Source organism: Nycticebus coucang, chromosome X, assembly GCF_027406575.1.
Source record: "Nycticebus coucang isolate mNycCou1 chromosome X, mNycCou1.pri, whole genome shotgun sequence".
Taxonomy (NCBI): domain Eukaryota; kingdom Metazoa; phylum Chordata; class Mammalia; order Primates; family Lorisidae; genus Nycticebus; species Nycticebus coucang.
Genome location: NC_069804.1, coordinates 157,391,090 through 157,535,268, shown reverse-complemented (window position 1 = coordinate 157,535,268; position 144,179 = coordinate 157,391,090). Strand labels below are relative to the sequence as shown.

The window sequence follows — 144,179 nt, the reverse complement described above, 5'->3', positions numbered from 1 at the left end:
CCTAGTACAAAAGCCCACCAAATGGGGCCAAGTGCACAAGTCCCGCCCAGAAAGGGAGGAGTACACCAACCCGGAAATCCCAGACCCTTATTTTCCCATCCCCCCTTTACCCTCATGCTAATTTCCTTTTCAAATTCAACCTACCTGAGCGGGAATGAATAAACAGCCTAGTTGACCATACTGAACCTGGACTCCATTTCCTCTTCTTCACTTCTCAGACCCTGGACGGGGAGAAGCCCCGTTGACGGACCAAGATACACCCCACCCCATCGGACCTACTAGCCAGACTCTTGTTCCAACTAGACAAAGGGAAACAGGGGACTCCTCCGACGCCCTGCCCGGAATCCATCCATTCATTAGTGAGGTGAGCATTTCGTTTACAAACCCTCTCTGAGCCTTTTAACCTCTCCTTCCCTTACTCTCCACTGGAACTCCTCTTTCCCTCTTCCTCCATTTCTGGGCCAAAATTCCAATTGTCCTTGCTCCCTAAATCCTGCACCGGTCAAGGATTTACCTGACGAGTCAGACTCGCCTGTCCAGTGCCTAGTGCATGGGGATTCCTCGCCCCAGGCCATGACCACTCTTTTCCGACTGGTTAGAAGTCCACCAGGGATGCCTGGTGACCTCCCCAGCACCAGCCTCAGCTGCCCTCTCCTCCTCCTAAGTTCCTTTTTCACCTTTGCTTTTAGATTCATCTATTTTCTACTGCCAGTTTCCAATGTGGGAACCACTCAGTCACAGATTCCCCCTTCTTCCCCTTTAGGCTGCCTCTTAACTCATCTCAAGCACCTTTATCCAGACCTTAAACCTAAATGCCTCATCTTTTTTCTGTAATACCACTTGGCCTAAGTACAAACTAGATAATGGCTCACGATGGCCATGAGAACGGCAACTTTAACTTTTCAATCCTCACTGACCTCAACAATTACTGTCTGAGATTGGGTAAATGGTCAGAAGTCCTTACATCCAGACCTTTCTCTTCTTCTGAAACATTCCTTCTTTGTGTTTGTCTTGTGAACCCTCTCAAATTTTTCTTGCATAGGCCAAAGCAGCCCTCCCTGAACCCCCGAACCCCTCAGTTTTCCCCTATCTTCCTTAGACCTAGCAAACAACCCTCCCGTTCTGCTCCACACACAGCCTACCTCCCCAGCCTCCTCCCTACCTGCAGAATTCCATCTCCCTCTCTCCACCACCCACCACCCGCTGCCCGCTCGCTGCCCGCAGGCTGGAAAGGAAACATAGTGGACCCAACTTTCCCACCTCGTACTAGATCTGGCCATGCCTTTGGACCTTCCACTTCCAGACCACCACAACCTCTGTATCCCCTCCAAAAAGTTGCAGGAATGGAAGGTATCATCAGGGTTCGTGTCCCCTTTTCTCTCTCCGACCTGTCTCACTAAGTCAGAAACTAGGTTTGTTCTCCACAGATCCCACAAAATACACTTAAGAATTCAGATATCTAACCCAATCATATGATCTGACCTAACATGATTTATACATCATCCTCACCTCCACCCTAACTTCAGAGGAGAGGGAACAAATCTGGACCCAGGCCCAGGTCCACACCAAAGATCTACAAAGAACAGACCAAACCCTGATAGAGGTAGCTAGGGCTATCCCTCGGGAAGACCTCAATTGGAATTACCAAACTGACACTCCTGGAGTACACCTCCATAACCATATGGTCCAGTGTCTCTTAGAGGTACTTTAAAAAGCAGCCCATAAAGTCGTCAATTATGACAAACTAAAAGAAATAACCCAGAAACAGGATGAAAACCCTGCCCAGTTTTTAGCCCTCCTTAACGACATCCTCCACCATTATACTTGCCCTATTTCTGGAAAGCAATGAGGGCAAGCTCATTATCAACATGCATTTTATCTCCCAGTCTGTTCCCAACATCACAAAAAAACTCCAAAATCCCCCCAGAGCCCTCAGACCCCCCAACCTGGCCTTCAAGGTCTTCAATAACTGAGAAGAGGCCTCTAAATGACAGTGCCTCTCAAAGATCCAGCTATTAGCCTCCATCATTCAAGAAGACCACCTAGTTCTTGAAACTCCTCTGGACAGTCCAGAAAAGGAAAAGCTCCCCTGGGACCATGCTTTAAGTGCAGAAAAACTGGCCACTGGGACAGGGAATCCCAAATCCAAGCCAACACCTCCCACAGCCATGTCCAGCCTACAGAGGAAATCTGACTGCCCAGGTCCTTCTGAGGATCCAGTTTACAGTTACTCCCAAGACCTGGCTGAATTTGCCGACCTCTTGGGCTTGGCTGCTGAAGATTGATGGGTCCTGAAGGTGCAGGAGGCCCCTTAGATGATCACTAAAACTGATCTCCAGATAACTCTTCTGGAGAAAAGCCAATCTCTTTTCTCATTGATACTGGGGCCACTTACTCCACCCTACCCTTCTTCTAAGTTCCCTTACAACAAACAGAGATTTTATTTTTTTTTTGAGACAGAGTCTCAAGCTGTCGCCCTGGGTAGAGTGCTGTGCCGTCACTGCTCACAGCAACCTCAAACTCTTGGGCTTAAGCGATCCTCTTGCCTCAGCCTCCCAAGTAGCTGGGACTACAGGCACCCACCACAACACTCGGCTATTTTTTGGTTGTAGTTGTCATTGTTTGTCAGGCCTGAGCTGGATTCAAACCCGCCAGCTCCCATGTATGTGGCTGGCACCTTAGCCGCTTGAACTACAGGCGTCAAGCCAACCAACAGAGATCTTGATGGTGGATATTGATGGCAATTTGCTACACCCTCATGCTACCCCACCCTTGTGGTGCTCCCTTTCCAGACACTCTTTTTCACACTCATTCCTCATCATTCCTTCATGCAGCATCCCTCTACTAGGTAGAGACATCCTCTCAAAATTACCAGCAACCCCACCTCTCACTACCCATCCTATTCCTCTCTAACCCCTCCCTTAAAATCCCTCCACTCTCTAAATCTGACCTCTCCGCAGACCTTGTTGTATGGGATACCTCTCTTCCTTCTATAGTGGTGGTTCTCAACCTTCCTAATGCTGCACCCCTTTAATACAGTTCCTATGGGTTGCGACCCACAGATTGAGAACCGCTGTTCTATAGCCTCCCATCATTCGCCCATTATCATTGCCCTTTGACCCCGACATTCATATCCTTCCCTTAAACAATACCCAATCCCCACCACAGCCCTTAGGGGCATTAGACCCCTTATCCTCAAACTCCTGTCGGCTGGTATTCTCAAACCTACTAGCTTCCCCTAGAACATTCCTATCCTTCCTATAAAAAAAAAACCCAATGGCTCATATCAGTTAATGCAGGACTTATGGGGCATCAGTGAAATTGTTCAGCCTATTCATTTAGTAGTCCCTAATCCCTATGCCCTCCTATCTACCGTTCCTTCCGATACCTCCCATTACAGTTTTAGATCTCAAGGACACCTTTTTTACCATCCCTATTGTTGAGCTCTCCCAACCTCTCTTTGCCTTCACCTGGACCAACCCTGATTCCTCCTCCAGCCAGCAACTCGCTTGGATAGTCCTCCCACAAGGATTTAGAGAGAGTCCTCATTACTTTGGTCAGGTACTTCAGGCCGACCTCCAGCAATTAACATTACCAGAAAATTCCACAGTTCTTCAGTACATAGATGACCTCCTCCTGCACAGCTCCTCCCCACTGCCTCCCAGCAAGACACCATTCACCTACTGTCTTTCCTTGCCACTCTAGAGTGTTTCCTTCCAAAGACCAGTTAATCTCTCCCTCTGTCCGACACCTCAGCACCCTCTTGCAGGAACAAGAAAAACTCATTCCCTCTGAATGCATTCAGGCCATCTCCTCCTTAACCCTTCCCCAAACAAAAATTGACCTCCTCTCCTTCCTGGGGGTTCTAAGATATTTTAGAGCCTGGATTCCCAATTTCATGCCCTTGGCTAACACTACCACTAAAGGCCCCCCAAACAACCTCCTAGACCTACACCAGCTTTGATCAAGTTCCTTCCTCTCCCTACAATCCTCTCTGTCCTGAACACTCTCCCTCCATCTCCCTGATCTTTGCAATCCATTTTACCTCTCAATGTCAGAACACCAAGGATATGCAGTAGGGGTCCTAACACAGAAACCTCACAATAATCGCCTCCTAATAGCATTCCTCTCAAAACAGATAGAATTCACAGCCCTAGGTTGGCCCCCTTGCCTCTGAGTGGTGGCAGCCACATCCCTCCTTCTCCTTAAGGTCCAAAAACTTACCTGCCATGCCCCCACATATCTACTTACCCTTCATTCCATCTCTTTTAAAACACCAACAGTTATCATCTTTACAATCCTCACCTTGCTTACTCCAGCTCCTAAACCTCTTCATAGAAAACCCTAACTTCCACTTTCTCCCTGGACCCCCGCACATGAACCTTAATCTCCATTAGCCACCCTCCACTCATATGACTCTCACACTTTTCAGAACTCATTCTATGATTGCTGGTCTTCAGTCATGCCAACATTACACCCTTTTCCCAATATCTCCTTCTTTCCCTGAAGATACCTGGTTTATCAATGGCAGTTCTTCTAAGCCCACTGCTCATTCCATTGCCAGGGCAGGTTTTGCCATTGTATCCTCTTCCCACATTATCACCTCTACTACTCTGCCCCCTGGCACCTCCTCACAACAGGTAGAACTCTTAGCCCTCACTAAAGCTTTACAACTTGCACAAGGCTGCTCCATTAACATATACACAGATTGTAAATATACTTTCCACATAATCCACCAACATGCAGCCATATGGCAAGAAAGAGAATTCATTATCACCCAAGGCTCCTCTATTGTCGATGTGACACTCATTAAAAGCCTCCTTAATATGGCTACTCTCCTGCAAAAGTGGCCATCATCCACTGTAAAGGCCACCAGAATAAAACAGATCCAATTTCCAAAGGCAACCCAAAAGGCGATATAGAAGCCAAACAGGCAGCTCAATGCCCCTACACCCCCTCCCACTCCAGAATGCCAGTACTTGTCCTCCAATAAATTCTCTCTGGTATATACATCCAAAGAACAGAACAATTACTGGCACCTTCCCACATGGGGAGGATGGTTCCTTTAATAGAGAAAATGTATTCTTCCTTCCTCCCAAGCACAGAATATCCTCTCTTCCTTCCACAATAGCTTTCACGTTGGCTTCAGGCCTCTTTACACTCTTCTTTCTCTGCTCCTTTCTCACCCATGACTATCTTCTCTTTTAAAACAGATAACCCAGTCTTGCATAATCTGCACCTGGGTCTCACCCCAGGGGACAATAAAAGCCCACCCTTTCTCCCACATGTCAGGCCTTGGGCCAACGCCCCCCCAAAAAAAAAGACTGGCAGAATGATGTCACCCACATTTCCCCTCTACGGAAATATAGACTTCTAATTTGAGTCACTACCTTCTCAGAGTGGGTCAAAACCTTCCCCATGACATACAAAAAAAAAAAAAAAAATCCATGAAGTTGTCTCCACCCTCCTCTACCACATTATTCCTGGATTTGGCCTCCCCAACTTCATTCAGAGTGACAATGGCCCAGCTTTCATTAGCCAGATCACCTCCCAAATCTCACAAGCCCTGGAAGTCCAGTGGTGCTTACATGTGCCTTATAAGTCCCAATCATCAGGAAAAGTAGAACAAATGAACAACATCCTTAACATTCACCAAATTAGTACTCCAACACAAACAAGATTGGATTAAACTCCTCCCCATCACTTTACTCCGCGTTGGCTCTACCCCTCACAAACCCCTTTTACAGCCCTATTGAAATAATGTATGGAAAAACCATTATTCTGGGCCCTGGCCTCCCTCCAGACTCCATCATAGGAAACCATTTTCCCATCCTCCAGGAAACCAGGGACAAACTTAGAAAAAGAATAAACAAACTCTTACCCCAACCCTTAGCAGACAAAGTCAGGGACCAATTGGCAGGACATCAAGTTTTCCGCTAATCCCTCTTTCCCTGCAGGACGATATCCCCTCGCTGAACAGGCCCTCACACTGTTCTCTACAGCACTCCCACGACCGTTCGCCTCCTGGACCCCCCCAGTCTGGATCCATTGATCCCAAATAAAGCTGTGCCCTACAGAAAAAACCTTCAACACTGGAAGACCTCCACTGGAAATCGCAAGTACTATTGCCTACAACCTTAAAACTCACCAGGATCCCTGAAGAGTCCACTTCCCCATAAATGTTTAACATTCCTCCCCGTTTCATCCCTTTTCTCCATAACTTTTCTCAAGATGCCTGGCTAATCTCACACATTCGAAACTGGGATGACCTCTTTGAAGGCTTTAGAGATCTGTGGCTGCAAGGCACCTTTGAAGACTTTCTCCCCGAGGAAACCCAACTTTTCCTCTTCCTACTCCTTTTCCTTCTGGCTACCCCTCCTGCCAGTCCTGACCCTTCTCCTCTCCCCATCAACCCTGACTGAATGCACAGGTTGTCTTACTACCCAAACCTCATATTTCCATGAATACCCCTTACCAACCCCATTCCCACATCAACTATGCCTCATTCTTACCTCAGACCTCCTCTTTCACCAGCCACACTTACATGCCAGCACACTGCTATGATGTTATCAAAGACTCTGAATGTTCTTATGGAGGAAGAAGTACTGGACCAGCAAAATAATAGGCACTGGATGCCCCAGAGGTGAAGACAGCAGAGGACTACTGTCTGCTGGACCTACCTCACACATGTAGCATTATGAGATGGAGAAGGAGTCCAGAAAATAGCACATCAGCAAGAAACAGGACAACTCATAAAAAAACTCCTCTCTTCTAGTACAACCCCTCCACCCTGTAAAAGGTTAGACCTCACTGTCCTGCAAAACCTACAACAACATTCCCTTATTCCCTGGTTTTTAAACACCTCCTTCTCAGCTGCCCTGAACTCTTCCTCTCTCCTGTCCCCCTCAGGATGCTGATTGTGCCTTTCCTTATACCAACATCTTTTCAATCCCCTACCCGTACCCGACACATATAACTCTTCCATTCTGGCAGAAAATAACACAGCTCTGTTCGGCCCCATAACTATGGGCTTTCCACTCCTAGAATTCCCTAATTTAACCTGCTTCAATCTCACCAGCACAGGAGACTCTGTGGGCTTTATAAAACTTGATCTCTGTACTCTCAACTTAATTTTTCCCTTGTCTGACTCCTCCTATGCCCCTCTGGGAGTATTTTTCCTCTGTGGCCACTCCATCTATTGATGACTACACACTAACCACTCCGGTCTTTGTACCCGAGTTTTCCTCACTTCCAAGTCTCTTTTGTGAATGACTCCTCCCTAACTCAGACCCTGATTCATCCCCCTACTTCCAGACAAAAAAGAGCTTTCTTTCCCCCTGTACTCCTCAGAACAGGCATAGCAGCTGGACTTGACACAGGCATTGTAGGCATTAGTGCATGAACTCACTTTTACCACCAACTCTCCCTAGAACTAAATGAAGATATGGAAAACGTAGCTGACTCTTTAGTTACCCTATAATCCCAAATTAATTCTTTAGCCACAGCAGTCCTCCAAAATCACCGACCCTTAGATTTACTTACAGCAGAAAAAGGAGGGACATGCATTTTTCTGGGAGAAAAAAATGTTGTTTGTCAACCAGTCAGGAATAGTCACAGGCAAAGTAAAAAACTCCAATAATGAATGAAACAGAAACAAATCTTGAATCATCTAATCCCTGGTCCTTATTCTATTCCTGGCTTCCTTGGTTACTTCCCATTTTAGGGCCACTAATTATGATCTTTCTCATCCTCAGTTTCAGCCAATAGTCCTCCACCTCATCTCCCGATTTATTAACTAGGCAGTCAACTGAAGAACAACCACTCATATCCTTGCCCTACGTGGATATCAACCAGTTCAGACTGAAGACCTGGAAATGTTCCTGTGAACACCACCCCCTTCTCCCTCCCTTTTTTCCTTTATAGGCAGCCCACAACGACCCTCAACCCGCAGGAAGCAGTCAAAGAGATACCACGCCCATCACCCTACATCCTTATAATAGATTAAAAAGACCAGGATAATAGGGCAGAGCACAAAGGCCCATAAAATAGAGCCGAGCACAAAAGCTCACAGAACAGGGCCAAGTGCACAAGTCCCACCCAGAAAGGGATGAGTGCACCAACCCAGAAGTCACTGACCCTTATAGTCCCACTTCCTTTTCAAACTCAGCCCACTTGCACCCAAGTGAATAAACAGCCTAGTTGTCCACACTGAACCTGGACTCTGTTTTCTTTTCGTCATGTCTCGGAAGAACTTCTCAGACAAGACAATTAAACTTTGGTTCTGTTCCATTCGGGGATGGAAGTCAGGATTTCCCCAATAACAGCCAGTCATTTTTGGGGTCAGTGAATTCAGTAAAGACCAGCAAGGCCAGGCAGAAGAGACACTGCTGAGAAAGAAGGCATATCCAGAGTAATCAACTGAAGAAAGTAGCCAGTGCCTGAGAGCAATGACATGACCATAAGAGTCATTGGATTCAGTGGAAAATACAGAAATACCTCCTTATAGCCAGGGTTGTCTGGGGGTAAGGCAATTGTAGCCTGAGAATGGGGATTTCCATGATGTTGGCAACAGCTAAAACTTGTGCCAGACCCTGTAGTAGCCACCCCAAAATTCACTCTTCCTTTTCTTGGTATACTAGCCACTCTCTGTTTTTAGTGTCACATCCTACCCTGGCTCACTCCTGGAACTTAAGATTCTAATATAAGAGTGTTCCTATTTCTACATATCCTCAACAACATTTTTGGGTTTTTTTTTGGGGGGGGGTTTGTGACAGAATCTCCCTATGTTGCCCTTGGTAGAGTGCCGGCCCCATATACCGAGGGTGGTGGGTTCAAATCCGGCCCCGGCTGAACTTCAACCAAAAAATAGCCGGGCGTTGTGGCAGGCGCCTGTAGTCCCAGCTACTCGGGAGGCTGAGGCAAGAGAATCGCTTAAGCCCAGGAGTTGGAGGTTGCTGTGAGCTGTAGGATGCCATGGCACTCTACCGAGGGCCATAAAGTAAGACTCTGTTTCTACAAAAAAAAAAAAAAAACAAAGAATAAAATACTAATACATGCTACCATGTGGATGAACCTTGAAAATATTATGCTAAATGAAAGACATCAGGGACAAACAGCACATTTTTTATGGTTAAATTTAAATAAAATGTTAAGAATAAGCATATATACACAGACTAGTAGATTAGTGATTTATTAGTGCTGGGAAAGGGGAAAGGGATAGATGGAGGTAATAAAGTATACGAGCTTTCTAATTCAGGTGATGAAGATATTTTAAAATTGACTTTGGCAATGGTTGCACGTATCTTGGAATATAATAAAAACCTTTGAATTCTATGCTTCTAATGTGCAAATTGTGAGTCATATCTCAGTAAAGCTGTTAACAAAAAACAGTAGTTATTTCCATATACCAAACAATTTTATTTAAAATAGCATTGAAAGTATAAAATACTTAGGAATAAATTTAACCAAAAAGTGCAAGACATGAACACTGGAGACTAGAAAGTATTGTTGAAAGAATTTAAAGAAGCCAGGCGCACTGGCTCATACCTGTAATCCCAGGGAGGCTAAGGCAGGTGGATTCCTTGAGCTCAGGAGTTCGAGACCAGCCCGAGCAAGAGTGAGATCCCGTCTCTAGTAAAAATAGAAAAAACTATCCAGGTGTTGTTGTATATGCCTGTAGTCCCTGATATGCAAGAAGCTGATGCAAGAGGATTGCTTGAGCCCAAGAGTTTGAGGTTGCTGTGAGCTATGATGCCCTGGCACTCTACCAAGGGCAACAGAGTGAGACTGTCAAAAAAGAAAGAAGAGAAAGAAGAAAGAGAGGAAGGAAGGGAGGGAGAGAAGGAAGGAATGAACGAATGAATGAATTTAAGGAAGACCTAAAAAGGGCTGGGCATGGTGGCTCATGCCTATAATACTAGCATTTGGGAGGCCAAGGCAAGAGGATTGCTTGAGGCCAGGAGTTTGAGACCAGCCTGAACAAGAGCAAGGCATTATGTACAAAAAATACAAAAATTAGCCAGGTGTGGTTGCATGTATCTGTAGTCCAAGCTACTTGGGAGGCGGAAGCAGGAGGATCACTTGAACCCAGGAGTTTGAAGTTGCAGTGAGCTATGTTAACACGTAACACTCTAGCTGAATCAATAGAGGAAGACCCTGTCTGGAAAAAAAAAAAGGCCTAAAACGTTAGAAAGACATTCTGGATTCATGGACTAGACAATTTAATGTAAGACCAGTATTTGAATATAAGACCAGTTGAAATATCACCTTCCTTTTTTTGCGGAAATAGGTGAGCTTATCATAAAATTCATATGGAATCACAAAGGTTGTAAGTAGTCAAAACAGGGTGGCTCCTGTGGCTCAGTGAGTAGGGTGCCAGCCCCATATACCGAGGGTGGCAGTTTTGAACCCAGCCCTGGCCAAACTGCAACAAAAAATAGCCGGGTGTTGTGATGGGTGCCTGTAGTCCCAGCTACTCGGGAGGCTGAGGCAAGAGAATCGCCTAAGCCCAAGATCTGGAGGTTGCTGTGAGATGTGATGCCATGGCACTCTATCAAGGGCAACAAAGTGAGACTCTGTTTCTAAAAAAAAAAAAAAAGTAGCCAAAACAATTTTGAAAAAGAACAAAGGTATGAGAACTCACACTTCCCCATTTCAATACATGTTACAAATCTGTAGTAATCAATAGAGTGTGGGTCTTCTATAAGGATAGAAATATAGATAAATGAAATCAAATGAGGGTCCAGAAGTAAGCCCATATAACTATGGTGAGTTGATCTTTTACAAGGTGCCATGACCATTCAATGGGGGAAAATAGTCTTTTAAACAAATGGTTCTATGACAACTGGATATCCACAAATCAAAGAATGTATTGTCTGCTACCTCATACTACTGAATAAGGAAAAATAACTCAGAGGGGTAAAAAACCTAATTTTAAGACCTAAAACTATAAAACTCTTAGATAAAATACATGTATATAAATATGGATTTTCCAGTACCTCAAAGGCTCCAGCCTGCAGAATCAATGCAGTGCCCAGCAATCCACAGCAGAAACACCTAGTGACCCACAGTTGAGTCACCTGGTGAGCCTCAAAGGAGCCACGTGAAACCTCTTACCCCTAAACCCAGGGCCTGAGCAAGCACTGCCTTCACTAGTGCCATTGGTCCCTGACACACCGCCACTTCTGGCAAGGAAGTAGGCACCAAACAAGTTGCAGGTGTGCCTATCTGCCTGAACAAAGTTTCCCCCACAGCTGCCAGCAAGAGTAGGTGTGCAGTCCAGCCACTGCCATTGGAAGAGTTTATCCTGAAACACCACCAGAAGGAGGCATCAGGAGGGGAAAAATTGTGGCTTAGAAGCAGCCTACAAACCTGCAGGTCCCAAGAAAAGAAAAGTAAATAGGAACCAACTGGCTACCAACAGACAGCTATTCTCAGAAGGAACATTGTGAACCCACAGAGAAGCAGTGTAGAACTCTCGCTATAGAAAAAATAAATGACAGGGAGTGCATTTGATAATATCAAAGCATGCACTGGAAAGATTAGCAAGATAGAGCCCTGGGGCACTGTGCTTACCCTCAGGCTCTGTGGCTGAGTTGTGAGAGAGCCCTCTCCACTGCCAGAGATCAGAGACCTGCCTGGAGTCTGTGTAGTCATTGCACCAGTGAGGATGGAGCAGCAGCTAAAGCCATCCTGAACTCTTGGGTTCATGGCATCAGGTCAGTACAGGACTCAGCTTTGTGGCTACAGCCTTCACATTGCCCCTGATGGGCTGGAGAGGGAGCAAACTAATATGTGGCTCCTCTAAAGTGTACCTGGTAACTGGAAGTCAAGCACCTCTAACCAACAGCACGATGGGATCTGATTACATAGGCTCTAACCTGGGAAGCTTTGGGAAACTGCTTTGGTGGGTCCTGGGGGATGTGGGAAGAACTTTGTGGCCCTTGGCTGCTGGAAGCAACCTCCACGCACTTGACTTAGCATCCATCCAGAGCCCACCAAATGGAATAGCCCACCAAATGCTTAGACCCAATGTTACCCACCAGATCCTAATTACCTGCTACCTGCTACCTGCTACCTGCTCAGCCCTGAACCTGCCCTCCAGGTCAGATCAGCCCCAGGATCACCATAACCCTGCTTATGGCTCTGCTCATGGCTCTGAAAAATTGCTCAGAAGCCTTGCCTCTGGCTCCTTCCCAGTCTTGGCTCTGGGCACTCATGTCATAGGCCAAGGTTCCATCTCTGTATCTCCAGAGCTTCTTCTAGGCCCAGGAAACTTCCAGGAGATTCCAACACTGCACCTGGGTCCCAAGACCCCACCCTAATCCTCCACCACAGACATATGAATTGCTCCTAAGTCCAATGCCCCGCAGGGATCCCCCAGTCTCAAGCTGTCAGTATGCTGGGACCTGGTCTGAGGAGACACCCACAGCCCAGGAATTCATAACCACTGCCTGGATAGCCTCACTCAGATGACACTGTCACCTCTGTGGGGAGACCCTGGGCATAGCAACCCCCACAACACCAGCCTTGGTAAAGAGGGTCTTTTCCACCTCCAAACTCAAATATCCTACACGTATCTTGTGGATAACCCAACACTCAGCACAACCAACCTCCAGCACAGGCTTCAAAAGAGGCAGTCGCAGGTGAACAGATCAAATAAGAACAGCTGTATTACAGGCATATAGTGCACACACACTTCCCCTGCTGTATCAGCATTCCTGAGTGGGGGGATCACCATTTAGGGACATGCCCTTCTTTTTTTTTTTATTAAATCATAGCTGTGTACATTGATATATTCATGGGGCATCATTCACTAGCTTCACAGACCATTTACCAAGTTTCACATATACCCTTGTAAGATGCACCGCTGGTGTAATCCCACCAATCCCCTTCCCTCTACCCACCTCTTCTCCCCTCCCCTCCCTTTCTCCCTTCCCCCTATTCTTAGGTTGTAACTGGGTTATAGCTTTCATGTGAAAACCCTAAATTAGTTTCATAGTAGGGCTGAGTACATTGGGTACTTTTTCTTCCATTCTTGAGATACTTTACTAAGAATAATATATTCCAGCTCCATCCATGTAAACATGAAAGAGGTAAAGTCTCCATCTTTCTTTAAGGCTGCATAATAGTCCATGGTGTACATATACCACAATTTATTAATCCATTCGTGGATCGATGGGCACTTGAGCTTCTTCCATGACTTAGCAATTATGAATTGGGCTGCAATAAACATTCTGGTACAAATATCTTTGTTACGATGTGATTTTTGGTCTTCTGGGTATATGCCCAGTAGAGGGATTACAGGATTGAATGGCAGATCTATTTTTAGATCTCTAAGTGTTCTCCATATCTCTTTCCAAAAGGAATGTATTAATTTTCATTCCCACCAGCAGTGCAAAAGTGTTCCCTTTTCTCCACATCCACTCCAACATCTCTGGTATGCCCTTCTTTTAAGCAAAAGAGTTCCCAGTAAAGAACAGATTCCCTGCAAACCTATTAGTCCTAAGGTGAGAAAAGAGGTTTTACATGAGAAGAACCAGCAAAAAAACGCTTGCAACATGAAAAAACAAAACAGTTCAACACCCTCAAGGGATCACAACACGACTACAGCAGTGAATTCCAACCACAAGGAAAACACTGAAATGACAGAAATAGAATTCAGAATATGAATGGCAAGTAAGATAAATGGAATTGGAGAGAAAGTTGAAAACCAACAAAAAGAAGCAAAAAAAAAATCAGGAAAATTAATGAAGAGCTAGACAATATAAGGAAGGGTATAGGAGAACTCAAAGAAATGAACAAGTCATTTAGGGATTTCAAAACAGCATATAGCATCAGCAACAGACAAAACCAAGCAGAAGATAGAATCTCAGAGCTTGAAGACAAGGCTCTCAAGCTAATTCAATCATGGAAAGAGATAGAGAAGAGAACATAAAAGGTGGAGCAATCATTCAAAAAGATATGGGAATATGCGAAGTGTACTAATTACAGGTACCCCTGAGGGAGAAGAAGAAAGAGCTAAAAGCATGGAAAATCTACTTAAGGAAATTATGGAGGAAGGCTTCACTGGTATCACCAGAGATAAGGATAACCAGATATAAGATGGTCATTGAACTCCAGGAAAACACATAGCAGATAGGATATCTCCAAGACATATATCAACTTGGCCAAAATTAGAAATTTTACAAGCAGCTAAATGTAAGCAACAACTGACCTATGAAGGAAAACCAATGAGGCAAACAACAGACTTCTCAGCAGAAACTCTACAAGCCAGGAGGTTGTGGCTTCATCTGCTTAAACACAACAACTTTCAGCCTGGAATTTTGTATCCTGCAAAACTAAGTATCACAACTAATGGAGAAACTAAGTCTTTTCCAGAGAAGCAAACACTGAGGGAATTTATCATGACCAGACCTTCGCTGTAAGAAATACTCAGAACTGCATTATACATCAATCACCCATCAGTATTAAACCACTGAAAAAAAAGCTAAAGCTCACACATTTATAAAACAATAGCACAAGAAGGGAAACAAAGCAATAATATACTACCCAACATGATGAACAGAACAGCATTCCACATATCAATTCTATCTCTTAATGTTTACAGTTTGAATTCACCACTCAAAAGACATAGGCTGGCTAAATGGATGAAAAAACATAACCCGACTACATGCTGTTTCCATTAGACACATCTAAATTATAAGGACACACACAAGGTCAATGTGAAAGGATAGAAAAAAATTCTACACAAATGGAAACCAAAGGAGAGCAAGTATACCCATTCTCATACCTACATACACCACAGCTGGAGGGTTGGAATCCAGCCTGGGCCTGCTAAACAAAAATGACAACTGCAACAAGAAAAAGAAATAGCCAGGCTTTGTGGTGGGCGCCTGTACTCCCAGCTACTTGGGAAGCTGAGGCAAGAGAATCGCTTAAGCCCAAGAGTTTGAGGTTGCTGTGAGTTGTGACGCTACAGCACTCTACCGAGGGCAACATAGTGAAACTCTGTTTCAAAAAAAAAAAAAATAACCATTTGGAAGTGCCCATAGCTCAGTGGGTAGGGCACCGGCCACATACACCAAGGTTGGTAGGTTCAATCCTGGCCTGGGCCAGCTAAAGCAACAATGACAACTGCAACAACAAAAAAATAGCCAGGCATTGTCGCAGGTGCCTGTAATCCCAGCTACTCAGGAGGCTGAGGCAAGAGAATCACTTAAGCCCAAGAGTTTGAGGTTGCTGTGAGCTGTGACGCCATGGCACTCTACCCAGGGCAACATAGTGAGACTCTGTCTCAAAAAAAAAGAAAAAATGAAGAGCTGGCACCCATACTTCAGAAATTATTCCATAATATTGAGGAGGGAGTATTCCTCAACTCATTCAACAAAGCCTGTATCACCTTGATACCAAAGCCAGGAAAGGACACACACACACACAAACTACAGACCAATATCCCTTATGAATATAGATACAAAAATTCTCAATAAAATACAAGCACACTGAATTCAATAGCACATCAAAAATATAATCCACTAGGACCAAGCGAACTTCATCACAGAAATGCAAGGATGGCTAAACCATTTACATCCAGATGTAAATCAATGAATGTGATTCACCACATTAACAGAAGAAAAAAAAAGACCAAATGATCATCTCAACAGATGCAGAAAATCATTCAACAAAATTCAGCACCCATTCATGATAAAAACCCTCAACAAGGGCGGCGCCTGTGGCTCAGTGGGTAGGGTGCCAGCCCCATATACCAAGGGTGGCGGGTTCAAACCCGGCCCCAGCCAAACTGCAACGGCACTCTACTGAGGGCGATAAAGTGAGACTCTGTCTCTACCAAAAAAATAAATAAACCCTCAACAAACTAGGCATAGAAGGAACATACAAAAACATCTGACTGATGTTTGACTCACACTTACGAACAGAGGTTATTACAGGGAATAGGTAAATGTATCTATTCCAACTTACACATAAGTTAAATTTAAGAATAAACCTACAGAATATACATCATTCATAACCCAGGGACTGCTTATATGATGAACCCACAGCCATCATCATACTGAATGGGAGAAAGTTGAAAGCATTCCCTCTAAGAACTGGAACAGGTTAAGGGTGTCCACTGTCATCCCTTCTATTCAATATAGTGCTGTAAGTCCCAGTTAAAGGAATAAGACAAAAGAAAGAAAGGAGTATCCAGATTGGGAAACTGGAAATCGAACTATCACTTTTTGCTGACGATATGATCTTATATATATATAAAAGCCCAAAGATTCCACCAAGAGACTCCTGGAATTGATGAATAAATTCAGCAAAGTCTCAGGCTTCAAAATCAATATACATAAACCAGTAGCATTTCTTTTCTTTTCTTTTTTTTTTTTTGTAGAGACAGAGTCTCACTTTATGGCCCTCGGTAGAGTGCCGTGGCCTCACGCAGCTCACAGCAACCTCCAACTCCTGGGCTTAAGCTATTCTCTTGCCTCAGCCTCCCGAGTAGCTGGGACTACAGGCACCCGCCACAACACCCGGCTAACCAGTAGCATTTCTAAATACTAATAACAGTCAATCTGAGAGTCAAATCAAATACTCAACATCATTCAAAATGGCTACAAAGAAAATAAAATACTTAGTAATATACTTAACCAACTAGGTGAAAGAGCTCCACAAAGAGAACTACAAAACACTGAGAAAAGCAATTGCAGGCTCGGCGCCTGTGGCTCAAGTGGCTAAGGCGCCAGCCACATACACCTGAGCTGGCAGGTCGAATCCAGCCCAGGCCTGCCAACTACAACCAAAAAATAGCCGGGTGGTGTTGTGGCAGGTGCCTGTAGTCCCAGCTACTTGGGAAGCGGAAGCAGGAGAATTGCTCGAGCTCCGGAGTTGGAGGTTGCTGTGAGCTGTGATGCCACAGCACTCTACCCAGGGTGACAGCTTGAGGCTCTTTCTCAAAAAAAAAAGCAATTGCAGATAACACAAATGAATGGAAAAACATATTTATACTTCAGTAGAATCAACATTTTAAAATGTTCGTACTACACAAAGTGATCTACAGATTCAATGCAATCCCCAGCATTATATTTCACATATCTATAAAATATACTTCTATGCTTCATTTGGAACGAGAAAAGAGCTGAATAGCCAAAGCAATCTTGAGCAAAAAGAAAAAATCTAGAGGCAGCACATTACCAGACTTCAAGATATACAAGGCTACAGTAATCAAAACAGCACAGTATTGGCACAAAAATAGAGCTGTAGACCAATGGAACAGAACAGAGAGTCCAGATACAAAACCATCCACATACAGCCAACTGTTCTTTGAAAAATCAGACAAAAAATATACACTGGAGAAAAGAAACCCTATTCAATAAATGGTGCTGAGAAAATTGGATAGCCATATGCAGAAGAAAGAAACAGGATCCAGGGGCGGCTCAAAGGAGTAGGGCACTGGCCCCATATACTGGAGGTGGCAGGTTCAAACCCAGCCCCGGCCAAAAACTGCAAAAAAAAAAAAAGAAAGAAAGAAAGAAAAAAATGAAACAGGATCCATATGTCTCATCACTCACAAAAATTAATTCAAGACGGATAAAAGACTTAAATGTTAAGCATGAAACAATATGAATTCTAGAAGAAAATGTTGGAAAAATTCTCAGATATCAGCCTAGGCAAAATATTTATGACTAAGACCCCAATGGCAGCCATAAGAACAACAAAAATAAATAAGCTGCGGTTGATTAAACAAAAAAGCTTCTGCACAGCTAAGGAAACAATCAACAGCGCAAATAGACAACCTTCACAATGGGAGAAAATATTCACAAGCTACACATCTCATAAAGGGCTAATAACCAGAATCTACAAAGAACTCAAGCAAATCAGCAAGAAAAAAAATCAAACAACCCCATTAAAAAGTGGGCAAAAGACACTAACAGAAGTTTTTCAAAAGAAGAAAGACAAATGGCCAATAGCACATGACAAAATGTTCAATATCACTAATTATCGGGGAAATGCAAATTAAAACCACAGTGAGATATCGTCTTTCCCCAGTTAAAATGGCTTTTATTAAAAAGCCCCAAACAATACATGGTATTGTGGATACAAAGAGAAAGAAACACTTATGCCCTATTGGTGGGACTGCAAATTAGTATAACCTCTATGGAAAACAGTATGGAGATTCCTCAAAGAACTAAACGTAGACCTACCATTTGATCCAGCAATCCCACTACTGGGTATTTAGCCAAAGGAAAACCCATTTTATCAAAAAGGCACATGCACTCAAATGTCTATTGCAGCACATCTCACAACTGCAAAGATGTGGCATCAACCCATTATTTCATGAGTGGATTTACAAAATGTGGTATATGTATACTTCGGAATATTTCTCTTCCATGAAGGATGACTTAAGGCCTTTTGCAACAATTTGTATAGAACTGGAGATCAGTATCCTAAGTGAAGTATTTCAAAAATGGAAAAACAAACACCACATGTACTCGCTATTATATTGGAACTAACCGAACAGCACACATGTACACAGAGGGAAGTAAAACTCGATGGAGCTCAAAGAGATAGTGGGGAGAGGATGGGTGAAAACCTACCTAACAGGTACAATGAACACTCCACAAGTGATAGGCACACTTATAACCCTGACTCAAGAATGACAATTTTTTTTTTTATTTTAAAGTTTTTTGGTTTTTGTTGTTGTTGTTGTTGTTTTTGTAGAGACAGAGTCTCACTTTGTCACCCTCGGTAGAGTGTCGTGGCATCACAGCTAAAGGCAACCTCCAACTCCTGGGCTTAGGCGATTCTCTTGCCTCAGCCTCCCGAGTAGCTGGGAATACAGGCGCCCCCCCACAACGCCTAGCTATTTATTTGTTGCAGTTTGGTGGGGCTGGGTTCGAACCCACCACCCTCGGTATATGGGGCCGGTGCCCTACCCACTGAGCCACAGGTGCTGCCCAAGAATGACAAATTTAATAAATGTTACCCAAAACTTTTGTACTTTTATAATACTTTTTTGGCCTCTTCGAGTTTAAATTATTTTTTTATTTTTAGAATAATTTTTAATTTACAAAAAAACATATAAATAGTACAGAAAATTTCCATCTATCCACAGCCAATTTCCCCTATTATTAACATCATATATTTACATGGTATGTTGGTCATAATTATGAACATAAGTTGATATTTGTTTTTCTTTTTTCCTTTCTTTCTTTTTTTTTTTTTTTTGTAGAGACAGAGTCTCACTTTATCGCCCTCGGTAGAGTACTGTGGCGTCTCAGCTCACAGCAACCTCCAACTCCTGGGCTTAGGCAATTCTCTTACCTCAGCCTCCCGAGTAGCTGGGAGTACAGGCACCCGCCACAACGCCTTGTTGCCATTTGGCTGGGGCCGGGTTCGAACCCACCACCCTTGGTATATGGAGCCAGCGCCCCACCCACTGAGCCATAGGCACCGCCTGGATAGTTTTTCATTTAAGTCTAGCTTTATTGGGAAGCGCCTGTGGCTCAGTGAGTAGGGCGCTGGCTCTATATAACAAGGGTGGTGGATTCAAACCTGCCCCTGGCCAAACTGCAACAAAAAATAGCCAGACATTGTGGAGGCCGAGACAAGAGAATCACCTAAGCCCAAGAGCTGGAGGTTGCTGTGAGCTGTGATGCCACAGCACTCTACTGAGGGTGACAAAATGAGATTCTGTCTCTAAAACAAAAAGTCTAGCTTTATTCAGAATCTTTAGTTATTTTTTGTTGTTGGGAATTCATTGAGGATACAAAAAACAGATTTCATTCGTTTCTAACCTAATAATCTCTTTTCTTTTCCAAGATCTCATCCAAAGTACATTTAATTGTCATTCTCCTTAGGCTCCTCTTCATTACGACAGCTTCTCTGACTTTCCTTTTTTATTTTTTAAATTTCAGATTAATAAAAGGGTACATAAATGAGGATGCATTATTTGCACTTGTTAGGTAAAGTCTAGCTGCAGTTGAGTCCTTCACCTAGGAGGTGTGCTCCTACATACTACTCAATAGGTGAGAGCTTATCAAGTCCTTTCCACTTCCTCCTTCTTGAATTTAAATGTGTTTTTCTTTTGTGCAGGTGTATAGTTGTTCATCTCCTATTTTCATGTTAATATTGAGTACATTGGATGTTTGCTTTTCCATTCTTGTGATATTTTACTTAGGGGGATGTTCTCCAAATCCATCTAGGTAAATACAAAAGATGTGAAGTCTCCATCTTTCTTTATAGCTGAATAGTATTCCATCTCATACATACACCCCCATAATATTTTGAAATTAAAAAATAAGAAAGAAAATATATTGAGACAAAAATATAATGGCTTTGTTTTTTATCTCAATAAAACATATTAACCATGGATAATGAAAGTTTCTTAAACGTGACTGCAGAACCATAACTACTAATAAATACAAAAAATAGATAAATTGGACTTCATCAAAATCAAAAACATTCGTACCTCAAAGAACACTAATAAGAAAATTAGGCTGGGCACAGTGGTTCATGCCTGTAATCCTAGCACTTTGGGAGGCCAAGGCAGATGTATCACCTGGCGCTCAAGTGTTTGCGAGCAATAAATTTCCTTCTTTTTCCTTTGTTCTTTTTCCTTTTTTTTTTTTTAATCATCAAGTGAAGCTTTGGGTGTGGAGAAGGAACAAAGGAAATGTGTAACTTGTTGTGATCAATTAGTTGTAAACACCACTGCACTCTGGCCAACAAATAAATTTCTATTGTTTACAAAAAAAAAAAAAAGTTTGAGACCAGCCTGAGCAAGAGCAAGACCTCATCTCTACTAAAAATAGAAAAACTAGCCAGGTGTAGTGGTGGGTGCCTATGGTCCCTGCTACTTGGGAGGCTAAGGCTAGATCATTCAAACGCAGGAGTGTGAGGTTGCTGTGAGCTATGATGCCACACCACTCCCTCCACCCAGGGTGACAGAGTGAGACTTTATCTCAAAAAAAAAAAAAAAAGAAGAAAGAAAAAGAAATAAAGTTAGTCGACAACTCACAGAATGGGAGAAAATATTTACAAATCATGTATCTCCCGTGAATCTAGTATTCAGAATACATAAATAACTTTCCCAAGTCAAGACACAAATGATATTAACAATGCAGTTTAAAAATGAGCAAAGGGCTTGAACAGATATTACACCAAAAAAGATACAAATGGCCAATAAACACATGAAAAGATATTCAGCATCATTCTAATGCAAATTAAAGCCACTTAAATACCACTTCACACTCACTTTCATGGTTATCTTTTTCAAAAAAGGAAAATAACAATTTCTGGTGAGTACATAGAGATATTGAAACCCTTATGCATTGCAGGTGGGAAAATAAAATGGTATAGCTGCTGTGGAAAACAGCTTGGCAGTTTCTCAAAGTCAAAGATATATTTACCATATGATCCATAAGTTTCACTTCTGGATATATAGCCAAAATAATTGAGTCAGTACAGATGTGGTGAAAAGGGAACACTTATACACTGGCAATGGAAATGTAACCTAGGCTCAGCGCCTGTGGCTCAAACGGCTAAGGCACCAGCCACATTCACCTGAGCTGGAGGGTTCAAATCCAGCCCAGGCCGCCAAACAACAATGATGGCTGCAACCAAAAAATAGCCGGGGTCCCAGCTAGTTGGGAGGCTGAGGCAAGAGAATCACTTGAGCCCAGGAGTTGGAGGTTGCTGTGAGCAGAGATGTCACAGCACTCTACCCAGGGCAACAGCTTGAGGCTCTGTCTCAAAAAAAAAAAAAAAAAGAAAAAAAAGAAATGTAACCTAGTACAACTGCTATGGAAAGCAGTATGGAGATTTCTCAGAGAACTAAAAATAGACCTACCATTCAATTCAACAATCCCAGTACTGGGTATCTACCCAAAGGAAAAGTCATTATATCAAGAAGACACCTGCAGTCATATGTTCATCACAACACAATTCACAATTGCAAAGATATGGAACCAACCTAAGTGCCCATTAGCTGATGAGTGGATAAAGGAAATGTGGTGTACGTACCCCGTTTCCTCGAAAATAAGACAGTGTCTTATTTTAAGGTGTGCTCCCAAAGATGCGCTAGGTCTTATTTTCAGGGGACGTCTTATCTTTCCTGTAAGTAGGTCTTATTTTCAGAGGACGTCTTATTTTCGGGGAAACAGGGTATGTATGTGTGTATATATAAATATACATATACCACATAGTTCTCCATGGTATGTATGTACATGTGTATAAATTATGGAGAACTACTCAGCCATAAAAGGAAAAAAATAATGTCTTTTGTTGCAGCAATTTGAATGAACTGGAGACCATTAGCCTTAGTGAAGTATCTCAGGAATAGAAAAACAAATAGCACATGTTCCCTCACTTATAAGTGAGAGCTAAGTGAGAGGTACATGATTGAGGTGGTGTGATGGACATTGAAAAATAAGAAGGCAGCTTGGTGCCTGTAGCACAGTGGTTACGGCGCCAGCCACATACACTGAGGGTGGTGGGTTTGAACCCGACCCAGGCCAGCTAAACAAGTGCAACCAAAAAATAGCTGGACGTTGTGGCAAGCACCTGTAGATGGTGCTTGGAAGGCTGAAGCAAGAGAATCTCTGTTGTTCTTTTTTTTTTTATTGTTGGGGATTCATTGAGGGTACAATAAGCCAGTTACACTGATTGCAATTGTTAGGTAAAGTCCCTCTTGCAATCATGTCTTGCCCCCATAAAGTGTGACTCACACTAAGGCCCCACACCCCTCCCTCCATCCCTCTTTCTGCTTCCTCCCCCCATAACCTTAATTGTCATTAATTATCCTCATATCAAGATTGAGTACATAGGATTCATGCTTCTCCATTCTTGTGATGCTTTACTAAGAATAATGTCTTCCACTTCCATCCAGGTTAATACAAAGGATGTAAAGTCTCCATTTTTTTTTTTTTTTTTGTAGAGACAGAGTCTCACTGTACCGCCCTCGGGTAGAGTGCCGTGGTGTCACACGGCTCACAGCAACCTCTAACTCCTGGGCTTCCGCGATTCTCTTGCCTCAGCCTCCCTAGTAGCTGGGACTACAGGCGCCCGCCACAACGCCCGGCTATTTTTTTTTGTTGTTGCAGTTTGACCGGGGCTGGGTTTGAACCCGCCACCCTCGGCATGTGGGGCCGGCGCCCTACTCGCTGAGCCACAGGCGCCGCCCAGTCTCCATTTTTTTTGATGGCTGAATAGTATTCCATGGTATACATATACCACAGCTTGTTAATCCATTCCTGGGTTGGTGGGCATTTAGGCTGTTTCCACATTTTGGTGATTGTAAATTGAGATGCAATAAACAGTCTAGTACAAGTGTCCTTATGATAAAAGGATTTTTTTCCTTCTGGGTAGATGCCCAGTAATGGGATTGCAGGATCAAATGGGAGGTCTAGCTTGAGTGCTTTGAGGTTTCTCCATACTTACTTCCAAAAAGGTTGTACTAGTTTGCAGTCCCACCAGCAGTGTAAAAGTGTTCCCTTCTCTCCACATCCACGCCAGCATCTGCAGTTTTGAGATTTTGAGATGTGGGCCATTCTCACTGGGGTTAGATGATATCGCAGGGTTGTTTTGATTTGCATTTCTCTAATATATAGAGATGATGAACATTTTTTCATGTGTTTGTTAGCCATTCGTCTGTCATCTTTAGAGAAAGTTCTATTCATGTCTCTTGCCCATTGATATATGGGATTGTTGGCTTTTTTTATGTGGATTAATTTGAGTTCTCTATAGATCCTAGTTATCAAGCTTTTGTCTGATTGAAAATATGCAAATATCCTTTCCCATTGTGTAGGTTGTCTCTTTGCTTTGGTTATTGTCTCCTTGGCGGTACAGAAGCTTTTCAGTTTAATGAAGTCCCATTTGTTTATTTTTGTTGTTGTTGCAATTGCCATGGCAGTCTTCTTCATGAAGTCTTTCCCCAGGCCAATATCTTCCAGTGTTTTTCCTATGCTTTCCTTGAGGATTTTTATTGTTTCCGCCTTAAATTTAAGTCCTTTATCCATCTTGAATCAATTTATATGAGTGGGGAAAGGTGTGGGTCCAGTTTCAGTCTTTTACATGTAGACATCCAGTTCTCCCAACACCATTTATTGAATAGGGAGTCTTTCCCCCAAGGTATGTTCTTGTTTGGTTTATCAAAGATTAGGTGGTTGTAAGATATTAGTTTCATTTCTTGGTTTTCAATTCTATTCCAAGTGTCTATGTCTCTGTTTTTGTGCCAGTACCATGCCGTCTTGACCACTATGGCTTTGTAGTACAGACTAAAATCTGGTATGCTGATGCCCCCAGCTTTATTTTTATTACTAAGAACTGCCTTAACTATACGGGGTTTTTTCCGTCCATACAAAACGCAGAATCATTTTTTCCAAATCTTGAAAGTACGATGTAGGTACTTTGATAGGAATGGCATTGAATAGGTAGATTGCTTTGGGAAGTATAGACATTTTAACAATGTTGATTCTTCCCATCCATGAGCATGGTATGTTCTTCCATTTGTTAATATCCTCTGCTATTTCCTTTCTGAGGATTTCATAGTTTTCTTTATAGAGGTCCTTCACCTCCTTCGTTAGGTATATTCCTAGGTATTTCATTTTCTTTGAGACTATGGTGAAGGGAGTTGTGTCCTTAATTAGCTTCTCATCTTGACTGTTATTGGTGTACACAAAGGCTACTGACTTGTGGACATTGATTTTATATCCTGAAACATTACTGTATTTTTTGATGACTTCTAGTAGTCTTGTGGTTGAGTCTTTGGGGTTCTCTAAGTATAAGATCATGTCGTCAGCAAAGAGGGAGAATTTGACCTCCTCTGCTCCCATTTGGATTCCCTTTATTTCCTTGTCTTGCCTAATTGTATTGGCTAGAACTTCCAGCACTACGTTGAATAGTAAAGGTGACAGAGGACAACCTTGTCTGGTTCCAGTTCTAAGAGGAAAAGCTTTCAGTTTTACTCCATTCAGTAAAATATTGGCTGTGGGTTTGTCATAGATAGCTTCAATCAGGTTTAGAAATATGCCACCTATGCCTATACTCTTCAGTGTTCTAATTAGAAAAGGATGCTGGATTTTATCAAATGCTTTTTCTGCATCTATTGAGAGGATCATGTGATCTTTATTTTTGCCTCTGTTAATATGGTGGATAACGTTTATGGACTTGCATATGTTAAACCAGCCTTGCATCCCTGGGATGAAGCCTACTTGATCATGATGAATGACTTTTTTGATGATAAGCTGTAATCTATTGGCTAGGATTTTGTTGAGAATTTTTGCATCTATATTCATGAGTGAGATTGGTCTGAAATTCTCCTTTTTGTTTGGGTCTTTTCCTGGTTTTGGTATCAGGGTGATGTTTGCTTCATAGAATGTGTTGGGGAAGATTCCTTCTTCCTCAGTTTTTTTGGAATAATTTCTGCAGTACAGGAATAAGCTCTTCCTTGAAGGTTTGATAGAATTCTGGAGTGAAGCCATCTGGACCAGGGCATTTTTTAGTTGGAAGATTTTTTATTGTTTCTTTGATCTCAGTGCTTGAAATTGGTCATTCAGGAGGTCTATTTCTTCCTGGCTAAGTCTAGGGAGAGGGTGTGATTCCAAATATTGATCCATTTCCTTCACATTGTCAAATTTCTGGGCATAGAGTTTCTGGTAGTATTCAGAGATGATCTCTTGTATCTCTGTGGGATCAGTTGTTATTTCCCCTTTATCGTTTCCGATTGAGGTTACAAGAGATTTTACTTTTCTATTTCTAGTTAGTCTGGCCAATGGTTTATCTATTCTATTTATTTTTTCAAAAAACCAACTCCTTGTTTCATTAATTTTCTGAATGATTCTTTTGTTTTCAATTTCATTGATCTCTGATTTGACTTTGGATATTTCTTTTCTTCTACTGAGTTTAGGCTTAGATTGTTCTTCTTTTTCCAATTCCATAAGATCTCTTGTGAGATTGTTGATGTGCTCTCTTTCTGTTTTTCGAATGTAGGCATCTAAAGCGATGAATTTTCCTCTCAAAACTGCTTTTGCAGTATCCCACAGGTTTTGGTAGCTTGTGTCTTCATTGTTGTTATGCTCAAGGAAGTTAATGATTTCCTGTTTTATTTCTTCCTGCACCCATCTGTTATTCAACAGAAGATTGTTTAGTTTCCATGCCTTTGGGTGGGGTTGAGCATTTTTGTTAGAGTTGAGTTCCACCTTTAGTGCCCTATGGTCTGAAAAGATACAAGGTAAAATTTCAATTCTTTTGATTCTGTTGATATTTATTTTGTGTCCCAGGATATGATCAATTTTGGAGAGTGTTCCATGGGGTGATGAGAAGAATGTATATTCTTTATCTTTGGGGTGGAGTGTTCTATATGCATCTATCAAGCACAGTTGTTCTAGGGTCTCATTTAAATCTCTTATATCTTTGTTTAATTTCTGTTTAGAGGATCTGTCCAGCTCTGTAAGAGGAGTGTTAAAGTCCCCTGTTATGATGGTATTATCAGATATCATATTGCTCAGACTGAGTAAGGTCTGCTTCAAGAATCTGGGAGCGTTTAAATTGGGTGCATAAATATTTAGAATTGAAATGTCTTCTTGTTGTATTTTTCCCTTGACCAATATAAAGTGACCATCTTTGTCTTTTTTGACTTTAGTTGCTTTAAATCCACATGTATCTGAAAATAAGATTGCAACTCCTCTTTTCTTCTGAATTCCATTTGCCTGAAAAATTGTCTTCCAACCCTTGACTCGGAGCTTTAATTTGTCTTTTGAAGCAAGGTGTGTTTCTTGCAGACAGCAAATGGATGGCTTGTGTTTTTTAATCCATTCAGCCAATCTATGTCTCTTCAGTGGGGAATTCAAGCCATTAACATTTATTGAGATAATTGATAAATGTGGTAGTATTCTATTCGTCTTATTTGGTGAGAGTCCATTGCTTAGTTTTATCTTTTGCATCAGTGTGGAGGTTAGGTTCTGTCCTTTGATTTCTGAGTTCTTACTTTGCTGCTGATCCATTGTGGTGGTCAGTGTGCAGAACAGGTTGAAGTATTTCCTGTAGAGCTGGTCTTGTTGTGGCGAATTTCCTCAATGTTTGTATATCCGTAAATGATTTGATTTCTCCATCAATTTTGAAGCTTAGCTTAGTGGGGTACAGAATTCTGGGCTGAAAATTGTTCTGTTTAAGTAGATTAAAGGTAGATGACCATTGTCTTCTTGCTTGGAAAGTTTCATTAGAGAAGTCTGCGGTCACTCTGATGGATTTGCCCCTGTAGGTCAACTGGCGCTTACTCCTGGCAGCTTGCAGAATCTTTTCTTTTGTCTTGACTTTGGACAGGTTCATCACAATGTGTCTTGGAGAAGCTCAGTTAGAGTTGAGGCGACCTGGGGTCCGATATCCCTCTGAGAGCAGTGTGTCAGAATCTTTGGTGATGTTTGGGAAATTTTCTTTTATAATATTCTCTAGTATGGCTTCCATTCCTCTGGGGCATTCTTCTTCCCCTTCTGGAATTCCTATAACTCGTATGTTGGAACGCTTCATAAAGTCCCATAATTCTGACAGTGAACGTTCTGCTTTCTCTCTCTTCTTTTCTGCCTCTTTTACTGTCTGAGTTATCTCAAGAACTTTGTCTTCTACCTCTGAAATTCTTTCTTCTGCATGGTCTAACCTGTTGCTGGTACTTTCCATTGCATCTTAAGTTCCCTAATTGACTGTTTCAGTTCCTTCAGGTCTGCTATATCCTTTTTTTTTTTTTTTTTTTTGTAGAGACAGAGTCTCACTTTATGGCCTCGGTAGAGTGCCGTGGCCTCACACAGCTCACAGCAACCTCCAACTCCTGGCTTAAGCGATTCTCTTGCCTCAGCCTCCCGAGTAGCTGGAACTACAGGCACCCGCCACAACGCCCGGCTATTTTTTTTTTGGTTGCAGTTTGGCCGGGGCTGGGTTTGAACCCGCCACCCTCGGTATATGGGGCCGGCGCCTTACCGACTGAGCCACAGGCGCCGCCCTGCTATATCCTTTTTATATTCTTCATATCGTTCATCTCTTACTTGATTCTGTTTTTGGATTTCCTTTTGGTTATTTTCCACTTTATTAGCAATTTCCTTCATTGTTTCCATCATTTCTTTCATTGTTTTCAACATGTGTATTCTAAATTCCCTTTCTGTCATTCCTAACATTTCTTTACAGGTGGAATCATCTGCAGTAGCTACCTCATGGTCCCTTGGTGGGGTTGTTCTAGACTGGTTCTTCATGTTGCCTGGAGTTTTCTGCTGATTCTTCCTCATGAGTGATTTCTTTTATCTGTTTCCTTGCCCTAATTTTCCTTTCACTTCCTCTTGCTCTTTAAGTTCTTGTGCCTGTGGAAGTTGTGGGCAGGTTTAGACGGATTGAACACACGCGACCACTTGCTGGTTTTCCACTGTTTTAGTCCTCCTCTTGGGGTCCAGAAGTCTCTCGCTGACTCCCTGTATCCTCATAGGAGTGATGATAGGCAGATCTCACCAGCCAGAGATGCCTGGAGTCCTATCTCCCCAGACTCACGGTGCCCAGATGCAAGGAAGCTGTTACTCGGCCGCCATCTTGCTCCGCCTCCCGCAAGAGAATCTCTTAAGCCCAAGAGTTTGAGGTTGCTATGAGCTGTGATGTCACAGCACTCCACCAAGGGCAACATAGTAAAAGACTCTGTCTCAAGGGTATATGTCAAATCTACTAAGTGTAGAGTACAAATGTCTTAACACAATAATTAAGAAAGTACAGTGAAGGCTATTTTTTTTTTTTGCAGTTTCTGGCCGGGGCTGGGTTTGAACCTGCCACCTTCGGCACATTGGGCTGGCACCCTACTCCTTTGAGCCACAGGTGCCATCCTGCAGTGAAGGCTATGTTAACCAGTTTGTTGTGAGTATTTCAAATTGTATATAAAACCAGCACATCGTACCCCATAAATGCATTAATGTACACAGCTATGATTCAATAAAAAAAAGAAAAAATATTTGAATAAACATCTGTCAAAAAAAGAAAGAAAAAGAAAACTAAGAAGGCAGGCAGGTGGGAGGGGATTAAGGGGCAAAACTACCTATTAGATGCAATGTATACTATTCTGTGATGGGTATTCTTAATGTCCTAACTTTAACACTACAGTATTCATTCATATAACAAAAAACACTGAAACCTCATAATTTTTTTGAAATAATAAAAAAGAATTGATAGGGACTTGAATAGGTGTTTGTATACCCATGTTCATAACAGTATTGTTCACAATAATCAAAAGGTGGAAGCAACCCAAGTGTCAATTGACAGATGAATGGATACACAAAATGTGGTACAATGGAATAGTATTTGGATTTTTTTGAGAGTTTCACTTTGTTGCCCTTGGTATAAGCGCCATGGCATCACAGCTCACAACAAACTCTTGGTCTCAAGTCACTCTCTTGCCTCAGCCTCCCATGTGGCTGGGACTACAGGTGCTCACCAGAATGCCTGGCTATCTTGCTCTTGCTCAGGCTGGTCTCAAACTCCTGAGCTAAAACAATCCAACCCTCCTCAGCCTCCCAGAGTGTTAGGGTTACAGGTGTGAGCCACCGCACCCGGCCTAGTATTTGGCTTTAAGAAAGAATGAAATACTGATATATGCTATGGCATGGATAAACCTTGAAAATGGTAGATTAAATGAAATAAGCCACACATGAAAAAATATCGTATGATTCCACTTACATAAACAAATTTGCATATAGGAAAACTAGAATAGAGGTTACCAGGCACTAGGGGATAAGTGCAAAGGGAAGTTATTGCTCAATTGTTATAGATTTTCTTTTTGGGATGATGAAAAAGTTATGAAATAGTGGTGGTGATGGTTACACAACAATACGAATGCATTTAATACCACTGAATTGTAATCTGAAAATTGTCAAAATGGCAGGTTTTATGCTATACACATTTTCCCACAATTTTTAAAAAACAATAATGTAATATACAAAACTCATTGCACTATACTCTTTAAATGGATGGTTTGCATTGTTTGTGAATTATAGCTCAATAAAACTTAAAAAAATCTATTAATACCCAAAAAAGTGGCACCAAAAAGGATATAAATACTAGGGATTATATTTAACAAAAATAAAAATGAAAGCTATGTACACTGGAAAACACAAACTATTCTTGAAAAAAAATTTAAAGATGTAAACAAGTGGAAAACTAACCTGTTGTTATCAACTAGATAGGTAATATTTTTAAGACTGCAATTCTCCCCAAATTGATCTGCAGTTTCAATGCACAGCCTGTCCATCAAAATGCCATTTACCTTCATTGCTGAAATAAACAATCTTATCCAAAAATTCACAGGTAATTCCTAAAGACTCTAACTAACCAAAATAATTTCTAAAAAAAAAACAGTGTGGGAGAATCCACACTACCCAATTGAACAACTTACAACAAAGCTGCAGAAATCAAAGCAGTATAGTTCTGCCATAAGGGCGAAAAAAAAGCATACAGCTATGGGATAGAATAATAGTTTGGACATAAGCCTATAAACCTATTTTGATCTTCATCAAGAGTGCCACATCGATCCAATGAGAAAAAATCAGTGTTTCCAATAAATGGTTCTGTGACAACTGGTAACTCACATGTAGAAGAGTTTATTTGGCCTTTTCCTCATACCATATGCAAAATATTCACTCAAAATGGACCAAAGTGTTTTATAATCCTGTTGCTAATATTGCTCTACGTTACTGATAAGATTCCTCTCACCTACCTCTGCATTTTTTTTTTTTTTTGAGACACAGTCTCACTGCGTTGCCCTCAGTATAGTGCCGGGGCATCACAGCTCACAGTGACCTCTAACTCCTAGGCTTAAGCAATTTTTTTGCCTCAGCCTCCTAAGTAGCTGGGACTACAGGTGCCCACCACAACGCCCAGCTATTTTTTGTTGTTGTTGCAGTTGTCATTGTTGGTTAGCAGGCCTGGGCTGGGTTCAAACCCGACAGCCTAGGTGTACATGTCCAGCGCCATAACCACTAAACTACAGATGCCGAGCTTGCATTATTTTTTAAAAAAATAAAAAACTATTGGGCGGCACCTGTGGCTCAACGCTGGCCCCATATGCCGGAGGTGGTGGGTTCAAACCCAGCCCCGGCCAAAAACTGCAAAAAAAAAAAAATAAATAAATAAATAAATAAAAATAAAAATAAAAAACTATTTATCAGCCCGGCTCAGTGGCGCATGCCTATAATCCTAGCACTCTGGGAGGCTGAGGTAGGCGGATTGCTTGAGCTCAGGAGTTCGAGACCAGCCTGAGCAAGAATGAGACCCCGTGTCTACTAAAAATAGAAAAACTAGCCAGGTGTAGTGGCGGGTACCTGTAGTCCCAGGTACTTGAGATGCTGAGGAAAGATGATCTCTTGAGCCCAAGAATTTGAGGTTGCTGTGAGCTAGGATGATGCCATAGCACTCAACTCAGGGTAATAGAGTGAGACTCTGTCTCCAACAACAATAAGAACAAAAAACTAATCTGAAAAAAAAGAATCATAAATGTAAACAAAACAATACAAATGTAAAAGGAAACATACATTAAGTGTTTGTAACCTTTGGCTAAGCAATGGTTTCTTAATTATGATACCAAAAACATGAAAAGAAAAAGTAGATAAATTGGACTTCATCAAAATTAACATTTGTTCCTCAAAGGACACTATCGAGAAAGTGACCAGACAACTCACAGAATGGGAGAAAATATTTATAAATAATAATATACCTTATAAGAAGGTAATATAGTATCCAGACTACATAAAGACTTAACTCACAACAGCCCAGTTTAAAAACAGGCAAAGAACTTGAGCACTTTTCCAAAGAAGAGATACAAAATAAATAAGCACATTAAAAGACGCTCAAATCATTTGTCATTACAGAAATGGACATCAAAACCACAATGAGATATCATTTCACAGTCATTGGACAGCCACAACTTTTAAAAAGTTAAAAAAACAAGTGTTGGCAAAAATGCAGACCAATTGGGCTATCATACTTTGTGGATGGGAATACAAAATGGAACAGTCCCTGCAGAAAATAGTTTTGCAGTTCCTCACAATGTTAAACACAGATATAACCTATAACACCTATAACCAAACAATCCACTCCCATCTTTTATATTTATATAGGCTTTTGTTACATTTATGTCTAGGTGTGTGCACACGAGAATTAAAAATATGTTTTCACAATAAATGTCCACAAATGTTTGTGAATGGTCAGCACTGGTAACCAAAAAGTAGAACCAAAATGTCCATCAACTAACAAATGAGTAGACAAAATTAGATCTATCCTTGGGCGGTGCCTGTGGCTCAAGGGGTAGGGCGCCATCCCATATGCTGGAGGTGGCGGGTTCAAACCCAGCCCCGGCCAAAAACAAACAAACAAAAAAATTAGATCTATCCTTACTGTAGAATATTATATAGCCTATAAAGAGAATGAAGAACTAACACATGCCACCATATGAACAAACATTGAAAACATCATGCTAGGTGAAGGAAGCCAGACCCAAAGGCAACTTACTCTATTATTCCATTTAGATAATATGCCCCAAATAGTTAAATCTAAAGAGAAAGCGGCTGATTATGATTAAAGGTCATGTGGTATAGAAAGATTATTGCTAAAGACTATAGAATTTCTTATTAAGACAACGAAAATATTTCATAATCAAGTATGGTGATGGTTCACGTATCTGTGAGTATAATAAAATCCATTGAATTATACAGTTTGAGTGGGTGAACTGTATGTTTATGAACTACTTATCAATAGAAATGTTTTAAAAATAGTTCTATTCAATACACTAGCATAGAACAATTAAAAGCAAAATTAAGTGAAGCATTGCATTTTTTACTTAGGAATGAATTTCATCACATAAGCACAAGACCTGAACACTAAAAATTACAAAATATTTCTGAAACAAATTACCAAATCCTTTTTAGAGCTGAGGAAACTAAGGTTCAAGATGAGTCCCTTGCCCAGATTTGAACATTCATCCTTTCTAACTCAGATCCCCTTTGCTATTTCCCCCATACTGCCAGCTTCCATCCGCTGTGAAATTATTGCTATAAAGCTAATCCATAGAGGCTGAGAGGTTAGACAGGGATAGGTTTGGCTGGGATTTCAAATGCTCTTTTGCAGGGGGGATTAGCTGGCTTGGCCTGAAATTGTTATTTTTCAGTAGTTATGTTTCCAATTTCTTTTGGTCTCCCACTCATCCAGAATCCACCTCCCTCACCCCCCACCACACACACAAGTAAGGGAAGAGCCAAGTAGTTGACTCACACACCACACCACAGTTGCCTTTTGTTCACATAGGCCCAGCGGCTTGAGACTACTAGGCAACGTAGTGAGACCTTGTCTCTACGAAAACTTTTTTTTTTTTTAATTAGCCAGGTGTGGTGGTGTGTGCCTATAGTCCCAGTTACTCCGGTGGCTGAGGCAAAAGTCCTGCCCGAATTGTTTTTGTGTGTTACCTTGGAAATTTCTGAGTTTCCTTAAAACTACTATTTTGAATTCTCGATAAGAGAGCTCACGTATCACTGTCTCATTAGGGTCAGTTTCTGGTTTCTTGTTTTGTCCATTTAGAAAATCATGGCTCGCTATTTGCTGGGGTATATTTGCTTTGAATTTCTTTACCTCTAGGTCACTGCCTCATTTTCAGCTCTAGGTGGCATCCTAAGTCCAGATTTGCTTCAGCTCTAGTAAATGGTCTGAGTGTTGCCTTTCTCAAGCAGGAGAAATTCCGAAAGGGATATCCCAACACTGTGAGAAGGCTGACTAGGGGTTCATATCCAGGAAACTTATGGACTGAATCTCATACATCAGGGTTATTCTAAACAGACACTCTTATTTGATGTCTTCTTTGGCAGAGTTACAGAGAAGAGTTTCCAAAACGAGGGATGATAGTCCAGCCTCCTCCTTTGATCTCTGCCTGTTTTCAGGGATATTTCTCCATTCAGTCACCTGTGTTGCTTTCTATGGATTAAGGTAGAGACCCGTCTCCTGCTAAGGAACTCAAGCTGTCAGAGAAGCTGGATGTTCACCTTGATCTCACGTTTTTCAGTGTAGACAGTGAGTTTGGGGAAATTTTTCACATAAGTTGGTGCTGGGAGTATAGGGGGAGGGGTGTCACCAATTTACTTGGGAGTTGTTTCAGTTCTCTGTGGCCTCAGGAATTGTCTCATCTTCATATATGGGGTTGGGGACATTTCTGGTGATAATCTCAGTGCTGTGTATTTGGTTTTGGCTTTCAATGGGGATAATAAGACCAGCTTACTTCTATGCACCATTTGGAAACCAGAAGTCAACATTATTCTTTTTTTAATTTCAAAATTTTAAGGGGGTAAAAGTGTTTTGTTACATAGATAGCTTTTAGCCAAGTACAGTGGCTCACACCTGTAATCCCAACACATGGGAGGCTGAGGCAGGTGGATTGCCTGAGCTCACGAGTTCAAGACCAACCTGAGCAAAAGTGAGACCCCATGTCTAAAAAAATAACCAGGCGCTGTGGTGGTTGCCTGTACTCCCAGTTACCTGGGAGGCTGAGGCAAGAGAATCACTTGAACCCAAGAGTTGGGGTTGCTGTGAGCTATGACGCCATGGCACTCTACCAAGGGTGACCAAGTGAGACTCTGTCTCAAAAAAAAAAAAGAAAAGAAAAAAGAAACATAGATAGCTTTTACAAAGCTTGAGTCAGGGCCATAAATGTACCCATCACCCATATAATGTGTTGGTAGGTTTTTAACCCTCCCCTCAGCCTCCCTTCCTTTTCTTGATTTCCAATGACTTTTACATCTCTCTGTGCCCATGGTAGCCATCAATTGGTTCCAAATTATTAGTGAGTACATATGGTATTTGCTTTTCCATTCTTGAGATACTTCACTTACAATAATCATCTCCAGTTCCATCCAAACTGCTGCAAAAACTGCTAATTCATTTCTTTTTTTGGTTTAATAATACCCCATGGTATGTGTATATATGTGTGTATGCGCGTGTGCATGTGGGTGTGAATTTATGGGTATGCTTTTGCAGTTGTAAATTGTCCTGCAAGAAACATTCAAGTGTATGTGTCTCCTTGGTAAAATGACTTCTTTTCCTTTTGGTGGATACCCAGCAGTGGGACTGATAGATTGAATGGTAAGTCTACTTTTACATCTTTGATAATGTCCATACGGTTTTCCATAGAAACTGCACTAATTTGCAGTCCCACCAACAGTGTATGATCATTTTTGTCTCTCTGTATCCACATTAGCATTTTTTTATAAGATTTCATTTTTTTTATTTTTTTATTTTTTTTTTATTTTTGGCCGGGGCTGGGCTTGAACCCGCCACCTCCGGCATATGGGACCGGCGCCCTACCCGTTGAGCCACAGGCGCCGCCCCACATTAGCATTTTTTAAAAAAATATTTTAATAATAACCACTCTGACAGGGTTGAGGTGCTATTTGAGTTGCTGTTACTGCAACCAAAAAATGGCTGGGCGTTGTGGCGGGAGCCTGCAGTCCCAGCTACTTGGGAGACTGAGGCAAGAAGATCGCTTGAGCCCAGGAGTTGGAGGTTGTTGTGAGCTGTGATGCCATGGCACTCTACCCAGGGCGACATAGTGAGACTCTGTCTCAAAAAAAAAAAAAAAGCTTCTGTTCATGTATTTTGCCCCTTCTTTAACAGGGCTTGTAGGGGGAGTTTTTTGCTAATTTGTTTTTGTTTCAGTTCTTTGTACATTCTGGATATTAGCCCTCTATAGATTTATAGTTTGAGAATATTTTTCCCATTCTGTAGATTGTCTATTTGCTCTGTTTATAATTTCTTTTGCTGTGCAGAAGCTTTTTAATTTAATCAAGTCCCATTTATTTATTTTATTGTTGCTGTAATTGCCTTTGAACTCTTAGTCATAAATTATCTTCCTAGATCAATATCTACAAGAGTTTTTCCTACATGTTCTTCTAGAATTTTTATGTTTTCATGCCTTCCATTTAAAGTTTTGTTTTGTTTGTTTGTTTTTATTGTTAAATCATAGCTGTGTACATTAGTGCAATAAAGGGGTACAATGTGCTGGTTTCTTATACAATCTGAAATATTCTCATCAAACTGTTCAACGTAGCCTTCATGGCATTTTCTTAGTTATTATATGTAGACATTTGTATTTTGCCTTTAGTAAGTTTCGCCTGTACCCATTCTAAGATGCACCAGTAGGCGTGGCCCCACCTCTTACTCTCCCCCCTCCCTTCCCCTTCCTTGGCCCTTTCCTCATAGTCTTGTGTTATAGTTGGGTTATAGCCTTCATGCGAAAGCTATAATTTAGCTTCATAGTAGGGCTGACTACATTGGATACTTTTTCTTCCATTCCTGAGATACTTTGCTAAGAAGAATATGTTCCAGCTCTATCCATGTAAACATGAAAGAGGTAAGGCTGCATAATATTCCGTGGTATACATGTACCACAATTTACTAGTCCATTCGTGGGTCGATTGGCACTTGGGTTTCTTCCATGATTTAGCAATTATGAATTGGGCTGCAATAAACATTCTGGTACAGATGTCTTTGTTATATTGTGATTTTTGGTTTTCTGGGTATAAACCTAGTAAAGGAATTATAGGATCGATTGGCAGGTCTATGTTTAGGTCTCTAAGTATTCTCCAAATATCCTTCCAGAAGGAACGTATTAGTGGGCATTCCCACCAGCAGGGTAGAAGTGTGCCCTTTTCTCTACATCCACGCCAACATCTCTGGTTTTGGGATTTTTTTATGTGGGCTACTCTTACTGGGGTTAGGTGATATCTCAAAGTAGTTTTGATTTGCATTTCTCTGATGATTAAGGATCATGAGCTTTTTTTCACGTGTTTGTAGATCGTGCATCTGTCTTCTTTAAAGAAGTTTCTCTTCAAGTCCTTTGCCCACCCTGAGATGGGGTCACGTGTTCTTTTCTTGCTAATACGTTTGAGTTCTCTGTGGATTCTGGTTATTAGACCTTTATCGGAGGTATAACCTGCAAATGTTTTCTCCCATTCTGAGGGCTGTCTGCTTGCTTTACTTACTATGTTCTTGGCTGTGCAGAAGCTTTTTAGTTTGATCAGGTCCCATTAGTGTATTTTTGATACTGCTTTAATTGCCTGGGGAGTCCTCCTCATAAAATATTCACCCAGGCCGATTCCTTCAAGAGTTTTCCCTGCACTTTCTTCAAGTATTTTTATACTTTCATGTCTTAAGTTTAAATCTTTTATCCAGTGAGAGTCAGATGATCTGATAGTATATCTGGAAAACACTAGGGATTCTACTACAAAACTTTTAGAAGTGATCAAGGAATACAGCAATTTCTCAGGCTACAAAATCAACACCCATAAATCCATAGCCTTTATATATACCAACAATAACCAAGCCAGAAAAACAGTCAAGGACTCTATTCCTTTCACTCTAGTGCCAAAGAAGATGAAATATTTGGGAGTATACCTAACAAAGGACATGAAAGATCTCTACAAAGAGAACTATGAAACTCTAAGAAAAGAAATAGCTGAAGATGTTAACAAATGGAAAAACATACCATGCTCATGGCTGGGAAGAATCAACATTGTTAAAATGTCTATACTACCCAAAGCAATATATAATTTTAACGCAATTCCTATTAAAGCTCCATTGTCATATTTTAAAGATCTTGAAAAAATAATACTTCATTTTACATGGAATCAGAAAAAACCTCAAATAGCCAAAACATTACTCAGCAATAAAAAAAAGCAAAAGGAATCATGCTACCAGACCTGAGACTGTACTATAAATCAATAGTGATCAAAACAGCACAAAAACAGAGAAGTAGATGTCTGAAACAGAATAGAGAACCAAGAGATGAATCCAGCTACTTACCGTTATTTGATCTTTGACAAGTCAATTAAAAACATTCAGTGGGGAAAAGATTCCCTATTTAAAAAATGGTGCTGGGTAAACTGGCTGGCAACCTGTAGAAGATTGAAACTGGACCCACACCTTTCACGATTAACTTGTTTTTTTTGTTTTTTTTGTTTTTTTGAGACACAGTCTCAAGCTGTTGCCCTGGGTAGAGTGCTGTGGCATCCTAGCTCACAGCAACCTCCAACTCCTGGGCTCAAGCAATCCTCTTGCCTCAGTTTTCTATTTTTAGTAGAGATGGGGGTCTCACTTTGTGCTCAGGCTGGTCTCAAACTTGTGAGCTCAAGCTGTCCACCTGCCTTGGCCTCCCAGAGTGCTAGGATTACAGGCATGAACACCACACCCAGCCCCAAGTTTTTATCCATCTTGAATTTAATTTTTATATGTGGTGAGAGACAGAGATATCCATTTTGTCTATCTTTTCTTTTTTTTTTTTTTTTTGGTAGAGGCAGAGTCTCACTTTATAGCCCTCAGTAGAGTGCCATGGCATGACACAGCTCACAGCAACCTCCAACTCCTGGGCTTCAGCGATTCTCTTGCCTCAGCCTCCCGAGTAGCTGGGACTACAGGTGCCTCCCACAACACCGGGCTATTTTTTGGTTGCAGTTCAGCCAGGGCTGGGTTTGAATCCGCCACCCTCCGGATGTGGGCCGGCGCCTTTACCGACTGAGCCACAGGAGCCGCCCACCATTTTGTCTGTCTTTTCAAAGAACTACCTTTCAGGGCGGCACCTGTGGGTCAGTGGGTAGGGCACTGGGCCCATATACCAGGGGTGGCAGGTTCAAACCCGCCTGGCCAAACTGCAACAAAAAAAAATAGCCGGATGTTGTGGCAGGGACCTGTAGTCCCAGCTACTCAGGAGCTTGAGGCAAGAGAATCACCTAAGCCCAGGAGTTGGAGGTTGCTGTGAGCTGTGTGACACCACAGCATTCTACCGAGAGAGACAAAGTGAGACTCTGTCTCTACAAAAAAAAAAAGAACCACCTTTATTTCGTTGGTTCTTGGTATTGTGTTTTTGGTTTCCATTTTGTATAGGTCTTCTCTGACCTCTGTTACTTTTTTTTCTGCTGAATTTGAATTAATTTGTTATTTCTTTTCTAGTTCCTTGAGATGTGACATTAGGTTGTTAATTTGTGATCTTTCTGTCTTTTTGATGTAGGCATTTAAGGCTATGAATTTTTCCTTTAGGACTAATTTTACTAAATTCCATAGATTTTAACAGCACTTGTCCCTCCTTGCCCTTCAGTTTGAGGAATCTTTTGATTTCCACCTTTTTTTTTTTTTAAGTTTTTGGCTGGGGCCAGGTTTGAACCCACCACTTCCAGTATATGGGGCCGGCGCCCTACTCCTTGAGCCACAGGCACTGCCCCTTACCTTTTTAGAGTCTTACTTTGTTCCCCTCAGTACAGTGCCATGGTGTCATAACTCACAGCAACCTCAAACTCTTGGGCCTAAGTGATACTCTTACCTCAGCCTCTCAGGTAGGAAGGGCTACAGGTATCTGCCACAATGCCCCGATCTCACTCTTTGAGATAGGGTCTAACTCCTACTCAGGCTAGTCTTGAACTTGTGAGCTCAGGGGCAGTGCTAGGATTACAGGCATGAACTACTGTGCCTTGCCTTGATTCCCATCTTAATTTCATTATTGACCTAATCATTGTTTAGTAGCAGGTTGATTAATTTCCATGACTTTCTGTAGATTTTATGTTTCTCTTTGAATTTATTTCTAGCTTTATTCCACTGTGGTCTAAGAGGATACATACTCTGGTTTCATTTTTTTTTTTTTTTTAGACAGAGTCTCACTATGTCACCCTTAGTAGAGTGCTATGGTGTCACAACTCACAGCAACCTCAAACTCTTGGGCTTAAGAGATTCTCTTGCCTCAAGCCTCCCAAGTAGCTGGGACTACAGGCTCCTGCCATAACACCTGGCTATTTTTTGTTGCAGTTGTTTAGCTGTTGTTTAGCTGGCCCGGAGCCAGGTTCAAACCCACCACCTTCAGTGTATTTGGCTAGGACTGTAACCATGGCTAGTGCGGTAACCACTGTGCTATGGGAGCAGTGCCAGTTTCAATTTTTTTTGAATTTGCTGGGGCTTATCTTGTGGCCCTAAGATATGATTGATCTTTGGGTATCTCCCATGTGCTGATGAGAAGAATGTATGTTCAGTAGTTTTGAGTAGAATGCTCTATAAGTATCTGTTAAGTTCATTTGTTCAAGAGTCCAGTTTAAGTCCAGTGTTTCTTTATTTAATTTCTGCTTCAATGATCTGTCCAGATCTTTCAGTGGGATGCTGAAATTATGATGCTACTGTTTATCTTTTTGTTTAGATGTAATAGAATTTGTTTTATGAATCTGGGAGCTCCTGTGTTAGGTGCATATATATTTACGATTGTTATGCTTTCTGGTTGAATTGTTCCCTGTAACTTTATATAATGACTTTGTCTTTTTTTTTTTTTTTAACCATTGTTAATTTAAAATCAATATTATTTTATTTGAGTGTGGCTATACATGCTCTCTTTTGGTTTCCATTTGCATGGAATATGCTTTTTCCATCTTGTAACCTTGAGTTTGTATGCATCCTTGTGGATTAGATATGTTTCCTAAAGCAGAAACTTAGGTAGTGTTTTATCATCCATAAACCAGCCTATGTATTTTGAGTGGAGCACTCAAACTATTAATGTTAAATGATAGAACTCATGGGTGGGACCCTGTTTTCTTCATCATGTTGGGTAGTACCTTATCGTTTTGTTTTCCTTCTTGTGATATTACTTTGTGTGAGCTATGAGCTTTACCTTTGGAGTGATTTTACACTGCTGGGTAGCTACTGTGCTGACCCATGTATAATGCTTTTCTGAGTATTTCCTATTGAGTAGGTCTGATAATGACAAATTCCCTCAATACTTGCCTGTCTGGAAAGTCTTTATTTCTCCTTTATATGTGAAACTTAGTTGTGCAGGATACAATATTAATCTTAATAAATAGTGGAAATAGGCTCAGTGCCTGTAGCTCAAGCGGCTAAGGTGCCAGCCACATACACCATTCCTGGCGGGTTCGAATCCAGCCCTGACATGCCAAACAACAATGACAACTGCAACCAAAAAATAGCTGGGTGTTGTGGTGGGCGCCTGTAGTCCCAGCTACTTGGGAGGCTGAAGCAAGAGAATCGCTTAAGCCCAGGAGTCAGAGGTTGCTGTGAGCTGTGATGCCACGGCACTCTACCCAAGGTGACAGCCTAAGGCTCTGTCTCAAAAAAAAAAAAAAGTGGAAATAATCCAAAATCTGTCAACTGATGAATAAACAAAGTATGCTCATGAAATGGAGTGTTATACAGCCATTGAAAATAATAAGAGACTGCTAATTCTACCAAGTGAATGAACCCTGAAAACAATATGCTAAGTAAAATAAGCCATATATAAAAAGCCATGTGTCTTATGATACCATTTATAAGGAATGTGTGGAATAGACAAATTTACAGAAACAAGAAATATATTAGTGATTTATTAGAACTGGGGACATGGGGAGAAAGGGCAATGAGACCTAAAACACAGAGGGTTTCTTTTAAAGTGATTAAATGGTCTGATGAACAACTGTGGTTATGGTTATACATATCTATAACTACACAAAAACAACTAAATTTTACACACAGAATGTGTCCCAAATGAGTGTATTTGATTTATATTTCAATAATGCTATTTTAAGAAAAGATGGTATTTCTATATACTAGAATTGAACAATCTAAAACCAAAATTTAAAAAAAGTCTTTATTCAAAATAGTATCTAAAAGAATCAATTCTTACCAAGGAAGTATAAGGTTTACACATTCAAAGGTACAAATAATATTAAAAGTAATTACAAAGCACCCAAACAAGTATAAATACATTGTAGGTTCTTCTTGTGACCAGAAGACTATTAACATAGCACCAAAATCTATCCACAGATACGAATGCAAGTTCTATTAAATTTCACCAGGCTTGGGGCGGCACCTGTGGCTCAGTTGGTAAGGCACCGGCCCCATATACCGAGGGTGGTGGGTTCAAACCCGGCCCTGGATGAACTGCAACCAAAAAATAGCTGGGCGTTGTGGTGGGCGCCTGTAGTCTCAGCTACTTGGGAGGCTGAGGCAAGAGAATTGCTTAAGCCCAGGAGTTGGAGGTTGCTGTGAGCTGTGTGATGCCATGGCACTCTACCGAGGGCCATAAAGTGGCCCTACCAAAAAAAAAAAATTATCACCAGGCTTTTTGGGTATTGGGTATGTTGATCCTAAGATTCAAATGGAATTGCAAATATCACTGAATATCCAAACAGTCTTGACAAAGAACAATGTAGGAGGACTCATACTTCCCAAATTTAAAGCATGTTTTAAAATCTGCAGTAATGGATACTCCTTATTTACATAAGGATAGAAAAACAGAGCAGTGGGATACAATGAAAGTCAAAGAATAAGCCTATACAACTACGGGCAACTAAATTTTGATAAGATTTCCTCAAAATTTGGCTTGGTGCCCATAGCTCAGTGGTTAGTGAGCCAGCCATATGCACCAGGGCTGGCGGGTTCAAACCTGGCCCAGGCCTGCTAAACAACAATGACAACTGCAACAAAAAAATAGCCAGGCGTTGTGGCAGGCACCTGTAGTCCAAGCTATTGGGAGGCTGAGGCAAAAGAATCGCTTAAGCCCAAGAGTTTGAGGTTGCCGTGAGCTATGACGCCATGACACTCTACCCAGGGCCACATAGTGAGACTCCATCTCAAAAAAAACAAAAAACAAAGATTTCCTCAAAATTGTAATAGGGAAAATATACTCCCCTCAATAAATGGCACTGAGACAACTGAATAAATATGCATATCAAAAAAATTATTTGGGGGCGGCGCCTGTGGCTCAACGGGTAGGGTGCCGGTCCCATATGCCGGAGGTGGCGGGTTCAAGCCCAGCCCCGGCCAAAAAAAAAAAAAAAAAAAATTATTTGGGCTCTTATCTCAGACCATTTACATTAACTTAAATTTGATCAAATACCTTAATGTAAGACTTGCAAATACGAAAATTTTTGAAATAAATATAATGTAAGTCTCTATGATCTTGTATCAAACAGAGTTTCTTAAATATATCAAAATCATAAGGAACAACAGAAAAAGTAGATGATCGGCCTACTTCAAAATAAAAAAAAATAAACTTCAGGCCTTAACAACACTATCAAAGGACCAGGAAGGGTGACTTACGCCTATAATCCTAGCACTCTGGGAGGTTGAAGTGGGTGGATTACTAAAGCTCAGGAGTTCAAGAATAACCTGAGGAAGAGCAACACCCTATCTCTACTAAAAATAGAAAAACCACCCAGCATTGTGGTGGGCACTTGTAGTGTCAGCTACTCAGGAGGCTGAGGCAAGAGGATTGCTTGAGCCCTAGAGTTAGAGGTTGTTATGCAGTATGATGTTGCCAAGGCACTCTACCCAGGGCAACACAGTGAGACTCTGTCTCAAAAAACAAAAAAGAACACTATAAAAACAGTGAAAAGAGCACCTACAAAATGAGAGAAAAATTTTTTTTTTTTTATGGTTGGGGATTCATTGAGGGTACAATAAGCCAGGTTACACTGATTGCATTTGTTAGGTAATGTCCCTCTTGCAATCATGTCTTGCCCCCAGAAGGTGTGGCACAAACCAAGGCCCCACCCCTCTCCCTCCTTCCCTCTCTCTGCTTTTCCTCCCCCCCCCATGACCTAAATTGTCATTAATTGTCCTCATATCAAAATTGAGTACATAGGATTCATGCTTCTCCATTCTTGTGATGCTTTACTAAGAATAATGTCTTCCACTTCCATCCAGGTTAATACGAAGGATGTAAAGTCTCCAGTTTTTTTTAATAGCTGAATAGTATTCCATGGTATAAATATACCAGAGCTTGTTAATCCATTCCTGGGATGGTGGGCATTTAGGCTGTTTCCACATTTTGGCGATTGTAAATTGAGCTGCAATAAACAGTCTAGTACAAGTGTCCTTATGATAAAAAGGATTTTTTTCCTTCTGGGTAGATGCCCAGTAATGGGATTGCAGGGAGGTCTAGCTTGCGTGCTTTGAGGTTTCTCCATACTTCCTTCCAGAAAGGTTGTACTAGTTTGCAGTCCCACCAGCAGTGTAAAAGTGTTCCCTTCTCTCCACATCCACGCCAGCATCTGCAGTTTTGAGATTTTGTGATGTGGGTCATTCTCACTGGGGTTAGATGGTATCTCAGGGTGGTTTTGAATTGCATTTCTCTAATATATAGGGATGATGAACATTTTTTCATATGTTTGTTAGCCATTCGTCTGTCTTCTTTAGAGAAGTTTCTATTCATGTCTCTTGCCCATTGATATATGGGATTGTGGGCTTTTTTCATGTGGATTAATTTGAGTTCTCTATAGATCCTGGTTATCAAGCTTTTGTCTGATTCAAAATATGCAAATATCCTTTCCCATTGTGTAGCTTGTCTCTTTGCTTTGGTTGTTGTCTCCTTGGCCGTACAGAAGCTTTTCAGTTTAATGAAGTCCCATTTGTTTATTTTTGTTGTTGTTGCAATTGCCATGGCAGTCTTCTTCATGAAGTCTTTCCCCAGGCCAATATCTTCCAGTGTTTTTCCTATGCTTTCCTCAAGGACTTTTATTGTTTCAGCCTTAAATTTAAGTCCTTTATCCATCTTGAATCAATTTATATGAGTGGGGAAAGGTGTGGGTCCAGGTTCAGTCTTTTACATGTGGATATCCAGTTCTCCCAACACCATTTATTGAATAGGGAGTCTTTCCCCCAAGGTATGTTCTTGTTTGGTTTATCGAAGATTAGGTGGTTGTAAGATGTTAGTTTCATTTCTTGGTTTTCTTTTCAATTCCAAGTGTCTATGTCTCTATTTTTGTGCCAGTACCATGCTGTCTTGACCACTATGGCTTTGTAGTACAGACTAAAATCTGGTATGCTGATGCCCCCAGCTTTATTTTTATTACTAAGAACTGCCTTAGCTATATGGGTTTTTTTCTGGTTCCATACAAAACGCAGAATCATTTTTTCCACATCTTGAAAGTACGATGTTGGTATTTTGATAGGAATGGCATTGAATAGGTAGATTACTTTGGGAAGTATAGACATTTTAACAATGTTGATTCTTCCCGTCCATGAGCATGGTATGTTCTTCCATTTGTTAAAATCCTCTGCTATTTATTTCACAGGATAGAAAAAATGAAAATGCTGAATGAGGCTATTGTATTTTCTGTATCTTCATTTCATCATAACATGAAGATATTCATTACACTGTTATATGTGCTGGACTCTTAAATGCTCATGAGAAGTGACTGGCTAAATAAATCCCATTTCCATACGATGTGAGCATTAAGGACCTATTATAAAGGGTAACATGGAGCTATATTTACAGACATTGAAAAAACTCAATATTCTCTGAGGAGATAAACATGTGAGTATATATAATATATACAGTATGATTCCATTATTTTTGGTAAAAATATTAATAGCGTTAATGTATAGAAATGGGGATTACGATGATTTTTATGTTATTATTGTTTATCTGGTGATTTTACCCTTTTAGAATTAAATATGTATTATGACAAAAAAAATCCTCTGCTATTTCCTTTCTGAGGATTTCATAATTTTCTTTATAGAGGTCCTTCACCTCCTTCGTTAGGTATTTCATTTTCTTTGAAACTACGGTGAAGGGAGTTGTGTCCTTAATTAGCTTCTCATCTTCACTGTTATTGTGTATACAAAGGCTACTGACTTGTGGACATTGATTTTATATCCTGAAACATTACTGTATTTTTTGATGACTTCTAGGAGTCTTGTGGTTGAGTCTTTGGGATTCTCTAAGTATAAGATCATGTCATCAGCAAAGAGGGAGAGTTTGACCTCCTCTGCTCCCATTTGGATTCCCTTTATTTCCTTGTCTTGCCTAATTGTATTGGTTAGAACTTCCAGCACTATGTTAAATAGTAAAGGTGACAGAGGACAACCTTGTCTGGTTCCAGTTTTAAGAGGAAAAGCTTTCAGTTTTACTCCATTCAGTAAAATATTAGCCGTGGGTTTGTCATAGATAGCTTCAATCAGTTTTAGAAATGTGCCACCTATGCCTATACTCTTCAGTGTTCTAATTAGAAAAGGATGCTGGATTTTATCAAATGCTTTTTCTGCATCTATTGAGAGGGTCATATGATCTTTATTTTTGCCTCTGTTAATATGGTAGATAACGTTTATGGTCTTGCATATGTTAAACCAGCCTTGCATCTCTGATGAAACCTACTTGATCATGATGTATGACTTTTTTGATGATAAGCTGTAATCTATTGGCTAGGATTTTGTTGAGAATATTTGCATCTATATTCATGAGTGGATTGGTCTGAAATTCTCCTTTTTGTTTGGGTCTTTTCCTGGTTTTGGTATCAGGGTGATGTTTGCTTCATAGAATGTGTTTGGGAAGACTCCTTCCTCCTCAATTTTTTGGAATAATTTCTGTAGTACAGGAATAAGATCTTCCTTGAAGGTTTGATAGAATTCTGGTGTGAAGCCATCTGGACCAGGGCATTTTTTGGTTGGAAGATTTTTTTATTGTTTCTTTAATCTCAGTGCTTGAAATTGGTCTGTTCAGGAGCTCTATTTCTTCCTGGCTAAGTCTAGGGAGAGGGTGTGATGTCAAATATTGATCCATTTCCTTCACTTTGTCAAATTTCTGGGCATAGAGTTTCTGGCAGTATTCAGAGATGATCTCTTGTGTCTCTGTGGGGTCAGTTGTTATTTCCCCCTTATTGTTTCTGATTGAGGTTACTAGGGATTTTACTTTTCTATTTCTCGTTAGTCTGGCCAATGGTTTATCTATTTTATTAATTTTTTCAAAAAACCAACTCCTTGTTTCATTAATGTTCTGAATGATTCTTTTGTTTTCAATTTCTTTGATCTCTGATTTGATTTTGGAGATTTCTTTTCTTCTACTGACATTAGGCTTAGATTGTTCTTCTTTTTCCAACTCCATAAGATGGCTTGTGAGTTTGTTGATGCTCTCTCTTTCTGTTTTTCGAATGTAGGCATCTAAAGCGATCAATTTTCCTCTCAAAACTGCTGTTGCAGTATCCCACAGGTATTGGTAATTTGTGTCTTTGTTGTTGTTATGCTCAAGGAAGTTAATGATTTCCTGTTTTATTTCTTCCTGCACCCATCTGTTATTCAACAGAAGATTGTTTAATTTCCATGTCTTTGTGTGGGGTCGAACGTTTTTGTTAGAGTTTGAGTTCCACCCTTAGTGCCTTATGGTCTGAGAAGATACAAGGTAAAATTTCAATTCTTTTGATTCTGTTGATATTTGTTTTGTGTCCCAGGATATGATCAATTTTGGAGAATGTTCCATGGGGTGATGAGAAGAATGTGTAGTCTTTATCTTTGGGGTGGAGTGTTCTATATGCATCTATCAAGCACAGTTGTTCTAGGGTCTCATTTAAATCTCTTATATCTTTGTTTAATTTCTGTTTAGAGGATCTGTCCAGCTCTGTAAGAGGAGTGTTAAGTCCCCTGGTATTATGCTATTATCAGATATCTTATTGCTCAGACTGAGTAAGGTCTGTTTCAAGAATCTGGGAGCATTTAAATTGGGTGCATAGATATTTAGAATTGAAACGTCTTCTTGTTGTATTTTTCCCTTGACCAATATAAAGTGACCATCTTTGTCTTTTTTTGACTTTAGTTGCTTTAAATCCACATGTATCTGAAAATAAGATCGCAACTCCTCTTTTCTTCTGAATTCCATTTGCCCGAAGAATTGTCTTCCAACCCTTGACTCGGAGCTTTGTCTTTTGAAGCCAGGTGTGTTTCTTGCAGACAGCAAATGGATGGCTTGTGTTTTTTAATCCAGTCAGCCATTCTATGTCTCTTCAGTGGGGAATTCAAGCCTTTAACATTTATTTAGATAATTGGTAAGTGTGGTAGGGTTCTATTGATCTTATTTTGTGAGAGTCCATGGCTTAGTTTTATCTTTTGCATCAGTGTGGAGGTTAGGTTCTGTCCTTTAATTTCTGAGTTCTTACTTTGCTGATGATCCATTGTGATGTTCAGTGTGTAGAACAGGTTGAAGTATTTCCTGTAGAGCTGGTCTTGTTGTGGCGAATTTGCTCAATGTTTGTATATCCGTAAATGATTTGATTTCTCCGTCAATTCTAAAGCTTAGCTTAGCAGGTACAGAATTCTGGGCTGGAAATTGTTCTGTTTAAGTAGATTAAAGGTAGATGACCATTGTCTTCTTGCTTGGAAAGTTTCATTAGAGAAGTCTGCAGTCACTCTGATTGATTTGCCCCTGTAGGTCAACTGGTGCTTACTTCTGGCAGCTTGAAGAATCTTTTCTTTTGTCTTGACTTTGGACAGGTTTATCACAATGTGTCTTGGAGAAGCTCGGTTGGAGTTGAGGCGACCTGGGGTCCGATATCCCTCTGAAAGCAGTGTGTCAGAATCTTTGGTGATATTTGGGAAATTTTCTTTCATAATATTCTCTAGTATGGCTTCCATTCCTCTGGGGCATTCTTCTTCCCCTTCTGGAATTCCTATAACTCTATGTTGGAATGCTTCTTAAGGTCCCATAATTCTGACAGTGAATGTTCTGCTTTCTCTCTCTTCTTTTCTGCCTCTTTTACTATCTGAGTTATCTCAAGAACTTTGTCTTCTACCTCTGAAATTCTTTCTTCTGCATGGTCTAACCTGTTGCTGATACTTTCCATTGCATCTTTAAGTTCCCTAATTGACTGCTTCAGTTCCTTCAGCTCTGCTATATCCTTTCTATATTCTTCATATTGTTCATCTCTTATTTGATTCTGTTTTTGGATTTCCTTTTGGTTATTTTCCACTTTGTTAGCAGTTTCCTTCATTGTTTCCGTCATTTCCTTCATTGTTTTCATCACGTGTATTGTAAATTCCCTTTCTGTCATTACTAACATTTCTTTATTGGTGGAATCCTCTGCAGTAGCTACCTCATGGTCCCTTGGCAGGGTTGTTCTGGACTGGTTCTTCATGTTGCCTGCAGTTTTCTGATGATTCTTCCTCATGAGTGATTTCTTGTATCTGTTTCCTTGCCCTAATTTTCCTTTCACTTCCTCTTGCTCTTTAAGTTCCCATGCCTGTGGACTAAGGTTTCGATGAGTCCTTTTGGTATAGGACAAGAAGGATGATAAGGTTGAAAAGCAAGAAGGGATGAAGGAAAGAAGAAAAGACTGAAAAGAAAATAGAGAAAGGAGAGGGGGTGGGTAAAAGGAATATTAAAAAAAAAGAAGAGAGTCACAGAAAGAGGGATACAGAGCAATATAGGTGTACGGTAGGGTACTTTGACATGACCTTAAAAAACCCCAACCTCTGGGGTTCCCAGTTGGGTGGTTCCCTTGAGGTCAGCAACTCTTTGCTAACCTGATCAGACTCAGTACCTCACCTCCACCAAGTAGAGAGGAAAGACAAAAATGCTATAAGTCAAACCAAAACAAGCAAACAGAAAACTTTACGGGATAAAATTGGGTGAAAAACCAAATAATAGGGGTAGAAACACTGGCAAAAATGAAGTTCTAGTTATTGAAAAAGGCAGCAATGGGAAATTGTATTTATATAGAAAACTGGAGAAAGAAAAAAATCTGTGCAGAAAAGGTTGAAATTAAAAAACAAAACAATACAACAACATCAAAATAAACAAAAAACAACCCAAAACAAAGCAGTATATATATATATATATATATATATATATATATATATATATATATATATATATATATATATATTGTTGAATATTGTCTGGGCAACAGGTGGTCTTCTGGGGTATGAGATGTTAATTACAATGCTGATATGACTGTAGGCCTCTGCTGATTTCTCAAACCCCACAAGGTAGACACCCTAAGTCTCTCTTCAGCCCTCTTGAAAGGCACTTTAAGCTTCTAAACTTGCTAAGCAGAAGCTTTCCCAGGAAGTGCTTGTTGCTGGAATCACTGGTGAAGTGGCTATCCACTTACCCAGTGTGCCAAAACCAGTCTCACTCTGCCCCTGAGGGTTAGGGCTATAAGGAAGCTCAGACCGCGCCTTTAGGCTGCTCAGTCACTAGGTTACTAGTTCCTGCTCGATCCTTGCTCTGCAATCCCTAGGACAGACCTTGTTGGGGCAGTTCTCTCACAATGGCTCCCTGCGGCCCACAGCCAAACACTATTAGCTCTGTCTGGCTCTGCGGCTCAGTCTGGGGTCCCAGACAATGCCCAAAGTTCTCTGCCCTCAAGCTCTCCCCAAGGCAGTTCAACTGAGTGCCAAGTCCAAAAACACCAAAACAGTTCACAGGTAAGGCCTTTCCGGTTTGCAGTCTCGCTGTTATTATACTTACAGCTGTTAACGGGATTAGACCGATTGAACACACATGATTACTTGCCAGTTTTTCACTGTTTTTGTCCTCCTCTTGGGGTCCAGAAGTCTCTCGCTGACTCCCTGTATCCTCAAAGGGATGATTATAGGCATATCCCACCAGCCAGAGATGCCTGGAGTTTTATCTCCCCAGACTCACGGTGCCCAGATGCAAGGAAGCTGTTACTCGGCCACCATCTTGCTCTCCCACACTTGATAGAAAATATTTACAAATATTTTCATATATCATATAATGCTTATTACCTAGAATATTTAATAACGATCTCAACTTGAGACCAAAATGATCTACAGCCCAGTTTTAAAGAACAGGAAAAGAAAAAGTGGGCAAAAGGAATTGAACAGATATTCTTCCACAGAGAATCTACACATGACAACTAGAAAACAGAAAAAGATGCTCAACATCATTATTAGGGAGATGTAAATCGAAAACAAAATGAGATACTACTTACACTAACTACAATAGATATAACTATTAAAAGGAATCAAAGAAAAGAACAAAAACAAGTTCTGGTGAGGATGTGGAAAAGTCAGAGGCCTCCTACCACTGTGGTGGTAATGTAAAATGGTAGAGCTGTGGTGAGCAACACTTTGGAAGTTCCTCACATAGGTAGATGTTGAGTTACCATGAGACCTAGCAATTCCAATTCCAGGAATATCCTCGAGACAAGGAAAAACATAGGTTCAAACCTTGAACACCAATGTTCATAGCAGCCATATTCTTAATGTACAAAAAGGAGAAACAATCTAAATGTTCACCAACTGACCTGACAGATGGATAAAGAAAGAAAGTATACCTATTGTGGAATATTAGACAGCCATGAAAAGGAATGAAATAATGACACATGATACCACATGGAGGGAATCCGAAAAAATTAACTGAAGGCATACAGACACAAAAGTCCACATACTGTGTGATTCCATTCATAAGTATCCAGACAAGGCAAATAGAGACAGTCAGGATATTTATTACTGATTCACTAGAGCTAGGGCATTTAGTGAAAATGGCTAAACTATATGGAGTTTCATTTTGAAGTGATTAAAATGTACTATAATCCACTGTGATGCTATTTGCACATATTCATGACTGTAATAAAAACTATTGACGTGGGCAGCACCTGTGGCTCAAAGGAATAGGGTGCTGCCCCCATATGCCAGAGGAGGTAGGTTAAAACCCAGCCCTGGTGAAAAACAAACAAAAAAAAAAAAAACTAGTAAAGTATACACTTTGAACGTGGAAGTTGGGGTGCCATGAATCTTATCTCAATGCCACACTGCTTAAAAAGACTACTAGTGGGCGGCACCTGTGGCTCAGTGAGTAGGGCACCAGCCCCATATGCCAAAGGTGGAGGGTTCAAACCCAGCCCGGGCCAAACTGCAACAAAAAAATAGCTGGGTGTTGTGGCGGGCGCCTGTAGTCCCAGCTGCTCAGGAGGCTGAGGCAAGAGAATCACGTAAGCCCAGGAGTTGGAGGTTGCTGTGACCCGTGTGACGCCATGGCACTGTACCAAGGGCGATAAAGTGAGACTCTGTCTCTACAAAAAAATAAAAAATAAAAATAAATAAAAAGACTACTAGTAATTCTATATTCTGTCATTGGAGAATGTGAAAGCAATATTAATACAATAATCACATTTAAAATAGTATCAAAAAAGATACACTACTTAGGAATAATAATTATTTTTTTTGAGACAAATCGCACTATGTCACCCTCAGTAGAGTGCCATGGCGTCACAGTTCACAGCAACCTCCAACTCCTGGGTTTAATCGATTCAATTGCCTCAGCCTCTAAAGTAGCTGGAACTACAGGCACCCACCACAACACCCAGCTTATTTTTTGGTTGTAGTTGTCATTCTTGTTTGGCAGGGCTGGGCTGGATTCGAAACCGCCAGCTATGGTGTATATGGCCGGGGCTTTAGCCGCTTGAGCTACAGGCACCAACATGTTAGTTGATTCTCTTGCCTCAGCCTCCCGAGGAGCTGGGACTACAGATGCCCGCCACAACACACAGCTATTTTTTTGTTGCAGTTGTCATTGTTGATTACCAGGCCCCAGTCGGGTTTGAACCCACCTACCTCAGTGTGTGGCCTGCACCCTTACCCACTGAGGTATGGGCACTGCCTTATTAAGAATAATTTTAACCAAGGAGGTCCAAGACTTGTAACATTATAACTACAAAATTTTATTGAAAGAAATTTATAAAGGCCTGATAAAATGGAAAGATTTTCTGCTTTCGTGAACTAGAAAATTTAATGTTGTTACAACGCCAATATTTGTTTATACTTTAAATTCAAGACCTATCAAAATGTGACCTGCCCTTTATGTAGAAATAAACTGCCTGATCTTAAAATTTATATGAAATTGAAAAGTACCCTGAGGAGCAAAGACAGTATTGAAAAAGAACAACAAAACAAACGAATTTACTATTTACAATTTTAACAGTATTACCGAGATGCAATAATCAAAGCACTGTGGCCATATCACAGGTAAAAACAACAACAAAAGAACTGTAGAGTACAATGACAGTCCAGGAATGAGTCCATATATCTAAACTAAACTGATTTTCAATGTGGTGACCATGACAATTAAATAGGGAAAATATAGTATTTTCAAAAAGATGATTTTGGAAAACTGGATAGCCATATGCAAAAGAATGTATTTGGCCCCTGCCCCATATGATGCTCAAAAATTAACTCAAAATAGATCAAAGAACTAAATACAGAACCCTAAAACTCTAAAATTCTTAAAAGGCAACATAGGTGTACATTTTATGACCTTGGAAGAGGCTGCAATTTCATTAATATGCTATCAAAAGTACAAGTAACAACAGAAAAAAACAGGTAAATTGTGTTTTATCAATTTTAAACTTTTTCTTCCTGGGGCTGAGACAAGATGGCTGATTGATGCCAGCTTTCCACAGAGGCTCCTGACCAGAAGGAGAGTTAAAGGACAGAAATTTAGCAAGTAACCTGGTGGATTAGAGCTGTACCAAGAAAGAAGGTTGAAGAACGCACATCAACCCTGCTGAGGCGAGCTGCGACCCCAAGGATACAAACAAAAGGTACAAAATCCATCACCAAGTGGACAGGCGTCCCCTCCCCCATGAGAACAGCTCGGAGTACCCCATAAACACATAAGCAGAGTTCAAAAGTCCTCCCATTATACTCCACAGGAAAGACCCTCTAAAAACTGGACTTAATTCCCCTATTAGGGTGCCATGGTGCTCTTCTGCCAGGCATAAAACTGCATAAAACTATATATATTCTCTGCCTGCAATTCTGAGCTCCCAGCACTCCCCTCCACTCTCACACTGAGGTCTGGAGGCCGGTCCCCCAGGAGTCCAGATTCTTGGGTGATTTCTCGATGGGTGTGGACAGGGCGTGGACTGCAGCTGGTCAATGCTGATTTTGCAGCATGGGAGTGAGGAGAGAATGGTCGGCTGAGAGGGAACCACGCCGGAGTGGGGATGCCCCAAGTTGCAGAGCAGCAGCCATTTTTGGCAAAATAGGGCTCACCCCTAGATATTCCAGAGTCACACCCCCTGTCTCTCTGGGCAACCAGAGAAGGCCAAGCATCTTCTCAGGTGGCAACCACCCCCAGAACAGGTCTGGGACAGAAACACAGGCTCCGTGAGTAAAGGGTATGCCTGAGGCAGTACCGGCCTGGGTGGAGCACAGGGACTAGAAAATGCACAAACAGAGCTTGGAGATTCCCAGGGCAGGGCTAACACAGAGGACTGTTTTACTGAGCCTAAGATGCACCTGGCCCCAAGGGGATCATCAGCCTAAACAAAGCAGGGCAGGTAGAGGCTGCAACTGACAGGTAACCGTGCTACAAATACAAACTACAGCTGAGACCATACAGCAGCACAAACAGGGCCTGAGGCACAAGTTCTGGGAACTCAAAACAGCTTCTCTTCTGCAGGGGAATTTAGCAGGGACAGAAACAAATTCCCGCAAAGTTGTTCTGTTCTGTCAGTAACATCAATGAGGGGCGGGGCTGGAACTGAGTGAATAGCCCCAGCCTCCCGAGGTTGTCAAGCCTCACCTCCCCTTGCTGGATAGTGGCAGAGAGCAGCGGCCTGGCTGAGCAGACATAGATCTTCTTGTAATTCAGCCAGGTGCAAACCCCTGGAGTATCTGCTCATTGGAGGCAACTGGGTCACAGCAATGTGGAGTTATCAGTGACTGGGTGTGACAGAGGTGCAAGGTGGGGAAGGAAGCATCAACCTTCCCAGACTAATCTATTTGCTGGGTGGGGCCTCCTGACCTCACGGAGCACTGGAACAAGTCATATTTGAGTTGTGAGCAGATCCCTGTAATCCAGTTGCCAAAGACCTTTCAAATTTTCCCACCAGAGACAGGTGCTGACTGATAAAATTGATTTGGACTTTTTGAACTGAGCCAATCACCCGAGGACTGTCCAAGCGGTGCCCTGGGTATGAGGTTGTAGGAAGGTTTGATTTTCCTTTTCCAATTGTTACCTGTGGGGGACAGGGTGACTTAATTGCTGGCATTTCTCCACAGCTGAGACTTTAACCCAGAGTAACTGTTTCACTAGGGTCAGACAGAGACCAGCTAAAAACAAGACAGAGCCTCCTAGCCCCACCACACCAAACAGGTCCCCAGTTTCTCAGCCCATAGCACTGTACGGGTCCTCAGCAAATCTGCAGGGGAAAAGTCAAATGGTGTAAAATAATCATGGGGTGGAATCAGTGGAAAAACTCTGGTAACATGAATAACCAGACTAGATCAACACCCCCAAGGAAAGATATGGCAAGATATGTAACCGAAGATCCCATTCATAAAAAGCTGGCCGAGATGTCAGAAATCGAATTCAAAATTTGGATTGCAAATAAGATTAATAGAATGGAGGAAAATTTGGAACTAGAAATATGAGGAGCAATTCAAAAGTTGGGATTAGAAATTCGAGGAGAAATTCAAAAGTGGTCTCAAGAATTTGACAAATTTAAAGACAAAACCACCAAAGACTTTGACACATTGAATCAAGAATTTGCAGCCCTCAAAGATCTGAAAAATACAGTAGAATCCCTCAGTAACAGAGTGGAGCAAGCAGAAGAAAGGATTTCTGACATTGAAGACAAAGCTTTTGAACGCTTCCAAACTCTCAAAGAGGAAGAGAAATGGAGAGAAAAAATGGATCATTCTCTCAGAGAGCTCTGCAATAATTCAAAGAAGGCTAATATCCGCCTCATTGGAATCCCAGAAAGCGATGAAGTGGCTTTGCAAGGCACAGAGGCCCTTCTCCATGAAATTATGAAAGAGAATTTTCCAGACATGCCAAGAGATTCTGAAATTCAGATAGCAGATGGTTTCAGAACACCAGCACCCCTCAACCCAAATAAGACATCCCCCAGGCACATCATAATTAACTTCACTAATGTTAATATGAAGGAGAAAATTCTCAAAGCAGACACACATAAGAAAACCATTATCTACAAAGGGAAGAATATTAGAATGACTGCAGATCTCTCTGCTGAACCTTTTCAAGCCAGAAGAGGGTGGTCATTGACTTTTAATCTCCTAAAATAAAAATAACTTTCAACCTCAGATACAGTATCCAACTAAACTGAGTTTCATTTATGATGGAGAAATTAAATACTTTAATGACATTCACATATTGAAGAAATTTGCCATAACCAAACCAGCTCTTCAGGATATTCTCAGACCTATCCTCTATAGTGACCAGCCCAATCCTCTACCACAAATGTAAACTCACTCAGAAACTTTTGATCAAATTCCAATTTCCACAGTGGAGAAAGGAGTAAAAATGTCCACTGGACTTTCAAAAAAACTCAATACCCAAAATTTTACCAGACTTATCAACATTCTCCATTAATGTGAACCGCTTAAACTATCCTCTAAAGAGGCATTGGTTGGCTGAATGGAAAAAAAACTCAGGTCAGATACTTGCTGCATACAAGAATCACATCTTACCTTAAAGATAAATGTAGACTTAGGGTGAAAGGATGTTCGACCATATTTCAGGCAAATGGTAATCAGAAAAAAGCAGGTGTTGCAATTCTATTTGCAGATACACTAGGCTTTAAACCAACAAAAGTAAGGAAGGATAAGAATGGTTACTTCATATTTGCTAAGGGTAATACTCAACGTGATGATATTTCAATTATTAATATTTATGCACCCAACCACAATGAGCCTCAATTTATAAGAGAAACTCTAACAGACATGAGCTACTTGATTTCCTCTACCTCTATAGTAGTAGATTTCAACACTCCTTTGGTAGTGTTGGATAGATCCTCCAATAAGAAGCTGAGCAAAGAAATTTTAGATTTAAACCTAACCATCCAACATTTGGATTTAGCAGACATCTACAGAATATTTCATCCCAACAAAACTGAATACACATACTTCTCATCAGCCCATGGAACATACTCCAAAATCGATCACATTTTAGGTCACAAGTCTAACCTCTGTAAATTTAAAGGAATAGAAATTATTCCTTGCATCTTCTCCACCATGGAATAAAAGTTGAAATCAGTAACAACAGGAATCTGCATACTCATACAAAACATGGAAGTTAAATAACCTTATGATGAATTATAGCTGGGTCAGAAATGAGATTAAGAAGGAAATTGCCAAATTTTTGAAACAAAATGACAATGAAGACATGAATTATCAGAACCTCTGAGATACCAAAAAGGCAGTCCTAAGAGGGAAATTTATAGCACTGCAAGCCTTCCTCAAGAGAACAGAAAGAGAGGAAGTTAACAACTTAAGGGGACATCTCAAGCAGCTGGAAAAGGAAGAACATTCCAACCCCAAACCCAGTAGAAGAAAAGAAATACCAAAATTAGAGCAGCATCAAATGAAATTGAAAACAAAAGAATTACACAACAGATCAATACATCAAGAAGTTGGTTTTTTGAAAAGGTCAATAAAATAGAGAAAACTTTGGCTAACCTAACCAGGAAAAAAAGAGTAAAATCTCTACATCTCATCAATCAGAAACAACAAAGATGAAATAACAACAGACTCCTCAGAAATTCAAAAAATCCTTAATGAATATTACAATAAACTTTATTCTCAGAAATATGAAAATCTGAAGGAAATTGACCAATACTTGGAAGCACATCACCTTCCAAGACTTAGCCAGAATCAAGTGGAAATGTTGAACAGGCCTATATCAAGTTCTGAAATAGCATGAACCATACAAAACCTCCCTAAAAAGAAAAGCCCAGGACCAGATGGTTTCACGTCAGAATTCTACCAAACCTTTAAAGAGGAACTAGTACCTATATTACTCAACCTGTTCCAAAATATCGAAAAAGAAGGAAGACTACCCAACACGTTCTATGAAGCAAACATCACCCTGATCCCCAAACCAGGAAAAGACCCAACAAGAAAAGAAAATTATAGACCAATATGACTAATGAATATAGATGCAAAAATATTCAACAAGATCCTAACAAACAGAATCCAGCAAAACATCAAACAAATTATACATCATGACCAAGTCGGTTTAACCCAGGGTCTCAAGGCTGGTTCAATATATGTAAATCTATAAGTATAATTCAGCACATAAACAAATTAAAAAACAAAGACCATATGATTCTCTCATTGATGCAGAAAAAGCTTTTGGTAATATCCAGCATCCCTTCATGATCAGAACACTTAAGAAAATTGGTATAGAAGGGACATTTCTTAAACTGATAAAGGCCATCTACAGCAAACCCACAGCCACTACCATATTGAATTGAGTTAAATTGAAATCATTTCCACTCAGATGAGGAACCAGACAAGCACTGCCCATTGTCTCCACTGCTCTTTAACATTGTAATGGAAGTTTTAGCCATCACAATTAGGGAAGAAGAGGCAATCAAGGGTATCCGTATAGGGTTAGAAGAGATCAAACTTTCACTCTTCGCAGATGGTATGATTGTATATCTGAAAAACACCAGGGATTCTACTACAAAACTCTTAGAAGTGATCAAGGAATACAGCAGCATCTCAGGTTATAAAATCAACATTCATAAATCGGTAGCCTCTATATATTCCAACGATAGTCAAGCTGAAAAAACAGTTAAGGACTCTATTCTATTCACAGTAGTGCCAAAGAAGATGAAATATCTGGGAGTTTATCTAAAAAATGATGTGAAAGATCTCTATAAAGAGAACTATGAAACTCTAAGAAAAGAAATAGCTGAAAATGTTAACAAATGAAAAAACATACCATGCTCATGGCTGGAAAGAATCAACATTGTTAAAATGTCCATATTACCCAAAGCAATATACAATTTTAATGCAATCCCTATTAAAGCTCCACTGTTATACTTTAAAGATCTTGAAAAAACAATACTTCGGGCAGTGCCTGTGGCTCAGTGAGCAGGGTGCCGGCCCCATATACCGAGGGTGGCGGGTTCAAACCCGGCCCCGGCCAAACTGCAACAAAAAAATAGCCAGGCGTTGTGGCAGGCGTCTGTAGTCCCAGCTACTCGGGAGGCTGAGGCAGGAGAATTGCCTAAGCCCAGGAGTTGGAGGTTGCTGTGAGCTGTGTGACGCCACGGCACTGTACCGAGGGCAATAAAGTGAAACTCTGTCTCTACAAAAAAAAAAAATAATAATAATAATAAGGATTTATCTTGGGGGAAGAACAAAATTATAAGAGGGACTTTAATAAAAAAATAAAAGAAAGAAAAGAAAGGCTTTATTTTCTTGTTTAGGTGCAGTGACTCACATCTGTAATCTTAGCACTTTGGAAGATCAAGACAGGAAGATCACTTGAGACCAGCGTTTCAAGACCAGTCTGGCAAACATAGCAAGACCTCATCTCTAAAAAATACTTTAAAATTTTCCAAGTATTATGGTGTGCACATGTAGTCCTAGCTTACTTGGGAGGCTGAGGCAAGAGGACCATTTGATCCCAAGAGTTAGAGGTTACAGTGAGCTATGATCTGCACTCCAATCTGTGTGACAGAGTGAGACCCTGTCTCAAATAAATAAATAGATTAATAAATAAATAAATGTAGGATTTATTATCTTATAAAATAAGTTTGGTGAAGATGGTACCAAGATTGGTTAATTGAGTAGCTCGAAAATGTGCCAACTGGGTTTCTCCTTTCTGCCGTGCTACCGTCAGCACGATGGTAATATTTTTTGTCATCTCCAATCATTGCTGCAACATGGCTTTACCATGTCTTGGTGTCAGATACTAATAAGGGAATATAGCAAAGAAGAAGGATGTTACCTTCCATGCCTATGATTAATTCTCTCTCTCAACAAAGGAAGAAAATCCCTTTCCAGATACCTCTAGCAGAATTCCTCTTGGGTTCCAGTAGGCAAAATTGTGTCACACAACCATCTTAACTTAATTCCTATAAGAGAAACGAAACTAATCACAACCCACCCCTCAGGAAAACCACCTTTCTGGCAGGGTAGACTACAACCAATAGCAAATTTTTTCCAGAAAGAAATAAGGAAAAGTAGCTGTGGCTTAGGCCAAGTTCCTTCACCTTTTCTCTCTTCCACTTCAAAATGTTTGTATGTACTCCCCTCTACTGCAAAATGTTTCTATTCAATCCACTTCAAAATGTTTCAATTTAGAGATGATGAAGTGGGGGCACACTTTATCACCTCTAAATTGTTCTGTATTCACTCAGACTCGTTAGTATCTCAATGTGAGAGGTAATCACCCCTCTATTTCAAAACAGATGGCCATCCATCTGTCTACCTGATAGATCCTTGACCTTGTTCTTGTCCTAGCCCCCCTCACAGTGAATTCCAAACTACACTTGCACTCTGTTCCACCTCGCACTCCATTAGTGAGAATCAGAAGAGATCTGTAGCTTTTTTCTTTATTCCAGGGGAATACAGATTTTAAAATGCAAAACCACTTTCAAACCCCATTAGGTGGGGTAGGAGTGGGGATGGGAATTCAAGGATCAAGAGCATATTTGATTGTTTCCTACTAAGATTCTATACCAAATAATTCTATATCCCACTCTGGGATGTAAAAGTGTCATGTAATAAATATCCTCAGCCATTGGCTATAGTCTGAATCCATTCTCCCTCCCTAAACCCCTGCCAGTCCCATTCCCATGAAGGTTAGATTCCACTTTAATTTTCTGTGTCCCATCCTGGAGAAATTCACACCTAACAGGTACAAAGCACAGTATCCAGAGGATGGGCACACTTACAACTTTGACTCAAACTGTACAAAAACAATTCATGTAGGCAAAACATTTGTGCCCCCATAATATTCTACATTAAAAAAAACTCTTGTACATCAACACTCATAGCAGCATTAGTCACAATGGCAAAAAGTGGAAACAACACAAATGCTCCTCAACTGAAGAATGGATAAACAAAAAGTCATATATTTTTTCAATGAAATATTATGCAGTCATAAAAAAGGAATTAAGTACTGATACATGCCACAACATGGATGAACTTACCTCAAAAACATAATGCTAGGCTTGGTGCCTATAGCTCAGTGGCTAGGGCTCCAGCCACATACACCGGAACTGGCAGGTTCGAATCCAGCCCAGGCCTGCCAAACAACAATGGAAACTATAACCAAAAAATAGCCAGGCATTATGGCGCGCACCTGTAGTCCCAGCTACTTAAAAGGCTGAGGGAAGAGAATTGCTTAAGCCCAAGAGTTTGAGGTTGCTGTGAACTGTGATGCCACTGCACTTTACCCAGGGCAACAGTTTGAGACTCTGTCTCAAAACAAACAAACAAAAAAAAAACATAATGCTGAATGAAAGAAGCCATACACAATAAAGTCTCGTATGATTGCATTTTTTTTTTTTTTTTTTTTGTAGAGACAGAGTGTCACTTTATGGCCCTCGGGTAGAGTGCCATGGCATCACACAGCTCACAGCAAAGTCCAACTCCTGGGTTTAAGCGATTCTCTTGCCTCAGCCTCCCGAGTAGCTGGGACCACAGGCGCCCGCCACAACATCCGGCAATTTTTTAGTTGCAGTTCAGCCGGGGCCGGGTTTGAACCCGCCACCCTCAGTATATGGGGCCAGCGCCCTACCAACTGAGCCACAGGCGTCGCCCCTGTATGATTGCATTTATATGCAGTGTCCAGAATAGGAAAATCCACAGATTCCCCAAGTTAATTAATGGTTGCTGGGGCATAAGAGTAGGAGGAAATTGGGAGTAGCTACTAACAAATTATGGGTTTTAGGGGTGGGGAATAATCAAAATGTTCTGGAATTAGAAGTAGTGATGATTTCATAATATCATAAATATATGTATGAGAAACCATTCTATTGCACTTTTTTTTTTTTTTTTTTGTAGAGACAGACTCTCACTTTATTGCCTTCAGTAGAGTGCCATGATGTCACAGGACTCACAGCAACCTCTAGCTCTTGGGCTTCCGCGATTCTCCTGCCTCAGCCTCCCGAGCAGCTGGGACTACAGGCGCCCGCCACAACGCCCGGCTATTTTTTGGTTGCAGTTCAGCTGGGGCTGGGTTTGAACCCACCACCCTCGGTACATGGGGCCGGCGCCCTACTCACTGAGCTACAGGCGCCACCAGTCTATTGCACACTTTTAAGGGGTGGATTGTTTATATGAATTTGTCTCGATTTTTTAAATTGCCACAAAAGGCTATATAGATGGTCCTTTAAAAAAAAAGAGAGAACACCTGACCAGTTAGTCAAAAGAAACAAGAGTGGTTGATACCAGAATTTCACTCTTCAGTAGGTTCTTGGTCTTGGTGATTCAAAGAATGAATCCATGGACCACAGATCAGTGGTAAGACAGGATTTATTAAAAGAAAAAAAAGAGGATTTATTTACAGAAAAGAATACAGACACACCAGAGCTCCTGGTGGGGCTTGGTAGTTAAATTTAGTGTTACATTTATTGTATCTGGGACATGTCTAGAACAACATGTCTGGGCATGTCTGGCCCTCGGTAGTTACATTTAGCGGGGCTTAATAGTTACATTTAGTGTGTCTGGAACATCATGTCTGGAACAACATGTCTGGAACAACATGCCTGGGCATGCCTGGTCCTCGTGACATTTAGCGGGGCTTAGTAGTTACATTTAGCGTGTCTGGGACATGTCTGGAACAACAGTCCCTTTCATTCCAAGGCCTAGGAAATGGGGACCCTCTGCCCCCTTCCAGCCCGCTGGTTCCACTGCTTGCTGCCACTGCACCAACATCACCAAGGCAGAGGCAGCAGGTCATGCCCCCCAGCTCCACGAGCTAGCTGGGATGCCACTTGTCCTGTATCATGGTTTTCTAAAAGCTTAAGGAAGAGTTTTAAGAACGGAGCAGTCAAAACATCTAAACAATTGCCACACACTGATTCAATCGTCACCAGATATCCTTTTGATTATGATTTGGCTTCTTATATAGATTTCATTTTGACAGAAAATGTACTGCCCAGAAAGATGACTTCTTGGCAGTCATCTTTCATGAAAAAAACAGTAAGTTAGATTGGAATCTTGGTATAAAGTGTTTTTTGGTCACCCTGCTGAGACAGATTGACTCTCCCCACTCCTAATTTTAGGAGGATGTGGAGGCTTATGACACCAAATACACCAAGAGAATTTGAGAAAAATGTACCTAGGGGACTGGTCAGTGGTGAGGAGGGTGCTGCAAGCAGCTTGAAAGAGACAGAGGGAGCTATATACACCTTTACAGTGTTTAGGGGTGAGAATAGGGGTGGGTTGTACATTTGTAAGTTTTAAATTTCCCACCCGCTGAAGGAAATGGTGGGAATGTTGGATTGTTGCCAGTGTGATATAGGACAAGTGGCATCTCAGCCAGCTTATGGAGCTGGGGGCAGGACCCAGCTGCCTCCGCCACGGCAGTGTTGATGTGGTGGCAGGGAGCAGAGGAACCAGAGGGCTGGAGGGTAGGCAGGGAGGCCCTGAAGGAGGCTCCAGTAGCCAGAGGGGCCAGACAAGTACTGGCGAGACACCAGGACCTATGGCTGAACAGGGAACCCCCATTTTCTAGGCCTGCGAATGAAAGGCATGGTAGCCATTCATTCATGTCCCAGACACACTAAATGTAACTACAGAGGGTCCCAGGCACGCTAAATGTAACTACAGAGGGTCCCAGGCATGCTAAATGTAACTACAGAGGGTCCCAGACATGCTAAATGTAACTACCTGGGTAAAATGTAAGTACAGAGAGCCCCATGTGAATGTATGTACCCCTCCAGGGGTCCTCAAACTATGGCCTGTGGGTCACATGAGGCGGTGTGATTCTATTTGTTCCTGTTTTGTTTTTTTACTTCAAAATAAGATATGTGCAGTGTGCATAGGAATTTGCTCATAGCTTTTTTTTTTTTTTTTTTAGAGACAGAGTCTCACTGTACCGCCCTCGGGTAGAGTGCCGTGGCGTCACACGGCTCACAGCAACCTCTAACTCTTGGGCTTACGCGATTCTCTTGCCTCAGCCTCCCGAGCAGCTGGGACTACAGGCGCCCGCCACAACGCCCGGCTATTTTTTTTGTTGTTGTTGCGGTTTGGCCGGGGCTGGGTTTGAACCCGCCACCCTCGGCATATGGGGCTGGCGCCCTACTCACTGAGCCACAGGCGCTTTTTTTTTAAACTATAGTCTGGCCCTCCAAATGTCTGAGGGACAGTGAACAGGCCCCCTGTTTAAAAAGTTTGAGGACACCTGTGGGCCTAGACAAAGAGCCTGAAGACAGAGAGAGAGCTTTTCTCTCCTGACTTGGGTTTTCGCTCTCTACCAGGAGCTCTGGCGCTTCTGTATTCTTTTCTGTAAATAAATCCTCTCTTACCACTGATCTGTGGTCCGTGGATTCATTCTTTGAATCACTGAGACCAAGAACCTAAGAAAATTCCGGTATCAATTTTTTTTTGGAAAATAGTTTCACTCTGTTGCCCTGGGTAGAGTGCAGTGATATCATAGCTAACAGCAACCTCAAACTCTTCAGCTCAGGCGATTGTCTTGCCTCAGCCTCCCAAGTAGCTGTAACTACGGACCCCTGCCACAACGCCCGGCTATTTTTAGAGACGAGGTAAGCTGGTCTCAAACCTGTGAGCTCAGCAATCCACCCGCCTCGGCCTCCCAGAGCGCTAGGATTACAGGCATGAGGCACCGCCCGACCGGCATTGTTGCCAGTTTTAAACTTCCCACCAGCAGGAGAGGTGGAAGTAAGATGGAGAATTGCCGTTTTTGAACATCCCACTGGTGCCAGCCAGAGCCTTTGCAAGCTGTAGATGTGCCAGTTTTCAGTTTTATGCAGGGAACCAAAAACGTGTGCGGGCTTTCTTATAAGCCTGTCAGAAAGCGGGGACCAACTATGAATGCTCCAAGATTTTGCAACTTTAAACTTTTCTGTTTTTCGATTCTCTGTTTTTTCCTGTAAGGCTTATTTTCACGGTCAGAAGCAAATGGCTGTAAGGACCAGGAAAAAGAAACCACTCCAAAAAAAAAAAAAAAAAACACTGGTAGCACTTAATGATTAAACTCTACGTGCATAAGAAACAAGCCGGGCAAGGTTTTAAGCCTACGTAACTCTGAGAGAGAAACTTTCTTTACAGTTCAAAACACAATGTTTAGAAAATGTGCAAACTGTATTTTGGCAAGTTTTTCTCTTGCATTTTTTAAACATTTTTATAACTATAGGAATCTATATGATAGCATTAGGAAGAACGGAGGCAAGCAAAACCATGGTTAAAACAAATGTGGTAACATTAATTACTTTATTAACTTGATTTATAATCCTTTCACTTACCTGATGTAAGATAAGAAGTGTCTTGGGTACAGTAGTTTTCTTTTTTAACAATCGTGTATATATATTTTTAATTGGTGCCTTTAGCCCTTACAGGGAGAACACAGAATTCACATCTCCATGTGGTCAGGTACAATGTACAACTGTGCTTTCAGGATTCAAACACGGGAGTAAGCACATGGTTCCCCAATGAGATCTGCCTCTGGTCCTCCCTGGCCCCTGCCGGTAGCCCTTGCCCACAGCCTGCAGCCTGCTGCCCTTTGCCGGGACCCCACTGGCTTCGAGGGTGTGCAAAGTCTTGCACTTGTCCTAGCTGGCCAACCGTTTTCGGCTATAAAGGTACCCCGGATGTTCAGGGGGCGGAGCCGGCATCTACCCAAGGGGCAGCGCGCCTAAATATATATTCCTGTCTCCGGCTGAGGCGTTCATTCGGCGCTGGAGTTGTCTGAGGCGCTGGGTGCTGCTTCGGCAGTCGCCTAGCGTTTTCGCGCTCCACCCTTTCCTCCTCCTCTTTCTCCTCCTCCTCCTCCGATCTCCAGTCAGGCGGATCTGCTCTGCTCTGGGTAAGCGTCCCCCGCCCCTGCCAGTGCCGCGCGGAAGCAGGCAGCATCTCTCAGAGTGGCCTTGGTCGCCTTACTCTGAAGGCACCAACGGCTGAGGAAAGATCTTGATGCTCGCGCGGGTCCTCAGTATCTAGCAATGAGCGGGGGAGGGGACAGGCTTGGCGCGGCAGCTGGTGGGCCACCATCTTGTGCGGGCCCTGAAGGGGAGGAATCTCGGGAAGGTAGCTTCTTGGCGGCGGGGTTTGGAGGCCCGCTGCCGCGCGGGCAGTGACGGCGCGGGCGATTGCCGCGGATGCCGCGTGGGCACTGGCGACGCGGACAATCGTTGCGGCGGCGGCGGCCACCGTCTCACCACCTAAGGCCTATGAGTCGGTCCTCAGGTCAGGTTTTGGCTTTTCTCTCTATAGAGGCAACTCCCTTTGGTCTTTTGTACGTTTGATGCTGATGTGTGGGGAGATGCGCCCACCCCCCAAGTCTCTTGTACCAAAAGAGACAAGAAGGGGTTTCGAACTTTCAAGACATCTGGGATCCTGTGGCCCCATCCTTCTGCCCAATTCCCCCTCCACCCCCGCCCCCACCTAGGTTACCGGGCATTCCACGCGCACACCCTTGTTTTACCAAAGGGACTTTCCCTTCTCTGTCATAGAATTGTGCTTCGTTCCGTTATTGTCTAGAGAGGATAAGAGCCCTAAGGGGAAAACGTGGAATTAGATACGCTGTTTCCTAACCGTGAGCTTTGCAGGTTTTACTTAATGAGATGGAAAAAATTACCTCATTCCGAGGTTTTATCCTGCTCTAGAGATGAAGGGAGTTGTTCCTTTCAACTATCTTAAATTTTAATGCTTTTTAACGAAAAAATTGGGAGGAAAATGTCAAGTGAACCAGATTCTGCAAGACTGGGAGACCTTTATCAGAGGGATTTTCTTTGTTTGAAAAGATTTGTTAGGATTTTTTTTGCTGTTATCCTAAGCCTGAATTTTTGGCTTTATTGTTTTAAGGTTTGGACTATGAGTTTTAATATCTGTTAGTGCCGTTAAACTCAAAATTGAAACCTGAAAGTAGAGTTTTAGACTGCAAAAGCCACCTCTTAGCATTCATGAGGTGTCTGGGTTTAAGTTACTCTTGCAAATTGAAACGCTTTTCTGAAGTAGGAACTTTACTGAGCCTATGAGGTTTGCTTCTAAAGCTAAGTTAGGGCTGTATACTTTAACACCAGTACAAATTCCGGTACGATCGTATCTTGCATATGTATATTTCAGTGACATCACCCCTTTTGAGATGGTGTATGAGGTATTGATAGAACTGTTCTTAAAGGTGTGTGTGTGTGTGTGTGTGTGTGTGTGTGTTTGAGACAGAGTCTCACTCTGTCGCCCTGGGTAGAGTGCTATGATGTCATAGCTCGCAGCAACCTCAAACTCTGGGACTCAAGCGATCCTCTTGCCTCAGCCTCCGAGTAGCTGGGACTACAGGTGCCCTGCTCAAGCCTCTGGCTAGTTTTTTTCTATTTTTAATAGAGACAGGTCTTGCTCCTGCTCAGGCTCAGGCTGGTCTCAAACTCCTGACCTCAGGGGAGCCTCCTGCCTTAGCCTCCCAGAATGCTAGGGTTACAGGCATGAGCACTGTTAGGGTTAGGGTTACCAATTCAATCTAAGTTTCTGACCCTTATCAAATGTTCAATTCACTATATTATATCCCACTTTTCATGTGAATGAGGTGGTAGAGGAGAATGAGCCAGGAGGCTCACTTAAAAATTTTAAGAAATGTTGTTCAATTCCCCTTTTCTTTATATTTTTAAGATTTAATATTTTTTCAACTTTTTAGTATTTAATCTTTCCAAACATGTTGAGGAGTTGAATAGCCTATTGAAAAAGTTCTGATGTTGAAGAACTCCAAATCTCAGCTTTCTTATTCAAACTATTTCTCCAGTAAGGTTTTTTTTGGTCCAGTTTGGCTTTTTTTTTTTTTTTTTTGGTCTAGTATTTTACTACTCAGAAACGTCTCTTTTAGTGGAGAGAAGAGAGTAAAGGAAAAAGGATATTTAATTCTATTCCTTCTCTTCCACTTGTATTCCTTAGTTTATTCCAGAGAATGTTCAGAGCCATATCAAGAATTTATTTGTTGCTGTTATAACTAACTGGGAAAGTGAAATAACTAAACAGAATAGGAGTTTTTTTTTTTTTTTTTTTGTAGAGACAGAGTCTCATCTTATCGCCCTCGGTAGAGTGCCATGGCGTCACACAGCTCACAGCAACCTCCAAATCCTTGGGCTTAGGTGATTCTCTTGACTCAGCCTCCCAAGTAGCTGGGACTACAGGCACCCGCCACAACGCCCGGCTATTTTTTTGTTGCAGTTTGGCCGGGGCTGGGTTTGAACCCACCACCCTCGGCATATGGGGCCGGCGCCCTACCCGCTGAGCCACAGGCGCCGCCCCAGAATAGGAGTTTTTGTAACTAGAAAGTAATTTACACTTTTGAATGATGGTATATTGGAATTTATATTAAAAATGTTTTGTTATTCAAAAGTAACTTTAAAGATCAGAAATATTTATCACTGATGTTCACTAATTAGCTATATAACTCTGAATATTATTTTTTGTAACTTTTGTTTCAGAGAAAAACTTAAAAATATTTTGTTTGCGGTCAGGTTGTTTCAAGTAATGACTCAGACTTGAGTGGTGCTGCAAGGAAGATATTTAATAATACTGTTTTGCAGATAAAGAAACTAAAGCTCAATAAGGTTGATTGAACTTCCTATAGGTTTGGCAAACAGGAAGTTGTAGGCCAGAAATTCCCACTTAGGTTTTCAGTCCTTATATCCAGTGCTCCCATCATTGTACTTAATTGACATTTTCCCTGGTGGATAAGTTTTATTCCTATAAATGTGAATTAATAATATGTATTCCCTGAGGTTACTTTAGGAATTAGGAATTATAGAATTATCTTATGAAACTTACATAAAATATTTACTATGCAAATTGGTTTTAAAAGGCCAGTAATTATGTGTTAAGTCTTTTCCCCAGTTTATATGGCTACATATGAATTATAATAAAAGAATACGCCTATAGATAAAGCCTTTACCTTGAATATAATATACATTTGCTCTGTAGAAAGTAAATTTTATTATAGTGCCTATCCCAAAACTAACATAAAAGTAAATATTTTAAGATATAGGCAAACTTTGTAAAGTATTATGTTTTTTATTTATTTATTTATTTTTATTGTTGAGGATTCATTGAGGGTACAAGAAACCAGGTTACACTGATTGCATTTTTTTTGTTGTTGTTGTTGTTTGTTTCTAGACAGAGTCTCACTTTGTCACCCTTGGTAGAGTGCTGTGGTGTCACTGCTCACAGCAGCCTCAAACTCTTGGGCTTAAGTGATTCTCTTTGCCTCAGCCTCCAATGTAGCTGGGACTACAGGCGCCGGCCACAATGCCCAGCTATTTTGTTGTTGCAGTTGTCCTTGTTTAGCTGACCCAGATGGGGTTTGAACCCGCCAGCCTGGATGTATGTGGCCAGTGCCCTACCCACTGAGCTATGGGCGCTACCCACTGATTGCATTTGTTAGGTAAAGTCCTTCTTATAATTGTTCTTGCCCCCAAAAGGTGTGTCACACACCCAGACTCCCAACCCCCTCCCTCCTTCCTTCTCTCTTCCCTTCTCCCAGCCCCCCTCCCTCCTTCCCTCTCTCTCTTCCTTACCCCCACCCCCTCACTCCTTCTCTCTGTGCTCTCCCCTTCCCCCACCCGCCACTCTGTACTGGGTCATTAATTGTCCTCATATGAGAATTAAGTACATAGGATTCATGCTCCTCCCTTCTTGTGATGCTTTACTAAGAATAATGTGTTCCAGCTCGGCACCTGTAGCTCAGTGGCTAGGGCTCCAGCCACATACACTGGAGCTGGTGAGTTTGAACCCAGCCCGGGCCTGCCAAACAACAATGACAACTACAACCAAAAAAAAAAAAATAGCTGGGCATTGTGGTGGGTGCCTGTAGTCCCAGCTACTTGGGAGGCTGAGGCAAGAGAATCACTTAAGCCCAAGAGTTGGAGGTTGCTGTGAGCTGTGACGCCACGACACTCTACTGAGGGCGACATAGTGAGACTGTGTCTCAAAAAAAGAATAATGTGTTCCACTTTTATCCAGGTTAATGCAAAGGGTGTAAAGTCTCCATCTTTTTTAATGGCTGAGAATACGTACACCATAGCTTGTTAATCCATTCCAACAGGTGGGCATTTAGGCTGTTTCCACGTTTTGGCGATTGTAAACTGAGCTGCAATAAACAGTTTAGTGCAAGTGTCCTTCTGGTAAAAAGATTTTTTTCCTTCTGGGTAGATGCCCAGTAATGGGATTGCAGGATCAAATGGGAAGTCTAGCTTGAGTTCTTTGAGGGATATCCATACTTCCGTCCAAAAAGGTTGTGTTAGTTTGTAGTCCCAAAAGCAGTGTAAAACTGTTCCTTTCTCTCCACATCCACGCAGCATCTGCAGTTTGGAGATTTTATGATGTGGGCCATTCTCACTGGGGTTAGATGATATCTCAGGCTGGTTTTGATTTGCATTTCTCTAATAATTAGGGACGATGAGCATTTTTTCGTGTTTGCTACCCATTTGTCTGTCATCTTCATAGAAGGTTCTATTCATCTCTCTTGCCCATTCATATATGGGATTGTTGGCTTTTTTCATGTGTATTAATTTGAGTTCTCTGTAGATCCTAGTTATCAAGTTTTGGTCTGATTCAATATATGCAAATACCCTTTCCCATTGTGTAGGTTGTCTATTTGCTTTGGTTGTTGTCTCTTTAGCTGTACAGAAGCTTTTCAGTTTCATTAAGTCCCATTTGTTTATTTTTGTTGTTGCAGTTGCCACAGAAGCCTTCATAAAGTCTTTCCCCAGGTCAATATCATCAAGTGTTTTTCCTATGCTTTCTTTGAGGATTTTTATTGTTTCATGCCTTAAATTTAGGTCTTTTATCCATCTTGAATCAATTTTTGTGAGTAGGAAAAGATGTGAGTCCAGTTTCAGTCTTTTACATGTGGATATCCAGTTCTCCCAACACCATTTATTGAATAGGGAGTCTTTCCCCCAAGGTATGTTCTTGTTTGGTTTATCGAAGATTAGTGGCTGTAAGATGTTAGTTTCATTTCCTGGTTTTCTAATTTGATTCCAAATGTCTATGTCTCTATTTTTGTGCCAGTACCATGCTGTTTTGACCACTTTGTCCTCATAGTATAGCCTAAAATCTGGTAGGCTGTTGCCCCTGGCTTTGTTTTTATTACTAAAAACTGCCTTAGCTATATGGGTTTTTTCCTGCTTCCGTATAAAACGAAGAATTTTTTTTTCCAAGTCTTGAAAGTACGATGTTGGTATTTTAATAGGGATGGCATTGAATCTGTAGATTGCTTTGGGAAGTATAGACATTTTATTTTATTTGTTGTTGCAGTTGGCTACTGCTGATTTTTAGCTGGCCGGGGCCGGGTTCGAACCCATCACCCTTGGTATATGGGGCCAGCGCCCTACCCACTGAGCCACAGGCACCACCTAGTATAGACATTTTAACAGTAAAGTATTGTAGGCGCCTATGGCTCAGTGGGTAAGGCACTGGCCACATACACAGAGGCTGGTGGGATTGAACCCAGACCGGGCCTGCTAAAAGACAATTGCAACAAAAAAAAAAATAGCCGACGTTATTGTGGGCGCCTATAGTCCCAGCTACTTGGGAGGCTGAGGCAAGAGAATCGCTTAAACCCAAGAGTTGGAGGTTGCTGTGAGCTGTGTGACACCACAGCAGTCTACCCAGGGCGACAACTTGAGACTCTGTCTCAACAAAAAAAAAAGTACAATTTCACCAGAGACTTTTTGTAATGACTTCTTGCAGAAATAAAGTAATAGTTTTCCTTTGGACTAATTGAGTCCAGATAACTTGGAATCAGGCAAAGTTTGCTTTTGTCAGTCTGAGAATAAAGAAAAATGTGGCGATGGAATTAGCTCTGTAAATCCTACTTTAGATTTTTGGTATCTAATTTTGACCCCTTTTGTTTTATAACTAAAATAGTTGTTTTAACAGTGTTTATTTTGTATTTAGACTATATGGTATGTGCATGAGAACTCAGAATACAATTTTTTTTTTCCTTCCTTCCTTCCTCCCTTCCTCCCTCCTTCCCTCCCTCCTTCCTTCCTTCCCTCCTTTTTTCCTTCTTTCTTTCCTTCTTTCTTTCTTTCCACAGTCTCCTGGGTAGAGGGCCATGGCGTCATCACAGCTCATAGCAACTTCTAACTCTTGGGCTTAAGAGTTCCTCTTGCCTAAGCCTCCTGAGTAGCTGGGACTACAGGCGCTTGCCATGACACCCTGCTAATTTTTCTACTTTTTAAAGTAGGGACAGGGTCTCACTCTTGATCTTGCTAGTCTGGAACTCCTGAGTTTGAGCAATCCACCCACCTCCGCCTCCCAGAGTGCTAAGATTACAGATGTGAGCCACCTCACCCCAGCCCAGGATGCAAATTTTTGTTTTAAATAAAGCAATGCATGGGCGGTGCCTGTGGCTCAGTGGGTGAGGTGCTGGCCCCATGTACCAAGGGTGGCAGGTTCAAACCCAGCCCCTGCCAAACTGCAACAAAAAAATGGCCAGGCATAGTCCCACCTATTTGGGAGGCTGAGGCAAGAGAATCACCTAGGCCCATGAGTTGGAGGTTGCTGTGAGCTGCGTGATGCCACTCTACTGAGGGCAATAAAGTGAGACTCTGTCTCTATAATTAATAAAGCAATGCAAATATTTTCTGATTATGTAACAGCTTTTTTTTTTTTCATATTCTTTTTTTTTCTATTGTTGGGGATTCATTGAAGGTACAATAAGCCAGTTACACTGATTGCAATTATCAGGTAAAGTCCCTCTTACAATCATGTCTTGCCCCCATAAAGTGTGACACACACTAAGGCCCCACCCCCCTCCCTCCATCCCTCTTTCTGCTTCCCCCCCCATAACCTTAATTGTCATTAATTGTCCTCATATCAAGATTGAGTACATAGGATTCATGCTTCTCCATTCTTGTGATGCTTTACTAAGAATAATGTCTTCCACTTCCAGCCAGGTTAATACAAAGGATGTAAAGTCTCCATTTTTTTTAATGGCTGAATAGTATTCCATGGTATACATATACCACAGCTTGTTAATCCATTCCTGGGTTGGTGGGCATTTAGGCTGTTTCCACATTTTGGCGATTGTAAATTGAGCTGCAATAAACAGTCTAGTACAAGTGTCCTTATGATAAAAAGGATTTTTTTCCTTCTGGGTAGATGCCCAGTAATGGGATTGCTGGATCAAATGGGAGGTCTAGGTTGAGTGCTTTGAGGTTTCTCCATACTTCCTTCCAGAAAGGTTGTACTAGTTTGCAGTCCCACCAGCAGTGTAAAAGTGTTCCCTTCTCTCCACATCCACGCCAGCATCTGCAGTTTTGAGATTTTGTGATGTGGGCCATTCTCACTGGGGTTAGATGATATCTCAGAGTTGTTTTGATTTGCATTTCTCTAATATATAGAGATGATGAACATTTTTTCATGTGTTTGTTAGCCATTCGTCTGTCATCTTTAGAGAAGGTTCTATTCATGTCTCTTGCCCATTGATATATGGGATTGTTGGCTTTTTTCATGTGGATTAATTTGAGTTCTCTATAGATCCTGGTTATCAAGCTTTTGTCTGATTGAAAATATGCAAATATCCTTTCCCATTGTGTAGGTTGTCTCTTTGCTTTGGTTATAGTCTCCTTAGCTGTACAGAAGCTTTTCAGTTTCATGAAGTCCCATTTGTTTATTTTTGTTGTTGTTGCAATTGCCATGGCAGTCTTCTTCATGAAGTCTTCCCCCAGGCCAATATCTTCCAGTGTTTTTCCTATGCTTTCTTTGAGGATTTTTATTGTTTTATGCCTTAAATTTAAGTCCTTTATCCATCTTGAATCAATTTTTGTGAGTGGGGAAAGGTGTGGGTCCAGTTTCAGTCTTTTACATGTAGACATCCAGTTCTCACAACACCATTTATTGAATAGGGAGTCTTTCCCCCAAGGTAAGTTCTTGTTTGGTTTATCGAAGATTAGGTGGTTGTAAGATGTTAGTTTCATTTCTTGGTTTTCAATTAGATTCCAAGTGTCTATGTCTCTGTTTTTGTAACAGCTTTTTTTTTTTTTTTTTTTTTGGCCGGGGCTGGGCTTGAACCCGCCACCTCCGGCATATGGGACCGGTGCCCTACCCGTTGAGCCACAGGCACCACCCTGTAACAGCTTTTTTAAAAGCCCAAAGAACCATTGATATATAAGATTGTAATCTTCTAAAGCAGCGGTTCTCAACCTGTGGGTCACGACCCCTTTGGACTGTATTAAAGGTTCGCAGCATTAGGAAGGTTGAGAACCACTGTTCTAAATGCAAGGACTGTAACTTATTTAGCTTTGCTTTTTCCCCTAGAATTTAGCACTTTGAGAAGGCAATGAGTAGTGGGTTTTTTGTTTTTGTTTGTTTGTTTGTGTTTTGAGACAGAGTCTCAAGCTGTCACTCTAGGTAGAGTGCTGTGGCGTCACAGCTCACAGCAACCTCAAACTCTTGGCCTTAGGTGATTCTCTTGCCTCAGCCTCCCACATAGCTGGGACTACAGGTGCCCACCACAACACCTGGCTATTTTTTGGTTGTAGTTGTCATTGTTTGGCAGGCCCAGGCTGGGTTCAAACCCGCCAGCTCCGGTGCATGTGGCTGGCGTCCTAGCTGCTGAGCTATAGGTGCCGAGCCTGAGTAGTTTTGTGTTTTTTTTTTTTTTTTTGCAGTCTTTGGCTGGGGCCGGGTTTCAACCCACCACCTCCGGTATATATGGAGCTGGCGCCTACTCGTTTTGAGCCACAGGCACCACCCATGAGTAGTTATTTTTTAATAAATTAAGATATGATGAAATTTATCTAAGTAATTTTCTGTTGCTTTTTAGTTATAGTTGAGTAAAAATACAAAAAATATAAACGTGTGTTTTCTTACAATAATAGGCATGTATTTCTGAAATGTGAAGAATAGGTAATAAAGAGTAATGTCACTTAGCATTTCAAAATTCAGATTTCCTAGAACAGATATATTATGTTTTTACATAAGGATGCCTTCTGAAATTTATTTGTATTTAATAATTCATCAGATTTTTTCAAGTAGTAAATGCTCAATACATTCAACATATTATTTACTAAATTTGCATTTATTCAGGAATGCACTAATTATGGAAAGTGAGTTACATCTCTATATATCAAACGTATCAAATTCAAAAGGTGAGATTTTTATACAAGAAAAGATTAAAAATACATGCATTTAATTTAATAAAATCCACACTAATAGTGGATACCTTTATTTTACAGGGTAGAAAACGGACCAAACTTACTACTTTGTCTAGAGTTACATGGTGAGTTTCCTAGAGATTGAAATTAGACCCAAAGATTCGGGACCCCAAGTTTAATGTTTCAGTATTTGATGTTACTTAAAGTGACTCATAGAATTAATTGATGCCATGTGTTGGTACTTAGGTGATCCTGCGGCTTCATGGCTGACAACAGATCTTTTCAACCAAAATGTAAGTATTGCTGCTGCAGTTGATACTAATACTTGTGGCTTTTGTACTGATAAACTTTCTTAAAGAGAAAAGGTTAGAGATGGGGTGGGCTCATTTTCTTAAAAACAAAAATACCTGCATTGTGTTGAATTCTATAGTCAGATGCTGTATGTACACATTGTGTACTATTGCCTATACTGCTTTTATTTTCCTTTTTTTTTTTTTTTTGAGATAGTCTCACTTCATTGCCCTTGGTAGAGTGCCATGGCAGTAGAGAGCTCTGGCGGCACAGCTCACAGCAACCTCAAACCCTTGGGCTTAAGCAATTCTCTTGCCTCAGCTTCCCAAGTAGCTGAGACTACTGGCACCTGCCTCAACGCCCGACTATTTTTGTTGTTGTTGCAGTTGTCATTGTTGTTTAGCTGGCCCAGGCTGGATTTGAGCCTGCCAGCCTTAGTGTATGTGGCCAGCGCCATAACCACTGTGCACATACACCGAGCCTATTTTACATTTCTTTAAGATCTAATTTAAAACTCTTTAAAACAAAAAAAAAAACCCTAAATTTGGGCAGCGCCTGTGGCTAAAAGGAGTAGGGCGCCTGCCCATATGCCGAGGGGGTGGGTTCAAACCCAGCCCTGGCCAAAAACTGAAAAAAAACCCAGGCAGCGCCTGTGGCTCAGTGAGTAGGGCACCAGCCCCATATACCGAGGGTGGTGCGTTCAAACCCAGTACCGGCCAAACTACAACAAAAAAATATCCGGGCACTGTGGTGGGTGCCTGTAGTCCCAGCTGCTCGGGAGGCTGAGGCAAGAGAATCACGTAAGCCCAAGAGCTGGAAGTTGCTGTGAGCCGTGTGACGCCACGGCACTCCACCCAGGGCAGTAAAGTGAGACTCCGTCTCTACAAAAAAAAAAAAAAAAACACCTAAATTTATTAAAGTAATATATATTTGTAGCTGAAATATATACACACACATACACTAAAAATGTCCGTAAAATAGAAATGAAATGTTTCCTCCTCATCCCCAGAGGTAATTACTATTTTAAGTTTGGTATACTTAATTACAAACTATTTTCCATGAATAGGCAAAAAAAATTAGTTCTAAATAAAATCATACTGTATTTGCTATTATGTGCCTTTAAAATTTTTTTATTCAATAATATATCTTAGCTATATTGACAATGGCAGTACCCAATTAAAAAGAATAATATCACCAGGGTATCAATATTAATATAAGTGATTTTTAAATTATCAGTGTATATAGGTTTCCTTCATTTCTTTAAATTTGTTATTGCCTGACTGCCTAATTTATGTGTAGATTACCTTTCATATGTTAAGTGCCTACAATATATCCAGTAGACTACTGTGTAAGAAGAAATACAAAGGAAGAAGAAAATACATTCTTCATTATTAAGGAACTTAACTTTGGAGTTAGTTAAATTACATTAAGAAATAGTGAGTAGGCTTGATGCCCATTGCTCAGTGGTTAGGGCACCGGCCACATATACTGGGGCTGGCAGGTTCAAACCAGGCCTGAGCCTGCTAAACAACAATGACAACTGCAACAACACAAAAAATAGCCAGGCATTGTGGCGTGCACTTGTAGTCCCAGCTACATGGGAGACTGAGGCAAAAGAATCGCTTAAGCCCAAGAGTTTGAGGTTGCTGTGAGATGCAACGCCATGGCATCTACAGAGGGCAACACTGTCTCAGAAAAAAAAAAAAAAAAGGAACGAAATAGTGAGCAGTTTGAGATCATAAATAGCAAACTGAATTGCATAGTGCAGATTGACAATGCAGTAAGAACTAAAAGAAAAACAGGTCTGATGGTTTACTGAGGAAGTTAGAATTGGAAAGGGGCAAGGAGTGATTATTTTGTTGGGTATTCTCTTTAAGTTAAATACTTCATATGGCATTTTCCTTGAATTTCTGTTACCACTTCTGTTAGGTAAATATTGTACTCATGTTAGAGGTGAGGAAATAGATTTGAGTAATTTCTTCAGAGTCACGTGATTAGAAAGGGCATAATGGGGATTGCCCCGGCCCGCAGGGAATTCAACGGGGACCTGGGAAACAAAGGGGTCAGTCGAATGAGGGGACAAGAGACACAAAAGAATGAGAGCAAGTCAAGAGTCTGATCAAGCTCCGTCGAGTTTATTTTTCAGCTGGGCTTATAAGCACACAAACGAGGAAGTAACTAAGGGCTATTCCTAACAGGGCGGGGAGGGGGCTAGTTTCTGGAAAATTACTAGGAGAAGGACCCTAAGGCAGGGGGTGCATTTTTGAGGAGATACGCAAGGGGAAAGTACCGTTGCTGTTTACGGTTGAATTCCTGAGAATAGTTTGCTCGTAAAATCAAGATAGCAAGGGGCATTTTTGTGATATGTTTTGGCTCCCGACAGGGGATTTGAACTATTCAATTTGGTGTCAAGTCCATGCTCTTTCCACTATTCTCAATGATGTGGACAGTATAAGATGAGAAAGGATATTCTAAGTGGAAGCAGTACAAATGAGGGCTTCAAGGGACACAATGAAGATGGTGTTTTCAAATATTCAAAATATGCAAATGCTAAACGATGAATTATGTTTTTAATTATTTGACTTAGAATATTTGTTATCATGTTTTTTGATATATCATTTAGAAAAGTAGGGGATCATTTCATAATATTGGTTACCTCTGTGAGGATGAGATGGCTTTTTGTTTGGGGGTGTTGGTTTATTTGTTTTCTTGGTAGGTAGACTACTGCACATTAATCAACATTATGCTAAGAAATGATTTGTGGCATATCTGTATGTAAAGGGAAATTAAATTAAAACTGTTTGGTGGCATCAGTTTGTTAAGATATTTTTGTTTTGTGTGCTATACCCAAATCATTGTTTTCAAGTAGTGCGTTCTAAGGCCATGCTAAAGTAGGCTCTTAATTTTGAGTCAAAAGTAGAAATGACATTTTTGTAAGATAGTTAAAATTACTTTTAGAAAAGGCTGTGTTTTTCTTTTTTTGAAACGAAGTCTCACTTTGAATGATTTTAACTTAGGTCTCTGGTCTTTATTCCTGATTAAAGAATATGTACCCCATTCTATTTTTTTTTTTTTTTTTGGGACAGAGTCTCACTTTGTTACCTTTGGTAGAGTGCTATGGCATCACAGCTCACAACAACCTCAAACTCTTGGGCTCAAGTGATTCTCATGCCTCAGCCTCCCAAGTAGCTGGGACTACAGTTGCCTGTCACGTAGCCTGGCTATTTTTAGAAACGAGGTCTCACTCTGGCTTAGGCTGGTCTTGAACCCATGAGCTAAGGCAATCTACCCGCCTCAGCCTCCCAGAGTCCCGGGATTACAGGCATGAGCCACCGTGCCTGAACTCTGTACCTTATTCTTTTTTTTTTTTTGAAACAGAGTCTCAAGCTGTCCCCCCTGGGTAGAGTGCTCTGGCATGTTAGCTCACAGCAACTTCCAATTTGGGCTCAAGTGATCCTCTTGCCTCAGTTTTTCTATATATATGTATTTTTTAGAGACATAGTCTCACTTTATCGCCCTCAGTAGAGTGCCATGGCATCACAGCTAACAGCAATCTCCAACTTCTGGGCTTAGGTGATTCTCTTGCCTCAGTCTCCCGAGTAGCTGGAACTATAGGTGCCCGCCACAACACTTGGCTATTTTTTGTTGCAGTTTGGCCAGGGCCAGGTTTGAACCTGCCACCCTTGATATATGGGACCAGCGCCCCACCCCCTGAGCCATAGGCACTGCCAGGTTTTCTATTTTTAGTAGATATGGTGTCTTGCTTTTGCTCAGGCTGGTCTTGAACTCTTGAGCTGAAGCAATCCACTCATCTCGGCTTCCCAGAGTGCTAGGATTACAGGCGTTAGCCACCATGCGCGGCCTATACCCCATTCTTAAAGAAAGGATTGGCTGAGTGGAGAATTATAAACTGAAAACTATTTTTACTAAGACCTTTATAAGTATTATTTTAACATTCTTTCCCCTCTGCCTTCATTTTAGGATATTATTATTTCCAGCATTCTGAAATTTCAAGATAGGTCTCTCTAGTATAGTTTTTTTCCCCTTGATCATTGTGTTGGGTGCTAATGGGCCCTTTGATTCTGGATATTTATGTTGTTTAGAATTGGGAATTTTTCTTGTATTTTCCTTTGATTACCTCCTTCTCCTATTTCTCTTATTCTCTGTAGCCTTTAGTAGGGGAATGCTATAATTTTGAAATAGATTTTCTTTTTTTTTTTTTTTTTTGTAAAGACAGAGTCTCACTGTACCGCCCTCGGGTAGAGTGCCGTGGCGTCACACGGCTCACAGCAACCTCTAACTCTTGGGCTTACGCGATTCTCTTCCCTCAGCCTCCTGAGCAGCTGGGACTACAGGTGCCCGCCACAACGCCCGGCTATTTTTTTGTTGCAGTTTGGCCGGGGCTGGGTTTGAACCCACCACCCTCGGCATATGGGGCCAGCGCCCTACTCACTGAGCCACACTGCCCGAAATAGATTTTCTTAACGATCTTGTCTTCTCAACTTAATATATGTATTTTTTGTCTTTTTTGTTCCCCATTTACTCAACTTTAGCATTTGTTTTTTCTTAACTGAATTTTGGCTGTCTTGTTTTTAGTCTTTTTATTTTCTGAGTGTTACTTTGTAATATTCTCATCTCTTCAAAGCTGCTTATTAGAGCGTCTGTATTATTTTATGCTATTCACTGTATTTTTTCTTTTTCTTTTTTTTTTTTTTTTTGAGACAGAGTCTCACTATGTTGCCCTTGGTGGAGTGCCATGGCATCACAGCTCACAGCAACCTCCAACTCTTGGGCTTAAGCTGTTCTCTTGCCTCAGCCTCCCAAGTAGCTGGGACTATGGGTGCCCACCACAATGCCTGGCTATTTTTTGTTGTAGTTGTTGTTGTTTCATCTGGCCCCGGCAGGGTTCAAACCCGCCAACCTTGGTGTATGTGGCTGGCACCGTAACCACTGTGTTTCAGCTGGCCCAGGCAGTGTTCGAATCCACCAACCTCGGTACATGTGGCTGGCACTGTAACTGCTGTGCTACGGGCACCGAGCCTGTCTCTATTTTCTTTAAGATCTTTTGGTATGTTTTATTGCTTTGGTCTTTAACATTGGAGGTTTTCCTCAGATTTCTGGAGCTCATTAGTTCATCCACATTTAAGAGTAAGGTACTAAAGTGCTTTGTAGGGGCTCTGGTGAGAACTTACAGGCTGGTGATATTCACAGTATGCTCTTTACTTCATTTCTTCAGGTAAGAAATTCCTAATCTGCCCTGGAAGGGAATAAACTTCACTTAATTTCCCTATTTTCTGTATAGCATGTCATCCCTGCTTTGCTCTGTGTCTGATATATCTGAATCTGATTCAGTTTTTCTAGTGTATCTCCCATCCATTGCCTCTTATTCTTCATTTATCTCCCTTTTGTTAATGCAGATGGGTTTGTTTCTGATTTTTTTTTTCAGATAAAGGTATAATCCTTTTTGTAGACATAATTATATTCTTCTTATATAACTGAAACTCCCTTTGACTATATTTGATCCTGAAATTTATTGGTCACTATAAAAAAACTACTATCCTTCATTATCTAGTTAGTAAAACTAGTTTATATCTTAGAGATTGAGTTCTGATTTCTTTGCTACCATGTACTGACTACAAATATCAGTTCAGTCATTGATATGAGGACTATGAAAGTGTATCTTAAATGTACTGTGTTTTAGAAAAGAGTATTTTTCTTTTTGAAAGTAAGGCTTCTCTCCTTTTGAAAATTAGGTCATTCTAAAATGGCAGAAATCTTTATGGAATGTGAAGAAGATGTAGAACCATGGCGGGAGAAAGAAGGAACTGAGGATGAAGATGATGATGAACTGATATTTGTTGGAGAAATATCAAGTTCAAAACCTACCATTTCCAGTAAGTATTTACTTTAAGTAAAATAAAGTTTCACAAGATGGTTGTTTCTAACTGAAAGTCCTATGGGCCATCTTATATGTTTTTGAAGTTCTTATTCTCTAAGGTGTTGGAGGTAAGAAAGGGTAAGGGACAGTAAGAATTTGTGAGAATCAAGGTGGGGATGTACCTGGGAACTGGAATAAGGAGGCAAGAGGTTAAAATATCAGATACAAGAAAATGGAAATAACTAAGTTATCTAGAGGTTATAATTACCTAACAACACTGCCAGGGGTCCTCAAACTTTTTAAACAGGGGGCCATTTCACCGTCCCTCAGACTGTTGGAGGGCTGGAATATAGTTTTAGAAAAAAAAACTATGAGCAAATTCCTATGCACACTGCACATATCTTATTTTGAAGTAAAAAAACAAAACGGGGACAAATATCACCGCCTCATGTGGCTCGCGAGCTATAGTTTGAGGACCCCTGCTAGACCTTCTGAGATTGGAAATCATATCTTTTTTTTTTTTTTATTTTGGAGACAAGAGTCTTATTATGCCACCCTTGGTAGAGTGCCGTGGCATCACAGCTCACAGCAACCTCAAACTGTTGGGCTTATGTGATTCTCTTGCCTCACCCTTCCAAGTAGCTGGCATTACAGGCACCCACTACAATGCCCTGCTATTTTTTTGTTGCAGTTGCTGTTGTTGTTTAGCTGGCCCCCAGCTGGGTTCAAACTTGCCAGCCTTGGTGTATGTGGCTGACACCATAACCACTGTGCTACGGGTGCCAAGTCTGGAAATCATAATTTTTAATAAACCCAGGTGCCTTATCTGTTTTTTTCCCCTGTAAGCCCACATATACAGAAAAGAAAGTTTACTCTTCTTAAAATAGAAGTCGGTAAGGCGCCGGCCCCATATACCGAGGGTGGCGGGTTCAAACCCGGCCCCGGCCAAACTGCAACCAAAAAAAATAAATAGCCGGGCGTTGTGGCGGGCACCTGTAGTCCCAGCTACTCGGGAGGCTGAGGCAAGAGAATCGCTTAAGCCCAAGAGTTGGAGGTTGCTGTGAGCTGTGTGAGGCCACGGCACTCTACCGAGGGTGGTACAATGAGACTCTGTCTCTACAAAAAAAAAAAATAGAAGAATATACTAAATAAGTTTGTGTTAATGTCTGATGGGGTTTTTCATGTCCTGGCACCTGCCTCATCACAGTGTCATCTTGAAATATAGCTACAACGTGCATAGGCTTTGCATGATTATACAACCTCTGTTCTGTGTACCAACATGTGCTGTAGCTTCTGCCTACACCTGTCTTCTAGCAACTACTATTTATGTTAATGAAAGAGGGAATTCTTAGTTTTTAGCCACTGTAGATGGACAACGTAGGCAGTCAGCACACTTATGTTTATGTATTTGTAGCAAAACACATTTAGTACCTTTGTGGATTATTAGATTTCTATTAGAGTACTTAGACTTGACATTGTTATAATGTTAAAGTAAAGATATTGATGATACTTGTTTAAATGTCCTCTCAAGATTGTGAAAATCTTGGATAGCATACTGAATTTCAAGGGAGAAAGAGAAAACAGATCCTTTCCCATTTTATTTACTTTTTTTAAGCCTGGAGAATTTACTGAGGAATGTAGCCAGCATACCAGTTTTGCGTACTTACCATGGCAGCAAGCTATGGTATAGTTAAGAGACAAATTTTACTCTGGGAGGCCAAGGCTGGTGGATTACCTGAGCTCAGGAGTTCGAGACCAGCCTGAGCAAGAGCAAGACCCTGTCCCTAAATAATGGCTGGGCATTGTGGCAAGTACCTGTAATCCCAGCTACTTGGGAGGCAGAGGTAAGAGGATCGCTTGTGCCTAAGAGTTTGAGGTTGCTGTGAGCTACGATACCACGGCATTCTACCAAAGGCAACAAAGTAAAGAAAGACTCTATCTCCAAAAAAAAAAAAAGACAAATTTTATATTTTCTGAAAGCCTTGCTTCTCTTAACTCTAAACTTGAAATAGCATTTCTATTCCGTTATTTATTTATTTATTTTTTGAGACAGAGTCTCAAGCTGTCGCACTAGGTAGAGTGCTGTGGCGTCACAGCTCACAGCAACCTCAAACTCTTAGGTTCAATGATTCTCTTGCCTCAGCTTCCCAAGTAGCTGGGACTACAGGCACCTACCACAATGCCTGGCTATTTTTTTTTTTTTTTTGCAGTTGTCATTGTTGTTTTAGCTGGCCCAGGCTGGGTTTGAACCCACCAGCCTCAGTGTATGTGGCCAGTGCCCTACCCATTGAGCTATAGGCACTGCCCATTTCTATTCAGTTTTATCAGAGGTAAAATAATTTAGCCAGTTGAATTCTCGGTATCATTTTCTGTAGCAGATTGGGAGGTGCTAAGTGGAGTGTTTATGAAGTTAGAAAATGGACTAGGTATATTAGGCACGTTTATTGTCAATGGTGGAACCGAATATTATACTCTTTTAATTATTTCTAGTTGCTATGATGACTAGAAATACTATGCTAAAATATTAACATATTAAAAAATCATTATACAAATCATCACATTGAAAGCATGACAATTAAAATTCAAGTTGTATTTATAATAATTTTAAGTGACTGTTAATAGTGCTCAATTAAAACAATGTATGTCAGTTTTAAGTGATTCTATCTAAAAAGGAATTCACATCAGTGGAATTTATTTTATAAATTATTAACTCAAAATTTAAATGATTTAATTGATGTTTTGTGTATAAGCCATAAAATATTTTTAGCATGTGGAGTATGAGCTAAGATAGAACTACCATGGAAGGGGTAGAAAACTTGTGTTTGATAGACTACAACTACCAAAACGTGGAAGTAGCTGCTGTTTAGTGATTTGAGTAAATAGTTGCCTTGAATTTTTAGATGAAAACAGTATCAGATTGTTTGACCAGATTTTTCTCCTAGAATTCTGTTGTGTTTAGCCATGGAGTACTACATTTCCATAATCATAAAATAACCCTACTTTTGTACGACCCTTTATTTTATAGTATTATTTTTTATGGGATTTGGCTCTTTTATAGTAGGAGAGGGAAAAATGGGAAATTCTTAAGATTTTATGGAATTTTTTAATGCTTTGTACCATTTCCTGATAAGCAATTTTAGATAAATCTCTGCTTTTCCACATTTTAATTTGATCCCGTGGTAATCTAGAAGTTACAGAATTCACATGCGTATAAGAGTGTGGACTCTTAAACTGATCCAGAGCATCCAGTCAGGCTCAAATTAACTTCTGATGTGGTGGTTGATTTAAAACATTGTAAGTTATTACTCTTAAGTTCAGTTTCACCTAGTTTGAAGTCTCTGATAATTTCACATTCAGAACTCAAGTGTAGTGGTACAGATAATCCAATCAGTTTGCCCATAAAAAATCTTCCAGGCTTTTCAGGTATGAGTGTTGCATGGGGTTAAGCAGTGGTTCTCAACCTTCCTAATGCCATGACCCTTTAATACAGTTCCTCATGTTGTGGTGACCCCCAACTATGAAATTATTTTCGTTGCTACTTCATAACTGTAATTTTGCTACTGTTATGAATCATAATGTAAATATCTGATATGCAGGATGTATTTAGGCAACCCCTGTGAAAGGATCGTTTGACTCCCAAAGGGGTCACGACCCACAGGTTGAGAACCGCTGGGTTAAGGGAAGGGCTTGGTGTCAAGTCACTGGAAACTTGAGTCTATACACAACCCTTTCAACATTAAGGAAAAGAAATGTATTAATACTTCACTTATTCAATGTGTATGAATGTATTTTTGGAATGCTTTTTCTATTATATATTTTATTTATATAACAAATTTTAAAATAAACATAATTTTATAGATATTTTGAACAGAAGTAACTCCAGCTCATCTTCAAAGGGAATAAAGAATGAGTCGCTCACTCCAGGTACAGTATTAGTATACTATTTTAATTTTAAAGTGAAATATTTTGACATAATTGGTTATATAGAAATATATTCAATATATTATATAATTTTAAAATACAGGTATTCCTGAAGTATTTAGGACTGGAAGTCAACACTACAAAGACTCCTCTTCAAGCCCATTGTCTGCTACTCCTAAATTGTTTGCTGACTCGAAATCTTCATCTAGCTGTATTTCTCAGATGTCTAAATCAGTAAGTAGTTCTGAAATTACACAGTTAGTTCAGGGAAACATTGGATATTACAATACAGAATTAAAATTGTGAACTATCATAGCTAGTTAGCATTTCAGTAGAAGCATAATCATTATCAGAAAATATCACCATCCTTACAATATAGCTCAACCAATACATAAAATAATAACTGCAGAAACTAATTACCCAACATGTTAATAAAAAGGTAGTATACTTAAATAGATACGGTATTGAAAACTATAATATCTAAATGTGAGTAAAAAGGTATGACAATAGACAATAGACTGATTCAGAAGACCCGTCCATTTGTTTAAACTTGAGCAAGTCACTTCTGTTGTCCCTTTGAGCTATTATATGAGACATACAATTTGTTATTATAAATAATTCTCCATTAAACATTTTCATTTCCAATTTGGGAAATTATTTAACAAGATTTTTATTGAAAAATGTATCTTAATTGACCAGAGATACCACCTCAGAAAGGCTTAAAGTACAATCTTTAGTTGGAGGAGCTTCTCTTAAAGAACTATTTTTAAAAACTGAGAGGGGGTAGTTTTCATTTTTAGGTTCAGTATGTTAAGAAAATATTTACCTTGAAGTAAGATTGTACTTGGTCACTATTAAGTAACAGCCATTATTGCTTTCTTATAATATGCTTTAAGGTTAAAGTGCAGAAATCTGCCTGTTAATGCAGGAATGGAATGGTTTGGGTCACTTTAGTGTCTGTCTCCATTCTACTAAAAAAAATGTCATTAGAAAACAGTAGGAAAGTAAAATTTTTAAAACCTAATCATTTTTCAACTTATAAGCACAAAACAAGCAAGCAAAATCTTTACTTTCCCATAATAAAAATAACGTATTAAGAGGGGTGGGATGGGTTAGAAAAAAGAGAGAAGAAAATATACTGAATTTTGATTTTTGTTTTCTTCAGATACTGTGACATATATATTAATCAAGACCAGACCCATGCATATTTGATAACTATTCCTCATTTTTCACTGAACATTGTACTGAGAATATTTTTCTTTGTCACTGCATGTTTCTCCAAAAAGTGATATTTCACAAACTGTCATTTAATTTATTTAATCATTCTTCCGTTATTGGACACGTACCTTTTATTTTTTGTTATTATAAATAATTCTCCATTAAACTTTTTTTTTTTTTTTTTGCAGTTTTTTTTGGCCGAGGCTGGGCTTGAACTCACCACCTCTGGCATATGGGGCTGGCGCCCTACCCCTTTGAGCCACAGATGCCACCCATAAACATTTTCATTTCCTTAGAGTAAATTGTTGGAAGTTGGAGTAATTGGAATAATTTGATCAAAAGATATGAACTTTTTAAAACTTTTGATAGATACTGCTAACATTTTCTTACAAAACATTGTTCCAGGCCAGGCATGGTGCCTCGCACCTGTAATCCTAGCACTCTGGGAGACCGAGGTGGGTGGATTGCTTGAGCTCATGAGTTCGAGACCAGCCTGGGCAAAAAAGCGAAACTTCATCTCTACTAAAAATGGAAAAACTGAGGCAAGAGGATTGCTTGAGCCTGAGTTGGAGGTTGCTGTGAGCTGTGACACCAAAGCACTCTACCCAGGGCAACAGCTTAAAACTCTGTCTCAAAAAAAAAAAAAAATGTTCCAAAATACAACTTCTACTTTGCCAATAATACTATCATTATTTTTTAATTTTAATTTTTTATTTAATCAAATATTAGATTTTCTGAAAAATTAGATAATTAATGTAGAGTTCCTCTATACCCCTCACCCAGTAGGTACTAATTTTTGCGGAGTAATAATTACCCTTGTGTTTTATAACATAATAGCAATTGTGTCATTAAAGTTCTTTATAATATTGACATAGAGTTAAGTTTACCTTTATAAAAGTTTAAGAAACAATTATAACTTTTCACAGGACATTTTTAAGAATTCATCACCAATTCAATCAGATAATTCTTCAGACTTAATGTTTGACTTGACCCAGGACTCAATACCAACATCCCAAGATATACCAGCAATTTTTAAAAAAGGTTAGTACTCTTTCATAAAAATTATAAACAGAGACTTGGAATTATATTTCTGTTTCAAAGCCCATACTGTTTTTTTTTTTTTTTTTGCAGTTTTTGGTTGGGGCTGGGCTTGAACCCGCCACCTCTGACATATGGGGCTGGCGCCCTACTCCTTTGAGCCACAGGTGCTGCCTCAAAGCCCATACTTTTATGTTAAGTTTTTCGTCTAAGATGGGATCAAGCTAATCATTCCTGAATGCCTTTCTTGGGTGATTTTTTTTTTTTTGTAGAGACAAGAGTCTTACTATACCGCCCTCTGGTAGAGTGCTGTGGCGTCACACGGCTCACAGCAACCTCTAACTCTTGGAATTACGCGATTCTCTTGCCTCAGCCTCCCGAGCAGCTGGGACTACAGGCACACGCCACAACGCCTGGCTATTTTTCTGTTGCAGTTTGGCCAGGGCTGGGTCCGAACCCACCACCCTCGGCATATGGGGCTGGCGCCCTACTCACTGAGCCACAGGCGCCGCCCTTGGGTGATTTTTATATACAATTATGTTTAACAATACATTTTATTGGGCGGCGCCTGTGGCTCAGTTGGTAAGGCGCCGGCCCCATATACCGAGGGTGGCGGGTTCAAACCCGGCCCCGGCTGAACTGCAACCAAAAAATAGCCGGGCGTTGTGGCGGGCGCCTGTAGTCCCAGCTACTCGGGAGGCTAAGGCAAGAGAATCGCTTAAGCCCAGGAGTTGGAGGTTGCTGTGAGCTGTGTGACGCCATGGCACTCTACCGAGGGCCATAAAGTGAGACTCTGTCTCTACAAAAATAAAAAAAAAAAAAACAATACATTTTATTTTGCTGTGTTCCGTTGGCTAACATGTATTCTTTGAGCTTTTTCATTCTCACTTAGAAACAGCCAATGACGGCTGCAACCAAAAAATAGCCGGGCATTGTGGTGGGCGCCTGTAGTCCCAGCTACTTGGGAGGCAGAGGCAGGAGAATTGCTTGAGCCCAGGAGTTGGAGGTTGCTTTGAACTGTGATGTCATGGCACTCTACCCAGGGTGACAGCTTGAGGCTCTGTCTTAAAAAAAAAAGAAAGAAAAGTCAAAAATGCATTATGAGCTTTAAAGGACTTGATAATAAATAGTTGTTAGAATGATAATTATGAATTATAATACTATATAAGTACTATGTGTTCAAAAGCCTGATTAATGGACTCCTGTCTAGGACAACCATGGACAGTTCTTAGAGAAGGTTGAATTTGTAATTGATTTTGAAGAATGATGACAGGATTTTTATTGGCACACATAAGAACAGTTGAGGGTAGGAAATGGCATAAGCCAAAGACAACAGAAATAACCTAAAGTGTCAGAATTTATGGACCTCAGATTGATTTTATTTAACTTAGATTTCCTCATGCTCAAAAAGTTATATGTTAAAACAGTCTATTTTTACTATCCAGCGTATTATATAATCAGTTGCCTAGTCCAAAATACCAGTACTCATTGGTTGTTTAAGTAACCTAAGCATCTCAGAAGAATGTTCAAGTGATTGCACAAAATCAGTCCTAAGTACCTTAAGTATAGTTGTCAATAATCGTGTGTTTCAAGGATGGAAAAAATGAAACAAAGATTTGACAAAAGGAGCCCACTAATGTCATACTCTTACATTGCTGGCATACATCTACTCTACTGCTTCTCTTATTAGCATACAGTTGTGAGCTTTAAGACATGATGTACAGTTTTAGAATCTTTATTGCAAAGTACAGTTAATTGTGTGTTACTTTCGTTTTTTTAACTTGAAAAAAATTTGAAGCTCAATTGTTTGTTATTTTCAAAAATCACTTTTGCTAGATCTGGTTATAGTCTAAGTAGCTCCATTTCTCTAGCAATGTCCTGAATTATATGATCTTTGGCCTTTGAGGTGATGGTTTTCAAACTCAAAACTATTTTTTTTTTTTTGCAGTTTATGGCTGGGGCTGGGCTTGAACTCCTTTGAGCCACAGGCACCACCCAAAACTCAAAACCATTTTTAGCAATGAAATTCTTTTTTTTTAGTTTTTGGCCATTTAACACCTGAAGGTTTTGTTTTTTTTTAATAGCATCTTAATGGGTTTCTCTAAATGTTTTGAATAAATGTTAAAAAATTTTACATGCTCAAATCCATTTAAGCATCTAAAGATATATTCATGTATGGCAATTTAGAGTATTATTTGGGCTTTAACTTTTTTTTTTTTTTTTTGGCCAGGGCCAGGTTTGAACCCACCACCTCCAGTATGTGGGGCCAGTGCCCTACTCCTTGAGCCACAGGCGCTGCCCTGGGCTTTAACTTTTATTTCCTTTATTTTGCTCAGAAGTTTTTGGTCTGTTTTCTTTTATGATAGCTGTTTATGTTTTCTTTATTCAAAGCATCCTTAGAATTTTCCTACAACAAATTTATTTTGTGAATTAATCAGATTTATGCAGTTCATAGTAGTTGTACAGTTTCTTTCTATTCCTTGGTAATATAAATTTTCATCATTTTTATTGCCTTTGTATAATATGCTAATTCAATTATATTACCTTTAATTTAGCTCTAAGATATTTTTACCTAATTTTAAATGTTAGACCATTTTAATAGCCGTTTTTCATAAGCAATAGTCTATACTGGAATATTTACAATTCTCTTTCCCACTATTTCAATGTTTGTAGGTATGGGTTACACTCCATTTGGATCAAAATGTTCTTCTACTGAAGTACACAGTGTTAATTCAAAAGAGCCAAAGACCAGTGAAGATATATCTGAAATAAATCCACCTGATTCACAGTCTGTATCTTCAACCTCAAACTCTTTTTCATTGACATCTTACCAGATCATGGTATCAAAAGGTAAATATTAAGTCTGACATATAAAAAATAAATTCTGTTATTATACATAAATTTCAGAAATTGTGATGAATTTTGTTAATGGTTGTTTAAGGCTTTACAAAGGTGAATTTGAGTCTTTAAAGTCATTAATTTATTTTAGGTACAAATACCTCATCACCCATGTGTACACCTGAAGAACCTCTTCTAAGAGCTTGTCCAAAATGCAATGTTCAGTTCAACCTTTTGGATCCTTTGAAATGCCACATGAAGGTAAAACCTTTTTCAAAATTATGTTTTTAAAAATGTTTACAAATTCTTGAAAATATTAAGGATTGACATATAGTAAATGCAAAAAACTTATATTGGTATTTCATATAGCTTAACTAAAAGCTGATAATTCACAGTCATTATCTTTATACAAGATTTTAAAATCCTTCCCCATCGTGAAATTCTAAAAAATCAAGTTCATCTAGCTCAGCGCCCTTAGAACAGTGGTTACCAGCTCCAGCCACATACACCAAGACAGGTGGGTTTGAACCCGCTGGGGCCAACTGCAACAAAAAAATAGCTGGGCATTGTGGCGGGCACCTATAGTCCAGCTACTGGGAGGCTAAGGCAAGAGAATTGCTTAAGCCCAGGAGTTTGAGGTTGCTGTGATCTGTGATGCCACGACACTCTACCGAGTCTCACTCTACATAGTGAGACTTTGTCTCAAAAAAAAATCAAGTTCATCATGGATGAAACTGCGATTATATTAAGTGAAATGAATCAGGCACAGAAAGACCAATATGAGCATGTTCTCACTCATGTTTGCGAACTAAAAAAGTTAGTGTCATAGAGGTAGACAGTAGCCTGGTAGCTCCCAGAGGCTGGGAAGGGTATGTGTGGAGGGGATGAAGAAAAGTTGGTTAATGGGTACAAACATACATTAGAGAGTGTAAGTTGTAATGTCTGAGAGCAGAGTAGTGTGACAACAATGTATTGTAGTTTTCAAAATAGCTAGAAGAGAGCACTTGAAATGTTGTCAGCATATAAAAATGGTAAATATTTGAGGTGATTTATATTCTAAACATTGTGAATTGATCGTTACACATTCTATGCTCGTAAGAAAATATCACACGTATTCTATAAATATGTACAAATATTACGTGTCAATAAAAACTTTTTGGCTGGGCACAGTGGCTCATGCCTATAATCCTAGCGCTCTGGAATTCTGCAGCAGGAGGATCACTTGAGGTCAGGAGTTCAAGACCAGCCTAAACAAGACCCTCATCTCTACTAAAAATAGAAAAATTAGTCATGCATAGTGACACAGTCCTATAGCCCCAGCTACTCGGGAGGCTGGGTAGGAGGATTGCTTGAACCCAAGAGTTTGAGGTTGATGTAAGCTAGGCTGACACCATGGCACTCTATCTCAGGTAATAAAGTAAGACTTTCTCTCAAAAAAAAAAAAAAAAAAAGAAAAGAAAAACTAAAACTAAAACTTTTAAAGTTTTTAAGTTTGTATAGTGTATACATATTGTATTCTCATTTTTTAAATTTTTTTACTAAATCGTAACTGTACATTAATGCATTTATGAGGTACAATGTGCTAATTTAATATACAATGTGGAAAGCTTACATCAAACTTATTAACATAACCATTATTTATTTGTTGTGGTAAGACATTTATATTCTATACTTAATAGTTTTAAAATATACCATTGCATTATGTACAATAGATGAGGTCCCACCAAATATCTTCTCTCCTTCCAGCCTCCCCCTTCCCATCCCCTCCCCCTCCTCTTCCATCTTTCTCAGATAAAACAAACATATAGTTTTGTTTTATCATTCGTACGAAAGTGTGGGTGATTCTGTATTGGTTTCATAATAGTACTGAGCACATTGGATACTTTTTCTTCCATTCTTGAGATACTCTACTAAGAAGAATATGTTCCAGCTCCATCCAGGTAAACACAAAATATGTGAAGTCTCCATCTTTTTTTTTTAATTAAATCATAGCTGTGTACATTAATGCAATCATGTTTTTTTTTATGGCTGCATAGTATTCTATGGTATACATATACCATACTTTGTTAATCCATTCATGGGTTGATGGGCATTTGAACTGCTTCCATGACTTGGAAATTATGAATTGGGCTGCATTGAACATTCTGGTGCAAATGTCTTTGTTGTAAAATGATTTTTGATCATCTGGATATATACCTAGTAGAGGAACTGCAGGATCAAATGGTAGGTCTACTTTTAGTTCCTTGAGTATTCTTCTTTCCAAAAAGGACATAATGGTTTGCATTCCCACCAGCAGTGTAAAAGCCTTCCCTTCTCTCCACATCCACGCCAACTTCTGAAGTTTCGGGATTTTATGATGTGGGCTAATCTTACTGAAGTTAGATGATATCTCAAAGTAGTTTTGATTTGCATTTCTCTGATGATTAAAGTTGATGAGCATTTTTTCATGTGATTGTAGGCCATGCTCCCGTCTTCTTCAGAGAAGCTTCTCTTCAAGTCTCTTGCCCACAAGGAAATGGAGTTATTTGTTCTTTTCTTATTGATTAGTTTGAGTTCTCTGTGGATTCTAGTTATCAGACCCTTGTCGGAAACATAACCTACAAATATCTTCTACCATTCTGAAGGCTGTCTGCTTGCTTTGCTTACTGTGCTCTTGGCCATGCAGAAGCTTTTTAGTTTGATCAAACCCCAGTAATATATTTTTGGTGTTGCTTCAATTGCCGGGGGGTCCTCCTCATAAAAAAATTATCCCAGGCCAGTTTCTTCAAGCATTTTCCCTGCACTCTGTTCTAGTATTTTTATAGTTTCCTGTATTGAGTTTAAATCTTTTATCCAGTGAGAATCAATTTTTGTTACGGTAAAAGGTGAGGGTCCATTTTCAGTCTTCTACAGGTCGCCAGCCAGTTCACTTAGCACTATTTGTTAAATAGGGAATCTTTCCCCCAATTAATGCTTTTGATAGGCATATCAAAGATCAAATGATGATAAGTGGCTAGGTTCATCTCTTGGTTCTCTATTCTGTTCCATATATCTACCTCTCTATTTTTGAGCCACTACTATGCTGTTTGGATCAGTATAGATTTATAGTATAGCCTGAAGGCTGGTAACATGATACATCTTGATTTGTTTTTATTTCTGAATAATGTATTGGTTATTCAAGGTGTTTTCTGATTCCATATAAAATGAACTACTATTTTTTCAAGGTCTTTAAAGTATGACAATGGTGCTTTAATAGGGATTACATTAAATCTGTAGATTGCTTTGGGTAATATGAACATTTTTACAATGTTGACTCTTTCCAGCCACAAGCATGGTATGTTTTTCTATTTGTTAACATCTTCTGCTATTTCTTTTCTCAGAGTTTCATAATTCTCTATTTTTTTTTTTTTTTTTTGTAGAGACAGAGTCTCACTTTATGGCCCTCGGTAGAGTGCCGTGGCATCACACAGCTCACAGCAACCTCCAACTCCTGTGCTTAAGCGATTCTCTTGCCTCAGCCTCCTGAGTAGCTGGGACTAAAGGCGCCCACCACAACGCCCAGCTATTTTTTGGTTGCAGTTCAGCCAGGGTCAGGTTTGAACCCGCCACCCTCGGTATATGGGGCCGGCGACTTGCTGACTGAGCCACAGGCGCCGCCCCGTAATTCTCTATTTTATAGAGATCATTCATATCCTTTGTTAGGTAAATTCCCAGATATTTCATCATCTTTGGCACTACTGTAAAATGAATAGAGTCCTTGGCTATATTTTTCAGCTTGACTATTGTTGGTATATATAAAAGCTACTGATTTATAAGTATTGATTTTTTTATCCTGAGATGTTGCTGTATTCCTTGATCACTTCTAAGAGTTTTGTAGTTGAGTCCCTGGGGTTTTCCAGGTATAAGGTCATGTCATCCACGAAGAGTGACAATTTGATTTCCTCTGACCCCATCTGGATACCCTTGATGGCCTTCTCTTGCTTGATTGCTATGACTAAGACTTCGCAATGTTGAATAGCCGTGGAGACAAAGGGCATCCTTGTCTAGTTCCAGATCTAAGTGGAAATGTTTTCAATTTTACTTCATTCAGTATGATATTGGCCCTGGGTTTGCTGTATGTAGGTGGCCTCTGTCAGTTTAAGTAATGTCCCAGTTAAGCCTATTTTCTTAAGCGTTCTGATCATGAAAGGATGCTGGATATTATCAAAAACTTTTTCTGCATCAATTGAGAGAATCATATGGTCTTTATTTTTTATTTTATTTATGTGATGTATTATATTTATAGATTTACATATGTTGAACCAACCTTGTAACTCTGGGATAAAGCCAATTTGTTCATGGTGTATAATTTTTTGATGTGCCATTGAATTCTGTTTGCTAAGATAGTATTATTTTTGTACCAATATTCATTAATGATATTGGTCTATAATTTTCTTTCTTTCTTGGGTCCTTTCCTGGTTTGGGCATCAGGGTGGTATTTGGTTCATAGAATGTGTTGGGAAGTATTTTTTGTTTGTTTGTTTGTTTTTGCTGTTGCCCTGGGTAGAGGGCTGTGGCATCACAGCTCACAGCAACCTCTAGCTTCTGGGCTTAAGCAATTCTCTTGCCTCGACCTCCCAAGTAGCTGGGACAACAGGCACCTGACACAATGCCCTGCTATTTTTTGGTTGTGGTTGGCATTGTTGTTCGGCAGGCCCGGGCTGGATTTGAATCCGCCAGCTCTGGTGTATGTGGCTGGCGCCTTAGCCACTGGAGCTATAAGCGCCAAGCCTTTTCTTTTTCTTTTTTTCTTTAGACAGGGTCTCACTGTGTCATCCTCACTAGAGTGCTGTGGTGTCACAGCTCACAGCATCCTCAAACTCTTGGGCTTAAGTGATTCTCTTGTCTCAGCCTCCCAAGTAGCTGGGACTACAGGCACCTGCCACAATGCCTGGCTATTTTTTTGTTGTAGTTTGGTTGGGGCCTGGTTTGACCCCGCCACCCTTGGTATATGGGGCCGGCACCCTACTGAGCTACAGGCGCCACCCTCTTGAGACAACTTTTAAACTACTCTTTGAATTTCTATTTCCAACTTTTCTTCCATTCTATTGATCTTATTTGACATCCATAGTCTGAATTATATTTCTCACATTTCAGCCATTTTTCTATGAATGGCATCTTCTGTTTTATCTCTTTTTGTTATTCCTTGGGGGGGGTGATCTACTCTGATTATTCATGTTGCCAGAGTTCTTCCTCTGGTTCCTTTTCACGAGTATTTTCTGCAATTTGGCTATTAAAAATGGTAGGGTAAGATTGGATTAGGGGTCCCAGGAAGTAGAGTTAATCTGCCCTTAACCAAGGAGCTGGGGCTTATGACTGTGGGTTTTCCCCTACAACCTTACAAAGGTCCCTTTCAGAGCTGTAGCCTAAGACTCTGAAGACCTGCTTAGTAAGAGAGCACAAGATGGCTCTGACCTGAATTCAGCCATCTCTATCCAAACCTAGGGAGTCAAGGTATTAGCCTTGAATCTCATCTGGGGAGAGATACAATTATCTATGTGCCCTGCCTCCTACCACTGACAGCTGGTGTAGGAGATTCAATCCTTTCCCACTTTAAAACAACTGCTGCTCAACCTCAGAGGGACCCTGGGTGGACAGCCCAGGTCTGGAGTTCTAAAGAGATTGACCTGGTCAGTACAATCACTGCTCAGTAGGGAGAGTTCAAAGAGTCTCCAGTGACTGGTTAGTGGAAATCCACAGACAGTTCCAAATAGCATACCATACACAAGGGGATGGAGCCTGGTCCCTTCTGGTGGGCCACCAATTCAGGAAAAGTCACTAGCCACAGTCAGGACAAAGGCATCAGCACCTCCACCCTTACCTGCCCTTGGAAGTCCAAACCTGGCATCAGCTGCCAGCCCTTGAAAGTCCAAACTGGGTGTCAACGGTTTCGCCCTTAAAAGTCCCAACCAGGCATCAGTGCTCCATCCTTGAAAGTCCAAACTGGGCGCCAGCAACTCTGCCCTTGTATTCTAATTTTAAATGAAAAGAATGTATTAATTAAAGTATGTTATTGACAAAAGTATGCCATTCTTCAAATTTCTTTTTTTTTTTTGTAGAGACAGAGTCTCACTGTACTGCCCTCGGGTAGAGTGCCGTGCCGTCACACGGCTCACAGCAACCTCTAACTCTTGGGCTTACGCGATTCTCTCGCCTCAGCCTCCCGAGCAGCTGGGACTACAGGCGCCTGCCACAACGCCCGGCTATTTTTTTTGTTGTTGTTGCAGTTTGGCTGGGGCTGGGTTTGAACCTGCCACCCTTGGCATATGGGGCCGGCGCCCTACTCACTGAGCCACAGGCACCGCCCCTTTTCTTCAAATTTCTTATTAGGTGCTTGATCTTTCATGTAATTCCTTTTTTCACCTATTTTTTCCCCTCGGCAGAGTGCTGTGGCATCACAGCTCACAGCAACCTCAAACTCCTGGACTTATGCAGTTCTCCTGCCTCAGCCTCCCAAGCAGCTGGGAATACAGGTGCCCGCCACAATGCCTGGCCATTTTTTGTTGCAATTGTCATTGTTGTTTAGCTGGACAGGGCTGGGTTCAAACCCACCAGCTTCAGTGTATGTGGCTGGCACCATAATCACTGTGCTACGGGCACCGAGCCATTCACCTAATTTTTTATTTTTTATTTATTTATTTATTTATTTTGTAGAGACAGAGTCTCACTTTATGGCCCTCAGTAGAGTGCTGTGGCCTCACACAGCTCACAGCAACCTCCAACTGCTGGGCTTAAGCGATTCTCTTGCCTCAGCCTCCCGAGTAGCTGGGACTACAGGCGTCACCTAATTTTTTAAGTAGAGGCATATACATGTCTCATTACTCAATGAAAATCTTAATTTTAGGGCGGCACCTGTGGCTCAATGTGGTAGGGCGCCAGTCCCATATGCCGGAGGTGGCAGGTTCAAACCCAGCCCCAGCCAAAACCCACAAAAAAAAAAAAAAAAAAGAAAAGAAAATCTTAATTTTATATTTTAATTTCCAATACTCAGAAATAAATTACTAGGGAGGTGCCTGTGGCTCAGTGGATAGGGCACTGGCCCCATGTGCTGAGGGTGGCGGGCACCTGTAGTCCCAGCTACTTGGGAGGCTGAGGCAAGAGAATCGTCTAAGCCCAGGAGCTGGAGGTTGCTGTGAGCAGTGGGATGCCACGGCACTCTTAAATAAAAAAAGAAAGGGCGGCACCTGTGGCTCAGTGAGCAGGGCGCCGGCCCCATATACCGAGGGTGGCGGGTTCAACCCCGGCCCCGGCCAAACTGCAACAAAAAAAATAGCCGGGCATTGTGGCAGACGCCTGTAGTCCCAGCTACTCGGGAGGCTGAGGCAGGAGAATCGCCTAAGCCCAGGAATTGGAGGTTGCTGTGAGCTGTGTGATGCCACGGCACTCTACCGAGGGCGATAAAGTGAAACTCTGTCTCTACAAAAAAAAAAAAAAAAGAAGAAAGAAAAGAAATTACTAATAATGGAGCTTTTCATATGAAATGATAGTTTTAATTCAATCTAGAATATACTAATAAATGAATTTTAGCTTTATATTGATGTAGGAAGCTCTGGAAATTAGGTTTTGGTACGAAATTTTCACAGTACTACTGAAGTACGGGGTTTAGGTAACATTCGTCTTAAAATATTTTAGTAGATATTACATTATTCTTTTTTTTTTTTTTGGCCGGGGCCAGGTTTGAACCCACCACCTCCAGTATATGGGTCCGGCACCCTACTCCTTGAGCCACAGGCGCCGCCATATATTACATTATTCTATGGTGTGTGTGTGTGGAAAGATGGTCTGTATTCTGCGTTCATGTCCAGTGTAAGTGGCAGAAAGCAAAGTGGCAAGAAAACAGGTAGTGTAAGATTACACATGGAAAAGAAGGGATTAGAAGAGTGCAAAAACAAAGAAGCAACTTAGGAAAAGATATTGCTCACTATTTTAAAGATTGGCAAATTTTTATTGAAATTTGGCATTTTACAAAAGAGTAGGATAGCAAAAGAAGTTCTAAAATTCCAAACACAAATCTTCATTCTGGTCCTAAACTGTATTGTGTCTATCGCTACTTCTACTTCCCTATATTTGAGAACGATGAATCCAAGTCTCATTTTACCACTATTTTCTTTGATATCTTCCAACTCTACTTCATGGTGTTGCTCTCTTGGATATAGATGGTTCTATCTCTTATAACTATTGAGAAAGCATCCTTTAGCATTTTTTGTTTTGAGACAAAGTCTCACTTTGTTGAGTGAGAGTAGATAGAGTGCCCTGGTGTCATAGCAACCTCAAACTCTGGGGCTCGAGATATTCTCTTGCCTTAGCCTCCTGAGTAGCTAGGACTACAGGGAACCTACCACAATACTCAGCTAGTTTTTAGAGACGGGGTCTAGCTCTTGTTCAGGCTGGTCTCGAACTCCTGAGATCAGGTGATCCACCTGCCTTAGTGTCCCCAAGCGCTGGAATTATAGACATGAACCACTGCACCAGCTTCTTTTATCGTTTTTTTTTTTTTTTTTTTTGAGACAGAGTCTCAAACTGTTGCCCTAGGGAGAGTGCTGTGGCGTCATAGCTTACAGCAATCTCCAAATTGAATCAAGCCATCTACTTTCCTCAGTTTTTCTATTTTTAGCAGAGACAGGGTCTCACTTTTGTTCAGGCTGGTCTCAAACTCAAGCAGTTCACTCCCCTCAGTCTCCCAGAGTGCTAGGATTACTGGCAAGAGCCACTATACCTGGCTCCTTTAGCATTTTTAATGCATCCTTTTTTGTTTTATTATTTAATGCTTTGTTTGCTTTTAGACTCAGCAACTCTTGCTTTCTTACTGTTTCCATGTGCCTGTTACATTCTTTTTGTCCTTTTATTTTCAGCCTTTCCAGTTTGCTTTATTTTTGAAATGTTTCTTCCTTTCACCAGAGTTGTTTTTTCTTTTGTGATCCTATGTAAAAATCTCTTTTCCTTAAGGAATTGAGTAAAACTCATTTATATTCATTAATTGGTCTTGGTTCTGTCACACATTTTTGTTATGCTTTCTTTATCCCTTTTTTTTAGGTATTTAGTTTTGGAGTTGCCTCATATGTAAGTAGTTTGAATTTTTTCTTTTTTTTTTTTTTGAGACAGAGTCTCATTCTGTCACCCTCGGTAGAGTGCCATGGCGTCACAGCAACCTCCAATTCTTGGGCTTAAGCGATTCTCTTACCTCAGCCTCCCAAGTAGCTGGGACTTACAGGCGCCCACCACAACCCCTGGCTATTTTTTGGTTGCATGTCATTGTTGATTTTAGCTGGCCCTGGCTAGGTTCAAACCTGCCACCCTCGGTATGTTTGTCCGACACCCTACCCACTGAGTTACAGGTGCCACCTGTAGTTTGGATTTTGAAGAAAGTGTTTTTTTCCACCCTAACTTGTTTTATTATGTAGTCTTATCGTTTTTTAAAAAAACATATTGAGGTATGATTGACATCTAAAAAATTGTACATATTTCATGTATATAGCTATGCGAGTTTAAAGATAAGTATACATTTGAAACCATCACAGTCTGTGGCATGAACATATTCATTACCTCTCACTTTGTTGCCCCAGGTAGAGTGTTGTAGCATCATAGCTCACAGCAATCTCAGGCCCCATGGGTTCAAGCGATTGTCTTGTCTTAGCCTACTGAGTATCTGGGAGTACAGTACAGGCACCTGCTGCAATGCCCAGCTATTTTTAGAGATGGGGTCTCGCTCTAGCTCAACCTGGTTTTGAACTCATGAGCTCAGGTAATCACCCACCTCGGCCTCCCAGAGTGCTGAGATTACAGGTAAAGTTCTGATTTCAATACCTTTGGAAGTATATCCAGAAGTAGGATTGTTAGATCATATAGTTTTTTAATTTTTTGAGGAATCTCCATAGTTTTTTCATAATGGCTGCACCAATTTACTTTCCTGATAACAGTGTACAAGGATTTCTTTTTTTCCACATCCTAACCAATGCTTATCCTTTTTGCCTTTTTGATGTAGTCACCCTAACAGGTGTGAGGTAATAATATCTCGTTATTTTGGTTTGCATTTCCCTAATGATTAGCAATACTTAGCATCTTTTCACAGACCTATTAGCTGTTTGTGTCTTCTTTTGAGAAAGGTCTATTTAATTCCAGTGTGCCCATTTTTAAATTGGTTATTTGGTTTTTCTGCTATTGAGTTGTAGAAGTTTCTTACATATTATCAAATATGTCACTATATGGTTGCAAATATTTTCTCCTATTTTTGTTGTCCAGTTTTTCTTAGAAAGTTATTCTAGAGAAATCCTAGAACTAAAGGTATGTATAATAAATAAATTAGTTTTATCTCATTAGACAGTATTCCACATTAGGATCAGTTTATGAGACAAATTTCCCTTTAGATGTGTTGGGAGGTGGGAGGTTGTTTGTTTTTGAAGATACAGGGTCTCACTTTGTCACTGAACCTGGAGTAAGTACAGTGGCATGATCATAACTCACTGCAGCCTCAAAATCCTAGGCTCAAGTGATCCTCCTGCCTCTACCTCCCATGGAGTTAGGACTTTAGGTGCATACTACGACACATCGCAGGTTTTTGTTTTTGTTTTTTTGAGATCTTGCTCTGTTCCCAGGCTGGTCTCAAACTCATGTCCTCAAGTGATCCTCCCATCTCAACCTCTTAACGTGCTGGGATTAAAGGCATGAGCCACCATGTCCAGCCCCCTTCAAATGTTTAAGCTTTCTAGATAAAATGTGTTGAGGTTTTCAAGATGTAACTGATGTCTTTCTTTGTGTCCCACACACTTTCTAATACCTCAGGTCTGGAGAATGGCAAGTTAGCTGTGTTCAAAGTCTAGTTCTAACCAAGCTTTACTGAAATACAACTGTGTTATTTGATAATTAAGCTTTTATACATAATGGTATATAAAACTACTCTGTTTTCTGAGACAGATTCTTACTCAGTCACCCTCAGTAGAGTGCTATTGTGTCATAGCTCACAACCTCAAACTCTTGGGCTAACGTGATTATCTTGCCTCAGGCTCCCACCACAATGCCTGGCTATTTTTAGAAACGGGATCTCACTCTTGCTTAGGCTGGTCTTGAACCCGAGAGCTCAGACAATCAACCTACCTCAGCCTCCCAGAGTGCTAGGATTACAGGTGTGAGCCACCGCATCTGGCCTAAAACTACTTTTTAAGGTTTATATGAAAGATATGAAATGTATTATTTTGGGCTAGAAATAAATTATTATTAAATACTGTTATTATTATTAAATACTATTATATCAATACTATTATTATTTAAATTCATGATTAGAACTTCCATAGTTGACCACCTTCTTAAGTTGACCCAAGTTTCATAGACCAGACATGCACCATCTGTACTCTGTGGAAGACTGACCAACTTTGTAAGTTGTATTGTGATCACTTGGACTGTGACACACAATATTAATTTACCCTCTGTAACTTGATCAGTGGAGTCTGCTCTACACCAGCAGGTAGAAGATATAGCCTTTGCCTCTTAGTTGTATTTTTTCTTTAGTATAAATTCTTTTTTCATTTTTTATTATTACCACATATTGAATTAGGCCTAACATTCTGTTTATCGCGTGTTGTGGAAGATTTTTTCAACATGAAGGACTGGTCTGAATTGTAGGCACGTCCTACAATTAATGAAAAATTTTAGTTAATTGAGACATGATGATCCAAAGAAAAGAACTCAAAGAGCTGACATTGAAGGAAAAGGTTGGTCTTCTACATTTCTGGAAAGGAGCAGTCAAAGAAAGACAGCAGATTATTTTGGTGTTAGCAAGACCACAGTTTGCAGCATCCAAAAATATAAACATGAGTCTTTAGGTATGGTAAGGAAAGTGGATTTCTACAGCAGAAAAGGAAGTAAACTTCCCTCAGTGAAATCAGTGAAGCTACATTAAGTTGGTTCAAACAATTGTGGGTAGTTAACGCCCAAACCTCCAGGCCAGTTATCTAAGAAGTTGCTAAAAATTTTGCACAGGAATTCAGGGTAGCAAATTTCCAACCATCAAGTGGTTGGCTTGAAAAATTTAAACTGCAACGTGAGCTCTCCAAGAAAGTCTTGTGTGGTGAATTCAATGAAGTTCCAGTAGAAGTTGTGAAAGAGTTCATTAAAATGTTCCCAGACTTTGCCAGAAGCTTCAAAGATGACAAAAGCTTTAATGCTCATGAGTGTGGACTCTTTTTCAAGGAGGCTTGTCATGAAGGGTGACAAATGTAAGAGTGGAAAACTTTCCAAAGAATGTTTCATGGTTCTGCTTTGTGCTAGCTTAGCCAGAGAAAAACTGAAGCCTTTGGTAATTGGTAAATCAGCAAAGCCATGCACATTAAAGAACCTGAAGGTTGGCTTGGTACCTGCAGCTCAGTAGCTAGGGTGCCAGCCACATACATCGGAGCTGGTGGGTTCGAACCCAGTCCAGGCCTGCCAAACAACAGTGACAACTACAACCAAAAATAGGTGGGCATTGTGGCGGGCGCCTGTAGTCCCAGCTACTTGGGAGGCTGAGGCAAGAGAATTGTTAAAGCACAGGAGTTAGCTGTGACGCCACGGCACTACCAAGGGCGACATAGTGAGACTCTGTCTCAAAAAAAAAAAAAAGAAGAAGAACGTGAAGGCTGAAGGCTGAAGACCTCCCTGTCACTTGGAGATCAAACAAATGTACACCCTATTTGAGGGGTATGTAAAGGGTATTGACCAAGAAATGAAGAAGAAACAGTCTAGTCTTACAGTGGACTATCCTGGCCACCTACAAATGAATCATCTCATGAACAGGACACTGAAATTTTTGCAGTGTCACAACCTCAAAAATCCAACTTCTTAACCAAGGCATCATCAAAACATTTAAAGTATACTACTGAACCCAGCTTTTGCAAAGAATCACTAAAACCCAAACCTGTGGTCTTCCTGTGAAGCACTTCATCTCCTCCATCAGTTAACACTATCCTCTGGATCAGTTCTGCCTGGAATAAAGTTCAGCCATACAGAGTGTTTCAAGAGAGTTTGGCCCCCATCATACAGTCCATCTCCCATGAGAGAATTCAAAGTAGTAAATTTTGAAGGTTTTATTGCAGTAGATGATGAGGTGCCTATCTGTCATGAACCTGACCGAGAAGCAATTTTCCAAACAATGTTGACCAAACTACAGACCATTGTACAAGTGCATGAAGCACCTAATGAAGTAGAAAAAGCAAGTGAGGATAATACAGAAATTGCAGAGACTCCAGGAAATCAAACATCTGATAATGCAATTGAAGTCATTTTGCTGTGGAAAAATGCCCAGTTATGCTGAGTGGTGTAGCCAGCATTGAGAGTGCTTTCTCCACTTACATTTGTAATAAGAATATAAGAAACAGACCAAAATTGACTTATTTTTCAGAAAGAATGATTAAAACATGAGAAAACAGTAAATATTGATTTTGTATGATTACTGGATGTATGATTTTACTGTGTTTGATTATGTATGATTTCTTATATTCTTTAATAAAAGCTATACAAATAAGTACATTTATGTATCAATACAATAGGCCTACTTCCTGATGTTGACTGCCTACATATGTTGGCAGTCTCTTGGGTGATCACCTTACAGAGGTTCTACTGTATTTATATCTGAAGAGAAAAATTGCAAGGAAAAGGGTATTAGATATATAATTATCCCTAATCTTAAGGTTTTCAATTTTTTTGAAATTATTTCATTATTAAGATAGTAGATGTCTGTTATTTGAATTTTTTAGAAAATATAAAGAAGGAAGACAACATTTTGGTGAATATCTTTCCATGTATATTGCCAAAGTATAGTTTTATATCATCTGGCCCTAGTTGTAAATGAAGAATCTTTTTTGGTATCTAATTTGTAAAAGATATAACTATCCTAGCACTCTGGGAGGTGTGGCAGGCGGATTGCCTGAGCTGAGGAGTTTGAGACCAGCCTGAGCTAGAGCAAGACCCCATCTCTAAAAATAGCCAGGCATTGTGATGGGCAGGCACCTGTAGTCCTAGCTACTCGGGAGTCTGAGGTAAGAGAATCACTTGAGCCCAAGAGTATGAGGTTGCTGTGAGCTGTGATGCCACGGGCCTCGGTAGAGTACAACAAGGTGACACTCTATCTCAAAAAAATAAAAAGATTTAAATTAGGCTTTTATATATATATATATTTTTTTTTTTTTTTTCTCTTTCAGGATTGTTGTCCAGACATGATAAATAACTTCTTAGGAAATATTAAAGAAGAATTTTCAAGTGTTGAAAACAAAAGTGAGACGAATTCAGAGAAAGGAAAATTGATCATGTTAGTTAGTGACTTTTATTATGGAAAACATGAAGGAGCTGCTGAGGAAGAACAGAAGACTTACACAACTTTTAAATGCTTCAGTTGCTTGAAAGTTCTTAAAAATAATATTAGGTATGTAAATACTTATTTTTATTTCTGCTTAAAATACAAATAGAAATATTGTATTTTTATTTTTATGTGCCTTCCTAGTTAAACAATTTTACACTTTATCCTAAGAACAACGGCAAGTTATCACATTGAAAAGCTTTTGTACTTTCTTGGATTTTAGAACTTTGACTCCTGAATACATCTAGTTGTATTTTTTTCATAGTTTAAGTAAGGGTAAAAATGTATTTTAACTTAAGGGAAAATTAATTCTTTTTTCTTCTTTTTAGAGTCTCACTATGTCGCCCTTGGTAGAGTGCTGTGGCATCACAGCTCATAGCAACCTCTAACTCTTCAGCTTAAGCAATTCTCTTGCCTTAGCCTCCCAAGTAGCTGGGACTACAGGCGCCTACCACAACACCTGGCCATTTTTCCGCTGCAGTTGTTAGTGTTGTTTAGCTGGCCCAGGTGGGTTCAAACCCACCACTCTCAGTTCATGTGGCCAGCCCTGTAACCACTGTGCTACGGGCACTGAGCCTCTAAAGAATGTTTTAGAGGTCTGAAAAAGAAATATTTGGGGGGATGGTGTGAGACAGTCTCACTTTGTTGCCCTCAGTAGAGTGCTGGGCATCACAGCTCACAGCAACCTCAAACTCTTGGGTTTAAGCGATTCTCTTGCTTCAGCCTCCCAAGTAGCTGGGATTACAGGTGCCTGCCACAACTCCCAGCTATTTTTAGAGAGGGGGTCTCACTCTGGCTCAGGCTGGTCTCACACTCCTGAGCTTAGGCAATCCACACGCCTCGGCCTCCCAGAGTGCTGGGATTACAGGCGTGAACCACCGTGCCTGGCCCTAAAAAGGAAATATGTTAAAACCTTCATGATTGGTTGGGTGTAGTGGCTCACACCTGTAATCCTGGCACTCTGGGAGGCTGAGACGGGTGGATTGCTTCAGCTCCCGAGTTCAAGACCAGCCTGAGAAAAAGCAAGACCCATCTCTACTAAAATCTATTTTTAAAACTGAGGCAAGAGGATCGCTTGAACCCAAAAGTTGGAGGTTACTGTGAGCTATTACACCATATCACTCTACCCAGGGCAACAGCTTGAGACTGTCTCAAAAAAAAAACCTTCATGATTACTGTCTAGGTAAATGACATTGTCACTTTATTTTAAAACCGTTTTCTTTAGGTATTTATAGTGAATAATTGTAAATAGTTGACCCAGTCTTAAAATTGCTGTTTTATTTATATTTATTTTTATTGTTGGGGATTCATTGAGGATGCACAGAAACAGGTTACATTTATTGCATTTGTTAGATATGTATCCTGCCCCCCCAAAATGTACCACACCCCGTGTCCCTACACCCCCTCCCTCCTTCCCTTTCCCAGCTCTCCCCATCCCCTACCCCACACCGTGTACTAGGACATTAATTATCCTCATATCAGAATTGAATACAAAGGATTCATGCTTCTCCATTCCTGTGATCCTTTACTAAGAATAATGTTCCACATCCATCCAGGTTAATACAAAAGATGTAAAGTCTCCATCTTTTTAATGACTGAATAGTATTTCATGGTAGTATATATGCTACAGCTTGTTAATCCATTCCTGAGTTGGTGGGCATTTAGGCCGTTTCTACATTTTGGCGATTGTAAATTGAGCTATGATAAACAGTCTAGCGCAAGTGTCCCTGTGGTAAAAGGATTTTTTTCCTTCTGGGTAGATGCCCAGCAATGGGATTACAGGATCATATGGGAGGTCTAGTTTGAGTTCTTTGAGGGTTCTCCATACTGCCTTCCAAAAAGGTTGTATTAGTTTGCAGTTCCACCAGCAGTGTAAAAGTGTTCCTTTCTCTCCACATCCACGCCAGTATCTGAAGTTTTGAGTTGTGATGTGACCCATTCTCACTGGGGTTAGATGATATCTCAGGCTGGTTTTGATTTGTATTTGTCTAATAATTAGGGACGTTGAGCATTTTTTCATATATTTGTTAGCTATTCATATGTCTTCTTTATAGACGGTTCTGTTCATCTCTCTTGCCCATTGATATATGGGATTGTTGGCTCTTTTTATGTTTATTAATTTAACTTCTCTGTAGATTCTAGTTATCAAGCTTTTGTCTGATTAAAAAAAATTGCTGTTTTAATTGAATAACTTTACTTTGAAATTCAGCAAAAAGCTTTCAGTAAGCTCTTTGAAATATTTGTGCCCCTTTATATTGTACTCTCTGCTATTTAAGCTTCTCATAAGAAGCCTTTTAGAGAAGATGAAATAGCAGAATGTAAAACTGAAAAATGGACGGTGCTACAAAAGACACAGTCTGCTGGAAAAAATGAACAGTTTGTACTTACGGTAAGCCAGTATAATTACATAAAATAAAGGGTTCTTGTAATTATAAGCATTAAAATTGCTATTGCATGCATTTGGAAACCAAGACACAAATAAAAATACCAATAATTTATCTTTTAAGCAGCTGAAACCTATTGTATCTTCAAGGCCGTCAGATTTCTCTTATCACTATAGCTGCTTTTGATGGTAGGATTCCCTTCCTTTAGGTATTTTATTTTAAAATGTAAGTAGTATTTCATGTACGGAGAAGACGACTGCTAATTTTCTTTGCCAAAAGAATTTTTGAAATCTCAAATGATGAGGAAGAATTACAGCAAATTAGTGATACTTCATACTGACTACATTAATAATGTACTAATGGATTATTTGAAAAACAAAAATGAAATAAAAATGTTTACTACTTAATAAAAGTAAATTATTTAAAGTGCATATTTTTCTAGAGGGGTTTCAAGCCTTAGAGATATTGAGTCATACAACTACATTTTTTAAAATTTAGGTTCTAATATTTGTGAGATTTGTTTTTCTTTGGTTATAAATCTAAATTTTTGCACTTCTTGACAATCATTTATAGGTTTATGAACCATCTGAAACACCATATGGAACTTGAGAAACAGAACAGTGAGATCTGGGAAAACCACACCACCTGCCAGCACTGCTACCGACTATTTCCTACACCTTTCCATTTGCAGTGCCACATTGAGAGTACACACACACCCCATGAGTTTTCTAGTAAGTGACAATTTCATTGAAGTCCTGTCTATTACTGATTTTGATTATCTGAACTGTGAGGAACTCTCAAACATTCAGACAGAAAAATAAGAATAAAAATAGACTTTTTAATTTGAAGGGAAAATTGAAAAATAAGTTATAACTTTTATAAACTTAAATACAATTTGTTACTAAAGCCAAGCATGATGGCACTTGCCTATAGCATGCAGGAGGATAGCTTGAGCCTAGTTCATGGGCTATAGTGTACTGTGATCATGACTTTAAATAGCTACTGTACTCCATTCTAGGTAACATAGTGAGATTCCATCTCTAAAAGAAAAGAAAAAATGTGTTGCTAAAATTGAAGTTCCTCTTGTAAATAATTCATTAGTGAAAATTTCTTTGGCATAATTCATGCATTGTGCAAAGGAGACTAAATTAGAACACCCAGAGTAAACTACATGGTTTTCAAATTTGAAGTCAGTGGCCTTAATGTACACTTAAAAACAAAAAGTAACTACAGTGGTAGTTAAAATTCACAGAGTCTGGAGGTAGACAACTTGGGTTCAGATCCCAGCTTTGCCTTTTAATACAGCAGCAAGAGCTCAAGCAGGTCACTTAATTTTTCTGTGCTTCTGATTTCTCATCTGAAAAACAGTGATAAAAATAGCACTTCCTCAGTGGTCTTGGGAGAATTAAATAAGCTAATGTAAGTAATATCCTCAGAATAATAGTGAGAGTTAACAGCTATAGAATTGGTAGTACGACCATCACTATTGCTGCTGCTGCTTCTGCTCTTACTATCATTAGTTGTCATTGTTTTGGATGTACAAAAGAGAATCTTTTTTATATACTTACTCAAAGTACTATAATATGTTTTTTTTCACTTTCAGCTATTTGCAAAATCTGTGAATTATCATTTGATACAGAGCGTATTCTCTTACAACATATGAAGGACACTCATAAACCCGGTGAAATGCCATATATTTGCCAGGTACACACACATTTTATTGTGTACTTGGGTGTTTGTTTAATTTTTAAGTGCCATTAAATAGTAGTATTCTTTCAATTTTTTTAGCCATTTAAACAAAATTAGTTACTATACTGAAATTGAAGACCTTCTTCATTATTAGAAACTTCTTTGGTTTAACTCATGCATATCGTATGTAAGGAGGTGGATTAGATTTTGTCTACAGGCCATAGCTTGCTGACCCCTGCACTAAACTATATGCCCTGCTAGAGAAAGATACAGGGGCTTATATCATATAAGAAAGAATATAGGGCTTAGCGCCCGTAGCTCAGCAGCTTAGGGTGCTGGCCACATATACCAAAGCTGGCGGTTTGAACCCGGCCTAGGCCTGCTAAACAAAAATGAGAACAACAACAACAAAAATAGCTGGGCGTTGTGACGGGTACCTGTAGTCCCAGCTACTCAGGAAACTGAGGCAAGAAAATTGCTTAAGCCCAAGAGTTTGAGGTTGCTGTGAGCTGTGACACCACGGCACTCTACCGAGGGCAACATAGTGAGACTCTGTCTCAAAAATAAAAAAATCTAAGGAAGAGAATACTCTTTTTATAGAACAAGAGATGCCACCTTAAAAATTTACATCAAAATAGTGAGTGGTAGATCTGAAGAGAAGAGGGTCTAGCTACATTCGGGAATATATACATAAACTTTGAAAGGTAACATTTCTGTTTCAAAGATTATTACTTGCAGTAATAGGATTCTTGATTGTATAGAAAGCAGAGCTTGAACTAGTAGTATATAATGTTCTTCTAAACACATGACCTGTCATTGCTACTTTGATATGATTGCATATAAGTTATAAAATTTCAATTTAAACTAAGCCTTCTTTATATTTCTAGGTTTGCCAGTTTAGAGCCTCAACATTTTCTGATGTAGAAGCTCATTTTAGAGCATCCCACGAAAACACTAAGAACTTGCTATGTCCATTTTGCCTCAAAGTTAGTAAAATGGCAACCCCCTACATGAATCATTACATGAAGCATCAGGTGAGATTAAGCAGTTCTCATTTATTCATGTTGTCTTACTGAAAAGATACAGGTGTATATCTTAGAACATTGGTTAGATTTGTTCTGGACAGAAAACAAAATTGTTCTGAGTGACACAAACAATTTATAATTTACATTGAATTGCTTATGAAATTTACACTTCTTTTCCTTGCCTGCTTTCTGGTGACAGTGAGGCTCATAAGTAGTAAAAGTTCTGAAACCTACCTAGAAATAGCAATCCCAGAATGGAGGTAAACAGAAAGATGAATGGAATATTTAGGTTGGATAGTTCAAGGTCTAAGAATGGTGAGAATGGGGATGATTTTGAAGGTGCTTATCAACAGAAGGGAAAAAAATAAGATTGAACTGAGGAAGATAAGATTTAGTACTCATAACCTTCTGTTTTCCTCTTTCTCTTCAAACTTTATTTCTACTTTCTAGCCCACTTTTTATTTTGAGATATGTGGTTGTCTTCAGTGACCCAGAATGGGCTGTTGCAGCAGCCAATAACAAAGGAAACAGCAAGAACACTTATTACCAGATACGTTGTGAACTGTGCCAAAGAACTATAAGTTATAACTTGTTTCCTGCATGACTTTTGCCAGTTCTGCTGTACAATTTCTGGGATACCAGTATTAGTGCTTGCACCTTTCCCTTGAAATCTGATTTTCGCTTACTGGTTCTTTTCCTAAAACAATTAAACTGTCCTTTGGGCTGAAAACTTTGATGAAATGGGCTATTCTTGAGTGTTTGAAACAGAAATAGTGCCTTGTTTAAAATCAAAAGTCAGTGGATTTACTGAATTTGATCATGTAATCAGGTTTTGCTTCCTTACTGATTAGATCCTTAAATTTTCTTATTATTGATTGCATTGTATAGCCAGTTTATTCATGTTAATTGGAAAACAATTATAAAAGAATTTCCAAACATATTTAGGATTACCTGTGTTATGACTAAGATGGTACCAATGTACTTAAAATTTGTTTATCCTGATAGGCCACCTCACCTTTAAGAACATTTAGCAAAGTTTTTCTATTCTAGGGTTTTCCCTAAACCGTGTTCAATCAGATGTTAATAGGTGTTCCCCTCTAAAATTGTTCCTAGTAAAGATGATTTGGTAAATGGCTGGATTTGCAAATTTAATAGGATTGTTTTTAAAACAGGATTTTCAGAACCTTTAATGTGCTAATAGATATTGTAAGTCTGAGCAAGAGACATTAATGTTCCCCAAACTTATTGAATCATTGTACTCTCCATTTGCACAATATGTATTAACATTTCTTGAGGAATAGATTTTGGGGAAACACTTTTTGTTGCTCTGTATTTCATTTTTTGGTCTTTGATTTTGAAAGGAAGAAAGAAATATAAAACAGTAGCTCAGACTATTTAATTATGAGGTTTTTAACATAATTCTCCCCTGTGCTTTGCTTCAGAGTGATACCTGCTTAGAAAAGCAAAAAAGACATGGGTAGACCCACTATGTGAGCTGTGTCCATAAGTGGTTTATCTGATTTTCATACCCTAAGTTTTATGTCTTAACACATTGTTGACAGGTCATGAGTTAACTTATGTTTTCATGCCACCCAAACTTCGTTGACAGATCATGAGTTAACTTGTGTTTACACTTGGATTTCTTAAAACACATGGTAATGGGGTGGCGCCTGTGGCTCAGTGAGTAGGGCGCCAGCCCCATATACTGAGGGTGGCGGGTTCAAACCCGGCCCCGTCCAAACTGCAACAAAAACTAGCAGGGCGTTGTGGCAGGTATCTGTAGTCCCAGCTACTCAGGAGACTGAGGCAAGAGAATCGCCTAAGCCCAAGAGCTGGAGGTTGCTGTGAGCTGTGATGCCACGGCACTCTACCAAGGACAACAAAGTGAGACTCTTGTCTCTTAAAAAAAAAAAATATGGTAATGTAGGATATTATAAAAGCTTTCTTCGTCATGTCACCAGAATAATAGCCAGTGACATGGGATAGCTTCTGTATAAAATTGCCAGTCAACAATGGGTTAACTTGCCATGTGTATTGGAAAGCATTATCCAAGCAGATCTGAGTTGCTCAAATATTATACAATTTCAGAAGGGCCTGCTTATATAACTAGCCTTTGGCTAACTCCTAGACATTGAGCTCCTAAAATGTCCCTATGCTATTAACTGATAAGAGTATGTTATATACATGGAACCTTATTGTACCAGCTTGTCTAGATAATTTGGGAAAAAATATAGTGACCACCTTCTTTTCTTCTGGTCATATGAAGATTTGGTGACTTAGTCCCATAAAAAACCTGGGCTCTTTGACTTGAGAAAGCTTCCTATCAAATAACAATTTACACATGTTGCTGCAGGGAGTTGCTGAGGGATTAAGTGTGTCCTTTGCAACTCCATTGGGAGAGAGCTCTTGGAAGCTGGTGCCTGATATCCTCTAGAATCTACCCAACACACCTTTTGACTTTATTAATCTTGCTCTGTTTGCTTTTACTATAATGTATCATAGATGTGAGTATAACATCTGAGTCTTATACATCCTTCTACTGAATTGTCAAATCTGGGAGTAGTCTTGGGGACCACCAGTATGCCACAGTGCTGTCTTAGTTTGTTAGGGCTTGTATAACATACTACCATAGAAGGAGTAGCTTAAGCAAGAAATACTTAATGGCATTTCTCACATTCTGGAGGCTGTAACATCCAAGATCAAGGCACTGATTTGACACTGATAAGGGCCTGCTTCCTGGTTCATTGATAACCACATTCTCACTGTGTCCTCACAGGTTAAAAGTGGCAAGAGAACTCTCTGGGGTCCCTTTTATAAGGACATTAAGCCCATTTATGAGGGCTCTACCTTCATAATCAAATTATTTTCCAAAGGCTCCACTTGCCAATACTGTCACATTGAAGATTAGGATTTCAGCATATAAATCGGAGGAGACATAAACATTGAGTCTATTTCAGGATTTTTAAGTTTGAAGTACCTAAGAGGTAAGCTGTCAACAGTGAAAGGATTATATTGATAAGAAGGATCATCGGGCTTCCCTTTAAGGTATTTGCAATTTGTGTCATTATTCACAACAGACTCAAAAACCAGAGCTGAGCAGAATTATAAGCTTGTAATTATAATGACATTATTAGTGCAAATTTAGACAGAATTTGTTGACTGCATGGTTCGTTTTATTCTTTTTGAAGACTTTGGTTACAACATTTTCCTAAAAGTAATATAGTATGTCTTTAGTGATTTTAGAGCTAGCAGTCAGTTTGTACAACTTTTAAGGAAGCATAAAAATTTAAGTCCAGATGTGTTAAATATCCTCATTAGCTTCTTTAATAATGACAGTAAGTAGTTAACATATACTAATCACTTGCCATTTGATAATTACTTGTGCTTTTAATGCATTATCTTGTTTAATCCTCACAATCACCCTGTGAAGCAGGTTTATTTCCATGTTATATGTGAAGAAAGAAAAGTTTATAGAGAATAAGTAACTTGCCCAGTGACATATTCCTTAATAAGTGGCAGTGCAAAAATGGACTTAAGAGCCTAAGCTTTTATCACAGTCTCATATTCTACATTGATATTAGGTCTAAAGGCAGAAATTATAGATAGTCAGAATTACCCTTGAAAATTCCCAGATCACTCAAACAATGTTTCTGAAAAAGTTCAACACACTTTTTTCTGCTTGGAACAAATCACTCTTTCTTTGGTTGAACATCATATTATATCAAAAAAATAAAATGCTTCTTGAATGGAATGGCACTTATTTTGCACTAGTTAAATTGTGACTGCTGCTCCTGTGTGCTGTCAGTCTCTTGCTATCTGCCTCACTATTTAACAAATATTTATTGAGTGCCTAATATGTGTCAAGGACTGTTTTAGGTATTGGGGATACAGAAGTAAGCAAAGCAAAGTTTGTGCCTTCTGGAATTTACATTATGGTGGAAAAAGATAGTAAGTGTGTATATGTATCTGTCTTTCTGATGTCCGAATGTGTATATATATATATGTATGCCAGCTGGTGGGTAAGTATAACGGGAAGAAAATACAGGTGGATAGGGAGTGCCAGGGCTCAGGTAAAGGAGTAGTTTCTGATTTTTCTGTGGGGTGGTCAAAGAGGGCCTCTCCAAAGGGAATAAGGGAATAAGCCATGTAATTATCTGGGAGACAGTGTTCTAGGCCAGTGGTTCTCAACCTTCCTAATGCCGTGACCCTTTAATACAGTTCCTGTGGGTCGTGACCCCCAGGTTGAGAACTGCTGCTAGGCAAAGGGAACAAGCACTGAGGTGTGCATATACCTGGGTCATTCAGGGAACATCAAGGATGCCATTGTGGCTGGAGCACAGTAAACAAGTGGGAGGAAAAATAGTAGGAGATGAGTTTGTAGCAGTAGAATGCAGGCCAGATTGCAGAGGGTCTTATAAGCCAGAGCTAGGATTCTGAAGTGTTATTAAGGGTTTAAGCATGTGAAAGATATATGACATTTTAAGGTCACTATGACAGGTATGGGAAGAATGGACTGTCGAGAGAAAAGATAGAAATAGGAAGAAGATAGGAGGCTATTACAAGAAGTCTTATATCAGGCTTAGGGATGGTAGTAGTGAGGTGAGAAGTGGAAAGATTATAATTTTTTAAGGTATTGCTGACATATTTTAATAATGGGGTGTAAGAGAAAGAGAACAGCTAACAGTGACCAAGTTTTTGTTTTTGATTTTTTTTTTCTGTCCTGATCAGCTGCAAGAATGGAAGTTCCATATATGGAGATATTTAGAAGACTAGAGAGGGAACAGATTTTGTGCCCTTCCACACTCAGGGTGGATGGATGGGAATCTAGAGTTTAATTTTGTCCATGTTGATTTGAAATGCCTATTAGACACCAAGCAGAGATGTTCAGTAGGCAGTTGAATGGATGCTGTTTAAAGTCATGAAACTGGATGAGGTAATAGGTATAGGTAGAGAAGATTTCTAGGAACTGTACTCTGGAGAACTCTGTCGTGTTTGTTAACTTGCTGTCTGTGTCTTGGTTGAGTCTTGCCTCTCTTTCCCCGTATCTCTTGAGCACATGTATTTATGTTGACTGTACCTATGATATGTATGATCCAATGCAGCACACTTGTGAAATAGTCTGAAGATGAAACTAAAATAGTAATACAAACACATTATGTTGATATATTGCTTTGAAGTTTATGAAAAACTTTTAGTCATCAAATGTCTACTGTACACCAGTAACTGTTCTAGGTTGTTTCATATATGTTACTTCATTTGGTTTTCCTGAATGATTGTGTTTGATATGTAAGTAGTGATGCTTATGGAGATACACCTATAAGGAAGACATTCTTTTGTGTTTGTATATGTTCTAAATTTATATATAAAATACATTTCTAATTAATGAGTACATAAATATCACCATTGATAACATAGAATAGAAAGAATATTACCAGCTATAGGCAAGTGACTTAAATTTCTCTTAGGTTCTATTTTCCATTGATAAAATAATAGTAGGTTTGAGATAGAACTCAGTCAAGGGGTTCTCAAACAGTTGATTGGAATCAGTTCTCATTTATTCTTCTATAATCAGTGTAAGACTTTTCCAATTAGAACCTAATTGATAAAATTTTTCATTTTAGATGCTTATTTGGTAACAAATACTTTGTAAACTCAAATGCTAATGTAAGGAGTGCTTTTCAGAAATGAAATATTTTTGTATTATCTATGGTGGGAGATGATAAAACATTGTTTTTTTAAATTATTTAGATATTGGAATTAAGAACAATTTCAGGAAAAAAATTTAAAAACAACAAAAAAAGAACAATTTCAGGTCCCAGGATTTGTGGTAGTAAAAGTTATTATTTCTAATATTCTCTGTAAACAGAAAAAAGGAATTCATCGTTGTACAAAATGCAGACTACAATTTTTGACCTGCAAAGAGAAAATGGATCATAAGACACAACATCGTACATTTATAAAGCCTAAGGAACTAGAAGGATTGCCTCCAGGAACAAAAGTGAGTTTTAAATATGTTGTATTTTAATATTTTATATAATAGAAATAAACTTCTATCTAGTTTTATTTATTGAATGTAATATTTAAATTGACTTCTGCTTGTGATTAAGACTTTACTTTTAGGTTTTATAATTTCTTATGCTTGGAAAGAATAACTTAAAATCATTGGTTTTTAGTTGATTGACATGTGCTTTGTTAGAGTGGTATTGTTAATACAACTAGATTGTAGACTGAGTCAGCAGGTTGTTTCAGTGTTTTATGGACTGTTTTTGAGCTATTCTGTTAGCATTGTGTTTATTTCAGCTGCTAGACTATAAGGTGTTTTGAGATCAGGAATCATGTTTATGTGTCTGCAGCATCTGTAATAATGCCTTGACTGTCATAGATTTGTTGATGTTAGTATCACTGAATCTATGTCAGAGAAGCAAGTTCTGCTTCTGGATAGCATTGCTGCATCTAGTGAGCAAGCACACATATGACTGCAAATTTTCCTATTTGCCTTATATACATGTTTCCTCTGGCTTCTTTTTTTATAAACTTTTTTTGAGACAGTCTCACTTTGTACCCTGGGTAGAGTGCCATGGTGTCATTATAGCTCACAGCAACCTTGAATTCTTGGACTCAAGAAATCCTCTTGCCTCAGCCACCTGAGGCACCTGCCACAATGCCAAGCTAGTTTTTTGTTTTTTTTTTTTTTCGATTTTTAGTGGAAATGGTGTCTCACTCTTGCTCAGACTAGTCTAGGATTTGCAAGCTCAAACAATCTACCTGCCTCAGCCTCCCAGAGTGCTAGGATTATAGGTGCAAGCCACTGCAACTGGCCTCTCTAGCTATTTTTTTTTTTTTTTTAAGACAGAGTCTCAATTTGTCGCCCTGGGTAGAATGCCGTGGCAACGTAGCTCACAGCAACCTCAAACTCCTCGGTTCAAGCAGTCCTCTTGCCTTAGCCTCCCAAGTAGCTGGGACTAAGGTGCCCACCACAACACCCAGCTAGTTTTTTCTATTTTTAGTAGAGATGGGGTTTTGCTCTTGCTCAAGCTGGTCTCAAACTCCCAAGCTCAGGTGATCCACTCAGCTGGCCTCCCATAGTGCTAGAATTACAGGCATGAGCCACTGCACCTGGCCTCTCTCTGGCTTCTTTATAATAAAGTTAGCTCTTGAATATGTGCTCCAGTGGAGGGATGCATAAGCCAAAGTGAATTAATCCACAAATGTTTATATTTATCTTTGAATACATACCTTCCATTGTGAGTATTTCTGCTATTTGAATTAACTAAAATAATGTAAAGCAATGTTCTGAACATCCAGCGTATTCCCTATAATCCAGGGTTTTTTTTTCTTATTACTAATAATAGAGCAGTAGTAATGAAAATATTATAAATAAATGACACTAAATATCTTGTAGCACTTTAGAATTAAACTTTCAGTGTGCTTTTTCATACATTATGTGATCTGTGTAGTGATCAAGTGAGGTAGGCAAGGCAGATATTATCCCCATATTACGGATGAAGAGGCTTAGAAAAAATAAATATTTTACTTTAGGTTACATGGCTAGGAAGAGGTAGTACCTCAGGTCTTTTGACTCTTACTCTAGTGCTTTTGTATGATACTAAGCCACATGTATTTCATAGGACTTTACAGAGATTGCTCCTCAAGCATATGGGAGAAATGTAGTCAAATAATTAAAAGAGAATGCTAGTAGGTGACTGTTTTCCATTATTAACCAGTAGATATAACTGAACACTTTTTTTCTAAATTTTGTATGTTCCATTTATAAGAAATGTCCAGAATGGGAAAATCCATAGAGACTAAAAGTTTCATATTAGTTCCAGTTCAGGAGATTCTGAGCATTGTTACAATCTCCATGCTGTATGATGAATTGATGTAACCTCTTCCATAACCTTTGGAAGTAGAAATTCTGTCTAGTGAGCCCCCAGAAAGAGAAGGTGACTTTCCATAGTTATTATTTCAGTCTTTGAGATTTAAATTTTGACCTCTGTATTTATGAAAGACTTTTAGTTTTATCAGAGCATTAAAATAGTCATGAAATGTGCTCATCTGATATTGATATAATTCGCACTGATTCCTAATTGTTTAAAATACATAAAAAAATACATATTAAAATATAACTGCCATCAATATAAAACTATAATGACAATAAATATTAAGGCATTTTTTGTTTAATTGGTTGACCAGGTGGACTAAATGGGAGACTTTATCTATTGTAGTATATACTTGCTATTTTTTTTTTTTTTTGGCAGAAACAGAGTCTCACTGTACCGCCCTCGGTAGAGTGCCATGACGTCACACAGCTCACAGCAACCTCCAGCTCTTGGGCTTACACGATTCTCTTGCCTCAGCCTCCCAATATCTGGGACTACAGGCACCCGCCACAATGCCCGGCTATTTTTTTGTTGCAGTTAATTAGCTGGCCCAGACAAGGTATATGGCTGGCGTCGTAACCACTGTGCTACGGGTGCCGAGCCTAAAATGATGATGTTTGACTTTTTATATTGTAGTGATTTTTTGGTAACAGCTTTATGGAGCTATAATTCATATACCACACAATTTAGCCATTTAAAGTGTACAATTCAGTAGTTTTTAACATATTCAAAGAGTTGTACAAACATTACCACAATCAATTTTAGAACATCTTTTTTATCACTTGAGAGAAACTCCATATCTATTAGTATTCACTCCATGTTTCCTCTCCATTAGCCCTGTACAAACTTCAATTTACTTTTATTTTCCTATTTTGGACATTTCTTATAAATTAAATCATACAAAATGTGATTTTTAGAGACTGGTTTCTTTCCCTTAGCGTGTTTCCTAAGTTCATCCATGTTGTAGCATGTTTCAGTTACTTCATTTCTTTTTGTGGCTGAATAATACACCATTGTATGGATATTAAACATTTTTTAGTATATGCTTATTTTTAGAAATGCATATTCATCTATGTTTTCTTTCGTTGCTTGTGCTTTTGGTGTCATATCTAAGAAGCCATTGCCTAACCCATGGCCATAAGAATTTAATACTATATTTTTCTTCTAAGGACTTTATACTTTTAGCTCTTAAAATTTGTCTTTTGATAGATTTTGAGGTACTTAGTGTGAGGTAGAGATCTAAATACATATTTTGCACATGGATATCAGTTTTTCCAACACCATTTGTTAAAATGAGTCCCTCCCCCATTGGAATTGTTTTGGCACCCTTGTCAAATACCAGTTGGCCTGGCCATGTGCAGTGGCTCAAACCTATAATCCTAACACTCTTGAGAGGCCTAGGCAGCAGGATTGCTTAAGGTCAAGAGTTTGAGACCATCCTGAGCAAGAACAAGACCCTGTCTCTACTAAATACAAATGGAACAAATTAGCCAGGTGTGGTAGCACATGCCTGTAGACATAGCTACTCGGGACACTGAGGCAGAAGGATCACTTAAACCCAGGAGTTAGAAGTTGCAGTGAGCTATGATGACACCAGTGCACTCTAGCCAGGGCACCAGAGTAAGACTCTGTCTCACTAAACGAAACAAAACCAACTGACTATACATGCGAGTACTTACTGCAATATTTTTAATACTAATATGATAATTAATATTCTAAAAATATATATTGCCTTTGTTTTTATAGGTTACTATTCGAGCTTCACTTGGACCTCTCCAATCAAAATTATCAAGTACATCTTCTAGTGGTTCTTCAAGCACATCTTCTCTTCAGGTCTCACCTCTAGCTGCTAAAAGTCTTATAAATGCAAGTAAATCTAAGATAAGTAGGTCTCATGCAGCTGCATCCACTTCAAATAAGTCTAGTACAAGTAAAGCAAGTACTTGTAAATATAAAGCAAAGTCCTCTTCCAAGCAAAAGAGACACCGCAACAGAAAAAATACAATCAGCATAGCTTTGAAGAACTTAAGGTAATATCTTTCATTCCTGATATACAATACTATTTAATCTTAAACATTAGAATTTTATTATAATATAATTTATTGTATCATATTTACATGATAATTATCTGGAATAAAGATCATGCAAATGATTAAAAGGTCCTCTGTATAACAGCTGAGCAGAACTTGAATTACTATATTCTATACCTTTCATCATTTACACTAATCTCATATCTTTTTTTTTTTTTTTTTGAGACAGAGTCTCACTATGTAGCCCTGGGTAGAGTGCTGTAGCATCACAGCTCACAGCAACTTCCAACTCCTGGGCTTAAGCAATTCTCTTGCCTCAGCCTCCCAAGTAGCTGGCACTATAGGTGCCCGCCACAATGCCCAACTATTTTTTGGTTATGATCGTAATTGTTGTTTGGCAGGCCTGGGCTGGGTTCAAACCCGCCACCTCTGGTATATGTAGATGGCGCCCTAGCTGCTGAGCTACAAGTGCCGAGCCTAATCTCGTATTTTGATGCTTGAATTGGTTAACTTGGTCCTTTTTATTGCAGGGAAACATTAACTGGTATTATTTATTTATTTATTCATTTATTTATTTATTTATCTATTTATTTATTTTTGAGGCAGGGTTTTCCTCTGTCTCCCAGGCTGGAATACAGTGGCATCATCATAGCTCACTGCAACCTCAGACTGCTAGGCTCAAGCCATCCTCCTGCCTCAGCCTCCCAAGTAGCTGGGACTTCTGGCAGGCACCACTACCACTATACCCAGCTAATTTTTCTATTTTTTGTAGAGACAGGATCTTGCTCTTGCTCTTGCTCTGGCTAGTTGTAAACTCCTGGCCTCAAGTGATCGTTCCTCCTCAGCCTCCCAGAGTGCTGAATTACAGGCACTAGCTACTGCACCCAGCCCGATGTTAATTTTTTTATACTTAGTTTACCTTGTTTCAAAGCAAATTTTCAAATTATAAGTGTATATTTAAAGATATTAATTTAAACACCTTGGCTTCAGTTAATAAAATGTTAATAAGGCTTTCCTGTATTATTTTTGCTTTACAACATATATATTTTTTTCTTGTCTCCATAGGTGTCAGTGGGGAATTCACAAGTGCATTGAGTGTCAGTCTAAAATAAAAGATTTTGCAAGCCACTTTTCTATACATATCCACTGTGATTTTTGCAAATACAGCACTAACTGTAACAAAGCCTTTATAAATCATATGATGAGGTAAGTTAAACACGTAAGTGAGCAATCAAAATTGCCATTTCGGAAGTTTGTTTTTTGGAAACAAAGTCCTATTAGAAGCAAGGTTGTTTTATCAAGGAGCTAAAAGGGTCTAGCAATAGAGAACTTTTAGGATGTTCCTTATACTGTTTTCCAGTGTAGTAACTCTTAAAATTACTGGGATAAAAACTATAAAAGCAGTTAGAGCCGGGTGTTGTGGCGAGTGCCTGTAGTCCCAGCTGCTTGGGAGGCTGAGGCAAGAGAATCGTGTGAGCCCAAGAGTTAGAGGTTGCTGTGAGCCGTGTGACGCCACGGCACTCTACCCAAGGGCGGTACAGTGAGACTCTGTCTCTACAAAAAAAAAAAGCAGTTAGAATAATGAAATTAGAATGAGTACGTTAAGGAAATTTGTTTTTCTATGAGAATTTTTTTTTATGTCTTTCAAAAAGTAGTTATATTAAATGTTTTCGATGTATTTATCAGATAAATATAGTTGGCTCTCTGTATCCATGAATTCCGCATCTGTGGATTCAACCAACTGTAGATTAAAAATACTTTCTTTTTTTTGAGACAGAGTCTCGCTATGTCACCTTCAGTAAAATGCTGTGGCATCACAGCTTACAGCAACCTCCAACTCTTGGGCTTAAGCTATTCTCTTGCCTCAGCCTCCCAAGTAGCTGGGACTACAGACATCCACCACAATGCCTGGCTTTTTTTTGTTGCAGTTGTCATTGTTGTTTAGCTGCCCTGGGTTCAACCCACCAGCCTCAGTGTTTGTGGCTGGCGCCATAACCACTGTGTTGCGGGCACCGAGCCTAAAAATATTTTGTAAATTGCATCTGTATTGAACATGTATAGGCTTTTTCTCTTGTCATTATTTCCTAATCGATACAGTATGACAGGCTCGGCGCCTGTATGTAGCTCAAGCGACTAGGGCGCTAGCCACATACACCCGAGCTGGCGGGTTCGAATCTAGCCTGGGCCTGCCAAACAACAGTGACAGCTAGAACCAAAAAATAGCCAGGCATTGTGGCAGGCACCTGTAGTCCCAGCTACTTGGGAGGCTGAGGCAAGAGAATCACCTAAGCCCAAAATTTGGAGGTTGCTGTGAGCTGTGATGCTGCAGTACTCTACCCAGGGCAACAGCTTGAGACTATCTCAAAAACAAAAATAAAAAACAGAATGACAACTATGTACATAGCATTTACATTGTATTAGGCATTATAAGTAATCTAGAAATGATTTAAAGTATATAGGAAGATGAGCATAGATTATATGCAAATACTGTACCATTTTATATCAGGGACTTGAGCATTCACAAATTTTGTTACCTATGGGAAATCCTGGAACCAATCCCCGTGAATACTGAGCAGTGGCTATATATGTAACCTCATGAGTATTACCCTCTTTGAAGCAGTCACCTTGAGAAGCTCCAGGGTTTTTTGTTTTGTTTTGTTTTGTTTTTTCTTATCGCCCTCAGTAGAGTGCCATGGCATTATAGTTCACAGCAACCCCAAACTCCTGGGCTTAACCAATTCTCTTGCCTTAGCCTCCTGAGTAGGTGGGACTACAGGCACCCGCCACAACGTGTGGTTATTTTTTTATTTTTTTGAAGTTTTGGCCGGGTCTGGGTTTGAACCTGCCACCTCTGGCACATGGGGCCAGTGCCCCACTCCCTTGGGCCACAGGCGCAGCCCACTTGCGGCCATTTTTAGAGACGTCTGATTTTTGTTCAGGCTGGTCTCGAACCTGTGAGCTCAGGCAATCCACTCACCTTGGCCTCCCAGATTTCTGGGATTACAGGCGTGAGCCACCGCACCCAGCCTCTTTCTCCCACCTCTTTGTTTTTATCTAAAATGTCTGTTTAAACCCTTTTTGATACCCTCAAGATTTTATTGTAATATTTTTTATTTTTATTTTTTTTTTTGAGACAGAGTCTCAAGCTGTGGCCCTGGGTAGAGTGCTGTGGTGTCACAGCTCACAGCAACCTCAAACTCTTGGGCTTAAACGATTCTCTTGCCTCAGTCTCTCAAGTAGCTGGGACTACAGGTGCCCGCCACAACGCTCCGCTATTTTTGTTGCTGTTGTTGCGGTTGCAGTTGTCATTGTTGTTTCAGCAGGCCTGGGCCAGGTTCCAACCTGCCAGCCTCCGTGTAAGTGGTCAGCACCCTACCCACTGAGCTACAGGTGCTGCCGATTTTATTGTAATCTTTCAGTTGTTAACCTTGACTACTTATTACTCAGAGGTTATCCTTTTTGTTTTTCTCACTTAACTTTTTTCTTTTTTTTTTTAACTTTTTTCTCTCAAGCTTTTTTCCCCTTTATCCAGACATTAATCTCAGAAAACAGACACGTCCCTTGCACAATGACAACTGTGTGAAGAGAAGAAAAAAGAAAAATAGACATGTCCCACTTTTTTGTAAACAATTTTCTTTACTAGCTTGTCATTTTTTTTTTTTTTTTTTGTAGAGACAGAGTCTCACTTTATGGCCTCAGTAGAGTGCCATGGCATCACACAGCTCACAGCAACCTCCAACTCCTGGGCTTAAGTGATTCTCTTGCCTCAGCCTCCCGAGCAGCTGGGACTACAGGCGCCCGCCACAACGCCCAGCTATTTTTTGGTTGCAGTTCAGCCGGGGCCGGGTTTGAACCCACCACCCTTGGTATGTGGGGCCGGCGCCTTACCAACTGAGCCACAGGCACCGCCCACTTGTCATGTTTTTATCCCTTGTAATTTGAGTGTTGTACCCACATATACCGTAGCTAAGCTGCTCCTTTAAAGTTATCCAGGCCAGGTGTGGTGGCTCATGCCTGTAATCCTAGCACCACTGTGGGAGTCAGAGGTGGGTGGATTGCCTGAGCTCAGGAATTTGAGACTAGCCTGAGTTAGAGAGAGATCCTGCCTCTAAAACTAGCCCGATGTGGCTCGGCACCTGAATCTCAGTGGTTAGAGCACCAACCACATGCACCAAGGGTGGCTGGTTCAAACCCGGCCTGGGCCAACTAAACATCATAGCCTAATCACCGAATATACCCACTTTTTTCATTCTTCTCTGTGACTTCCTCAGAGTATTTAATATTTTTGATCACTGACTTTTGAAACTCCTCTCAACTGCTGTTTTTCTTTTTACTTTTTAGGTATTCTAATTACCTTTTCTTCTTTCAACTCTTCTTGCCTCTTTGTAATCTCTTTCATTGTTCCTTAAGCACTCTCAGAGTTTTACTCTTTACCTTTCTTTTTTATTGGCCGGGGCTGGGTTTGAACCCGCCACCTCCGGCATATGGGACCGGCGCCCTACTCCTTGAGCCACAGGCGCCGCCCTTACTCTTTACCTTTCAACTGTAAATCCTCTCGTTTCTTTTTCTTTCTTTTTTTTTTTTTTTGTGACAGAGTCTGTTTGTCACCCTCAGTAGAGTGCCTTGGCATCAGAGCCCGCAGCAACCTCAAACTCTTGAGCTCAGGCAGTTCTCTTGCCTCAGCCTCCTAAGTAGCTCGGACTATAGGCACCTGCCACAATGCCCAGCTATTTTCAGAGACATGCTCTTGCTCTGGCTCAGGCTGACCTCAAATTCCTGAGCTCAAGCAATCTACCCCTCTCTGCCTCCCAGAGTGCTAGGTGTGAGCCACCGCACATGGCCTTAAATCATCTAATTTCAATGCTGAGTTTCCCTGAGATCCAATATTTATTTCTATTTGATACTTTTCCCTTTGTCTCACTGACATCTATGAGGAACAAAAATAATCAAAGTTACTGTCTGTCTAGGACTCAAACCACTTTCACCTCAGTACCTTTAAGCTCAGTCTGTTTCAGGACACCATTGTATAAACATGGAACACCAGCTAGAAATAATACACTATCCCAAGTTTCTGAGGCCTATAGAGCTGTCTTGATCTGTCACCACACATCATGGCTTTCTGAGAGTCTGCCTTCTTCAGTTTACTAGTGTGCCTCACCACTACAAAAGTGGTTCTGCACCCACACTCAAGTTGCTCTAAACCAGACCCTAGCCAGACCTCAGTACACTGCTAGGAGGGTTCTCTTACTCTGTGCTGAATAGATGACAGTCCTAATAGCTGTGACTTTATCCCTAATTTTGAGCGGATTAAATTGGAAAATATGTTTGGCATGTTGTCCTCTCTTCTCACATTTTCTTTAGGCTCACCTGACTGTCTTGTAGGACCTCCAACCCTGTTCTTTCCCACAAAATTCTCAACTGGCCCAAGAGTCCCTTTATAACCTCTTTATAATTTCCAGTAAGCCCAAACCCTGCATTGTCATCACTTCCATTGAGCTCTTACTCATCATTAACCCTTATAGAGTCGAAAGCTTCCACTTCTACTCTCCTAAGGGCCTTGTGGTACCCTTAGCTTTTCCCTACTTTGGTAGTGCTTTGCTTCCCCTGTTGCCTCAGGTTCATCTCCCTGAATGGTGCACCCTCACTCCTTCCCAGCGTGGACTTTTATCATAGGCTTGAGCTCTGTACATACAGAAGCTTCATTTTCTTGGAAGTTGAGTACCTTTATTTCAGCCTACACCAAGTCTGTGGCCAGAAGACAGGCCTCCAAAATCTATTAATCTTCCCCAATGTAGAGTTTCTCCATATTCAATAACTAAAATGGCTTTTTTTTTTTTTTTTGCTTGTAACACTATTTTGAAGATACATTTTTTTTTTTTTTTAATAGAGACAGAGTCTCACTTTATGGCCCTCGGTAGAGTGCCGTGGCCTCACACAGCTCACAGCAACCTCCAACTCCTGGGCTTCAGCAATTCTCCTGCCTCAGCCTCCCGAGTAGCTGGGACTACAGGTGCCCGCCACAACGCCCGGCTATTTTTTGGTTGCAGTTAAGCCGGGGCCGGGTTTGAACCTGCCACCCTCGGTATATGGGGCCGGCGCCTTACCGACTGAGCCACAGGCGCTGCCCGAAGATACATTTTTTTATTCTTGGTTATTCCCTGGAATGCGCTTCTCCTCCTCTCTCAGTTCACCTTGTGTGAAATATCTGATCATCACAGCTGCTCATAGGGATCATTCCTTTCTTTGAGTTCTGTAACATTCAGCTATTTTGCCTTACATGTGTCTGTTATCTCTTTGAGAGAGGAGCTCTTTGTATTCACCCTGGCACCTATTCTGAGGATATTTTCTTGGAATTACAACTAGCCAGAGTATTTCTTTTCCCATGCATATATATTATGCTGGTGATGGGTTACCTTGTATCTGAGGGTAACTTTTGGCCTGCCATGTTGGCTAGTTTGAGTTTGTCAGTGGAAGATAGGGCTGGTGCTTCTCAAACTTTAGTTTGCATAAGAATCAACTAGAAAACTCATTAAAACTGATTTCTGGGCTCCACTGACAGAGATTGATTCAGTAGGGTTGCAGTGAGGCCTAATGGGCTCTGCTGCCTTTAATTTGCTTTCTTTAAAAGTTCTCTTAGTAATTACAAAGGACTCATTAAATGTTTCACTTTACTGATGTTAAGCAATGGCATTTAGCAAAAGTAGTATTTACTTTCAGGATCATCTAGGTCAGCGGTTCAGGAACTGTATTAAGGGGTCGTGGCATTAGGAAGGTTGAGAACCACTGATATAGGTTATTCCCCCCCAAAAAACATACTAAGATTAGAAAGTAATAAATAATTATTATTCATAATTTCCATTATAGAAAAGTACATTATTTACATTATTAGCAAATATATTTTAAATTGTTTACTCTTAAGAGTTAAAAAATTAATTTGATGCTCATTTTTTAACTCTGAGCACTTTTTTAATAATAATGAGGTACTGATCATCTAAGAATATTCTCAGGAAAACAGGTCATTAGAAAATATTCACAAAATCGAATGTAGCTAACAATGTAGAATTAATCAGAGATGATTTTTTTAGTCCATTCAAGCTACTATAACAAAATACCATAGGTTGGGTGGCTTATAAACAACAGAAATTTATTCCACACAGTTCTAGAGGCTGGGAAGTCTGCAATCAAGGCACCAGCAGATTTGGTGTCTGGGTGAGGGCCCATTCCTCATTGATAGCACATCTTGTTGCATCCTTACATGTGAAAGGGGCAGGCTAGCTCTCTAGGGTCTTTTTGATAAGGGCACAAACCCCATTCATGAGAGTTCTGCCTTCATGGCCTAATTACCTCCCAAAGACCTCTCCTCCTAATACCATCACCTTGGGGGATTTAAATATTGGCATGAGTTTTGGGGGTATGCCAACATTCAGATCATAGCAGTGACCAACAGAATTTTATTGTTTAGATCATGATCTTGTATTCAAAACTAGGAAATTAAGCATAAGTTTGAAATATGGTCATAAAATTAGTGACTTATCATATAGTAAAATTAATAAAATCTTGTTTATCTCTTGTCTTTCTAGCTTTCATAGCAACCATCCAAGTAAACGGTTTCATATTTTTAAGAAGCATTCAGGAATTCTCAGGTAACTAGTTTATCTTTTTCCGTTTTCTTGTTTGAAAATTGTTGTAACTTTTAGAACCTGATGTTGGAGTGCCTGTTTTAGAAATCTAAATGATGACATGTTAAAAGTTACGTTTCTTATATTCTTAGACCAAAAGTGGGGGAATAGCCTAACCTCTCTGACTAAACTTTCTTTTAGCAGTGCCAGACATGAAGATGAAACCTGAAAATAAAGGTCTCCATCAACATTTAAATAGAAGCAAATTTATTAAAATACCACAATACTTAAAATCAATATATGGCCTTTATAATTCTTAGGGGTTGTTTTGAAATAAAAGTATATAACTTACTTGCTGTATGGCAGTGGTTCTCAACTTTCCTAATGCCACAACGTATTTTCATTGTTAAAAAGGGGTCATGACCCACAGGTTGAGAACCACTGCTGTATAGAAAGAGTAGACTGGCCCAGCAAATCCAAGCAATGTAACCTGGCTCATTGTACCCTCAATGATTCCTTAACAATAAGAAAAAAAAGAAAGAGTTGATTGATATTTCTAAAATCATTGATAATTAACTTTGGTCATACCATACACACTTAGCTCAGAACCCACTAAACCTGTGGATTCTTCTTTTGATTTTCACCTTCTTTTGATTCTTTTGACTGCATATTCCTTTAATTTTATTCATATTGAAAGACATTTGCCAGGCATTGAATAGTACCTGGTACATAGTAGGTACTTAGCAAAAATTCACAGAGTAAATTAATGTATATATTGTAAATGACATATGTGGATGATGCTGGACTAACAACTCATGGGCAGGGGAAAGTTTTATTTTATTTTGTAAGTATAAAGAATGAAAAGAGAGTCATTAATTCTAAAGATGAGACTTTGATTTTTACCATATTGTTGTCAAGCTCAATTGTATGCTTAGGGGTTTTTTTTGTTTGTTTGTTTTTTGTCTTTTGTTTTTTTGGAGACAGAGTCTCAAGCTGTCACCCTGGGTAGAGTGCTATGGCATCAGAGCTCACAGCAACCTCAAACTCTTGGGCTTAAGAGATTCTCTTGCCTCAACCTCCCAAGTAGCTGGGACTACAGGTGCCTGCCACAGCGCCTGGCTATTTCTTTTTGTTGTTGCAGTTCTCATTGTTTTAGCTGGCCTGGACCAGGTTCGAACCCACCAGCCCTGGTGTATGTGGCTGGCAACCTACCCACTAAGTTATGGGTGCTGGCTATGCTTAGGTTTTTTTTTTGTTTTGTTTTGTTTTGCAGTTTTTGGCTGGGGCCGGGTTTGAACCCACTGCCTCCGGTATATGGGGCCAGTGCCCTACTCCTTTGAGCCACAGGCGCCGCCCTATGCTTAGTTTTTTAATTAACTATATAATTTAAAGATCCGAGATTTTTTTTTTCAACTTAGGTGATTCTCACATCTAAATAGAAAATTGGCCAATTTCTGTGTATGGGAGTGAGAATATTTATAATTGTAGGCTTGGCACTTGTGCTCAGTGGTTAGGGTGCTGGCCACATACACTGCGGCTGGTGGGTTCAAACCTGGCCCAGGGCTGCTAAACAACAATGATGACAACAACAACAAAAAATACCTGGACATTTGGTGGGCACCTGTAGTTCCAGCTACTTGGGAGGCTGAGGCAGGAGAATCTCTTGGGCCCAAAAGTTTGGTTTTTTTTTTTGAGACAGAGCCTCAAGCTGTCACCCTGGGTAGAATGCCGTAGCATTACACAACTCACAGGAACCTCCAACTCCTGGGCTCAAGTAATTCTTCTGCCTCCGCCTCCCAAGTAGCTGGGACTACAGGCGCCAACCACAACGCCTGGCTATTTTTTGTTGCAGCCATCATTGTTGTTTAGTGGGCCTAGCTGGATTCGAACCTGCCAGCTCAGGTGTATGTGGCTGACACCTTAGCCACTTGAGCCACAGGTGCTGAGCCTGGGCCCAAGAGATTGAAGTGGCTATGAGCTGTGATGCCACCACACTCTGCTGAGGGCAACATAGTGAGACTCTGTCTCAAAAAAAAAGATTATAATTCTATAACAGTGCTTTTTGCAATTACTGTTTTGTTAAAATGTTCATTCTTTAGCTATTTATGGTGTACCTATCACATATGAACAGTGTAGCAGGTCTTATACAGATGGCAATAATAAGAAGAAAGCTTTGGTACCAGCCTTCAAGGAATATCTAATTTACTGGAGGGTTTTAAGGTGTAAATATAAATAACTACAGTAATACAAGGAGATCTGTAATAAGTGCAGTGAGAGTTAATGATTTCAGGCTCGGTGCCTATAGCTCAGTGGCTAGGGCACCGGCCATGTACACCAAGGCTGGCTGGCTCAAACCTGGCCCGGGCCTGCCAAACAACAATGACAACTACAACCAAAAAGATAGCTGGGCGTTGTGGCAGACACCTGTAGTCCCAGCTACTTGGGAGGCTGAGGCAAGAGGATCACTTGAGCCCAAGAGTTTGAGGTTTCTGTGAGCTATGTCGCCACAGCACTCTACCAAGGACGACATAGTGAGACTCTGTCTCAAAAAAAAAAAAGAGAGAGAGAGTTAGAGTTACTGATTTCAAAGGGGAGAAATGTCTCTACTTACAAGAAGCAGCACAGGGCTATCCTAGTTGGAAGAAATAGCATGGATAAAAATGCAGAAAGCGAAAAACAGAAACCATATACATTCTTCTCAGTCACCATGTATAACCAGTAATATTGTTTGGATAAAGTACAAAGTTCCTATGACATATTATTGAGATCAAAATCTGGGCCAGGTACAGTGGCACTTCTATAATCCTAGCACTTCATGAGGCCATGGCAGGAGGATCACTTGAGGCCAAGAGTTTGAGACCAACCTGAGCAAGAGCAAGACCTCATCTCTACCAAAAAATAGAAAAATTAGCTGGGCATGGTGGCATGTACCTGTAGTCCCAGTTATGAGGGAAGCTGAGGCAAGAGGAACACACAACCCTAGGAGTTTGAGTTTCCAGCAAGCTATGATGACACCATACCACTCTAACCCAGGTGACAGAGCACAATCCTATCTTAAAAAAAAGTCAATGTTTAGGGGAATGGTTTTGAGCTTAGATCGAGATTATAGAATTCTCGGAAACAAAGCTGTGGAGTTTAGACTAAATTTTAATTTGGAAGACATTGGAAAAACCATTAGTATTTTCAATACAGTCAAAGGTACAGAAGGAAGATCAATGTGGGGGGTATATACAAAGTAAGTTGTAGTTGCTTGAGGGACATAGACTGGTTATGTGGTTATGGTTATTGTGGTAGTTAAGACTGATTTAATAGTGACCTTGGTTTAAGGTAGTGAAGTGGCATCACATCATGTTTAAGAACTAGGCTCTGAGCTCAGCACCTGTAACACAGTGGTTACAGCACCAGCCACATACACCAAGGCTAGCAGTTTCAAACCCAGCCCAGACCAGCTAAAACAGTAATGACAACTGCAATAAAAAATAGCTGGGCGTTGCGGCGGGCGCCTGTAGTCCTAGCTACTTGAGAGGCTGAGGCAAGAGAATCACCTCAAGAGTTCGAGCTTACGAGGTTGTTGTGAGCTATGACTCCACGGCACTCTACCAAGGGTGACATAGTAAAACTGTCTCAAAAAAAAACTAGGCTCTGGCTGGGTGCAATGGTGCATGCCTGTAATCCTAGCACTCTGGCAGGCTAAGGCAGGAGGATTTCTTGAGCTCAGGAGTTTGAGACCAGCCTGAGCAAGAGCAAGACCCTGTCTCTACTAAAAAGTAGAAAAATTAGCCAGGCGTTGTGACAGTTGCTTGTAGTCCCAGCTACTTAGGACACTGAGGCAAGAAGATCACTTGAACCCAGGAGTCTGAGGTTGCTGTGAGCTAGGCTGAGGCCATGACACTCTAGCCTGGGCAACAGAGTGAGACTCTGTCCCTCAAAACAAACAAACAACAACAACAAAAAAAACAGGCCAAGTGGGTGGCGCCTGTGGCTCAGTGGGTAGGGCACTGGCCTCATATACCGAGGGTGGCAGGTTCGAACCCAGCCCTGGCCAAACTGCAACAAAAAAAACGGCCAGGCGCCTGTAGTCCCAGCTACCCGGGAGGCTGAGGCAGGAGAATCACCTAAGCCCAGGAATTGGAGGTTGTTGTGAGGTGGGACACCATGGCACTCTACCAAGGGCAATAAAGTGAGACTCTGTCTCTAAAAAAAAAACAGACTAAGCACAGTGGCTTATACCTGTAATCCTAGCACTCTGAGGCTGAGGCGGGTAGATTGCTTGAGTTGAAGAGTTGGAGACGAGCCCAAGCAAGAGCGAGACCTTGTCTCTACTAAAAATAGAAAAAAAGTAAAACTAACTGGGTGTTGTGGCAGATGGCCTGTAGTCCCAGCTACTCCAGAGGCCAAGGCAGAGAATTGCTTGAGCCCAAGAGTTTGAGGTTGCTGTGAGCTATGATGACCCCCCCCTCCCAGCACTCTGCCAAGGGCAACAAAATGAGACTCTGCCTCAAAAAAAATAAATAAATAAAAGGCCAGTCGGTGTGGTGGCTCACACTTTGTAATCCCAGCACTCTGGGAGGCTGAGGCAGGAGGATTGCTTGAGCTCAGGAGTTCACGACCAGCCTGAGCAAAAGCAAGACCCCATCTCTACTAAAAAAAAAAAAAAAATAGAAAAACTAGCTGGGCATGTTGGTGGGTGCCTTTAGTCCCAGCTACTGGGGAGGCTGAGGCAGGAGGATTGCTTGAGCCCAGGTGTTTGAGGTTGTTGTGTGCTATGATATCACAGCACTCTATCCAGGGCAACAGTGTGAGACTATCTCAAGAAAAAAAAAAAAAGAAAACATGGCTCTAGAATCAAAGGACTCAGTGTCAGACCTGTCCTATCCTTGGTAGGATACTAATCCTTGACCTGGTCCTCAGTAAAAAAAAAGTGGTAATTACAGCACCTTACTCTCTGGGTTGTTATAAGATTTACATCAGTTGTTATATCTGAAACCCTCGAACTGTCACGGTAAGTGCTCAATAACTTATTAATATTATAAAGTATATGAAATACTGCATGTTTAAAGGAAAAAGTGAATCAGAGATGTCTATAATTTGAGCCTGAATATTAGGAAGTGGCATCCTAAGGACCAGTCAGGAGAGATTATTTTTGAGGGGAAAGTACATGATTTCAGTTTTAGGAAGATAGTTTTTAATGTGCAAGAGTGACAGGTAGGTGTAAATATACAATAGGCTATTAAGTCCAGGACCTCAGAGAAGTAAATCTGAAGTGCTGGTTTTTATTCCTATACAGGTGAAATATTTAAGTTTAAAGTGTATGATGAACTTTAAAAGCATATGTATATGCATTGTTAATAAACTGATAATTACATAATTTTTTTAAAACCTTCACATGTTATGGGCCAGGCACAGCAGCTCACACCTGTAATCCCAGCACTCTGGGAGGTCAACTCAGGTAGATCACCTGAGCTCACAAGTTCGAGACCTGCCTGAGCTAGATCGAGACCCCGCCTCTAAAAATAGCCAGGTGTTGTGGTGGGCACCTATAATCCCAGCTACTGGGGAGGCTGAGGCAAGAGAATCGCTTGAGCCCAGGAATCTGAGGTTGCTGTGAGCTATAATGCTACAGCACTGTACTGGAGGTGACAAAGTGAGACTGTCTAAAAAAAAAAAAAAAAAAAACCTTCATATGTCTTTTATAATTTTATCTTTATTAAATAAGACACTAGATTATAGGCTCCACAAACTATACCTCTTTTTATTTACTATTTTATTCACAATACCCAGTAGTACATGTGTACAAAAGGTCCTCAGCAAATGTATACTTATATATTTGAATGAGTGAATGTTACATCCTTGCTTTGCAGGTGGGCAAAGTCATGGAAAGATTGTGACTTGCACACAATGTTTCAGAAATTGTTACCGGAGCTAAGACTGGGTTTTGGGTCTCTTCACACCTAGCTTTTAACAAGTTGAGAGAGAACAATTGATAGAGCATTACATCTTGGCGTAGTTTAGACATGGTGCAGTACCATTTTCTAGAGAACCATTTTAGGTATATCAAGTTTATGTAACAAAGTTGAGAAATGGCAGTCATATATAAAATACAAATCCAGTTATTGTATGGAAAAATAATTATTGTACTCATGTACTGATTTCCATAAGAGATAATAACCCTCTATTTACTGTCTTATTGTTTCCTCAGGGGCATTACTCTCGTGTGCCTTAAATGTGATTTCCTAACTGATTCTTCGGGCTTAGATAGTATGGCTAAGCACTTAAGTCAACGTAAAAATCATACATGCCAAGTTATAATAGAGGATGGTACGTATATATAATTATTATTACTTTGCTGATGTTTATTCCAGTATTTTTGATCAACCACAGTATGGGCTCTTACATATTAAAATGAAAATCTCACTCTTCATATATACTATTTTAAATGTAAAACTCTACTTCCGATTTCAGTTTCTGCAAGTACCTCAACTTCTGAACCCACTTCTACGTAAGTTTGATTTTCATTCAGTGCATTTTCCTTTGATGGATTTTAGCACTGTTGTATTTTTAAAATGTATCATTAATAGAAATGAAAAATATTAAAGTATTTTTTGTTCTTTTTTTTTTTTTAAGATGCTTGTTGAAATAGATTCCTGCTCTGTGGAGCTCGTGCAACCTGGTGCAAGACAAGTCGGAATTTCCTAAGTTCAAAGTTCTAAAGTGTTTTCTTATACAAAGGCAGTTTCCTAAATTCAGAGTTCTGAAGTGTTTTCTCACACGAAGGCGATTAAACAGCCAAGTTCATGACACTAGCTCTAATCATCAGATCTTCTCACCTTTCAGATGGTACTAGATTCTTCCACCTTATCTTTGTGTCAGGTTAACATATCTTAACGTGGTTTTTTAATCCTTTTTTCCTCCAGCCGGCTCTCCAAAAATAACTTTTGTTGCTATGGTCTTTTCTTGTTTTGCTTAAAATAATTTGTATTCTTATCTGCTATACTTGCCTTCACAATATTACATTCTAAACAATATGGCTGTTCATCTTTTCTGTCTGTTTTGTCTGCTTTCTTAATTTCTTATAAAGCTTACATTTTTAGGTCGATAGCTGTTTTTCTTGCATTTTTTGTCTGTCATTGTTCTGTTTTTTTGTGTGTGTGTGTTTTTCAGGTGCATGTTGATAGCTGTTTTTCTCGCATTTTTTGGCTGTCTGTCATTGTTCTGTTTTTCGTGTTTTTCAGATGCAGAAGCAACACAAATTTCAAAAAATGTCCAGGATATTCCTGGCAAGTGTCCCCCTTCAGTGGACACAACTGATGCCTATTCTCTCTTTTCAAGGAATGTGATTTATATGACTGTCAGATCTCCTCTAGTTTGTGGCCTTAAGAAATCAGATCTTGGGGAGAGTCTTTTCCTATCTGACGGGCCTCCCATAAGGCTGATGTTTATTTGGCTAGAGATGACCTCAAGGCCCACCAAATTGAGCACAACTTCCCTCTGGGGGCTTTGGCTTTCCATCTTGAGCTTATAGATCAATTCTAACCAAGAAAAGCCCATCAGATCAATAATTCAACATCCAAATTGAAGTTTAATCAGTTTAAATCTGGATGCTGCCCTTTAATATTCTTTAGCATGCATTCAGTCCGAGGAATATAAAAATTCTGGTTATGTAGGGAACCAAGGTTATTTTTATGTTCTTGGAAAAGCAAAATTTCTAAAATTACAGTTCCAAAGTTAAAGTTATATTGTTATGTAAAAATTTATCCAGTATTACTTTTAGGAATTTTCAACAATATTGATATTCAGATTTTTAATTTTTAAATTTTTTTTTTTTTCGTAGAGACAGACTTTCACTTTATCGCCCACAGTAGAGTGCCGTGGCATCACACAGGTCACAGCAACCTCCGACTCCTGGTCTTAGGCAATTCCCTTGCCTTAGCCTCTCGAGTAGCTGGGACTACAGGCGCCTGCCACAACGCCCAGCTATTTTGTTGTTGTTGTTGTTGTTGTTGTTGTTGTTGTTGTTGTTGCAGTTTGGCCGGGGCCGGGTTTGAACCCGCCACCCTTGGTATATGGGGCCAGCACCCTGCCCACTGAGCCACAGGCGCTGCCCAGATTTTTAATTTTATTTTTATAGCTCAGTTTTTCTTTTGTTTTTCACCAAATATATTGATGTCAGTTTCATTATGTCTACCTTGGTGCTCTTCTCTATAGCATTTGTTTTGTGTTTGTTTGGTTTTGTGTGTGTGTTTAGGAGCTCCAAGGAATTTCTTAGAATTCTCTATATATTTCATGTAACTACCTATTGCTGGCTTCTTAACTTGATACTTGTTCAGACCATTAGATATTACATGTGGTGTCTATTGCTGGCCTATCATTAACATTATCTTAGGGATTATAAGTTCAAAGACATAAAGTTGGCAAAAACTATTATTATAGACCTTAAATTTTAAAGTTACATTTCTGTACATCTAAAACATAACATCTTCTTAGCCATTAATGTAATTCCTTTGGATAAAGATAATATATTCAAGAAAATATTGGGACCAAAAATGCACTTGTTTCTTGCCCATACATGCAGATGTATATTTTTTTTAATTTGGTGTTTGTTTATTTTGGTTACATGGAATATAGATTTACTGAACAGTTTTGATGTTATTACTTATTTTTTTAATAAAATTTGTATTGTTAAAGTGCCTTCAGAATTATTTTCTAATAATTTCATATAAAAGCTGTAGACCAATATCTTTTTTTTTTTTTTTGTAGAGACAGAGTCTCACTTTATGGCCCTCAGTAGAGTGCCATGGCATCACACAGCTCACAGCAACCTCCAACTCCTGGGCTTAAGCGATTCTCTTGCCTCAGCCTCCCAAGTAGCTGGGACTACAGGCGCCCACCACAACGCCCAGCTATTTTTTGGTTGCAGTTCAGCCGGGGCCAGGTTTGAACCCGCCACCCTCCGTATATGGGGCCGGCGCCTTACCGACTGAGCCACAGGCGCTGCCCGTAGACCAATATCTTGTAACTAGGAGCATTATACTGCATAGTTAGATGAAACCCAGTTATTTGGCCCACAGCCTAAGGCTTTATCTACTGAGTGCTTCTTGTGCTTTTTCCTCCAGCACAGTTAAAAGCTCACAGTTTAAACTTCACTAATTTCTTAAACTTTAAAGGCTAGCAAAAACTCCCTTTGTGATCTTAATAATTACAAAAGTGGCCAGGTTCTGAAGTCATTTGACAAAATCATGAGTGGTGTTTTTACTCTAAAGGCAGAACTGTTTGAATGTACTTCGAAACCTTTAAAGCCCGTTTCAATGAATGCTTGTTATATATTCGTAATCAGGCAGGGCACTGTGTCTCATGCTTATAATCCTAGTACTCTTGAGAGGTTGAGGCAGGAGGATCCCTTGAGCTCAGGAGTTCAGGCCCAGCCTCAGCAAGAACAAGACCCCATCTCTACTAAAAATAGAAAAATTAGTTTGGTGTTGTGACAGTCACCTATAGTCTCAGCTACTTGAGAGGCTGAGGCAGAAGGATCACTTGAGCCCAAGAGTTTGAAGTTGCTGTGAGTTATGATGATGCCATGGCACTCTACCCAGGGCAACAGAGTGAGACTCTGTTTCAAAACAAAAAACAAACAAAAACAGAAAAAGAAAATTCATAATCAAAGGAGTTGAATCCATTAGTTTTAATTTTTCAGACTAATTTCTGTTGTAAATGATTTTCCATAATCCCTGAAGGTGGCTTGTGTCATAGTAGTGGACTTGGTGATCTCTAGTCTTCATTTCCATACCTGCATCATCTTGCTACTCAATTTTTTTTTTAATGTGGTAAAATGTAAAATTTTCCATTTAAACCTTTTTTAAGTGTACAATTTACCAGCATTAATGACACCCAATTTTTCACTTAAATTTTAAACTTTTGCCTAGAAATAACAGCTTCTTTTCATTTTTAACATAGGTCCTCTATTTACAGATTTTTTTCTATCTCTGTCGTAGTTCAAAAATATGATAAAACCACATTCTTCCATAGGCTTTTTTCTTCTTATGTTCTTCCATAAGATTTTTTTTTTTTCTCATTTTGTCGCCCTCAGTAGAGTGCTGTGGTGTCACAGCTCACAGCAACCTCCAACTCCTGGGCTTAAGCGATTCTCTTGCCTCAGCTTCCCAAGTAGCTGGGACTACAGGCGCCTACCACAACGCCCAGCTATTTTTTGTTGCAGTTTGGCCGGGGCCAGGTTTGAACATGCTACCCTCGGTATATGGGGCCGGCACCCTACTCACTGAGCCACAGGCACTGCCTGGATTTTTTTCTTTATAATATGTATCAGGTTATTTTTCTTAAAACAATACTCTTAAAGCTTTGTGTACTCTAACATCTTTTTTTTTTTGCTTTGTTTAAATAAAACATTTCACACAACCAGTATTAAGCTTGCTTATTATGGGCAGTTGGTTGAGTTTTACTTGGTGCTAATGGGTTTTAGCTTGACAGTCTAACTCCTTTTTACCTTTAGACTATTCTAAATAGTTCAAAAGAAATAGCCATCTTGTACATGCATGCTTTTTGATTTCATCTGAATAAAAAGGTATGATTGCCTCAATTTCAGCCCATCACCATTATTAGAAAAATAATCATTAAACTACAGAGGCTTTGAGTCTCATACTTCTTCTTGTCACTACTTTAGCAAAACACCTCCTTGGGCCTCATTTATTTGTTTAGCAAATACTTATTAAGAGGCTCAGCGCCCGTAGCACAGTGGTTACAGTGCCAGCCACATGCACCAAGGATGGCGGGTTCGAATCTGGCCTGGGCCAGATAAACAACTGCAACAACAAAAAAAGCCATGCGTTGTGGCAGGCACCTGTAGTTCCAGCTACTTGGGAGGCTGAGGCAAGATAATCGCTTAAGCCCAAGAGTTTGAGGTTGCTATGAGCTGTGACACCATGGCACTCTGCCAAGGGTGATAGCTTGAGACTGTCTCAAAAAAAAAAATACTTGGCTCAGCACCTGTGGCTCAAGCTACTTGGGAGGCTGAGGCAGGAGAATAACTTGAGCCCAAGAGTTGGAGTTTCTGTGAGCTGTGATGCCACGGCACTCTACCCAAGGCAACAGCTTGAAGTTCTGTCTCAAAAAAAAAAAAAAATACTGAGAACCTACCATGTCCCTGGCACTGTTCTAGGTGTTGGAAATACAAACAGAAATCTCTACCTTCATGGGGCTTGAATTTCGGTGGTGGGAGACAAACATCACAAAAAAGAGAATTGTGTTAGATAGTAATCAATACTATGGAGAAAAGTAAAGTAGGAGAGGGAAATAAACAAATGGGTAGGCCTCCTTGAAGATGGTATCTTAGTAAAGACCTAAAGGAGGTACAAAAGTGAACCACTTGGGTATCTTCTCAGAGAATTCCAGAGAGAGGAAACTAGTGTAAAAAGACCTGAAGTAAACATTAGAACTTTCATACAAGAGGTGGAGCAAGATGGCAGGCTAGAAATATGTCCCTACTAGCCTGCTCCTGGCAAGGCAGGAGAAAAAGTCCCAATCATCTCCAGCTGGGGGAACCTACCTGGAGTTATCACTCTGAGGGCAAACTGAAGTAGAACTCTTATACATTGTTGGTGGGAATGTAAAATGGTTCAGCCACTATGGAAAAAGATTGTCATTTCCAATAGCCAGGTGTCGTGACAGGTGCCTGTAGTCCTAGCTACTCGAGAGGCTGAGGCAAGAGAATCACTTGAGCCTAAGAGTTTGATGTTGCTGTGAGCTGTGACGTCACAGCACTCTACCAAGGGTGACAAAGTGAGACTCTTATCTCAAAAAAAATGTTTTTTTAATTATTTTGGCTTAGCACCCATAGCACGGTGGTTATGGCACTAGCCATATACACCAAGGCTGGCAGGTTCGAACCCAGCCCAGGCCAGCTAAACAACAATGACAATTGCAAAAAAATAAAAACAATAGCCGGGCATTGTGGCAGGCGCCTGTAGTCCCAGCTACTTCGGAGGCTGAGGCAAGAGAATCACTTAAGCCCAGGAGTTGGAGGTTGCTATAAGCTGTGATGCTACGACACTCTACTGAGGGCGACATAGCGAAACTGTCTCAAAAATAAAATGAATATAATTTCCTCAAAAGTTAAATATAGAATTACCATATGACCTAGCAATTCCACTCCTAGGTATGTATCCTGAAGAATTAAAAGCCGAGACTCAGGTACTTGTACATATATGTTCATAGCAACACTGTACATGAAAGCTAAAATAATGGAAACAGTCCACATGTCACCCACAGATTAAAAAAATAAATAAATTGATACTATGGCATATCTCTACAATGAAAGGCCGGGCACAGTGGCTCATGCCTGTAATCCTAGCAATCTGGGAGGCTGAGGTGAGCGGATTGCTTGAGCTCACGAGTTGGAGAGCAGCCTGAGCAAGAATGAGACTCTGCCTCTAAAAAAATAGCTGTGTTGTGGCAGGTGCCTGTAGGGAGGCTGAGGCGGAAGGATCGCTTAAGCGTGAGAGTGAGGTTGCTATGAGCTGCGAAACCACGGCACCGACATCACGGCACCCTACAAAGGATGACAAAGTTAGACTCCGTCTCAAAAAAAAAGGAATAGAGTGCTGATACTTGCTACAGTGTGTAAGCACCTCTTAAATATTCTGGTAAATGAAAAACGTCAATCATAAAAGGTTACGTATTACATGATTCCATTTATATGAAATATCCAGAATAGGCAAATCTATAGAGACAGAGGCAGATTAGTTGTTTATAGGGGCTGAGCAGAATGGGGAGTAACTGCTCCATGGTCTTGGGTTCTTTTGTAGGGTGATGAAAATGTTTTGGTAATAGGATGATTACACAACATTGTGAATGTACTAAATGACACTGAATTGTTCAAGATGATTAATTTTATGGTGAATCACTTTTTTTTTTCTTTTTAAAAGCTTAGCAAGTTAGGAATATGGAGGCAACCTCCTAAGCCTAACATAAAAATCTATAGCTAACATCATAATGGTAAGAGAAAGGGGATAAAAAAGGCCCTGAAGTAAGCTCATGTCTGGATCAAGGAACATTAACAGAACTTATGGGACTGTAATGGAATTGCAGGGGTGGCAGGTCATGTGGACCTTGTAGTATAGTCTTGTAGTGTAGGCAATTGTAAGGATCTGGCTTTTATTCTGTGATAGGAAGTCATTAGTGGATTTTCGAATAGAATAGTTTATAACTCAATAAAAATCTGAATCAAACCCCAAAATCAGCCAGGCACAGTGGCTCACGCCTGTAATCCTATCACTGGGAGGCAGAGGTGGGTGGATCTCCTGAGCTCATGAGTTCCAGACCAGCTTGAGCAAGAGGGAGACTCCATCTCTAAAAAATAGCCGGGCATTGTGGCAGGCCCCTGTAATCCCAGATACTTGGGAGGCTGAGGCAAGAGGATCGCTTGAACTCAAGAGTTTGAGGTTGCTGTGAGCCAAGATGCCATGGCACTCTACCAACGGTGACCAAGTGAGACTCTGTCTCAAAAAAAAAAAAAAATTAGGCTTGGCGCCCATAGCACAGTGGTTACAGCCCCAGCCACATACACCGAGGCTGGTGGGTTTGAACCTAGCCTGGGCCAGCTAAACAACAATGACAACTGCAACAAAAAATAGCCGGTCATTGTGGTGGGCACCTGTAGGCCCAGCTACTTGGGAGGCTGAAGCAAGAGAATAGCTTAAGCCCAAGAGTTTGAGGTTGCTGTGAGCTGTGACTCCACAGCACTCTATCAAGGGTGACATAATAAGACTCGGTCTCAAAAAAATAAAATTTAATGTAGCTGCTGTCTTGAAAAGAAGCTACAAGTGACCCAGGGAGAATCAGGGAGATCAATGAAGAGGCTATTATAATAATCCAGGAAGGAGGGGATGGGGGCTAGACTAGGGTAGTAAGAATGTAAGTGATAAGTATTTCAATTCGGGATATATCATGAAGGCTGAGCCAACAAGTTGTTGATGAGTTGTACGTGAGATGTGAGAGAAAGCATTGTGGGAAACAATGCGATCATTAGCCTGGGCAACTGGAAAGATGGTGTTGGTATTAATTGAGATGCGGAAGACTAAAAGACAAGTAGAGTTGGGAGAAAAGATGACGACTTTGATTTGGGTTAGGACTTGTTTGAGTTTAAGATGCCTATAAAATATCTAAGTGGGGTGGTCATAAATATTCAAGTTTATGAGTTTAGGGTGGATGGATGAAATCCCTGGCCGTCAGTAACTTTTGTTTTAAGTCACAAAACTGTGACAGTGTTTTTCAACCTTTTTTTTATCTCACAGCACACTTGAACCTATAGTTAAACTTCCGCAACACACTTAAATTATATTGATCAACAAAAAGAGTAAAAAAGAGATATATTTACTGTACTTTGAACTTTTTTTCAAAAAATAATCTTTAAAAATTGTCACAGCACACTGGTTGAAAATCACTGCTCTGGTTCGGTGTCTATAGTTCAGCAACTAGGGTGCCAGCCACATAACACTGGATCGACCCCAGCACGAGCCTGCCAAACAAGAATGGCAACTACAACAAAAAATAGCCAGGCATTGTGGCGGGCACCTCTAGTCCCAGCTACTTGGGAGGCTGAGGCAAGAGAATCGCTTAAGCCCAAGAGTTTGAGGTTGCTGTGAGCTGTGACGCCACAGCACTCCACTGAGGGCGACATAGTGAGACTCTGTCTCAAAAAAGAAAAAAGAAAGAAAAGATCACTGCTCTGTGAGATCACCAAGGGATAGATTAGGGGTAAGGACAGGGTCCACAGACTGAGCTCTGGAGCATTCTCAGAACAAGCAAGTGGTTAGGAAGATGTGAAGGAATCCGTGGAGGCCAAGGAGTGGCCAGTGATGTGAGAGGAACATCAGGGCAGTTGCTCTGTTCTTAAAATCTTCAGTACCCTGTTTATAAAACATGGGTGTTAACTAGTTCTACAGTTCTTGAATTCTATGATTGTATTTTGGTTATACCTAAACATCACTTATAATTTTTTCTTAGGAGAAAAGGAATTCAGAATAGTATTCACTTCACAATGTACACATATATCAAAACATCACATTGTGCACTTTATTTTTTTTTACATTGTGCACTTTAAATACATGATTTTTACTTTTATTTACTTTTATTTCTCAGTAATGTTAGAGGAAACAAAAGAATGCCACATAACCACTATCCCCTAGGACTCTTTTGATATTGATAAAACAAAATGTCCCAATTACTCCAAGGCACAGTTAACTCTACATGAACTCTTCTAAATGTAATGCTCATCCATTTTTATAAAAGAAGGTATCTGATGGTGGCGCCTGTGGCTCAGTGAGTAGGGCGCTGGCCCCATATGCAGAGGGTGGCGGGTTCAGACCCAGCCCCGGCCAAACTGCAACAGAAAAATAGCCGGGCGTTGTAGCGCACGCCTGTAGTCCCAGCTGCTTGGGAGGCTGAGGCAAGAGAATCGTGTAAACCCAAGAGTTAGAGGTTGCTGTGAACTACGATGCCACTGCACTCCACTGAGGGCAACATAGTGAGCTCTGTCCCCCCCCAAAAAAAAAGCATTAATCAAATTTTCTGAATTCAAAAATATAAAACAGCTGAGTGTGTTGACTAAAATTAACTTGTAGGTATTTCATTCATGTTCGTGTATCACTTGTAAGGTGGAATATGTAACTGGAGGCTGGCGATACTCATTTTCATATTTTTAGAAATTATATCAGGGAAACTTGTATTCTCAATATTATATTTGCAAAATCTAAGAAAAATACATTACTGGAACAGACCAGTTATTTGTGTTGGAGGGTATGGTCACGTTACATGGTTTCAAACTCAAGAAGCTTCAGAAAATCTTAATTATGTCTAGCTGCTCTCTATAACTCATCATGTTTAGCTTATTAATCTACCCACTTGCCTACTTTCCTTAGAACTATTACTACACTTATCTTTAGCCAATTATTGTGTATTAAAGAGTTTCTTGGCTGGGCACTGTGGCTCACACCTGTAATCCTAGCACTCTAGGAAGCTGAGGTAGAAGGATTGCTTGAGCTCAGGAGTTTGAGACCAACCTGAGTAAGAACAAGACCCCATCTCTACTTAAAATGAAAAAATTAGCTGTGTGTTGTGGCACATATTTCTAAGTCCAGCTACTTGGGAGGCTGAAGCAGGATTATTTGAGCCCGGGGCTTTGAGGTTGCAATGAGCTATGATGACACCACTACACTCAATCCTGGGGCAACAGAATGAGACTCGTCTCAGAAAAAGAGTTTCTTACTCTGTTAAGTTTTCCTTCTTGCTTAAACAGTTGCAAGAGATCTTCTTAATACTAGAATTACATCTGAGATTCGATACCAACTCCACAGTACCCTTACAGGGACAGTGCAGTGGAGTGGTTAAGATCCCAGGCAGTGCAGCAGACTTCCTAGGGTGGAGTTCCTGCCCTATCAGTGACTCTTCAGAGGTGTCCAACCTGCTGCCCTCAGGACATATGCAAGTTATTTGAGGACTCTTTTACTTACCTGTAGTGTCAGATGTCGCAAAAAGTATGTGTGATCCTTTTCTTTTGCTCATCGGCTTTTGTTAGTGTTTGTATATTTACTGCATGGCCCAAGACAACTCATTCTTCCAGTGTGCAGCAGAAAAGGAAAAAGATTGGACACCCCTGCGTGTGACCGTGTGCTCTGTGACTCAGTTCACTCATCCATAAAATGCAAGTAACAGCATCTACTCATAGAATTGGGAAAATTAAACATGTTAATATAGCATGTGTTTAGTATTATATATATCTTAGAACAGTGATTGGCACACAGGAGTGTAACTCAACAGTGTTAGTCTATTACTACCCTTCTTGATTTTATTTCTGTGTTCATTTTATTCACAAAGATATGGGTCTAATCTTCACCTTATTTTTTATTCCAACCTCCACACCACTTTCATAATCATTTCCATTAACTCTTTTCCTAACCCAATAGGTCTTTCTTGAAGCACTTAGTACTAAAGGTAGAAATACCATTAGATTTTTTGGGTTTTTTTTTTTGGCCGGGGCTGGGTTTGAACCTACCACCTCCGGCGTATGGGGCCGGCGCCCCACCCACTTGACCACCACAGGTGCCTCCCACCATTAGATTTTTGGTGTCTCAAGCTCACTAGACTTCTATTTTTAGAGAA

General features: G+C 40.2%; 1 protein-coding gene across 1 annotated transcript; it reads left to right on the top strand.

The window, feature by feature from the left end:
* The first annotated feature begins 65,449 nt into the window (after window positions 1–65,449).
* ZNF280C (zinc finger protein 280C) lies at window positions 65,450–135,735 on the top strand. Its single transcript, XM_053581012.1, has 20 exons — window positions 65,450–65,569; window positions 74,940–74,983; window positions 75,105–75,151; window positions 80,903–81,043; window positions 84,886–84,951; window positions 85,052–85,182; window positions 87,093–87,207; window positions 89,878–90,054; window positions 90,194–90,303; window positions 104,229–104,449; window positions 107,341–107,498; window positions 108,371–108,471; window positions 109,344–109,490; window positions 115,348–115,479; window positions 119,108–119,391; window positions 120,457–120,597; window positions 126,972–127,034; window positions 133,210–133,328; window positions 133,473–133,509; window positions 133,635–135,735. The coding sequence occupies exons 3-20, from the start codon at window positions 75,121–75,123 to the stop codon at window positions 133,648–133,650; spliced, it is 2,190 nt and encodes a 729-aa protein (XP_053436987.1). The 5' UTR covers window positions 65,450–65,569; window positions 74,940–74,983; window positions 75,105–75,120; the 3' UTR covers window positions 133,651–135,735.
* Window positions 135,736–144,179: the final 8,444 nt, after the last annotated feature.

Bases quoted from the DNA above. Each gene is read 5' to 3' on its own strand.
- ZNF280C (XM_053581012.1), top strand. From the start codon at position 75,121: ATGGCTGACAACAGATCTTTTCAACCAAAAT. The intron at 104,450-107,340 runs GTATGTAAATAC...AATCATTTATAG, and splicing joins GTTCTTAAAAATAATATTAG to GTTTATGAACCATCTGAAAC. The intron at 119,392-120,456 runs GTAATATCTTTC...TTGTCTCCATAG, and splicing joins ATAGCTTTGAAGAACTTAAG to GTGTCAGTGGGGAATTCACA.